At 46.5% G+C, this 125051-nt stretch overlaps 3 protein-coding genes across 12 annotated transcripts in view; 2 read left to right on the top strand and 1 right to left on the bottom strand.

Moving 5' to 3' along the window:
* slc4a4a (solute carrier family 4 member 4a) overlaps window positions 1-1659 on the top strand; it is a 24674-nt gene extending 23015 nt beyond the window's left edge. For 3 of the 5 annotated variants that reach the window (XM_029161113.3, XM_055511159.1, XM_055511158.1), the window contains one exon: window positions 210-1659. In XM_029161113.3, the coding sequence (XP_029016946.1) occupies window positions 210-336 (127 nt within the window). In that variant the 3' untranslated portion in view covers window positions 337-1659. The remainder of the gene's footprint in view (window positions 1-209) is intronic. The other 2 variants (XM_029161111.3, XM_029161109.3) reach the window with 1 other exon arrangement.
* Window positions 1660-15237: 13578 nt separating this feature from the next.
* Window positions 15238-29197, top strand: npffr2a (neuropeptide FF receptor 2a). Its single transcript, XM_029161114.3, has 4 exons — window positions 15238-15526; window positions 18338-18672; window positions 21588-21687; window positions 23273-29197. Exons 2-4 carry the CDS (start codon window positions 18345-18347, stop codon window positions 24123-24125), a joined length of 1281 nt encoding a protein of 426 aa, XP_029016947.1. The 5' UTR covers window positions 15238-15526; window positions 18338-18344; the 3' UTR covers window positions 24126-29197.
* Window positions 29198-39651: 10454 nt separating this feature from the next.
* On the bottom strand, window positions 39652-110178 carry adamts3 (ADAM metallopeptidase with thrombospondin type 1 motif, 3). Of its 6 annotated transcripts, XM_055511625.1 has the most exons (23): window positions 108481-110178; window positions 108193-108214; window positions 104127-104545; window positions 95296-95446; window positions 78005-78198; window positions 74208-74291; window positions 73372-73528; window positions 68341-68446; window positions 65409-65552; window positions 64274-64406; window positions 61157-61270; window positions 60576-60721; window positions 60141-60316; window positions 59468-59601; window positions 59128-59251; window positions 56500-56583; window positions 55964-56044; window positions 52467-52630; window positions 47711-47867; window positions 47471-47603; window positions 44766-44973; window positions 43939-44056; window positions 39652-43378 (listed from the first exon to the last, which is right to left on the bottom strand). In XM_055511625.1, exons 1-23 carry the CDS (start codon window positions 108538-108540, stop codon window positions 42933-42935), a joined length of 3555 nt encoding a protein of 1184 aa, XP_055367600.1. In that variant the 5' UTR covers window positions 108541-110178; the 3' UTR covers window positions 39652-42932. The 6 variants fall into 6 exon arrangements, with proteins under 6 accessions (XP_055367600.1, XP_029017951.1, XP_055367603.1 ...); XM_029162118.3 differs by lacking the exon at window positions 56500-56583 and having other exon boundaries at window positions 108481-110176; XM_055511628.1 differs by lacking the exon at window positions 108193-108214 and having other exon boundaries at window positions 108481-108606.
* Between the last annotated feature and the right edge of the window lie 14873 nt (window positions 110179-125051).

The following is a 125051-nucleotide window of genomic DNA, read 5'->3' as shown; positions in this document are numbered from 1 at the left end:
AACCTGGACTGAACCGCGGTGCAGCTCCGCTAACGATGGCGCTCCCCTCTAGAAAACTGACCGAAGCCCAACCGTCCCGCTCCGCTGACCCCAGAGCAGCTGTAAACGCTGGTGTTCAGAGTCTGTGCAGGCTCTTCATACAGACGTGTGCTGCTGCAGGGCTTTAAACCTGCCTCTCACACACTCTAAGCCTCCGTCCTGTTTTCCAGCCCTGAGATGAGTCCGCTGAAGCCTGTGCCTCAGATTAGAATAGACATGGACTCGGACCCGGACCCGGACCCGGACGACGGCCACTCGTTCTACTGGAGGAGCAGAGGCTCTGAAACGTCGCTGTAGAGAAGCAAACCTGCAGTTTGTCTCATCACTGAAGGGGAAGCGTCGCAGAACATGAAGGACAGTGAAGCCTAAAGCGTGATTATTGTGTTTTTATACTATTAATGAGTCACTCATGAATATAACTCCTACTACTCTTCTATGCAACCACTCCCACGTCACCCGCAGCTCCTTGACCGCATGGATCGCACTCCGCTCTTTTTATATGAATACATATACTTTTTATATACATTGAACTTCTCTAATAACATTTTCCTGTAGCAGGAAAATTATGTTTTTATAGCTCTACCTCCTGTTTTAGATCTGATGCTCATGAACAAATGTTGATTTTGGTATTTTTTTCTTTATCCTCCTGTGAAGATTATGATGATGGTTTAAGAGATTCATTTTGTTATAGCTTGTGAATCAAATGTGTGGGATAAATATTTGAATTAACAGTTAATTAACATTTGTGCAGATGGCGCAAATCTATTTTTCACTTGGATGCCGCTTTAATTGCTTCACCTCTAACTGAAACTATTGTTTTCTTCAAAGCTTTTGTTACTCGTTTAATTTAAATAATACGTTTTTGTGTGTTTGTACGTTTGTAGCCTTTTGTGTCTTTAGAAAACTCTTCAGTGACACCAAGCATCTGATTCTCCTCAGCCAAACTCTAAACTAGGAGTGCATCATATCATCATATCATAGCTTGTGCTGCACAAACTACTTTACCTAAGTGGCTTATAAAAGAATGCTCGGCTCTGATGCCACGAGGAGAGAATCAGGTTCAGACAGTTCACAGATGTGTCTGTAAACGGAACTGAGCACGGCCCCACTTTGGTTTGAGAATCACAGCAGTTACTTACCTTATTTGAAACTGGACGTCCTCCGTCTTCAGCCCCACAACAAATAAAACGCGAGCCTTCCTTTTATAAGTTGTGTACGTACATAAAAAAGGCTCAAACCAAAAAGCAGAAGGCTTTTAATTTGGTTTTGTGTATTTGTTTTAACTCCATGCCATTAATTAATATCAATGAGCACATTGATGAAAAATGGAAACAAGTGTGACTTAATGTCTGGAAGGAATAATGTGGGGAGTTGTTAATTATGTGTGAGCATGTCAACAAAAATCTACAGAAAATGAAGTGAAATGTTCATTTTAGCGAAGAGATACCGAAACTTTGTTTTGATTAACTTTTTAGAACTGGTAAAATGATTTATTTTAGAATTTATATTTTTTAAATGAAGTGTATATTGAAAATAAACTGAATCATTAAACCGTGATGTATTGATTTTGTAAATATTTATTGAATCTTTAATAAATGTTTTTGTTTATTGTGGTCTTCAGATCACGTGTTCTGTCCATAAAGAAGAAGAACTCAACTAGTTTAGATTTACATCAGATTTCACACTCATTTGAATATTTAACCTATCAGCTGTCAGTCAGTATCGATGCTGCGCTAATGTTCTGGTGCTTTGTATCAGTAACTCACTCTTAAAGGCCTTATACAGTGTTCTGGGTTGCAGTGAGACAAGGGTCGTTACTGACTCTGTGGCGCCCTCCAGTGTCCGCTCAGCGCGTTCACAGGCACAGGTGAGAGCACGTGGAGCTTCTGCGCGTCACTGAGCTCACGTTTCCTGCAGATCCGCTCATTTTTTCTAGTAGTCATGGATTACGCGTTGCAGTCACTTTTATAACAAACTGTCAGAGTACTACCCCCACATGCTGTACTGCCTCTGCACCAGTAAATACTACCGCTACTGTACTACGCTTTAACCTTCACTAATGCTAGCTATTAATTAACACTAGTACTAATGCTAATATTATTAAAGCCGTCTCCTTTATTTGCCCTGTTATTGCATACTAGTATTATTCTGCATCTTTACTAACAGTACTGGCAATAATAATAATAACCACACCTGCTACTACTAATTACACCTGCTCTAATTTTTATATTAACACAATCATCTACATGACCTCTGTGCTGGTTTAAAGATACACAACATCTAAAGTCCCAGCATTACTAACCTAAATAAGGTAGTTTTCCATACAAATACTTTCAAACTACTATAAATATTATGCAGTGAGTACTTGGAACGTTTGAAGGTCACTCAGGTACGAGTCAAACAATGTTCTAAAATGACTATTAACTTAAAGCACAAATCAAAGCGGCTGCAGATCGTCTCTAATCGGCAGCAGTGCAGTTAATTAGCACATCATCAAATTAAGACACAACTTCAGACGCTCAAACACAACCAGACACTTCTGAAAAGCAACAACTCCCCATTTCCACTAGAGGACAAACAAGACCCGCGGAAGAGAGGATGTGTGTTCATGTGCTGCTCTCATCTCCACGGAGCCTGACACCATCCACACTCAGAGCTCCTCCACATACAGGCCACTGGTGCAATAATGAGCTGAAACCACGGTTTAAAATGTTAAATAGTGTCAGTATTTGTGTATTTGACAGATAATCACACACACTATTAAATAACCCCTTCTTAAGTATAAATGGACGGCGAATGGATATTAAGAAGGTCGTATTTTTAGGCCACGTTCCCTTGATTTACATTAAACTGAAGGATCTTGTAAAGGTCACCATGAACAAGAGGCACAATTACAGCAGGCAGAGCCTGATTTATTTCACGTGCGCAGCAGACATGACACAGGCCGGTGGGTGGGAAGTCAGCCATTTACCGCATGAGTGGAAAGGGGAGTGGAAATAGATAAATAAAGGCACAAACGGGGACAGAAATAGCTGCATGTGTGAGAAGCACATCATTAACCAGAGCCAGATTACAGTGGAGCAGCGTGTGACGCAGCCGCGTCCAGCGCTCTGACGTCAGAACGGCGGCCCTTTAGTGGATCTGGAGCCGGTTCTGCAGAATGCCACTGTTTGAGCATGGCTCTGGTTGTGGGGTCACTCTCAGCCCAGCGTGTCCCGTGTGGGTTTAATGGAAGTGCCTCCACGGCCGCCTGCACACGCTGAGCCGAGCGTCCAGGGAACACGGGCCGTCAGAACACGGGCCGTCGGAACACGGGCCGTCAGAACACGGGCCGTCGGAACACGGGCCGTCAGAACACGGACCGTCGGAACACGGGCCGTCGGAACACGGAGCAGCAGAACTGCTCGGCTCCTTCACTCAACATCCCCGTCCTCACATGCACACGCACGCACGCACGTCTAATCAGGCCCCGCGTTCCAGCGCAGGTCTGACGGCGCCGTTGGCCCAGTGGACCGAGCCCAGCAATCTGCAGCCAAACCAGGACACCCTGCTCCAAACCCTCAGCTCAGACCCCCACCCGCATCCCTCCATCACAAGCATCACAAGCAGCACAAAGCCTGAACCGCCGCCTCAAAGCTGTGCACGGAGCCGTCTGCTCCCAGACGTCTTTCAGGCCTGTGCACATGTTCTCCATGCAGACAGGCAAATATAATGGTTTTGCTTACATAAAAAAAAAATAAAATCTTAATTGGACAACTTCAGCAACGCTCTTAGAACCAACTTAGATTCTAATCACAGTATTTGAATTTGGAGCCGCATCTGCAATGACTCATATGAGCACGGCTAAAACCAAGATTCAAGAGGAAACTGGAGCACGTCACGTTTGACAAATGAATCGAGCGAAACTGAATGAAAACGTTGATGCTGATTTAAGTTGAAGCTGCTCATTTCGCTCTATGAGGAACACTCCTATTAATCAGACATCAACATGCTGCTAATGCACTCAAGCATCAGCATTATTTGAGTTATTTTATAAATAACTCACACAAATACTCTGATAATACTAATGCTCATTCTGCACTTAAGAGGTCACTTTCACTCTGGTAAAATAAACACTCAGGTGTATATTTTTATAGAAGATGCATTTGCAACAAAAGCAACAAATCTGACGTATGACTACTACAACAGTCACAGGTCAGAAATCTATTTCTATCTCTCACATTATTTATTCCCATGACTGTTGTTCTGGTGGGAATAATGTCAAAGCTGCCGCTGGTGTTATTTATAAAGAAAGAAATATTATAAGAACTGGGATGCCGAATACTTTACCAAGTCCAATATTAGATATCTGTAAACAGAAGGAAATGACTTGTTCTAGTCGGTCTAAAGAGTCCAGTGCTTGTTTGAGTGTAGGTGGATCTACTGACCTACTGTCCACGAACGCTGCATGAAAGCAGGCATCAGAAAGCCACGAGGCACAGCTTCCACACGAACAGCCTCCAGTCACAGACCTGAGACCTGAGACCCGAGGACAAGGACCTGCTGGACATACGAACAGCCTCCAGTCACAGACCTGAGGCCTGAGACCTGAGACCTGCTGGACACACGAACAGCCTCCAGTCACAGACCTGAGACCTGAGACCTGAGACCTGCTGGACACACGAACAGCCTTCAGTCACAGACCTGAGACCTGAGACCTGAGACCTGCTGGACACACGAACAGCCTCCAGTCACAGACCTGAGACCTGAGACCCGAGGACAAGGACCTGCTGGACACATGAACAGCCTCCAGTCACAGACCTGAGACCTGAGACCTGAGACCTGCTGGACACACGAACAGCCTCCAGTCACAGACCTGAGACCTGAGACCTGAGACCTGCTGGACACACGAACAGCCTTCAGTCACAGACCTGAGACCTGAGACCTGAGACCTGCTGGACACACGAACAGCCTCCAGTCACAGACCTGAGACCTGAGACCCGAGGACAAGGACCTGCTGGACACATGAACAGCCTCCAGTCACAGACCTGAGACCTGAGACCTGAGACCTGAGTCCTGAGACCTGAGGACAAGGACCTGCTGGACATATGAACAGCCTCCAGTCACAGACCTGAGACCTGAGACCTGAGTCCTGAGACCTGAGGACAAGGACCTGCTGGACACTTGAACAGCCTCCATTCACAGACCTGAGGCCTGAGACCTGAGACCTGCTGGACACACGAACAGCCTCCAGTCACAGACCTGAGACCTGAGACCTGAGACCTGCTGGACACACGAACAGCCTTCAGTCACAGACCTGAGACCTGAGACCTGAGACCTGCTGGACACACGAACAGCCTCCAGTCACAGACCTGAGACCTGAGACCCGAGGACAAGGACCTGCTGGACACATGAACAGCCTCCAGTCACAGACCTGAGACCTGAGACCTGAGACCTGAGTCCTGAGACCTGAGGACAAGGACCTGCTGGACATATGAACAGCCTCCAGTCACAGACCTGAGACCTGAGACCTGAGTCCTGAGACCTGAGGACAAGGACCTGCTGGACACTTGAACAGCCTCCATTCACAGACCTGAGACCTGAGACCTGAAACCTGAGGACAAGGACCTGCTGCTTGAATGAGAAGCTGTCGGACTCTCAGGACCGACTCAGGTCACTTCAGCTTCCCTGAGGAGCTGATGGAGGGAGTCCTGCTCAAGGCGAGGGGGGAGCTCCACTGCCTCACAGCAGCTGCTACCGTGTCCTCCAGGAGCAGACAACCAGTGGCTGATTCACTGTGTCCACATTAAACGCCTGTTTGTGCATCTCCTTCCAGCTGCACTTCACAAGCACAAAAGTCTGCAGGTAACAGCAGCCAATCACAGCGGGTCTATTCTGGTGACGAACAAACCCAACAACAACCTCCATAATGAGAACCTCCATCTGGAGATTCATTTGCAAACGGATGGAAACAATGTTGTGAATCACGTTGATTAGAAAAGCTGTAAATTAAAAGTTTATGAAAAATGAAACGTGAAGCTCAGGAGCTTCCAGTATGAGACCTCATTAGAGAGACGCAGCTTGTTTTAGATAATCGAGCCCAGAACCATGAAGCACGGCGCCGGAAGGAGAGGAACACTAACAACAAACTTGGCTTCTCTGTGATGCCACGCACACAAATGTTCAGACGGACAGTGTATAAATACAATCATCTCACAGACAGATAAGCAGCACATGGAACGTCAGTCCAACCAGACGTAGCAGCTTCAGTTCTGAGGCTCGTTTTCTCCTGTTCACTTATCAACAGACCAATGCAGTCATTAACAAGATACGAGATAGGTGAACATCACGGTGCTTTCTGTGACGTCATCCCTGAGGCCGGGACGTTGAGAATCGTCTCCTGGCTTCACGTGCGTTCCTTTGAGGACCGGGTTCTGCTGCTGAGACACTTCATGTCTGCGTCGCTGGAGCCCTGAGGTCCCGGCGCCTCTGCTCGGAGCCCGGCCGGCTGCACGGACCCGTCCGGGGAACCCACACGGCCCCGAGGAGCGAGGACACAACTCCTGTTGCTCACACGCTGTAAATCTGGGTTAGTGTCAAAACAGCAGCCAATGAAAGCTTTCAGTGTGCGTTTCAATCCTTCCACCCCCTCCTCGCTTGACGGTCCGCTCTTCATCTGGCAGCATTTCACCGTTCAGCATTCAGTCTGTGGCTGAATCGGAAGGAGACAATGGCTCAGATGCTTCCACCTCCATATGTGAAGAAGATGCAAAGCTGAGCAACAGAAGGAACGAGACAAAAGATGTTTACTGCTGATCAACACCAGCGACTAAACTACTCCTACTCCTTAAAAACAGTGGCTTTATTATGTGCAGAGCATTGGGTTTTGCCATTTGAGAAGCTGCTGGAAACAGGAATCATTGCATTTAGAGACATTTGGACTCACGGCGATGCTCAAAGCTCTAAGGGTCAACGACTTCAACACTTCCAGCTCATATTAGGACAAAGAAACGGACGACGCGTTGAAGGACAGACACAATGTCAGTTGATCCTGAGTGCAGGTTCGAGGCCGTGGAAGCTGCTGACAGACAGCGAGCCGCCGGTCTCTGGCCGTCTGTTAAAGCCGCCCAGCGCCTCATAGAACGGCACATGGAACGCTGCATTCTCTCACCGACCATCCTGGATGCGTTTGGCCACAGGCCATGAAGCAGCACAATCCTGTGTGCGCGTACTCAGCTTCTAATCGGATTGTGAGTCGTCAGCACGCGACTGCTGATTTTACAGCAGAATTACACGCGTTCAGGTTGAATCAAGAGGCTTCGGGGGATAAAACCGCATCTCAGCAGAGAGTTCAACAGGAAGGACTGCATGAAACGAGGAACGAGGGGTCGTTCTCGGTCACACTCCTCAGAGTGATGCTCAAGACCTGCAATTACTGTACCATGACGAAGGCAACAGGAGCCGGCGGAGCGGAGGGCGCTTCAACACAAAGACTGAGCAAAGACGTCCAAAGCAGGACATTTGTCAGTACCTCACGGCTGCTGCTCTGCGACGGCTCTCAGCTCATCAAACAGGGTTCACGTCATGTGATGCAGCTTCCACCACATCGTTCTCCAGACCGGTGAGGTCATATGGGTCTTTACTTTACTTCCTTTTATTCACGGATCAATGAGTCAAAGCCCTGATCCCTGTTCTTGCATCCACCGCCTCCAGCACCGGTACCAAAGCCATGCACGGCCGCCGTACGCCCTCCTGCTCCTCCTGCGCTCACACCAGGGTTCTCCGTTGGTCCGTGGGCTCCACATTCAGAACCGCTTCCTTCACCAGAGGCGTCTGACTGAGCTTCCTGCGTGGACAGATTCAAATCCCTGACATTTACCCGACCTGCTGATTGGACGGGAACCCACTTAGGGGTAGGACGGATTGGGATGAGTGGAGGCTGCGTCAACGTCAAGGCTGACTCATTCATCTGAGTCTTTGTATCAATTTGATAATAGGAATAAAAAGAACACTGAACACTGTGTACTGTACAACACACAGTTACACAATGAAGAACGGAAAAAGCAAAACTAATTCATTTTAATTCTCATTCATAACGGAAAGTCAAACAGTGGGAATATTATGATTAAGTCACCTCACCACTAATGTAACAGCCTTGTTTTTATCAGGGGTCAGACTGGGATGGATTGATGTGCAGAGGGTTAGTACATGTATATGAGTGGAGGATGCTGGAGATGGAGCCACGAGGACGACCGAGGAGGAGACAGATGGAAGTGCTGAGAGGACAGAGGTCGGCTGGTGTGGAGTGGATGCAGGACGGAGTGAGGAGGAGGCGGGTGCTTCGCTGTGACGAGCCCTGATGGGAGCGAGGCGGGTGGAGCTCCACCTGGTCTGAACACTGAGCAATGAATGCCACTGGAGATGGAGGATGGACGCCGTTTTCAGGCTGATGCTGAGGACGCTAGCATCTCCTGCTGCTGCATTCCCCACACACGCTGGGAGCCAGAGGAGGAAGGACTGGTTGCACCGGGCCGACCTGCACAGCCGCTGCCCTTCCAGCGCGCAGACCCCCCACGGAGGCCGGAGACGCCTTCAAACCCCAGAGGCCCGTGTGCCGGCCCGCTGATCCCATAGCAACCAGTATCCACGGCCAAATATTGGCCTCAAAGCAAATATTGTCTCAAGTGGTAGATGTGTTGCTGCGAAGCAGGCGGTGTCTCAGCCTTCTCCCCAACATCAAATGAAACACGCCGCGAACCACTGGCTCCTTCAATTCCACACACATTAGTCTTTCATTTCTCAGCACCATTTACTGGCAAAAAAATCCATTTCAGCGCATTTTACCTTGAAGCGCCTCTGGCTGATACGACACACTAACGTGTGTCACCACGATTATCAGCAATTTGACAAAACGTTGTCTGCAGCGGTCGGCGACAGCATCTGTCCACGCTGCGGCTTCATCAGCGGAGTATATGGTTATTTGGAGCTGGACAGAAAGCAGCTGATGTGATCCGGCCTCAGGCCATAAGGACCTGCTCCTTTACAGAAGCGCTAAAGGTAACGTCCTGTTCGTGGGTCTGCGTCACCTGGTTTCACACGAAGCGCGTGAAGCTGGACTCAGGCTCATAAACTGCCGTACTGTATGTGTGGAGGCGTCGTAACGTGGCGGCGGCGCCTCAGGGGCAACAACCCCACACAACCACTGCTGCTGCACATCAGCATCTGTTACGTCAGGCACCGGCGTCTCTCACCTCCAGCGCCGGCGAACGCAGCTTCCAGGGGCCGTGACTGCAGGTACTGGAAAACGACGAGTCATTGTGTGAGCTTCCTCTTACTGTATCTGTTCACTCACATATGTTACTATCAAGAGGCTGTGAATGTTCAAGGCTGAAGATGAATGTCTTTATTTTCAGCTCTGGTTTCACCTTCAGCTTCTGCTGCATGACGACCCTTGTTAATTGCAATAATAAAGGCAGTGTTGACAGCGTTAAGCAGCAATCAGCGTTATGACGTCTGCCATATTTAAGGCTCGCTGCTCCGACCAGGAGGGAGGCTGCGTTCAAACAGCTGCGCTTTAATCACGCTGGAAGAAAAGAGCGACACTCGTCCTTTTAATTAGGCTGCGCAGCTGATGAAAGCACAGGCAGAAGGCGCCGGTGACAGAGGAAGCAGGACTGACTCCGTCCTCTCCACATTCTCCATCAATGGGCTGGGAAGCACACGGCCTGTACAGAATGAGTCACTATGGGCTGGTGAAAAGGAGCAAATGAACAGTCATCGCTCCTTCCTGCCTCACTGCTGCACGGCTTCAAACCCACTCATTGTATGCGACAAGTTCAGTCCATTGGCGCGTTTTACTTTATTTATCAGATGATTTTGATCGGATCAATCAAAACCGTGCTCTTTTACTTTGACAGGAATTCACAGGTCGCAGTAAACTTCTTTGACTCAATGATAAAGTATCTGCAGAACGACGCACTTTACTTAATTGCGTTGATCTTCAGATCTGTCAGTCTGAGGTCCGTTTGCAGGAAGCGAAGCTCAGATTAACTGGACGCTGCTTGATACCAAACACGTAGAACTGATCTGAGGAGCGCTGCTATCGCTGCCAGTGAGCGCCTGAACAACTACAAAGAGAGCAGAACATACAGCAGCCTCTACGTGGTGGTTCAGCAGATATAAAACAGGCTTCAGTTAAAGAAGGTGTCCGATCATTCCATCCATGCATGTCTATTGTTGCATTCTGTGACTATAAAAATAAACCAAATCCAATCTGCAGTTCTCGTGTGTGCGTTCGCTGCACGTCACATGACAACACTTCCTCCACGAACTTCACACAACCTGGGGTCACGTGCAGACAACCGGATCAGAACTCCTCCAGGACCCGTCAGCTCTGAGCCGACACACGGGCTCCGCTCCCAAACTGCCTTCCTGCGCTTTTGTCACGCGCTTAATTCAGGACTGACAGGTTCATTATTTCACAAACACTGGTGCTTGTACACGGCAGCAATTTACAGTAACAGCTTTGAAATCTGACAAAAAGATTTTATTCCTCTGATTTTGAGCATTAACTCATCGACTGCAGCTTAAAGTAGACGTTGAACTGTTTCAGGATCCGACGGTAAATCTGAGAAAATGGACCGAGGTTGAGCTGCTCCTTCTTATTAATTGGCCTCCTGGAATTCTGTCGATATTTCCATTTCAAAGGTTGCAGCAGCTCATGATTCCTGCAAAATAATGTGTAAAGTCACCGAATAGCATCGAGGGAGCAATTAAATTCAAGCGTGGCTGCCGAGCGTCAAACGTGGTCCTGGGGTGAATCAGAAGCAGTGACGTCGCTGTTTCTAGAGATGGAGAACAAACCTTTGGTTTCACCAGCGGGTTCCAGTTAAAGCAGTCACGCTGCCGTGGCTTCTTCTGCAGAAGCCGCTGTTTCCTGCTCTAAAAGCCAGGACTCATTCCTACCACGCACGCTGTGAGGGCAGGCGTGTGACGGACAGAGTGGGAGCAGATATACATAGAAACTAAATGTGTGATGCTGATGAATGAGACTTGGAGCAAAGAGCCTTTCAGGTGTTGAAGCAGACGCGTCAGTTCGCATCGGCCACATTTGACCCTGATGTCAGCGCCGATCAGGATCAGGATCAGGATCCGGGCTGCGACTGCCGCTAACCCTGCATTAGCATTAGCATTCGCTAACCTCCGGCCTTGGGTTTGTCTATTGGAGCTGCACTAGAAATCCAGCTCTGGGAGCGAGAGAGCACGATGGCGACGGGAGAGAACAGCTCACGATCCAGCGCGATTTCACTAATTCTGTTTATCTGTGCTGTTTAGGTGGAGCCTTTGATCACAGATGCAAACATCATGTAAAAACAGGACGATGACATGTTAAATGCACCACAGCATCAGACCAGGCTCCATCACGCGACGCCCTGTAATGAAGGGGTTTCAGAACACGACCCACAGCCTGGACTTTACTGAGGTCTGAACTGAAGGGTTTACGTCTATCACTAATCTGTGCATTCCCTCAAAGACCCATCAGTCTGTTATACAGCGCCGCATCAGCTGTCACACACAGTGGAGGCAATTTCATGGCACGAAGCTGCACGGCTGCCAGAGTATTTATTGATGCGAGCGCCGATAGCAGCAGCAGGACGACGTGTGAACGGGCTCAGATTCAGCCAAACGCTGCCGCTCGGACGCGATGGAGACTCATAAAGCTGCTGCAACCAACCAAAACATATGCAAAAGTGAAGCAGGAGGTTCTCCAAGCAGCAACATCCGTCCTTTTAATCTAAACACTACAACAATGGGAACGGGCTGCTGGACTGTTAATGTCACCGTCTCATCAGTCATTGAGATGGAACTGATGGAGTTCTGAAGGTGCTGTTGGCAGCTGTTCCTCAGAGCGGCACGAGGCCCACGCAGCATCAAAGAGCTGCAGCCAAAGCGTCACACAATGATGAAGCATGGTTCAGAGAGCAGCTCCTCTGCTGCTGCGTGACAGAGATCATTTCCCACCAGCCGAGCGGGACTGTGCGACCACCTGATACCTCTGAACGGGCCTCATCAGCCGTCAGTGCAGCTCACACAGAGGAGAATGGCAGCGCAGCTCTGCAGCGGCTGGAACCTGGGCAGGTCACAGGTCACAGGTCACAGCAACATGTGAAGCAGTGAGACCAGGTCACGGGACACGGACGTCTCCTTTGTTGTATGTGAATAATACTGGGACGGGATAATATAAGCACACGGGCATCATGATTCACTCCGTAATTCAGTTACATTAGTGATAACAAAAATAATAAATGATAAAACTGTGGAGAGCTGCTTTGTCTGAATTGAGTGTAGTTGGGTCAAGTTTGTTGAAGGTCTGATGATTACAATAACTGAGAGGTGAAACATCTGTGGACCTGCACCTCGACTCAGGAGCGGCTCCAACCACTGGTGTTCTCACCCCAGGAATCAACAACCACTGGAATACGAGCATATATATAAAAATAATACGAGCATCAGTGAGAGCTTCACGACCGCAGGAGGACGTTCGTTTATCAGCTGATCTGCTCCACTCGTCTCTCGCCCTCCGCTGCTGCTGTGAGCGGGATTTCGTGGAAAAGATAAAATTCAAGGATTTCCTATTCATGCTGACTTCTACTCTTTAAAAACCAGGGGCTTTGGAGCATCAAAGATGGAAGGCTGGAAAAAAGCCGCTGTCGTGGTTCTGCATCGCAGGAATCTCTCATGTGCAGCGACAACTGCCTTCTTGTTACCATGGTTTCATCAGCACATGTATTCCAGCGTCTCAACCTGGAACCCAGTTCATACTGGGAAGTCTGGCTTCACTGGTTTAATGAGCAGCCACAGGTTAAGCTGCTCATTCCCAGATGGGTTGTGACCTCGGTTTTGCTTCTTAACATAAAAGGAAGACGAGCGAGCGCATTCAAACACGTTCAGCTTCTTTAATTATGGGATGCAGCGCATGTGGCAGTTCGTCACCAGAGGCTTTCAGACCCCGTGCACTCAGGCCTCATGGTTTTATTGGACTTTCTTTCTGTAGGCGTGAGTGTGATTATTCTGTCTCTGTTTTCAACTGTTTAATAACAACAACAACAACAGCAATTTGGTTGTTTGGAAAATGATATTTTATTCAGTCTGAACTTTTAAAGTCTAGAACAAAGTGTAATTAAATAAATAAAAAGGACTTGGTGGCCGTTATCACAGCATCAATAAGCTTTTTCTTATCAGATATTTTGTGCTTTTCATAAATAAAGCACAAAAGACAAAATACAGCTGAAGACATTGTATTTCTCTAAAATTGGATTTAGTGTCTTCAAAGATAAAATTCAAAAACTAATTAATTCACAGGCGGCAGAGGCTTCAGATGTGTGTGACTTTCAGTTTGAAAAGGACCCTTGTCCATGAAATGTGCACAAAGCAGCAGGTTGAGTCTGTGATGACTCGTTCAACAAGGCAGCTTCACACGTGGAGGTCAGTGAACCACTCAGCACACTGACCTTCCAACGGCCCAAGTCAACACCAACCTGCTGCACACGAACTGCCGGAGACGCTTTAAAGTGTTTGTCTGCCGTGAGCGAGGCCGTTTACAGAAGGAGTGCTGCACACAGACACACACAGTGAGTGAGGGAAGGCAACACCGCCTGAATAACAACCAGCGCTTGTGATGCTCACGCTGCCGATAGCAGACGGCACCAAGGAGCTGTGCTACTCCTGCATTAATGGAGAGCGATAACACAAGCAAAGCAGCGAGCTGTTGTTCCTCCAGGAAGGACTCAATAACACGCAGCCATGTTCACAACAACGCCGATTTGCTGGAGGCGGTCAAAAAAACCAAAGGCTGCTTCAGACCAGCTGAGTTCAGCTGCAGGGACCATGTTTGAACGTGACAGGAAACAGCTGGTGCTTCACTGGAGCTGCTCCGATCAGGGTTTGGTCACAATGTCCACACTTTAGTTCATTAGCAGTTATTGGTTCTGGAAAAGAATCAACAGCACCACAGTTTCTACATCTCTGTCTTATGGTTCCGTAGTTCTGAAAATGGAAGTGAAGATGCTGGCGTCGCTTGCCAGAACCAAACCTCCACCACAGAGCTCGTTTACAGTCCCAGCCCTTAAATGTGCGACGGAGGAGGACGAGAAGATGAAAACGCGTCAGACGAAACCATGAAGTCAGTGAAGCATGAAGGTGGAGGAGCTCAGTCAGACCTGGAGCCGTGGGTTCTCGCTCGCTGAAGGCTTTTACTGAGCTCCGTATGAGGACAAACGGAGCACGGAACCCTCCCTCCAAACCAGAATCAATTAACGTCTAACACTTGTCTGCTCATGCATCATTTACTGACTGTCACAAAGTTTTTCTGAAAATGTCAGAGGTTCATTCTATTGTAAAATTTGCATAAAGTACATTTCACTACATGGATTCACGGCCAACGTTATTCAGATGAAGCTCGGAGCCAAACGAGCAGTTTCACCATTACAGGCACAGTAACGGCTTCTCGTCGAATGGTTTTTCCATTTCACTGCGTCTCGACATGATGATGATGAGAGTCACCTGACCTCAGATCAGTTCAGGCCCGAACTCACTGGCTTTCAGCTGTCCTCCTCCACGCAGCGCTGTCATCTGTGGAACAGGGACAGCTCCGAGCCCTGGTTCCGATCCGTTTCAGCCTCCTGGCGCTGACTTGCTGCTGGCAAACACAGATCAACAAAGTGCCTGTCACAGATTGAGTCTTCTCACGTAGCCGCTTGTTCTCACATTTCAGTCAGAGAAAGCGTTAGCGGAGCGAATGAACGACCCAGAATGTGACTCTGAGCAGGATGCAAACCTGAAGACGTGACACGCGTCCAAGCCACATTTACTGACAAAAACAAAGGATTTAATAGAAAAGCCCTAGAAGACACTGTTAAAGCAGGCGGGTAATTGTTGTGTCATCAACATCTTTTTGAATGAAGGGAATGAGACTAGAGTCTCAGGTTCTGTGAAGGGACCAGAGGCTGTTTGACCGTCCTTCAAGTTCAAGCTAATAAAAAGCAGCCTATAATTTACTGGTAAAACATTCATTTCATTTGTTGGTCACTGTAGCCGTTTTTACCGGTCCAGGGTCACGGATGAATGACTTTCATTACGCTGAATCTCTTCCATACTGTATATTTAGGGATCAACAGCTGTGCTGCATGAGCCTTTCATTCAGTGTCTATTCAGACGTGGGCTCGTTTTAACATCCCACCCTGCACCGTCCACGTCCACGTCCACGCATCAGGAAGGATGAGCCCATTGTAAATCCCTCATTTGCGCCGAGAGCAGCGGGCTGCGCGCATCGCGCGCCTCATGACGCTTCTCTCCGCCACGCACCGGGAACCGGACTGACACCGGCACAGGGCGCGACCACAGCTCCGTCCTCGCGCTCAGCGGCCGATGCTCGTTCTTATTCGAAGGAGTGGACGTCTTTTTCTGTTCGTTTCTTCAGTGGACGCCGCAGTTTCCCACAACAAACAAGGTAGGAATAGTTGGTAGTTTATATGAATGGAGTCGTTTAACACCACAGCTATAAGAACGCGTGTTTAAATGCTGACATCATGTTGTGGCTGTAAGTTTGTAAATCCTAAATCCTGGTTTGCACTTCGCGACTCTTGGGCGACGGCGAAGACGAAGCGGCTCCGACGCGCGCCCGCGCCGCTCCACGCTCCGCGCCGCTCCGCGTCGCGCTTCGCTCCAACGCCCGCTTCTCCGCCTCAGACCCACGCAGGCGCCTCTTGGCTGCGTTTGCCCACCTGCCTTTCACATCTGCACCAACACTCCTTCAAATCGACGCGCAAAGTTCCCTCCAACCCCAAAACAAAGCAGCGGCGCGTGCCGCGCAGCGGCTGCTTTGCGCGCGGTGTTGGCGCAACGTGCGCCTTTAGATTTTCTGTGGTCTCTCCGTTCATTATAGGGAAAACGAATGTGCGCAGAAGTGTATCAAGTTCCTATTTGCGTACTCACACAAAGGCGCAGCTGTATTAACGGCTGGCGTCGAAACCTGCTCAGCACAAATATATATATTACAGTTTATAGATCAAAGTAAATACGTCTGGAACACGCGGGTGTAAATGGTGAGGGAACCGTGGAATCCGCTTCCCTCTGCGGACCATTCACCGACGGAAGGACTGGAACACGCATGGAGGGATATTACACAATCAATCCATGCAATTTCTGAGATTATGTCTTTGGATTAAGATGGATTTTCCAAATACTCTGGGGAGGCAAATTACAGGCTCACGTCATTTTTCTTTCAGGAAGAATGTCACGATGACTGATGATAAGTAATGAAGCAGGGCGTCATGAGTTTGACCGCATGACTCTTTGTTGTGTTTAAGCTGTTCTGCAGGTCTCCTCGCTGAACGTGGTCCGGTCACCGATAATGTGCGATGATGGCTGTTTAATGAGGTTCCACTGACATGGTGAAGACAAAGCAAATGTCTGGAGGTGACAGACATTTCCTAAAACAGCTTTCCTTTTGAAATGCAAAACGCACTTTGTGTGATTCATCACTTTTTTTGCACAAGTGAAACAGCAGCGCTTTTACACGCTCTGCTTTGAAGCCCAAGGTTTAGTTTGACCACAGGCACAAATCTGAGTGACTGTGGAGAGCATCGTTTCCGCTCAGGCTGAAAAAGCCTCCAAAATCACCTTTGTTCAATAAATGCTAAAAGACTTCCATTCAGGAAACGGGGCTTTTTAGCCACAGTTGGAGCGGTTACCGGATAACAGAGGTGGACACGCTGAAAGAGCAGGAACACAACACCAGCCTCTTCTACAGCAGCCTGTCATTTCCTTCTGTAGCTCCCACAGAATAGAACAACAGGGTATTTAAAGCAGCTGGATGGTGAAGAATCATCTCAAAGCTCTGATTCATCGGAGCATTTCCTGAAACAATCATCAAGTTTAGCAGCACGTCTGGCGCGTCGCACTGAGCTGGACCCGGAGCCGCACAATCACAGTCACATCAATCTTCCATTTGCGTTTATGCACAAGCTTCGTGTCTCTGACAACATGCCGGCGCAAAAGCCTCTCCTCATCTGGTTAAAGCTGCATTTCCAGAGCTGCGCCGGAGTCATTATTCTCTCACAGCTCCTCCACACAGAGAAGCAGAGGTGAGTCTGCAGCGATTGCACCATCTGAGGTTTCTCACAAACGACACATTTTCCTGTCGTGATGAAGGGGAACTTTTTCAGACAGGAAAGAAAAAGGTGCCAACAACAACAGCGAAGCCCAGAAGGCCGTGCACACGGCAGCACGCGTCCTCCCGTCCAAAGCCTGGAAGCGGCCGCACGCAAATGATATCCAATCATTGGGTCCCGTTGGAGCTGGGAACAAGGAGCGGATGCAGAGCTCAGCAGCTCGTCAGCTTTGTGCTCAGCTTCCAGGGACACAGATACTGTGGCGTCTGCATCTCTGGGGCCGTTTTAGACTCTCTTTGTGAACACGGAGCCGGTGGACAGTTACTTAGAGCAGGAAACAGCCCAGAAGGTCAGACTCGCAGGGAATGATTGGTTTTCTTCCATCTAAATGTTGCCGCTGCCCTGAAGCTTTGCCACAGTTGTCACAATTCCACTAATTGATCGTTGGTTTTTCCTATAAAGCAAAGAGAAATACTGGATAATCCTCAGTGTTAAATGAAAGCCATGAAATCCGCTCACTCGGCACCTGAGCCTTTGACCGTATCCCCAGTCAAAGGCTCGTGCTCTCTAACAGCATGCGTTATGTAACGCTTGCACGTACACGGGAGGCGGGTCACGGCCCGCTTCTCTGCCGAGGCTGATGCTCACGCTCTCCTGGCCCATAATCTAAACTCCCCCCAGTCAAATCTCACGCCTGGCCTCTTTCGAACCTTTCCCTGACACTGTTGTTCCTCCATCATGACTTTGACGTGAGGACCAAGAACAGCTTCTGATCAAGGACTTATTTGGGAATTACTAATTAGACGAGGAAGCGCAGGTTTCCAGGAAATAGGCAGTTTGATCCTACTTTGGTCGACTAATTGTGATCCAGTGAATGCAGAGCCATCCCATAATGAGATCAGCATAGTCTAAATGGAAACAAAGGGTGATTCAGAGCGAGCTGCATGGCACCGTCTTGATTCTGTGCTCAGCTGATTACTCACAGCCCGGTGCTTTGCGACTTGTGTTCATGAAGACCATTCTTTTAAATCTATCTGGAGATCTGGCACACGCACACGCAGCGGATCCACGAGGAGCCGCTTGAAGCCTCGTTTGTCCTCATTATGATCATCATATTCATGGTGCGTCTGCTGGTTCGTCACTTCCAGGTTTAAAATGAACGAGGGGCCGGAGAACAACCTGAGCCAGCTCTGCGACAACTGGACGACCTACAACTCCTCCTCAGGGTCGGCGCTGCCTCCGAACAACATCACCTACGTTGGATTTTACCTGCACCAGCCGTCCACCGCCGCCATCTTCATCGTGTCCTACCTGCTCATCTTCCTCGTGTGCATGGTGGGGAACGGAGTGGTGTGCTTCATAGTCCTGCGGAGCAGGAACATGCGCACCGTCACCAACCTGTTCATCCTGAACCTCGCTGTGAGCGACCTCCTGGTCGGGATCTTCTGCATGCCCACGACCCTCCTGGACAACATCATCACAGGTGAGCGGCCCAGTGCCGGTCCGGGCCCAGCCGGGGGAAGCTGGGGTCCATGTTCTAGTTCCCCAGAGGATGAATCCTAACTCGTTTCCATCATACTATAATTCAAAACTCCTCGTGTGTGAAGGAAGGAAAGAGTGTAAACAACCTGACAGCAGCTGTTGGTTTTTAGCAGGCTGTGGTTAAAGGGTTGGAAATGGGCATTTTAATGGCGGCCGTCAGGAGTAAGAGCAGAACACTGTCCTGATCCGACGCCATAGACGGCCGCTTGAGACAAATATCGCATAAATGACGGCAAATGAACAACACTTTATCAGATGCAGCTTCTTTAATATCCCACACAATGAGTGATTTACTGACACCACAATTCTGAGCCAGACTCCATTCAGCCCATTTCCTCCACTGCCTTTAAACGCAGACTCCTGTGGAATGCGCTCAGGGCTTTAAACGGTCCTCAGCCGACCCCGATTCAACTGACAGCCTTGACTTACATCAAGACACAGCATGTGCCAGTTTAAGGCTACATGTGTCAGAGGCTGTGTGTATCAACAGGAATCAGAAAGGAATCAGTGTGGAGAGATGAAGCTCTCAGGCTTCATCAGGAGACCTGCCAGAACTCAGGTCTAAGTAACACATCATCCAAATGTACACGTTTGAGGAATAATAAACAGTGTTCATAACTGAACCAAACCCAGTAATAAAGCACAGTAGGACCTTCCGCTGAGCAACAAGACAAAGCAGATGCGACTGGAGCTCTGTTTAAGGCTTCCAGCAGCCAGTCAGAGCGGCACGTCTCAAATCAGAGCCGAGTAGGAGAGAAAGTGATGCCTGGAGAGCAGGGTTCCGTTAAATCAGGCTGTGGCTGCAAAAAGAGCAGTAGTCATATGAGAAACTCAGAGCATGTGACTTCTGTGTCAGAGATGAAAATTGAAGTCTGAAGTCTGCTGTAATGCAAACCACTGTGTCAGAGAAACTGGGCCGAGCTCATCATCGGTCCACCTTCGCTCTGAGGGCGCGTGATGAGAGGCGGCTGCTGCTCACTGGGCTTCTCTAAAATTAGTGACATTGGTGGGAAAGCGCTGGTGAATATATGGAGCAGCTTAAAACAGATAGAAAAATACTTCTGTGCCTTAAACGGGATTTCGGGTTCAGCGTTCCCTGGAGATGCCTCCTAGCAACGCGAGGCACGACTCCGGCTTTTGGTTACGCTTGTAGTTTATGCTTTGATGAAAACCCCACATCAGAGCTGGTTACACAATGCACTCTGCCACCAGCCAACTGCACAGATCTAACTGCTTATCAGGTCACTGAGTATTTGGTGAGTCTGGACAGCTAACAATCTGCCATTGTGTCTCAAAGTGAGCGCTCGTCTAATTCACCATTACTGTTCAAGGAGCTGCCGTTGGTGACTGACTGGCAGCGGTTCATGACATCAAAGGCAAAGACGGGGAAAAGGATGAAAGCAACAATTAAAGCCAAAGTGTTGCTCCTCATTAAGTCCTCAGGTCACAGTTTGGGACTCGTGTTTGAATATTGTGTTGTGTTGAATAAATGATGCATTACGTGAGAACACTTCCATAAAGGTGGGAGGACCCGTTCTCTCCATCCAACGTGTGGCGTCCACACAGCGTGGACGCTGTGCTGTGTTTGTGACACTTCTCTTGTCCAGTCACGTTGCTAAGGCTTGTGGGCCTTTATTTTTTAATACACTGGAGGTCCCAGCTTCTGTTTAAGCAGTAATATCCTCTGCTCAGCGACTGTCACCACCCGCCTCATCTATTAGTCATGCAACGCTTTTCCCTAAAAAGCTGCTTTTAGCTCCGACTGTGAGTCACAACGTCAAACACTGCTTTGATCAAACACTATAGAAACATCTCATCAAGGTTTTGCCCCAAACTCTGATGACTCTCCTGTGGCGGATGTCTGCACTCACAGCTTTCCACTCCTACAGCGCTCGCATACTGTTTGGGTCTAGTCTGCTGCTCCTTACTATTGGAAATGGAGGAACACAAAATTTGAGTGCTAAAAGCATCTTGGTGGCTAATTTCATTTAAAATCCTTCTGGCTTCTTACATGTACTTCAACAAAAACCCACAAATCTTAACTTTAATCCATTATTATCTAAAAGCATTAGATTTTTACAGCTGACTACAACTAATATTATTATTAGTTTGATACAGTTTGGCAGATGCAAATTAAAACCAATCAAGTAGCAACATGACATTTGGCAAAATAATTACTGAACTATCTCTGTGGGTTGTCATTCCACACAATACAGTTCAGCATCTGTCAGAGCCCATGAAGCAAAGTGTTTTCTGCTGCCACTGAAAACACACGTTTAAAAATGCTGCTCTCTTTTTTTGACTACAGATGAAGACGTGATTTGCATTTAAATGTGATGCAGACGAGAACAAAGTGCTGTTTTCTTTGAAAAAGAAAAACTTTGAAAAACTCAACAACAGGCTTCTCGTTGTCGCTTTTGCAGCGTAGCGGATGAATCATCCCAAGCTGAACACAGATCACGCTTGCCTTGTTCGTAGCCACCTCCAGAAGGTGGTGGAACACGCATTCTGATACAACGTTCACTGTGTCAGTCGCAGAAGTAGATCAAGACGACAACATAGACGTGAAATGAGGCCACTGCTCAATGAAAAGAGTGAAAGAGTAAAAAGGATGATTTGAACCTGGGATGTATGTGTAAAATAAGGTAGATGAAACGAAAGCAAAGCACTGTAAAACATTGTGAAGTTTTTTTTAAATGCCTGTGAAACTCCTCATTTTCATCTTTACCTCTGGTTCCATCCAAACGCTCCCTCATCCTCATTAGCCTCCTCTGCAGTTCATCACAAAGGCCACTTTTGAGGTCTGAACAGTGAATGTGGTGATGAATCCGCTGAATTGCTTTCTCCTGTCACTAGGATGGCCCTTTGGAAGCCTGGTCTGCAAAATGAGTGGGATGGTGCAGGGGATTTCTGTGTCAGCATCGGTCTTCACTCTAGTTGCCATTGCCGTAGACAGGTACAGTGGTGTTTTTCTCTATTACTGCTGCTTCCTAGAACACTTCAGACAATAAAGAACCACTCAGCACTTATCCAGCGCCAGGTCTTCTTTTACAGGCAGGCCTTTTCCCCATGTACTCTGCTCATATGAATGCAAGTCATTAAACATGTTTGTGTGTGCTAGCTGAGTGATAAGTAGAGGTTGTAAGATAGTGTACTGCCGATATCAGAACCAGTGCATATGAATGAAACAAACCAAGGTACAGAAATGTCGAACTAAAGGTCATGCGTTTCGACACTTTGATAGAGAAGCTAGAGATTAAGCAGTGACAGACAAGCTGAGCCCATCTCATTCCTACAGGACCTGCTCTGTTGTGTTTATACAATCACAAACATGACTTAAATAATAACCTAAAGCCTTATATGCCAGGGATGAAGCACCACTGCTCCGTTCCCACACAATCAGCTGATGTGGCTCAAGTGTGTTCAGCCACACAGAAACTGGAAAACACTCACTCAGCCTTGTCGCTGTGCCCTTCTACGTTCAGGAATTCCTAACGAAATGTGGCCTGAGCCATGAATCAAAACAGTAAATTTGCAGACGGCCTTTTTAGACATTGAGGTTCCAAATGTCACTGAAGCTCTGCTCGGGCTCATCTTTTTCTTAAAAAGACGACATACTTGTTCTTTTAAAAGAAGTAATAGTTTGGTTAGTTGTCCTAAGTTTTCAGCTCTGCATTACAGTCAGTCTGAAAGCAGATATGTACAATTAGTTCTCAGGAACTGCAGCTATTTCCATTTAAACAGCTCATGAAGGAATCAACCAACACAAATGAAAAACAGATACTTTGCTAAACTCCTTGGAAACCAGGTCTGAATTAAACTATTATGCATTTGCCTTGATTGACCTGTTCGATACCACCTTCGTGTTTATTAATACAGTAGGTTGTTTGTTATTTCAGTTGAGTATAAAGGAAAATTACATTACTTATTATTTATGGACCTGCACAAGCAGGAGAGAACCGGAGCATCATGTTGACACACATCACAGCAACAGCCCAACAGAATAATATAGCACATCCGAAAATGATACAAAACCCAATGATTCCTCCTGGAAAAGCTCAGTTTTTCTAAATAGTCTTGAAGATGAGACCTAGGGAGGTCTGCTGGGTCAGAAACAGCTAAAGGCAGAGAATATCTGTGAATAATGAAAAGCCACAACAAGAGAGAAAGAAAGCACTAAGTAATGACATGCACAGGTTTTATATAAATGAATGTCAACAAGAGCTCAGTGCTTCGAGGGAGAGACCCGAGCATCCAAAGACCAAAGAAGCACGACAGCAGTGACTCAGGCGACTCTGAGCCATCGGACACAAAGGCTGTGCCTGGAACACCTGCAGTCTCCTGGAATAACACAGTAATATGAATATCTATGACTAAAATGCTTGTCTCTATATTATTGTTACTATATTAATAATCAATTCCAGCACAGATGTGTCCATGTACCACTGAAATGATGATAGAAAGTACAGGGAGGACATTTTTAACAGTAGACTCGTGTGCCTGCATCTCATTCATCCGCTCTTTTTTCAATCCCTTTGCAGATTCAGATGCATCGTCTACCCATTCAAGCAAAAGCTGACCATCTCCACAGCCACCTTGATAATAGTCATCATCTGGGTGCTGGCCATATCCATCATGTGTCCCTCCGGCGTGATGCTACAGGTGACAAAGGAACACAGCGTTCGGGTTTTACTGGGCTACGACAACAAAACAAGTCCATTTTACTGGTGCAGAGAGAACTGGCCCAACCAGGAGATGAGGAAGATTTACACAACTGTCCTGTTCGCAAACATCTACCTCGCCCCCCTGTCACTCATCGTCATCATGTATGCCCGGATTGGCATTACGCTTTTCAAGACAGCTGTTCCCGGAGGAGGAAAGCCCGGCCATGAAAACCGCCACACCGTGTCAAAGAAAAAGCAGAGGGTGATAAAGATGCTTCTGATAGTCGCTCTGCTCTTCATCCTTTCCTGGCTGCCGCTGTGGACCCTCATGATGCTGAGCGACTACGCCAGCCTGACAGAGAATCAGTACAGGATCATCAACATTTACATTTATCCCTTTGCCCACTGGCTAGCTTTCTTCAACAGCAGCGTCAACCCCATCATCTACGGTTTCTTTAACGAGAATTTCCGCAGAGGATTTCAAGCCGTGTTCAAGTTCAGCTTGTGCACAGTGGACGGACAGAGGAGGAAAACCTACTCGCACAGGCTGCAGGGAAACTCCGTGCTCCCAGCCAATAATGCACAAACTTCACTGGAGCCCATTTCTCTCAACAGCCTGGATAAAAACACCTCCAGGAGACTCAATCGTGTCACCGAGCAGGATTTGGTCATGGAGGACTTGGAAAAGGGATCATGCAGTAGTGGCGGTGTGACAGCCGTGTCCATTTGAGTTGACAGAGACATTCTTCAAGGTGACAAGCAAAGGTCCAAGTTTCAAGGAAACTGTTCGTACAGAACTACTCGAAGCAAAGCCATCCAGACAGAGCAACTAAACTGCAAATCTCGAAAGCCGACAGTTTAAAAGCTGATGTCTAATCTGTCAAATGCAATTTGAAATGAAAAATGAGCGCTGCCATGAGGTAGATAAGAAATAGGACAACACTGGCCCTCGAGGGTCCGGCAGCAAGCGGTGCGTTTGGTGGCTCAGGTTTAGCTCTGATACAGATGCCTTCGTGAAGAGACTGCTGGACTCAGCAAATGTAAGAGTGAGAACGAAGCTTTTCTTCTCACCTTTAAGGAAATGCATGTTGCCATGTTATGAAATGGAAGCAGTTCTGTGTCCAGTTGTCAACAAGGGGAAAGGTCTAATTTTCCAATGCATAGTTTACCGAGTTAATAACGGGCTGCTCCACCAGCTGCCACTATCAAAACAGTGCACAAAGACGCAGGTCACACATTAATTACAATAACTGAGTCACTCCAACCTCGGTCTTCAGTGCTAATGACAATAAGTACCCTGAAGAGGAAAACCTGACCTGTAGAATGAGTCGTGCCAAATATTTGAACCATTACTGTTCTGGAAGAGCGAGCAAATAACAAGCCAAGACTTCTGCACAGCGACAGAAGCTGTAAAACCTTTCTGGACCAGCACCATTTAACAGGTGGTTCAGGAAGTGACAACTAAGATCTTTCTACATCTGCAGCTCACATTTTAAACTGGTAAATGAGTCCTAGTGTTTGTACAGTAGATGTTTCATGCAGGACAGTGCTTCATTGTAGATTTACCATCAAGGACTTCACCATTCGTTGTTTTCTCACTTATGCTTGACGACACACATTATTTACTTTTCCAATTACGCAGGTGAGTTGAGGACCAGTCAAGTGTGATCTGACATCGTCTTTTCATCACTCATGTGAAGCTGAAGCAACTTTACAATTTTTGCCTTGAAAAGCATTTAACAAAGATGCTTATTAGCATTCAGTGACTTTGACGACTTGCCAATAGCCGAGACTCATTATTCTGATTAATGAGTTTATTATAACTCTAATTAACATCATTCTGAGGCCTTTGATAAACTCTCATGCCAACAGGACCATTGTTTCTGTTTTACTAAATTCAGGCCACATACTGGAGCTTTTTTTCACAAACAAAAAAGGTTTTGCTGTCAATTAGCTGAACAGTAAAGTTAATTGAAAGTGAAATCTGCTTTTGACGTTGTCCAGTATCTGTTGTAGAAGAAGCAGTGAAGGTTTGAGATTAGTCTGCAGCAGAAGAGCGCCCTGACACGAAGGTGTGACAAAATAATTCCAGACTCATTATTACATTTAAACATTTTAATTTGTAATCTGTATTTTCAGTTTAAATAACAGTTTTTTTTAAATTTTCCAATATGTTTGGCTGATGAATGTCAGTAAATAAACTACAGACGTAGGGAAAAAAAACAATAAACACGGTTCAGAACCAGGACAAAGCAAAGCTGAACAATAAAATTTTAAACGAGTTGCACTAAATTGAATTTACTATTGATAGTAATACAGTATGTTGGGTTAAGGTTCCAGCTGAATGAATTACCATCCATGATTTTATTCAGGATCTGCTCTGTAAACATACAACAGGAATCCGATCAGAATTTATTCATGACTCTCTCATAAGCCCGTTATGAATGTGCCATGTGAATGTCACATCAGTGTTCTGCTGTTTTTTTTTTCTTTTCTCTCTGTGAATGTTTTGTGCAGTCGACCGTGCAGTAAATAAGAAAATATCTTTCGTCTAATGTGAGTATGTTTAGTAGGAGTAGGAACGAAAACGTGATTATGTTTGTCTGTGTGAATTTATGATTTGGAAAGTTCTTGCTGGGTTGAGAACTTAAAAAAAAGAAACCATAGGGGATGTGCTTACTTTACATCTTTACTCTTCTAGTGTCTGGTATTATTTTTAAAAAAGATTATTTTAATATCTGTACAGCACACATGTAAAAATGATACTATACTAATAATTCACTGCATCCTCTAACTTCTCAAATGGATATAAAAAGGTTTGAAACCACAGGCGGCATGCTACTGTACATGGGCTGGAAACCATCGTGGAGGTTCTTAGCTTCTGTCCTGGTGCAGTAACTAAACCCATGTCACAGACTTCTCTACAGTGTTTTCAGAACATCCATAAAACAGGTGTCACGTTCTCACACTTTGATTGTCTGATTTGCTCTTTTTCACTGCCAGGCACAGACCAACTTGTGCTGCAACAAGAGGGTTTAGTTGTCCGGTCTCTGAGCTGTTCTGCAGTAACCTCACGTCTACTACTGCAGTCAAAGCCGGGGCTAAAAGATTTGGACAGTTGTCAAGAGAAGGCATCTCAAGTTAGGACAGGATGTCCACATCATCCGGGTCGCTGCATGTTTACCGCCCCCCCTTAAATCCACTGGAAGCTGTTTGGCGTTTTGTCACATCCTAGTGACTGGCTCTTCTGGTGACTGCGTGCAAAATGAATGAGTGAATGGATTGTTGAAATGTTACAGCTGAACTCACACATACTTGCAACCCACAGAGCTGAATGAACCTCCAAGATGGCACCAACCCATTTATTTGAATATTGCCTTTTCACCAGTTCCAAAATCCTTCTTTTTCAATACCTTCTTCTGGAATATGCATAGTTAAAGTTGATGCTATCAGTCGGCTGACAGACAATTTTCAGCCAGAGTGTGTTTAAGAACACTTGGAAACCGAATCCAGCTCCATGTCTGTCAGCTTCAAGTAGTTTGTACAATAAATGGAAACGAACTTTCTAAACAGAGAGAGCGAGCACAAAGTGACAGGTGTTTCACTATTGAGTGTAATGAATCTGTAAATCTCGTTGCCTGTGGTGAAACCCTCCTGCTTCTATGTCAACCCTGTATGGATGAACAGCTAAACGCCCTTTTGGTACCTCTGTACTGTTTAGTTTGCATGTAAATATATCTTGTAGCATGTGTGCTTTCAGTGTTTGCACATACGCATCCCTAAATAATCTTTAAAACCTTTATATGTTGGGACACAAATGATAGTTTTTACATTAAGAAGAGATTTTATAGAGCGTAAACGTCCCATTTAATTGTGAAGGGCTATTCATCACGCGATCTATTACCTCTGTGATTGTCTGAACAAAACCCAAGTGCAGGGTTTTAGAGTCAAAGTTGTTGGTATTGAAACAGGCCTGATGACGTCACTCATACTTTTCACTGCACCTGATTTGATGTAATTTATGAAAAACAATCAGAATTGATATAATTGATATAAATAACAAAAACTCTTGTGCCTCAAGGAAATGTCAACACAAATAGTAAAATAAATAAATAAATCTGTTTTGCATAACTGATACTATGAACTAAATTTTATTATATTATCGTACATTTTCCCTCCTAAGGGAAATAAAAATAAACTAAAAGGAAAACAGTAAAAGCAGAGCAATCCAACCATAAGATGCCACATTCTGCCATATTGGGATTCACACTGAAGTGGTCCCGTGTTTTCAGTTACAGCACAAGCAGCTTAGTTGGCGGTGGTGTGACGTTACGAGAGACAACGCCAGACGTTCAGGTTCTGCTTAAGTCACATGTTGATACACGTAAACGCTACCAGCCGCATCCCAGTCTCCTGAATTTCAACTGAAATGACATGCAACATGATAAAGTTTCAGTATTTTCAGCTGAATGTTTAATAGAATATTACATAAGCAAAAGAAAAAACTATTTTCTATTAAACAATATTAGGCCTAGAACCTTTTGTGTTACAGTCAGATGTTGCAGAAAAAAACCACATAATAATAAATAATAATAATAATAAATAATAATAATAATAAATAATAATAATAGGTAAAGTCAACCAGTTTGACTAAAAAATTATTGAGTTTTCTTTACCAATGTGGTAATGAGCCTTAGAACAGTGGAAAAACTGGATGTCAGGTTAAATCCTGGAGCAACCAGCTCTCTGAATGTAGGGGTCCTGGAGCAGGCTGCTAAACAGGAGCAGTTTACAGGATTAATGCAACGTAGGGTGGGTTTGCTGAGGACGATGGTTCAGGAGAAAAAGTTGGCGAAGCCGCCAAGTGGCCTGACTCGACTTATCCAGATTATAGTATGGTGCTTTCATTTTTTTCAGCACATGCCGTTTATTCTTAGAAAACCTAAAATTAAGGCTGTGTCCGAAATCCTTCACTCTTCATACACAGTAGAATCTGCTCACTCATTTTAGAACTAGCATGTTGTCCAGTGCACAAACTTCCGTCCTCAGTATAACATAATATATCGCCACCTAGAAGATGTTTACATCAGTAGAACAATGAGCAGCCTGTAAAAGTGAGAACAGTGAGAGACTTTGGACATCGTCTTCTTCAGTTCTTTTCCAAAGAAAAGATAATGCCTGCCTTTGTGTTCTAAGCGCACTCAGTGACCAGAGACTCTTCATATCATTGTATTTGAAGCACTTCCAGTGACGACGGACACATTCAAGCGCTCAAGCAGGGACGTGAAGCATTGTAGTGTCAGAAACGTGCAGTCCAGCGTGCACGTCTGGTCATACAGATAATGGAGAACTGTGATGATGAAACCATTTCAGCCAGTGGAGGGAGGTCTTATATGCTGTGTGATGTCTAGACTGATATAATGGGATGTTCCAAATCGCCTGTCAGTGGAGAGATGAACATGAACATGCACATGTTTGTGAATGGAGCTTTGTCATCCTCACAGTATAACCAGGACAATCCACTGTGAACACAGCTTTGTCGAAATAACCCCTCACATGTGAAGAGAAGGACATAAATTGAATGGCTCTGGTCACTGAGTGTGTTTTTCTTTACAGTATATTGAACCGTTTTTCTTCTGATAATTGTTTAATCCACGCTGGGAAACTGTGGTTTTATGCTTTTCTGTCTTGCCTTTGTATTAAGATATTTCAATGTGCCCAAACTGAGAGAGGGCATCTGTGTTCTTGTTAACAGCAAACTGTCCAAATGGTCATTAATAAAAGATATTGGTCTGACGTTAATTACAGAAATCATTCTGTCGCAGTAACCGATTCAGCGAATGCTCATCTTTGCCTCTAAACACTGGGAGGAAACATTTTGGGCAATTTATAAACACAAATCTATTGTAATTCTTCCTCACAGTAGGTATTTAGAGTTTGAGAAGGATCCAGCAGTGCACAGTCTGGTCTGGACAGGTCTGGACAACCTAGAGGTCAAATACAAACCTTGCAACCAACACATTTCCTTAGAGAGGTTTCATATGAATGTGAATAGAAAGAACAGCGGCAGTAATGTATTTTGAACAGGAAGCACATTCACTGCAGAGACTAAGTGTCTGTTCATTTTTCCATTTGCATTCATGACTCACATCATTTATATATCGTCTCAAGGATTAGGTAATTTATGTTATATCCTTTGAAAACCATGACTAATTAAAATATATGAATAAAGCCAATAAGGCCCGCTTTCCTGCAGTGCTCACCATTTTTACAGGGTAAATAGGTTCCTGGAATGATCCATTTATTTTTGTAATTTGCACAAATAAATCTGTCACATGATGAGCATATAGTCAAAAACCATTTCACACTATTCAGAGAAACTCTTTGAAATGAGACACCTATTAAGGAGGCTGGCATCTTCTTGGTATCTAATCATTTCACACTATGCTGAGTAACACCGAGGGCACGTTGGCCAGATGGAGAGAGACAAAGCCGAGACGCAGTCGGCCCAGTGGAGCTGTGCATTCTGGACACATTCAGATGCATATGGGAGCATCTGATTTAATCACCCAGTGATCGTCCGCCTCGCTTTCTCCCGCTGAGGGACATGAGCCTATATTTAAATTTATGATAACTATTATTCATTGCTTTTGTGAATGTCATCCATCCCTCTGTAGGTGAACCATAGGGCCATATACCATAGGGACAATGGGCCTCACATATACCTGTACACTGACTAACGCTCCCACTTCCACAGACACAACATGTCACTGGAGTGGAAGCTTAAAACGTAATGACATAAGCAAAAAAGCTGCAGCTACAAATAAATAAATTCATCCTCAAATGTCTACATCACCACTACAGATGCTTCTGAGACACGTTGTGGCAACTGTGTCTCACATCAATGAGCAGCAACACACAATTAGTCATACAATCTATTGTAAAGGTAAAGATCAAACCTAAAAACAGCTCAACTCAAACTCAGCTAACGTTTACATCGTTTGTGTGTGTGTGTGTGTGTGTGTGTGTGTCTCTAGTCTAATTAACGAGGCTGGTTGATTAACAGAGCGTGACATGGTCATGCATTATACAAAGGAAGTAACATAGATCTAATTGCCAGTTGCTGTCAAGTGGAAACTGAAAACTGTCTTTGTAAACTCAACGAGGACCAATCCTCCTCTGTTATGAGCATTTCTACCCACGTTTCATTGGAATCAGCAATTTGCTGCTGCATGAACAAAAAGCAGTGCAGAGGCAGAGACAAAGCTGGTGCCGGGGGTCAGCAGCCAAACATACTTCCTAGTCAAACACAGAACTATCACAGTAACAGCAGCTCCTCCTCGTTCAGCTTAATAAGCTCTGCTGGCTTCTGTGAACTGGAGCGTGATGTGCACAGCAGTGAGCGAGAGACACTGACTGTGACCTACAGCCGGGATTTTTACAGTTTTTGAGCTGATACATGTAATTTATATAGAACAAAACAGGAAAAGCCTGATGATAGGAGCCACTAAATAAAAGGAATAATATGGGCGTCCAGATTCTCAGTACAATCCTAGTAACACCTTGACATAAACTGGCTCTTATAGATTAGAACAGGGACGCTCAACCCTGGTCCTCCAGAGCCACCGTCCTGCTGGTTTTCCAATGCCCCAACTGATACTGATCACCTGGACCCGGTGTGTTTACCCAGTCAGCAGCTGACACACCGGGTCCAGGTGATCAGTATCAGCTGGGGCAGTGGATCAGAACAATGAGGTTCCTTGAGGCTCCTGTGACATTAGTAGCTAGTCGTTGGTCTCCATCTCCTCAACACTGGCTCCTGCTCACACAACTTAGCTGGTCTGACCTCTAAATGCTCTCCTTTATTCTCACAGGAAGTCTTATCGCAGTTCCACCCTGCTTTAATGTACAGTGCTTCTTTAATGTACAGTGCTTCCCCCAATCGCTTGATTTGAATTGACCTGAGGCTTTTAAAGCTATCCACCTCTGCTCCATCTTTTCTCATTCACACAATCGGTTTCTCACCGGTGCAAACTTTCCAACTTTCCTCTTCAGGCTCAGATCTCCCTCCTTTTGCCACAGATTAGAACGTCATGGGCGACCACGAAAGCTGGCTGAGACTCTCACCTGATGTCCTCTGCTCATTTCCGACAGTGATGGACAGTTGCACAGAGACCCGCGTGGATCTCTGACGCGAGCCTCGCCCTGAACTGGTTTGTCTCATACAGTACTGTAGGTGCCCTGTTCCACGCTCGCATACCTCTCCATCATCCAGACTTACTCATGCAGTTCCACAGCTACTTGCTGCCACCCTGTCATACACTCTAAATCCACACACACCAACTTCCTCTGGGCTCCATCAGCCTTTTTGAGCAGAGATCGTATCTGTGCTGCTCTTTCCTGGAGTGAATCCAACCACCTCCAGTTGCTGCAGCTTTGAGCATATTTTTCCCCTATCAGTCCAAACCAGTACACTTTTCATGCATCTCACTTTCCAAAGTATCATGAACCAGTATCTTTACTTCAGTTTACTAATCCCCTCACATCTTGATTTACTGTTCCTGTCTGATCATTTCCTTCACCAACCCTTCCTGCCTGGACCCTGACCTTCAATAGCTCCTTTTCTCCCATCATGGTGCATTATTTCACCACCAAGCCTTTGTCTCCCTCATCACTAGCACTAGTTACCCAAATATCCATCACCTGGTGTCTGACTCATCCATTCCCTGAATTTCACCCTCACAAAAGCTCCACCATCTGATCCTTCATCCTTCCTCCCTCTTCCTCATATTCAAACCACCATCTCTTTCAAGTGGCATCTCCTGCATAGACCAGGTGCTCTGGTGTACACCTCCATCACACACTGTACCACTTCATCCATCTCTCACATTCGTTCTCAATTCCCTCACTCCCATCACACTCGTGGGGAATATGGGTGATAGCCTTTATTATTACCACTTCAATTTCAGGTTTCACACTTGTGATACCCTCTGAGATATCCTCTTCACTTTGGTTTCACACCCTCATAATGCCACTATGTGAAGCAGATGACTGATGATTTATGGAAAAATTCTGCAAACATGCCTGTTGCTCTCAGCAAAAACCCTGGATTATACTCAAAGCTATTTGCATGAAAGTAAATTCACAGTGCTAAAAAGTGGCGAAGTAAAATAAGCACAACTAAAAAAAACTAAATTTCATATCATTTAATTCATCGCTCTGAGAGAAACATGTTCAGCTTTTCACATTAGTTCAGCTTCTTCTCTTTTTCTGACCTTTACAAAGGTCCTTTTGAAATTTGTGCTGCCTGCTCATTGCTTGACTTGGTACATTATGGAGCCTCTTCCCTGAACACAGAAGCAACATTTCAATTTTCAACAAAAAACTCCGATCCGTGAAGGAAATTTATCAGTTCACCTTCTGCCAGGTTCCCACGAGAGGAACACAAATATCATAGATCTGTTTTAATAGCAGTTTGATGCTTGTTGTTGTTCATGCTTGTTCAACACGCTCCAGATGAGAAATGAGGTGCCACAGTGGATTTTGGTCCAGATGACTAAACTGAGAAATTAGTCAAATATATTAAAAATGACATCAGTTGCAAAGTGATGCCACTGTAATGTAAAGATTTATTCAAATCTCTGCCTGATTAAATTAATGTCACATCAGACGTCCCATCAACATTTAGATTAACAACAAGCCCATCAATTCAGAAAACAAACATTTTCTATATGAAATTCTCACATACAAACACTAACAGAACAATTTGAATGAGCTTCCAATCGGGATTTTTCTTCTATTATACAAACTTATACAGAAAACTACAGTGACTAATGAGAAATGACAGTGGGGAGATAAATACCACCACACGTCAAATAGAAACAGTGGATGCTGCATCTCAAGTCCTAGTGGGTCTCACGAAGCGGGCATTTTAATTTTTTACATAAATGTGGCCGTGCATGTATTTGGTTCCACTCCTTGGTTAAAAAACAATGAAAAAAAATCCAGACCCTTATTTCCTTTACAGGGAGACTGAACAGATTGTACATTTGAATAATCTTAAACCAATGGGTTTTAAGATTAGTTAGCTACTGCAAGATGTGTCAGTAACAGTTCTAGCAAGACTATGTAAATGATTTATGCTTAAACATCTGAGGAGCTGGTACAGAATTGGTCCAGATAGTCAGAGTTTACATCATACTCACAAATGATAACAACCTATGTTCATTTTTGCCAACCACACCAGAATCTGTTATTTGGGGACGTGAGGATTCACCTAAAGCAAGAAAGTGGTAGGTACGAGTCTAAAAGCTGGGCTGTTTATTCAAAACCACATTGGGTTGTTTATAGCTAATGAAATCACAAAAGTTGTGAGAATAATGTAGTTGTAATTATGTAGATTTCAGCCATTAGCCACATTGTACAAATGTATCACCCATTTCATTGAGAAACTAAAAATGTTTCAGTAGTAGTATTCATTTTTATTCATTGAATAATTAATGCTCTAAATTCCAGGCCTAAATGAACTTTAATTACGACACTTGTGCTATTTATTTATGTTATTAATTTATGTTTTATTTATAAACAGCAATACTGTCAAATGTGCAGTAATGTGGATCAGTTTTGAATGTTCATCGTCCACAAATGCCAACAGGAAAACATCTGATTACCACGAGCTGCAAAGCCAATAACTCAATTATACAAAAACTGCAGAGTCAGCGAGTCTCCGTTCCCTTCGGCCACAACTTAACTCCTCAAGCGAAACACTGAAAACCGAGTAATTTGCATCGGATTAAAGCATCTGACTAAATGTCGAATGTCTCTGCAGCATGAAAACCATCTGACCCCCAAGGGCGCAGACGCTACGACCCCGGTCCCTGATCTCCACACGCTGAAGTCAGTCCGGGTAAAAAGACAAAGACAGGTTGCAACGACAGGAGAAGCTGCGTCAGACTCATTAAAATGCTGGCTTCAACCTGCTGAGTACGAGCTGGGAGACGTGGAGGTGTTTACCAGGCGAAGTACTGATCAGCGTGATGTTCACTGCTCACGGAATAAAACATGGCGCACAACTACGTCACAGAAAGACGTGTTAAATATGAGAACGTTTACAAAGCCTACCTTAGTAACCAGACACTAGCCTAGCATGCTAGTTAGCTTTAATGTAGCACCGAGGATCCATAATCGCTGTGAGTAAAATACATAATTATTAGTGAGACGCTGTAACACTTACACAGAACAATCCAGAACAGGTAACGACTTCCAGCAGCTTCCGGCAGAAGTTGAAACGCTCTCTGACATGCGCAGTACGTGGTTTTTCTTTGATTTAATTCTCGTAATTAGTGCGTTTATAATTGTACTCGGCGTACACCTACTGTAGCCTGGAAGGGTGGAGTTACCGCTCCGTGTCCAGGTGGATTGCAGGCGTTTGCACTGTTACAATTTGTTAATGGTTTGGATGTTTGTGAAGTTTAAAGTTAGTTAATAAATCAGTGTTTCTTACCAGCAGCGACACCGCTCCCCCGGTTAACAAACAGAAACCTGACAGCTCCCACACTTAGTTTCATTTCATTTCATTATTGAGGCTAAGCAGGCTTTAAAGATAGATGGTGATTTTTTGGAAAGGGTGAGAGTAAAGTAGAGGGTTCCTGTCATAAATGATAAATAATTTGTGTAATTGTGTGACTTGAGTTTTACATTAAGGACTCAGAACACAGCTTCATCTTTTCCTGTCAAATGCACTTTGGAGATGAATATCACTGTAAATAGAGGCCTCAGCAACTTCTAGCTTCCATACATTCATAGCACAATCAGTGAAGATTAACTCATGGTTTTGCTGAGGTGAAGCCATATCTCTGCCTAGCAACAACTGACTGTGGTCAGTCAGCTGTCATCTTACCCACTAGAAGCATATAATTGGCCTAAAAACATCAACCCCGGACTGAGAGGACTCTAAGGCAGTGGGTCACGTTTTATGGCCTAGGTGCAATAAAAACCGTGACCAGATGGCGGACCAATAAATCACTTCAGACAAGCTCTGTGGGAGGGCTGGAAAGTTACAGTGATTGATTAACTTCCCAGAATGTTGGAATAACAAATAATGGCATTGGTTCACCACTGATGTGGACTTTATACTTGAACGTTTATGTTGTTTATTTAGTTAGCGATTAGCTTAGCATTTGTTGTTGTTGTTGGCTCATAACTCACCTCAACTGATATCTAGGATGCTTTGGCACACATCCCCGGATTCTTTAGATAGCGTTCATCTGAGCTGTAGCTTATTTTTATTAGTTTGTATTAGGTTTGGATGAAGTATCGTAGTGGTAGTGCCACAGAAGCTTTGTGTGGGCTGAAGCTGGCAGGGCTTGATGCTGTTGGTTATCGTGTTACTGTACATTCTTTTTTATTATTGAGGCTGTGTCTGATGCACGTAAAGGACATTTATGTCGCACTGTAGCCTGGAATCTACTGTTAATTTGATTTGAAGCATGTCTTGTGCCTTCAAATATGTGCAGTTGTGATGCATTCCTTACACTGAGGACCATAGGGTTGCTTTCCGTCTAAATGTTTGGTAGATGAACGTTTAACGAGATAAATGCTGCACTCTGTGAGCTTGAACCTGTCACAGGATGTTTAATTCTAAATCCAGTAGCGTCTCAGTACTTCTGCTCCACTACATCTCAAAGAGTATTTTAATTTATGCTACACTCTTTTTAATATTATATGTCCACTAAATATGTATTATTGCACTTCTGTATATTTGGCGGTCCTCTGCACTGAATCTGCAGCCACTTGTCTCATTTTCATTCAATCCCACCTGCATCGAAGCCACACACCCTGCTGAGCCCAGTAAATGCCACCTTAATCCCGTTGACTTCGTCTTCATTACTCACCCACCTTGTGAAATGCTAATGCAGTTAATTAGTATATAAAAGCAACAGCTACAGTAAAGATGACCAAGTCTGAGGCCCTTTATGATATTTTGTCCATCATTTGTACTGTATCAGCCATCTGTACATGCAGTAAACATGTGTAGCCAGACTCAGGGATAATGCACCTAAAACCTATTAACACAGCAAGCTGGGCATCATATGTGGCGCTCACTGTAGATGTGGCGACATGGCTTCTAATAATTCATCTAATACCACAGCTTATAGAGAACTACATGACACCAGTAATAAACTTAATGGATTAGCTCCAGCTCCAGTGGGTGAGAGCAGAATTCACAGCTGATTCATAATAGAGTTCATTATTCAGGCCCAAAATCGAATCTAAAACGCAGTAAATCTTGTACAGAACTGTGCACGCCACCATCATCAATCATTCAAAAGCTTCACTTCAAGCTCGAACCGTAACCAAGAACAATGAGGGACAGATGAAAGAGCTGTGAATGACATGAACTTTCTAAAAGGCCTTTTCTACTCCGGCCTCCACATCATTAGATCAAAGATCACTCGATTAGACGTCAAACACAAATAAATAAAGAAACAGAGCCTTTTCTGCGGAGACACGGTCCAGACAGGAAGCCACAAGACAATTAAAGGCAGGTTTCTTTATTCCACGCACCGTCTCAAGTCAGATACAGCCAGATAATCCAGCCGTACATGGATGTAAACGCAGACAGAGCTCCAGCTGCTCGCTGTTCACGCCTCTGTAAAGCTGCAGCGAACGCCCGAGGAGAGACCGTGCAGCTCATTTGTGTAATTTATCACATTCAAACTGCAGAGACGCCAGAAAGGGCCTGTGTTCTCAGGGAGAGGTCGGGGAACCTGGGGGAGAACACGCCTCTGTCCTGCAACGCTGAACTGTGGATCAGGCAAAACGCATCACACGCTTCGTAACTTTGATGTAAAAAGGGGGAGGTGTGAAGCACTCATTGGGTTCACTCATCAACGGTGACATGTGAGATGCCCACGTCGCTGGCATGTGCTGCTTTAGGCACACGGTCAGTCAAAGCACAGATTTACTCAATTACCTTGGATCTGATCTGTAGTTGTAGCTCTAACTGTAACAGCGGAGCACACGGCCGTGTGGCCTTCATTACTAAAGGTTAACGCAGCAGACGAGATGCCGACATGACGGCCAATCAGAGCAGGAACCAAAAACAGCTGGTTCCAACGCGTTGTCACGTCCAGATGGCAGAAGGTCGCGCGTGGACGCCGGCGTGTGGCCTTTTCACATCAGGTCGGTGCATCGGCACACGCAGCCTCCAAAGTGCAAACTGTTTGTAGTGTGCGTTGAACCCAGAGGATGAACCCTGTGCGTGATCCTCAGAGGCTCATCGCTGGCACTGTATGTGAGCCCAGCGGGCAAACATCTCCATGCAGCTGTTTCACAAACCAGAGAAATGGTCCAGAGGCACAGACCTCTATGTGACCTTGAGCCCAAGGAGCAGGAAGCTGTCAGGTCTTTTCACCCGCCGCCCGTCTTTTGCAGGTTGTGTCACTGAGGAACAGTCAGCGATGGCTGTGCTGCCTCCGCTGCAGTGTTGGCGGTGCCTCCGTGGCAGCTCATTCCTCAGCAGCTCAGAGACGCGCATGCACCGGTGTCTCCAGCTGCGGGACTTTTTTTTGCTGAACGTGATTATTATCTGTGGAGGCGTTCGTGCTCACGTCTGGGCAGCGAGCAGAAAGGGAAAATAAAAACTGTATTTTCTCCTTTTCCAGCAGTTACAGAAACCTACTGTAGTTCCTTTCATCTGTAAAATTGGATTTGTGGCTGTTAAAATTTAGAATGATTCGTTCATTTCCAGCAGTGTGGGGATTTTCACAGGAGCTGCCTGATGACAATGCATTTGCAGGATAAACAGTCCACTCAGTGTCGTAAGGCAGACGTAGAAATTCGGAAGGTTCCCTGTGTGATTTCAGAAACCAGCTGCATCCAGCGCCTCACGCCTGCATCCGCAGCTCCCCGTGGCCTCAGCGATGTGCTGAAACCTCTGGGCTTCTGCCTCGCTAACTTGAAATGCCACTTGAGAGAATCATGAAGTGCCCTTTCAGACCTCCTCCAGTTCAGACGCACATTTCTGTGCTCAGCATCAGGATGCGAAGCAGCTCACTGACAAAACTCCCCATCGATCTCCACTGGTTTCGGAAGCATCTGTGTTGAAGAAAGAATTCTGCACTGCCTGAACACGATGCAGTCACTACAAACCTGCCAAATTAAATACATATGAAGTTCAACACATTATATTATGGTCTGGAATGTTTTCATCAGCGTCATGAAGGAAAAAATGTTACTAACATTACTTTGAGTCTCATCTATGAGTTTGTTTGTCACAATTACCAAAAGACCAAAAAACCTTAATTATTGTTGCTGATAATTGCTTTTTGAAGCAGCTCAATAGTTCAGCAGTGTTTCAAATAAGCTCTTCAAATTGCTTTTAAAGCTGTGAGATTCCCTTCACTGGAAGGTTCACCATGAATCAATAATGGTGGAAAGAAATTTGAATTATCATCTTTTACCAACACCTTAATACAAAAACACAGGGGACCTAATGAGTCCTGCATAAGTCCTCATCTACTCATTAACAGCTTCAGTTCATTTCACATTGTGACTGAAGCTCCAGGACGTTTGACCTGCATTTCTATGGACATAATCTAATAAATAAAATCATGAGCAGTGCTTGGATGGAAACCGACGTGGTGTTTCTTACTTTGCCCGCAGCTCTGTTTGGATCCATTTTCAGAGGAATCCATCATCCTGACGCGTGTTTCTAGTTAAACAGTAAATGATGCATGGATCAGACAAGGTCGACTCGGTGCCCGAGGCTACGTTTTACAAAACCTACATCAACATCTTTAGTTTTGTGACAATGTGGCAAATGGAGACTTAGTAGTAAGACGCATATTATTACTATTTGTGTTATTACGCTGAATGAGACGGTTCTTATTCCAGTGAGTGTCATTTGCACCATTGCGCTTACAGAGGTGAACATGAACAAGCTGCAGAATTCCTCCCTGCTGAGCTTCACCCCCAAACACAGCGAGCAGTTGCAGGATTCCTCTCTCCTCCCTCCGTTTTCCATCAAGCATCCTCCCTCTGCCCTGATCCTGCTGTTGGTGCTTCACTTTAGATGGTTTTAATCAGGACCATCCATCACATTGTCTGTCTGCCTGATTTGCAATAAGATATTCTGCACTTCATAATAGAAATAAGTGAGAAGAAACCTCACATCCTGCTAATTTTGAGATTTCCTTTTTTCCCATTTAATGCTCAAAGATGTATAAAGAAATGAGAGTCTTGACAGCATGACATCGACGTAGTTATTCATATTGTTTATTGCTACAGTATGTGCTCCCCAGTACAACAAACAGCATCAGTAGTGAACACTTCAATCTACACAAACACATGGAAAAGCAAATAGCCGAGTGCGACTGACGGTCATGACAATCACTTGAATCCCGGATAACACAGGGGGTTCGATACAGTACATGGAGACTCCTATGCAGTTCTGTCTGTCTGAGGCTCAGGGATTGTCAACGTAACATCTACAACTATTCTACTCATCATTACAAGCGCTGTATAACATTAGCAGCAATGTTTAATATGCAGCAACTAAAGGACCTGGGGAGGAGAGTGTGACTACAAATGGATTTAGCGCTTTCATCCTCACTACAATACGTTTTACTGCTCAACGCATTCGTCTGGTCAGATCACGTCAACAACTTCTACAAAACAGCTGTGAAAAGACAGCTTTCTGACAACAAGGTCAACATCTCAGAATTGAGCATGTACAGTATATTTACATCTAATTGTTTGCAAAAAACAATGTCACGCCTATTCTATGATGTTTAGTAAAAACGTAAAACTGGAAAATGTGATTGAACAGTTTGGTTCAGTTTGTAAAGCGCTGCAGCTTATTGAGCATCTAGCACCGCACATCCTGTAAAGACAAAGCAGAACCACTGAACCCTTAATAAATACGTATGCACAATGCTATATACATGTACTATACACTGGCACACAGGAGTGAGTGTGAATAGTTGTGAGTGTCTTTGCTGTTGCAGTCAGACGCATGGCGGTTGTGAGGAAATCCTTCTTATTATTAATAAATAGCTTCTCTGTCCTGGACCTTCTTCACTCATAAACACAAGCCATTATGGAAAACGCGCTCCGCGTACAGGAAACACCTTTGAAAGTCCAGCTCCTTGTGCTCATAACGAGGCCTGTTTCAGGGTGTAACGAGCCAGAGCTCCATTAAGCAAGATGTTTGATATGAAAATTGATCCAAATGAGCCTGTATAATGTGAGAGCGTCGCTCACAGCACCGACCCTCTGAGAACGAGCTGCCAGCTCTGTGTGGCTTTCAACACAGTGATTCAGTCCAACAGGCAGCTGGGAGAGAGAGTGGATAATCCAGCGGCTAAGGATGAGCAGAAGCTGCTTTTTGTTCTCGGAAACTAACCATCTCATTTATACAAGTGGTGGAAGTAAGGAAGACGAGTTCAAAACAAGCTGCATCAGAACTTTTTCCTGCAAAGCAGCATGAAGTCTTGCTTGAGATCAAAAATCATATAGTGTATTATTAATAATTCAGTTTGATCACTGTACTGTAGATGGAAAATACACAACACTATGGATATGCATTAATGTTGGGATCTTTCATTTTAAATGCAGAATACTGCTAAACCAGGGACAGGGATTCTTCAAATGTGTTGTCTGATCAAAAGACAAACATTGAGTGTAATTAAATTATTAATAACTATTATTTCATTAACGGCCTTTTCATGATAATTGCTTATCTCATTCTCCAAAGTATTTATGATAAACATAAGGCCAGAAGCTTCATCAGCGGTGGTCAGTTGGTGCGGCGCCACCCCTGACCCCCTCTAGCGCCCTCCCTGGGACTGGAAAACAACTGCACAAAGCTTGTAAAGCCCTGTTTGCCTGGGCTAGGTTTGTGTGTGATAAGCTTTAAAGGCGTGATTTTACTGCCAGCTTAAACCACAACAGCCTGACAAAATACCTGCTTTTCTTAATGTGGGCATCACGAACATTGAATCTTAAAATGTTATCATCTTAATCCCTTTTTTCAGAACGACTGTGTCTCATACTGAGATATTTTTTCCGAATCCTGAATGAGTCTGTGCTGAACAGAACCCTTCTGCGCATCACATGCTGCATATTAACATACTGTATGATGTGACAGTATGTTCCCTTTGATTAAACAGTACTTTTTAACAGCAACTTTCTGAGAAAGTAAAATATTAATACCGTCGCTGGAAAAAAATCACAAAAGCATCTGCCTCAGAAAGAGCTAAAGGCTAAAATGTGTGTGCGACATTTTGGAATATTTGACGTCTTGCTAAAGGGCTTAGAGTGCGAGGGGATGCAGCTGTTGTCGGTGCAGAGGTACCACTGCTTTTATCACTGATCTAGTAAAGAGCAGCGGTTCTGGTGGACGACAGCTGCATCCAGAGGCACCAACACCATCACTCCCCAACAAGAAAACAAAGGTGCCGACAGGAATTCTGAAAAGCAGAATCCTAATTGTTTCAAAAGGGTTTAAAGTATCTGCAGCTTCTTATAATAATACTGATATTTGCACGTGCACTACAAACAGGAGCCTCATAGGACTTGCTGGATGAAAAATCTATAAATTAAATCAGATCATGTGCGAGTACTCTATCGGTTCAAAGTGTCGAGACTTAGATTTGAATCTTTGGCAAGAATGTGGCAGCTTGAAATGTTCAAGTAAAGGGCGAGAGGATGACAATCACCTGCTTTAGCATCACAGGAGAGTAAACCTTTCATCCAGCTCAAAGGTCACAGTCCACAGACGTGACAAGCAATAACCCTGAAGAAGATTCTGCACCTTATTAAACTGCAGCGGATGAATATTAACACGATGAGTGGAGCTACTTTTCCACCAAACGCTGTATCTACGTCAGTCCTTACGTCCCTAAACTCAATTGGCTGTAATGACGGCGGCTGTTTCCATTTTCTGTGTTTGCTGGAGGAGCCACTGGAGCCTGACTCATTAAATGACAAGACCAGAGAAGAGACCAATCAACGGGGGAACGCGGACCCCGTCCTGCACCTGTCACCCTGATTGTGAGTCTGTAGGTGTCAACGAAAGCTTCCAGACGAGGTGGTGGAAAGTCCGACTTTGGCTGGAACTAATCAACTACTTCTTGGTAATATCCACTCAGGTGTTAACAAAGGAGCGAGGGTATTTAATTGAAATTTAAATGGATTTTGAATATTCAACTGTCCTTTGGTCGTTTTGTATCCCTGAAATTGTTCACTGTGTCTCTACGATAGCGGTGTTCATTAGACACGGATGAAACGCCCCTTCACACCGTGAAATTTAATTGTATATAAACCATGAAAGCTCAAGTCTCTGGGAGCTCGCTGTGGGACGCTGAAGTCAGTATCTGATTTAAAGGAAAGGAGGATTCATAACAAAGTGAACCAGCACTTTCTCTCCCTCTCAGTTTCTCTCTTTGTGGTGTTTGGGCATGAGAAGTCTCAGGATGAAGCTGGATTATCTGCTGTACTTTAAAGTCCGTAAGAGGAAACCACATGTGAATGTTCATCTTTCCACCTCAGAGTAGGCGGACGGCCACCGGCGACCTGTGGAGCGTCTTGGCCTCTGACCCGCAGGCTCTGACAGCTTGTCAGTGACGCCGGCTGGTCGTGGGAGCCTCCTCTGTGCTGCTGTGCTCCTGGGTGCGTTTTTCCTGAGCGGAGCAGGGGTGGTGATGTACTTGGAAGCATGACCTGATGTGGTGGATGCCTTGGCACTGCTTGGTTTAGCCCCGCGCGTGGCGTTGGCTGCCAGGGAGGCTGTTAGCGTCTCCAGCAGCTGAGAGGCCGATCCGAAGCGGGCGTGCTCCTCCGCCTCAGAGAACAGAGACAGAGCCCCGCTGCGCCTGCTGCAGGAGTCGCAGCACAGTTTGTTGTAGCCCGGTATGGAGCAGTATCGCGCTAGGACCTCCATCTGGCAGAAGATGGACTTGTCTCCATTACACGGCTCATCTGAAAGTCAAAGAGCATGCAGCGTGAGCCTTGGCAGCAGATCGAACGGGCTGAGCTCCAGACAAGACACCGGCGGCGGCGTGGTAACGGAGCCAGAGCTCAGCGAGTCGCTGTTTGCACAAACACATTACAAGACATTATTGTCAATGCACCACTGTTTATGAAACGGCTAATTACAGTTGTCGACCCCTGAACACATCTGAACCCAGGCCGTAAAGCAAACTATGACACAAATGAGTAACAAGAAGCATCGAGCACTAAAAACTGAATCTAAAGCTCGAGTACAGAAAACACAAACCGACGTGAAGACGCCACAGCACAGGAAGTCAGGAAGTGTCAATTTAAGACTAAAACCAGAGACAACATGAATGTTTTCAGTTAAATTGAAGAGAAGCAACATGCTCTGTTAATCATACAGTAGTTATTAGGAAAATAACGTCTGAGAGTGATGAGACCTAGAACGGATTCAGCTTCACGTGTGCACCGGTGTGTGGGAGCCCTGCTCCGCGGGCTTTGAGCGGTGGCTAATCAGAGCATGTGCTGGAAGTAAGCGTCCTCACCGTGGCAGAGCCCCGGCCTGCACGCTCTCGCAGCCTCGGGTTTCTCTCCAGTGCACTGGTCTCCGATCCGGCAGGTCACCAGACGCCGCTCCATTCCCTCTCCGCAGGTAACGGAACACTGTGAAAGAGGCCACAAAATCATTCTGGGATGGCGGACGACACGGGTGGAATCCAGAGTTACGCCAAGCATCGTATTTAGCTGTTTGACAGATGTACAGGTTTACTGTGCTAGAAAACACTTTCCTACTTGGCTCAAAAAAAAAGTGACCAGCTTCATTATTCTTCTACACATGAAAGACTTTACCCAGTGGTGTCAAGATAAACATGTGGTTGTGAGGATTTCAGGAGAATCTCCACATCCTGTCTACTGTAGGTAGATGAGACAGACTCATTTCTAGTGAGGCCTGTAACACTGTACTGGCGAAATGCTAAGTGTAAGTCACACAGAGGAGAATGAGGAGAAAATTTAGACTACATACACAAAATTATGCCTAATTATGGATAAGAACGCTTATAACTTTAACTAATGAGTAATAGAACCTAGAAGAGTGTTTACATGAACAAATTTCATGACAATACAAAAAAATGTCCTCCTGTGTCGAAACACACGGGTCAAAAACTAAAGTTTTCCATGTGCTGTACAGCCAAATATCCAATCACACATTTGCCCTCAGGGGATTTACAATCTACAGTATGTAGTTTCCAGTGACCCAATTTAATAAGTCCTGAATGTTTGAGGAAACACTGACATCGATTTATTTAAAGCTGATCGGTCACCGGTTAAATGAACCAAACAACATTAAAGGCTTTCAGTGTGGATACTGGACCTCAGACCAGGCTCCCGTCCTCCACTGGGCCGGACACGGGATCCTGTTGCACGGCCGGCGGCTCTCTGGCTTCTCTCCGCTGCAGTATTTGCTGTGAACAGAGCGGTTGGTGGCGTCGTGGAGGAACTGCACGCAGCGGACCGTTCGGATCTGAAAGCCCAGCGTGCCGCAGGTTTTGGTGCAATGCTCCCATTCCTCTGCGATCCACCTGCACACATGCAAAGACAACACTCAACCTGACTGTTCACCTGATCCCAACAATAAACACGGATTTAGCTCAGCTGAGACTCGTGAGAATATTAGAATAGAATATTAGAAGGCAGGAGGCTGTAGCTTGTATATTTAGACACTGCCTATGTATATTTAATTAGTCAATATGAAACTGGTGTTTCCTGATGGATTTAAGCAATCTATTAAAGACATTTGTTCTCAGCAGAGAAAATCAATCCCACACACTCCAGATATCAAACCTAACAAACGTGAATGAGTCTTTCAGCACCAAGGACAGCTCCATAGTCGGTTGTGTTGCTTTCAGTGCAGATGTGAAGTGGACCTAACTGTTGTAAACAAACACACTTCATCCAATCAAGGCTTGACCTGTGGCGTCCTCTGTAGCTCATTGAATGGCTTTGAATATTTCTAGTGATAGTTTATAATTACTGTTATTGAGCCTCTCTGCACAAGCGAAGCAGCTGAGACCACTGTTGTGCTGTCAAATTGGTCTTGATTGAATTTCACAGTTTTCTTCTGTGCACAAATGATCACATCCTTCAGCTGCAGCCGATCACAGCTTCCCACATCGTTCTTGCACCTATAGACAGCGACTTGAGAAAGCTCCAGAGCTGCCAATAATCCCGCCACGCTGACGTAAATGAATAACCCGTCACATTAATACACATAAAAGATATGCTCCATACAGAAGGAGATGTGCTGCAGCATCAAGCTTTCAGCAGACATTCAACTATTTGGAAAATATTATGAATGCTTTCAGGGGATTTTAGTGCGTGGGATTCACATAATGGAGCAGACGTCGAAGGGAAAATGACTCAATAACTATCGGATGTTTATTTTCCAACAACTCCCAAAGCAGGTTGTTTTGGAGAAATCGGACAGCAGAAGAAAATCCCTTGCAGGAACCCGGGGAACTTGTTAAGTCTGTAAGAGAGAGTTAAGTCAGAGAGTTGAAAGCAGGTGGGTATTATTTAATTATTATTATTAATTATTTAATATTTAAGCTAACGCTGCTTCTCTGCTTAAACATAATGATCAGATCTTGACTTTATTTATAAACGTGCAACACTAATGACATAATAAAGCAGTAATGATTGTCTCTACAGCACCACAGACCTGTTGAAGTGGCCGTTGACATTTACCAATTCTTTTACGTTTTCATTTTGTATTGAGACCAGATTGGATCGGATTGAGATCTGACACAGGAACAGAATTCGGCACAGCAGGTTTGTCTGTTTTATGCTGGTGAACATGTTATGAGCTGTCATGACAGATGCTACAAACACACACACCCATACCCACACACACACACACACACACACACACACACACACACACACACACACACACACACACACACACACACACACACACACACACACACACACACCCATACCCACACACACACACACACACACACACACACACACTACAACGTGCATCAGTCCCGGCTACACGCTCTGCTTTGTCCCTTTGGGTTTGAGCCCTTCTTGGAAGTAAATGAGGTGATAAAGCAAAGACAGGACAAACTTCAGATCAACAGGAGAAACTGTTTTTGAAGGTGGAGACAAAAAACCAAGCCACATTAGATTACTGACTCAATTATATTCACATCAGGTCTTCTCATTTGTCACAATTAAGCCATGTGACTTAATTTTCTCTATAAATATTATCATAGGAGGTCATTTAAAGATTAAATGACTTCACTTGCTGTGTCTGATTATTCTGATTAGTGCTTCATAAATGTAAATGTCTGCACATCTTTAACTGAACTGATGAACCGTATTATTAGCATACAAATTACATGATCTCAGATGGAGACAAACATTGTTTTGCTGACGCGCTACTTTTTCCTCCTTTTTTTGTTTCATACATTCCAGATGAAGACGAGTCTCCCTGGGCTCATGGTTGAAAGACCTCCGACTGAGCGCCTCCTTTAAAAGCCAAACAAATTAAACACTTTGACGGTTCGCAGCTCTTCAGGGAAACGAGATCAGATTCCAAATTCACCAGCAGACAGAGGATTTGCATTAATCGTTTTTATGTTTTCATGAATCTGAAGTGTCTTCAGAGCATCGTCAACGCTCAACATGACCGGGGCTACAGTTCACGCACGCACAACGCAGCAACGCCGTGACGAGAAACACAGCATGCCCGCGACAGATGCTCTGCATTTATAGCCAGCGCTTGGAATCCCCAGCAGACCAGCACAGACGCAGCTGCAGCCAAACAACACCAGGACACACTCAGTGCTCCCTCACAGTGGGGGGCGACGGAGCCACTCCTTTCGCATTCAGGTGAGTTTATCCTCTGGTTGCAGGACAAAGCGATGCAGCAGCGCTTGTTTGCCTGTATTTGAAGCAGTTACTGTGACGTTTATTGAATATTGCAGGACAGACAGAAGCGGAGCAGAAGCCTCGCTGACGTGGGCTCCAGGCTGCAGTGTATCAGGAGCCGCGCAGGTCTGTACTCACTGAGGCTGCGTGCAGTCCTGCAGGTTGCACATCCTGCGGATGGGCTTGGGCTTCTTGCTGACGTCACAGTAGCCTCGATGCACCATCTGGGGGTCTCCCTTCTTTCGACAGCCGTACTTGGTGTACTGGTATCCTGTGAATGACAGGTCAAAGGCTGTGAAACTGAAACTACCAGCGAGTGCGAGCCCTTTTATAGGATGAGGGGAGGACTTGTGGTTTTTTTCGTAACCCCGTCTGTACCTCCGGCACAGGGCTTGGAGCACGGAGACCAGCTCTTCAGAGCCCACTCGTACGTGTCCTCCTGGATGACGTTGTTGTTGTTGACAGGCACCGAATCTTCGTGGATGATGTACTTGTACATTAAAGTAGAGCGAGTGTCATTATCCTTGGGAATAATCTGCAAAGCACAAGGTGAGAAGTGGAGGATTTCAGCAAATTCAAAGAAAGCTTTGTGCAGTGTTTACGTTCAGATGAAGACGACTGCAGCATCTACAGCTGTGACGTCCATCCACAGCAGCACATGGTGAAAGTGAGGACAGATACTGCCTTCACAGGACGGAGACTTGAAACCTGAACCCACGATGCCGCTGTTTCTGAGCGTCTAGGTTTCACAGGCACAGAGAAAATGTGAATCTACATTTAACTGCTTCACCTCCAGGTTGAGTCAATCAGCAGCTGGAAGATGAAGAGGAAGGTGGAGAGAATGTTAAAAGGAATTTCTAACGGTATCTGAATAGAACAGCTCTGGGTTGGTCCTGTCACACGTTCAGGGCTCATTCTGCTGCTGCCTTCACAGGTTACTGCATCAGTCAGCTGCTGCAGAGGCCGCAATGCAGACCCACATACCTATAGACCTACAGACCCACAGACCTACAGAGCTACAAACCCACAGACCCACATACCTATAGACCTACAGACCCACAGACCTACAGAGCTACAAACCCACAGACCCACATACCTATAGACCTACAGACCCACAGACCTACAAACCCACATACCTATAGACCTACAGACCCACAGACCTACAGACCTACAAACCCACATACCTATAGACCTACAGACCCACAGACCTACAGAGCTACAAACCCACAGACCCACATACCTATAGACCTACAGACCCACAGACCTACAGACCTACAAACCCACAGACCCACATACCTATAGACCTACAGACCCACAGACCTACAGACCTACAAACCCACAGACCCACATACCTATAGACCTACAGACCCACAGACCTACAAACCCACAGACCCACATACCTATAGACCTACAGACCCACAGACCTACAGACCTACAAACCCACATACCTATAGACCTACAGACCCACAGACCTACAGACCTACAAACCCACATACCTATAGACCTACAGACCCACAGACCTACAGACCTACAAACCCACAGACCCACATACCTATAGACCTACAGACCTACAGACCCACAAACCTACAGACCCACAGACCTACAGACCCACAAACCTACAGACCCACGAACCTACAGACCTATAGACCCACAGACCTACAGCATGCTCCACAAACCTACAGACCTACAGTATAGACCCACAGACCCACAGACCCACGGACCGACGAACCTACGGACCTATAAACTCAGACCTACAGCATGCTCCACAGACACACAGACCTACAGTATAGACCCACAGACCTATAGACCTACAGACCCACAGACCTATAGACCTACAGACCCACGGACCTACAGACCTATAGACCCACAGACCTACAGCATGCTCCACAGACCTACAGACCCGCAGACCTACAGCATGCTCCACAGACCCACAGACCTACAGTATACACCCACAGACCTATAGACCCACAGACCTACAGACCCACAGACAGAGGATTTGCATTAATCGTTTTTATGTTTTCATGAATCTCAAGTGTCTTCAGAGCATCGTCAACGCTCAACATGACCGGGGCTACAGTTCACGCACGCACAACGCAGCAACGCCGTGACGAGAAACACAGCATGCCCGCGACAGATGCTCTGCATTTATAGCCAGCGCTTGGAATCCCCAGCAGACCAGCACAGACCTACAGCATGCTCCACAGACCTGCAGACCCGCAGACCTACAGCATGCTCCACAGACCCACAGACCTACAGTATAGACCCACAGACCTATAGACCCACAGACCTACAGACCCACAGACAGAGGATTTGCATTAATCGTTTTTATGTTTTCATGAATCTGAAGTGTCTTCAGAGCATCGTCAACGCTCAACATGACCGGGGCTACAGTTCACGCACGCACAACGCAGCAACGCCGTGACGAGAAACACAGCATGCCCGCGACAGATGCTCTGCATTTATAGCCAGCGCTTGGAATCCCCAGCAGACCAGCACAGACCTACAGCATGCTCCACAGACCTGCAGACCCGCAGACCTACAGCATGCTCCACAGACCCACAGACCTACAGTATAGACCCACAGACCTATAGACCCACAGACCTACAGACCCACAGACAGAGGATTTGCATTAATCGTTTTTATGTTTTCATGAATCTGAAGTGTCTTCAGAGCATCGTCAACGCTCAACATGACCGGGGCTACAGTTCACGCACGCACAACGCAGCAACGCCGTGACGAGAAACACAGCATGCCCGCGACAGATGCTCTGCATTTATAGCCAGCGCTTGGAATCCCCAGCAGACCAGCACAGACCTACAGCATGCTCCACAGACCTGCAGACCCGCAGACCTACAGCATGCTCCACAGACCCACAGACCTACAGTATAGACCCACAGACCTATAGACCCACAGACCTACAGACCCACAGACCTATAGACCTACAGACCCACAGACCCACAGGTGTACAGAGTCACAGACCTACAGACCCAGAGACCTACAGACCTACAGTATAGACCCACAGACCTACGGACCCACGGACCTATAGACCTACAGCATGCTCCACAGACCCACAGACCTACAGTATAGACCCACAGACCTACACACCCACAGACCTACAGACCCACGGACCTACAGACCTATAGACCCACAGACCCAGAGACCTACAGACCTACAGTATAGACCCACAGACCCACGGACCTACAGACCTACAGCATGCTCCACAGACCCACAGACCTACAGAATAGACCCACAGACCTATAGACCCACAGACCTACAGACCCACAGACCTACAGATCCACAGACCTACGGACCTACAAACCTATAAATCCACAGACCTACAGACCTATAGACCTACAGACCCACAGACCCAAAGACCTACAGACCCACAGACCTATAGACCCACAGACCTATAGACCCACAGACCGACAGACCCACAGTGTCAGTCTGAGGTTCCCCTCAGTTTAATGACGTCCATACTTAGGAGCTGTATAAGAACCAGATTAGAACCCGTTTGTCAAGACAAAACATTAAAAATAAAGCTCAGTGATGTAGAGTCACTGAATAGTTCTAGCATCTGAATCTATTTGATGGTTTACATTCAGTGATTTCATACTAAAATATTACATACATAACATTATCAGTCTGACTGAATCAAGATCACACACAAATCACTTCAACAGCTGTCAACAGAAAGATCTACTGTAGGTCTTTAGGGGGGGTTTAGCCTAAATTACGCTCTTATTCACTCTTCCAGTGAAGACGCTTAAGGACAGGATTCACTTCCACTCACTGAATGCAGAACGTCTTAGGCTTCATGGCTTCAGCGCCTCATGCCACTCAGAACCGTGTCTGTTACAGGAGGTGTCTATGTGAGGACACAATGACAATGATGAATCACGCTTTGTGTTTGCTCACAGGCTGCATCACTGGTGGATTTAAAACCTCATGTTTGCTTTATGATCTTATGGTTATCTGTCCAATGGGTCCAACGTTTGCAAGACAGCCGTGTATGAGCAGATTCTTGTAGGAGACACTGAGCTCAGAGTTTCCTGCTTTATTTATGGATTCCACATTCTTCGCTCAAGCAGCATGAGAGATGACACAGTGATCTGGATAAATCAAGCTAAATGTCTCATGACCTTGTGCCGCTGTACTTTACATTAACATGTGGCACCGCTCGGTACAGACTCCGCCTGTCTGTATCTAATTTACACGTTATTGATCTAAACCTCAAAGTTGCGTCTGTGTGAATTCTCTGACGAAGTGAAGAATCTACTACAATCACCACCATGAATTTTACATGTCAGATCTCGTATTCAGACTTAAAGAAAAACTCCAGTCCTGGGGGTGATTTTCTTTTCTGGAAGTCAAAGTGCATCACTGGAGACACTGAACAGGACAATATCAGCATTATGCGCGATTCTGTCCAAGGTAATGACATTACACTAAAACTAATCCAATAAATGATGCACTGCTGCTGGGTACAACAGTCCAGTTCCAAGAAGTGGACCTTCCTATGAATACATGAGAACATTAGAGTTGAGCATAATAAACTACTGACCTGGGAAATCAAGCAATCATGCAGTAAATAATGAGACGTCCGTCAAACGCGTGCATACGTGTCTGCCACGATCATACATGCATTCATTCAACGCATCACGTTCCTTCTGCCCGTGATCTGAAGGTCATCTGTGTCTCAGTAGAGACACTCCAGAGACCTGCTGCCTCTGTAACTACTGTACTATTGTAACTTCCTCCCTGCTGCGCTGCCTGGACGTTTGGTCTGAAGGTTCTTCAGACCAAATGCTGTTCAAATGCTGCCCTTGAAAGCCTTGATTTCTTTAAACCGTCACCCAACTATCTTATTCTAATCCAACTAATCTTTAAGTGGCTCTTGTAATTTTTATCACTAACACTGCTGATATGAATTTTTCTCATGTATTATTGCTGTCATAGGAACAAGTCCTGCATTTTAAGAGAGGTTCAGAACCACTTCACTGGTTGAATACAGATACTGTGATAGAAAAGGATTGGAAAGATTAAGATTAGATCTTTTCTGCAGAGCTCATTGTCTCGTAAATTAGCTTTTGGATGAATTGAGACGCAGGCTTCGATGGAGGGGAGCGATCATTACCAGAACCACCACGGGGTCGTGCAGCGGCCCGTCCGTGTGCAGCGTCTCCACGTCGTCCTCCATGATGTAGTGCCACTCCACGCCCAGGTCGATGAAGCTCCTGGACTTGACCTCCTCTCCTTTCCCATTGAGAATGTAGTGTCCTGTGGCCTGGTTCTTGACGGCTGTAATCAGTCATTTGTTACAAAGGCTCGGAGTTATTCAGAACAGATCCACGACTCGTCTGACTCAGTTTATCTAGAAGAACCTTTTGAAATTAATAAAAGCCGTCACAGGGGAGAGGCTGTACAAACACAATTACAGTAGCTGCTTGTCAGCTGCTTCATATGTATGAACATGATGTGAACTGAATCCACAGGGCAAAATAGGTTTAATTAAAGGAAGGCAAAGATGCCGGATTTCTTCCTCCGGTGCTCAAGGACACTTACTCAGCACCGCGCTCATGAATTCAACCCGGCCCGACTGACTGCAGCTGCAGTGTGAGCTCAGTGTGAATCCATTCACCCTTTGAGGCGTTAGGATTTTATTCTAGTTTAGCTTCCGTCCATCTACTGCTGCAGACGCTATGGGAACTTTCTCATATCACTCAAACTTTAGAACCTAGAATTGATTGCAGTTTTATTCGTGCCTGGAGACGTAGATGATATATTTCTATAGGTTTTGGCACGAGGCCTGTTAGACAGCTTTTAATAATGTTGCGCCATAAATATAAATAAATATAAAATAAATATAAATAAACAGCTCTAAACAAAAGCAAATCTCCACAGAAGCCCAGAATCTGCTTTGTTCTTTTTAAGGTTCTTTTGAGGCTGAACAGAGTTTTATTGTGAAGCCCATTTGTTTATTAAACCTCTAAAAATGGAAAATCATTTAAGCTTTTAATAGATTCTTCTTTGCTGCACTTCAAGCTCTTCACTGTTCAGCATGAATTATGTTAAGTGTTTGTTAAGTGTTTTCTTGAGCACCGAAAACAAAAGATGGTGAACTCTGTTTCCTTTTTTTACCGCCTCGATGCTGCTACAGTAAAATACAATGCACAGACAGTGACAGAAATGGAGGAAACACTGAAATGAGACTTATAGAAATAAGCAGGTAAGAAAAATCTGCTCCATCATCATGTCATTGTACAGATAATGACAGAGGTTTTAGTGATGGAGGCTACAAACTACAGCACAAGACGTGCGATGTGCGGTCAGAGCGACTTCCACAGCTGCAGCGCAGTTCAGCATAATCACACTGTGAAGACAGTGATTGATCCTGGGAGATCAAGTTCCTCCCAAGCCTGGGAGACCACTCACTGGCCTTTCAGCACAGGCCCCACAGTCGCCATGTGCCGCTAATGGAGACGGCTCTCGGGAAGGACAGCAAAGCCCCGAATGACATGTTTACACTCAGATGAACTAGGTCGAAGCAATTTGGACAGAAGAGTGGGGGAAACTGGAGGATGCTTTTATGGAGGACAAGGTTGGAACAACTTCAGAATTCGGTGACGACAAATTAATGGAAATTATATTTCCGCTGAAGAAGCTTTCAGTGTGAAGGTTGGCGCAGAAAAAACGTGACAGAGAGCTGGCAGCGAATGGACCAAGCATAAAATGTAGCCTGTAATCATGAATACCAACATAGTGACCTACATGTGTACAGGAGCCTAATGTCTAGTCAGACATTCACGTTGCTCAGTATTAATTACAGAAACAAGCCTTCGTTTCATAAATGAAAAGAGCTGTTCCTCCAACACTGTTATGAAACAGCAAAGCTAATGTGCTTTGACTTCTGGCGACGGCTCAGGTGCTTCAGAAAATGAATGAAGCAGTTTTTGAAAGGTCAAGCCTTTGTATTTAACCTAGAAGCCGTTCGTTAACGCACAATGGCAAGTTTCAAGGCGCTGTCATTACTATGAACAGCTTCTCTGGCTGAAAATCAAGACAAACATTTTCACCTACGCAGCTTCTCATTGGGACAAATGCAAATCACTAAAACCTTATCATCCTATTGTAATTATCCCATTTATATAATATGACTTTGAATCTCTTATCTGCAGCGTTGCTCCTGCTGCCTGTCAGACCTGAAGAGCAGCCCACAGGGTCACAGAAGGTAAACTGGGGACAACAGCCAATAATCTGCTGTTTAACAGCATCACTTCCAGCAGCTCAGCCGCTGTTGCATGGCTCTGCTATCAATCGTAATGCGATGTGGAGGGTGACTGTCCTTTCCAGCATTTACATACAATTTGTATCATCCTGTGTTGGAGGAAATACATGCTTCTCACTATAGTATAAAACCCATTTTTTGAAAAGCTGGGACTCAAATGTGTTGGACTAGAATGCAACGAGCAGTCAAACGAGGGACTTTGGTTCCAGATTAACGTATATAGAAATCCACCAGCTGCTTGACTTTAAATGAAGGGACTTTAAACAGTCCGACATGTTCTCAGTGTGGCTCCTGGACGACAGGTTTCTAATTAGCGCTGACGGTTGGTTATAGTTGAGACATTAAAAGTCAAACAGAGGTGGTTTTAATGAGCTTGTACCCAGAGACAGGATTAAAAAGCTTTGTAGTTGAAACAAAGAACCAACTCTCTGCAACTTCTGCTAAAAAAGGGAGATTTCAACAAAAGTCAAGGTGAATTTTATAATTCAACATATTTGGAAGACAAAATGATTCACAGGTGAGTTACTTCTAGATTCATTTATTTCCTCCACAAGCAAATAACAAATCTGCAAATGCTGGAATTTGGAAGTGGTTTCTGGAGCTGCAGAGACCGACGCCGGCCTGCTTCACCTTCAAAATGCTGAATAAATCCCACGTTGCTCGTAGGACAAAGGGCTGAGCCACCTCCTTCCGCCTCCAGTCATGTGAACAACAAACTCCACAGGAGGCCGAGTGTTGGCAGGGACTAAATGATGGCATATTTACTGTTTGGCTGCGTCTCGGGTTGAAGGCTCGACTGAGTTCACGAAACCAAACAACAGAAAGTATTAACAAGTGATGTAAATACTGACCCTGCATTTATCAGCTGCTAACGCAATGGTTCTATGTCTGGGTTATAATAAAGACCAGCGCCAACGTTGGGAAGCTTCAAACTGAACTGATCTGCTTCTGGAAAATAACACATGGTCCTGTGAGTTACCGATCACTGATCTTTGAACGGCTGTTCCAAACTTCCTATGAGACCACACACAATAACCATGATGTTCTTTTGGCTCCAACTGTTTAAGACGCATCCTGCAAAGCCACTATTTCAGGTTCTATTCAGCTCATGAATGCCACGAGTATCTTCAAATGACAAATGCACAAAAGAAAACACAATCACGTTTTTGCAACACAGAGAAACCAATTTAGAAAATGCAGTTTAATGACTCATGAACGAGCCTCAGTCGAGGACTAAACGATAAGACACGATTTTACACAACGTGCTCCCATTTCTCTTCCGTGGAAACAGAGAGACGCTGATGACATATTTTCATCATGTGTCTGTGTTGTGATGCTGCACTTACCAAGGTTTTGAGGGGAGGCCTCGTGCTCTTGGACGGTCACATGTCTAGCTCCAGGAGGAATGAGAAACATCTTAAGGTAACCTTTGCAGCAGCAGCAGCAGCAGCGGAAGCAGAAGCGGTTAGGAAAGATGAGAAAGACACAGATATGTTAAGCAGAGACAGAAATAATCTGTCTGTTTGCAGAGGTGGACACGTTCCCATGTTGGAGATGTTCAGGTCACTTTGCTCTACAAAAAGATGTTGGAGGCAGTTTAAGAAGAGGGAAGCGTCTGCTTCGCCTCCTGCGGTGGAAGCCTGCAGGAAAAAGCTTATTCAAACCGGCTGCAAAGGTTCATTCACATCATGGGTCATAAAAATCCAGCGCATCCTCACACTTATGACCACTTGAAACAAACTCTTCCCCGTCTTTGGGTTCATATTGGTCGTGTGATGTGAATCAAACACGCCTTCAGCCATGTTTCAATAAGGGATGAGACACTACAGGCAGCAGAGCGACCTCAGGGACGTGCACCTCTCACAAACCTACCGTGACTCACCCAGGACATTTCTAGGGTCGTCGCTCTCATTTAAAAACACATTTCGAGCTCCTTTGGGCAAAGAGAAGGCTCCTCTGGTCTTCCCTTCAAAATGAAAACAATCAGTTAGTCTTGTGACGTCCACTCTCTTCTTCAGTTCACCGTCTCAGCAGCAGAACCTACAGGACGCATGCAGCGACACTGGACTAGAGTTGAGGCAAACTATTTTGGCATGCAACCCGGCACTTGCCAATCACCGGGGCTGAGCTGCAGCTGTGTCATTACTTGGCCTTGGGTTTGACAGACAGGTGCATTAATCTGGGTCTCCTGATACGCAGCCGCGACGCTCAGGTGATAATGAATGCGAGCGGCGCCCCTTCTAAGGGTCACGGCAGGTGGCACGCAGGCTCCGCACGCCACGGAGGGCCAAAATAGACAGGACTGAGCTGCTGTAACAGCTGCATAGAAACGACGGTCCAGACCCGGTAAAGCCGCCAGAACCGGTCCTGGCGCTCGGTGAGAGTGGAGCTGAGTCACAGCTCTGTAGGTTTACTGCAGGTGTGTGTGTGGTTAGTGTGTGAGGCTGTTTCATCAACTGTTCCACACAGAGGCAACAAAAGGAAGCACTTCTTACACAGTGGATGAGGGGACGAGGCCTGTAGCAGCTTCCACAGGCGACTCAGACGTTAATTAACAAATTAGTAACGACACATCAGGTTCTAACACTCAAACGTTAAGCGTGTGTCTGCGCTACAAGCCGCACAGGAAACACTACACAGGAGCGTGAGGAAGGCAGCAACGCTGGATACTTGCATATTGTGTTTTCCAACAAAGCGCTTTCTTTTTGGGCTCTCTTGCTTAACTGTTTCCCTGTTAAAGAAGGTGAGTGATGAAACGAGGGTGAGAAAAAAACAATGAGAAAAATTAGAACAAGTCACGTCGCAACGGTTCCGTGAAGCCTCCATGTTGAAAAAAACCCAGTTGTGTTTTTCCTTTCACAGCATCACGTCGCTACAAAACAATTTAGATGACGCATCCAGATTGAGTGAGAGGCATCATGGAAGCGCTGCTGTAAACACACGGCGGGTTAATGTATTCATGCTGGTGGTTAACGTGGAAACACTGCAGAGCTGAAAACATCAGTGGACCAGTTTCTATGTGTTTAACTGAACAATTACATGTGGGTTTAACTGTTCATAATTAATATTAAGAGTCTAATCCATTCGGCCTCCACTGCTCAGGACCTGTCAGACACTCACACATCCATTCATTTCCTTTTACACAGGGCACAGATGTAAATCAGTGTCACGTCACATTAGGATTCATCATTAGAGACTCAGTTCAGGATCTATTGCCAGCATCCACTTCATTGTCTGGATTACTGCCTTGCCATAAATCATTAAATGTCTCAAACCAACAGCCTGAGCTCTGCTGCTGGTTGCCTGTTGTCAAATCAGCATCACGTGACACACACACACACACACACACACACACACACACACACACACACACACACACACACACACACACACACACACACACACACACACACACACACACACACACACACACACAGGAAGTGGGTGCAGCATGGGGCCAGCATGGCTGCAGGCTCCAGACCACACAGGATGTTGGAGCAGCCAGGACTCAGCATGTGATCAAATCCATCCTGGTACAAATGTCTTTTTAGCTCAAACTACTATTCTAGGTCGAAGCCTTGAGCTTAAAGTTAAATCGGCTTACATTCGTCTGCAGTGTGGAATGAGATGATGGACGTCATCCTCCAGGATGAGGCAAAGGTTTCTTAATGCTGTGACTCTGACTGCGATGAGCACAGATTCTATGACGGTAATTTACAAAAGAGAGATGTTTGTGGTCGACTTCAGTTGATCAACTTTGTTCTGAGAGATCATCACTTGGCTGTCGATTGTTAAAAAAGCTGCTCCAGAGCCAAGGAACGGCTAAAATAAATGTTTAAGTGCAGCGCGCTGATTGGGTTCTGCTAATCAAGATGTGATTTTAGGCAGCAGCCGCTTTGCTTTTTAATCAGGGCTGCAGGCTCATCAGAGTTTGGAGGAAGGGGAAAAACTGCAATCAACTGCAAATTTAGTTTCCTTGAAATAAAACCTTTCCACCGTCAACTGAAGAAGCTCAGCAAAGGAAGTCTGAAGCTGAAAATATAGTGAGGAACGCACGGGTAGCATCCAGTTTAAACTGGAGAGATGCTGGAAGGTGTTTATAACGATTCAGTAATAGATTAAATGATTAAATTAGACTTACAGCAAATTCTCATTAAAAGATAACAGAGCAGAACCAACAATGAAGGTGTTACACTAATAGGATGAACTCAGACCACAGGTAATTACTGTTTCCCATCACATCAGTTACATGAGCCCCGGTTGAACTGAGGTACGGTTTATTTGGGTTTATAATAAATTAAATGGTCACTGTAGTTTTAATCAAATCTGTGAATACTAATTCTGATCTGACCCAACATAAACAAGGCCTCCAGTCGCATTCCTTACAGTATGAATCCACACGTTATCACCTCCTTTCATTATTGATATAAGATATACTGATACTCAGTTTGGAATCTCAACACACAGTTTGTGGTTTCAAAGCTGGGAGTCGGGTTCGGCGCATCCTTACCGGCTTTCTTTGGAGTTCTGGTGAAGGTTCCCTTCACTGTTCGGCAGTGAGAGTTGTCCCCACCACAAACCCCACATTTGTCCTCAACCTTGGTCGAGCCTATTTCTCTGTTGCAGCCCACCTTCTGGAAAGCAAAAGAGAGTCACAATGAACTTTTTGTTCGGTAACAATCACCACAATGTCTAGTTCGAGTTCAGAATCCAGCTGTCCTTTAAATTTCTCACGCCACAAAAGAAACGTTGGCACACATTAGCAGTAAGAAGTCATACAATACAAATACTGTGCATACACATACACATCCTTCACAGCTTCCAAACCTCTGCCAATCATCCGTCCTTACCACACACTCCCCACGCACGCAGATGCTGTAGGCGTCCTTGTACGAGCACCGCGTCCCATCATGCACCAGCTGCTTCATGTACGCCACGTCTGCCGTCTCCTTTGACTGGCAGTACAGGTGGCACCGCTTGTTGGCTGCAAGACAGGACCATTACGCTGCTTAAAAAGATTAGGCTGCAATGTGGAAAATAGAATGTAGAGCATAGAAAATGCTGCATTTTAAAAACTACAGTCATTTGTTGGTAATATTTCGATCAAGAGATTCAACTAATGAAATTACTTTTCTGGACAAACTTACTACATTGTATTTAGGACTAAAAGAGAAAACTGATGCCACGCTACAACATGGTATTTAATTAATTAAATTGTGAAATGCTGAGTTCATGCTAAACATTCTGGTTCTATTCTAGAAATGGTGTCTCAACTCTTTTCCTTTGGTTTATTACTTTCTTCCATTTTTATTATGTGACATGAAGGTTTATGATCAGATTCATAACAGTCTCACGAACCCGAAGTTTTGTGGAACACATGCAACTCCATTCATCATCCTACTTCATTTGGACTTCATCTCTACGAACTCGACTTTCAGAGAGAAATCGAAGCAACGTCTGAAAAAACAGGTTCTGTTTTCTTCTAAGACACACGAGTCAGACGAGGACGTTTGTCTGGCGTACCGTCAGGATGCTCGTACGGCAGCCAGTGGTGTTTGGCGTTTTGAAACTCAAAGTGGGAGTTTCGGAGCTGGCATTGCTGAGCCCGGAAGTCCTCAAAGTGTTTGGGGCAGTCGTCGGTGTTGCACAGCTGGTACTCGTAGTTGACTCCGGGGCAGTCCTGGCCCCCGTTGGAGGGCCTGTGGTGGGAGGTGGAGGAGCATCAGAGAGGCTGATGAGCCAGAGCTTTTAAGCCCAGAACAGAGGAACACATCCTGCCAGAGCAGTGATCGCCTGCTACGGTGCTGAGGAGCTTATGGGAAGGGTTTGGCTTATTTAACCGGGCATCTGGAGCTTGAAGCATCATAATAATGACCTGTGAATGCATTTTCTCACAGCTGTGAATTAGCATAATAGCAGATTTTTATCTGACAGTGGTTCCAGATCCTGGTCACTTACGCTGGGTTGTTGCACTGACGCATCCGGAAGCGAACGCCGGTTCCACAGGAGCGCGAGCAGGAGCCGTACTTGGCCCAGGATCCCCAGGCCCCGTCCTGTTTGACCTGGTTGGGGTTTTTCCACATGCAGTGACCTTTGTAGCACCACTGCAGACACAGACGGGGTTGGGAGCACGCCAGCGTTACTCTCTTGCCTGAGCAGGATTACGTGGCCAGGCCACTTTCTCATTTATGCACTGAACTTGTTTGTGCAGCTGCCTCATACAGTATCAGAGCCTGTAACAAGATCAGTAAAGTAATGGTTTCCCAGTTCACTGGCCTGCACAGAGCTCTGCCTTCAGTTCAGTCCAACACCTTTGAGATGAATCTGACCACTGACTGTGATCCAGGTCTGATTCTGAACAAACCCCTGCAGCCAGACCCAAAAATCTATTAAAAGCTTCCTGACAGAAGGAGGGACGGCTGCAGCCTGTGATTCCAGAATGAGATGCTAATAACGCTGATGTCATTCTGATGTTGTGAGGAAATAATGTGTTGATGTTCTGCTACTTGGACGTCTTCCACACATGATTTACAGCTTACTTTTCCAGGAGCGCACTCCGTCCCGTCGAGCGGCGGCCCCTTCTTGGTCTTGCAGAAGTACGGGTTGTCTGGGTGGCTGCACCAGAGCTGCTTGCACGGGTCGAAGGTGCGAAACTGAAAGAGAGGCGGGATAAACATTTCAAATGGCTTCACTGCTCAGGTTGTGACGCAAAAGCGAAAAGGCAGAAGGACAAACGGATGCTGTGCACGAATCCAGCTGCTGTTCAAAATCTCCCGATCCAGAGCGTCTGCAGCGCTGGGAGGCTTTGTGCTCAGTCAAAGCTTCTAGCAGTGACACGCACTGAAGCAATTACAGCTCAGTGGTGGATTACACTGTAGAAAATGGATTTAATGCAAAAAGATATTACAGCATATGGCAGAATGTAGTCATAGCATGTGGCCGACTCAGCACTAATGACCTGTATCTAGCTGTTATTGACTCCTGTACAAAGGAAATGGTTGTTTACAATATGAGAGGAACTAAATCTTAGTGGACTGACTGAGTTCTCTTCCTCTGACTGAGCTGGTTGGATTTAGTGAAGGTTTGCACAGATCATTGAACTGATTGAACTGACTGAGGATTTCTGCTGCTTGGAGCATCTCTTTGCCAACAGGCCTTTTGAAGAACATGAGCCCCTGTTTTCATGTTCTATCAGCTGTCTGATGTGTCTCTCAGTGTCTTTCATGTTCTGGCTGACAAGTCATCAAGTACTTTCTCATATCATCAATGCCATTGATGTCTTTTAAGCAGTTGTGATGACGTGACACGTAAAGTAACACTCACAAGCTGCATCATTGCTTTTATTTCATCTGTTCAATTCGATGGACTGGTAAACAAGCCTTTGTCTGAGGGCAGAGATTTACCCACATGTTACAGCCCAAACTCTGATCAATGAATGTAGTTGTTATTGGTCTTATGGCCATCGTTATCTGCACTTTACTCCGTGTTCATTGTCCTGTAAAGTTACTGTGTCTTCTGTCCACTGAGCCTTTTCTTGGATTCTTATGAGCAAACAGAATGCAGAATGGGCTGCTGGACCTGTGCCCTTACTCTGCTCCAGTTCCCTGTGTGGTTGTCCGAACCCAGATCAAACCCAGGAGTCCTGGAAAGACCCGGCTCAATTTGTGACAAGTTGATGGTGCCACAAAAAACACACTTCATACCAAACACACCATGAAAACAAAATCCTCAAAGATCTAATATAAGAAGCGAGGTCCCAGTGATCCTGCAGCAACGAGACCATAAGCACAAAGGAGCTGCTACAATATTAACAGCTTAAGGCAGCTCAGCTTAGACGGACTGACTGAAGTTCTCACACTAGGTGACTGTGTCCAGGTGTTGATCTCCACCTCCTGATGCTGTTGTTAATAACTGTAGCCCTTGAAAGAATCAAACTAGAATATATCAAAGTCAGCCGCCTCAAGGATCAAAGTCAGTGAAACAGGTCAGTACAGATGAGACACAAGTACAGTTTGGATTTATCGGACTATTTTAAATAATAGTAGTCGAGAAAGTGGTTCATCCTGATCAAGCTTTCTTTTAGAAATCATATATTATATGGAATGGAATATTTTAGGGCAGCCTGTTACTGGTAGATTGCATCAGAGTGATTCACACATGAACTATTGATCTGAGCGGTGCTTTGTGATGGAAATTCAAATCAATTTACCAATAGAACTGATTTCAGACTTCTCCTTTCATTCTGCTTCATCAGTTGAGGTTAGGGAAGTAAACACGGGGTGAATTAACTGTTTATAGGTGACATTAATCACGTTGCAGAGTTGTGTTCAGGACTCTGAGCCTCGTCTGTGGCCAATCTGGCCCCGCGCTCGGTTTTGAAAGGGTGGATGAGCTGAACTTGGCCTGAATCAGGCCTCTCCTGTCGGCGTGATCGGAGGCTGGTGCTCTAATGCTCTCATCCCAGCGGCTGCAGGAGGAGCGTTTCCAGGGTAAACAAACACCGTGTTCCTCTGTCTAGCAAAGCTACAACAGCTCCAGCTGACCACAGACCAGCCAGTGGAATGGTGGAAGGTCATGGAGTACATTTAGTGCAGCAGTTGAGTAAACATTAAGTAACTGTTAATTTAGTTTAAAGAGCATTAATTCTGCAGTTTATGAAATCTGCAAGCCAACACTATGGTTATTAATATGGCATTTTTATAGAAAACAGACTTGAAGGAACTATTATATCCTCTATGTTCATTAGCCACCTTCTTATTGTCTCTGCCATATGATGCTCTGCTGATAAAAAACAGTCTGGTTTTGAGTTGAAGCCATAAATGATGCTTCATGTAGAGGATATTAATAGAACATTGCTGATATACTGTATATAGTATTCATAGCACCTTAAAGAAAATCATGTTGACTTTTCATGATTTCAAATATAAGCAGGTCTTGGTAAGTTATTAAAACACAACACTGTGACAAAACCTGTGCGGGTCAACGGAGGCAGAGGGACGATATTAAACCTCCAAGCGGATCAACCTCGTCATTCTTTTATTTACTGAAATCAAATGACGCAGATTTCATCCCTGGCAGAGCTGAATAACAAGGAGTCTGCGCAAAGTCAAAGTGCTTTCAACAAAATTCCCACCTTGATTGAAAGTCAAGAGCTTAGTCATCAAGTGAAGGTTATCCAGGGCCTCTGTCAAGTCCTCGCACGCACGCACGCACGCACGCACGCACGCACGCACGCACACACGCACACCTACACACACATGCACGCACGCACGCACACACACACGCACGCACACATGAACACCTACACACACACACACGCACGCACGCACGCACGCACGCACGCACGCACGCACGCACGCACACACACACACACACACACACACACACACACACACACACACACACACACACGCACACACTGTTTCAGACGTGGTTTCCAGCTGTTTAGAGGTTTTTTTATGACATAGTGTAGCTGGACTCAGCTGCTGGTCTAACTGAGGTTTAAACTCCAAATAAAATAGAGTTTTAGGAAATAGATTTGAGGAAGTTCTACAGTAGTTGGATGAAACCTTGATGAAACCAGCTCTCCAACAGCAAAACCACTTTCTACGACGGAGTACATCTGTCTGCTTAATGGAGGCCAAAAGGCCGCTCACCGAAGTGCAGATCTTGTAGCCCACTCCAAAGTCGAACCGACACTGCTCGTCCATAGAGTAGTTGATGCCAGGGAGTTCAGGCAGCTGTGGCCAGTCGTGTTTGAAGGGGTCGTCCAGGAGGCAGTCGTATGTGCTGGCAGGAGATGACAGACGTCAGTCTTAAATACACATTATCCTGACTCCATTTTCTTTTTGATTCCATTTCATTTATTCGAATGCAGCAATTTTCTAACCTGTGGTTTCTAACGAGTTTTATTACATCACACGTCAGTGAAGAATCGGAAGGGAAAAACAATGCCTGCGTGCATTTGCAGCATCTGTAGTGACGTGTCTTTACATTTTTACTGACCTTAACTGGCCTGAGCCTGTCCATCATAGTGTGTTTTAATTTACAATCCATTACACGGTCAAAAAAACACATTTTAAAGGTGAAAGCAGAGAAACTGCGCCTGAGTTAACCTTTAAATTCAGCTGCACTGAGCAGATAAACATCCGACAATTTAGCTTGGTGCTTCAGCAGCTACTGTAAGAAAGCGCTCCCTGAACACGGCTTTCAGCTTTAAGCGGAGATCGATAACAAGTTGCTTTAAAAAGCCTCTATGTTTATTATCCGACATTATGGTTCTACAGACACACGTTCTTGTCGTTGCACTGGATCATCATCGCCGGCAGCTTCACCGCATGGCGATTGATTGGATGTTGCTATTGTCCATCTCTTTTCATACATCATGGTACAGTGACCTCTCACTGTCAAATATTGATTTCTTTTTCCAGATGAGTTGAAAAGATCAATGTTTGCTCGCCCACTAATAGTCGTAAATGCATCTGTGCCATGGATGAGCTTCACAGCGTGTGCAGTTGTTATAGATGGATGCAAATAACTTCATCAATTTGACTTTACCCGTTATAAAATAAATATACATGACTAGAGGATGTGAAAAGAGGCATGAAATGCTGTTATTAAGCTTTTGGTACAAAAATACAAGTCGTTTTAAAATACTGGGCTTCTTCGAGTTCTTTCAAATGTTGCCTCCACATTTTACAACATGGTTGAAGTCTGCCTCGCTTGACTTCAGGGTAATGAAATGAGCCTGTGATGCTGTCAGGCACAATGCCAGCGCCACCTTGAACTCACTGGATGTATCTCTTCAGCTCCTGTCCGCTGCACATGGACCAGTGGTAGCGATGGAAGGCTGCCTGCACCAGAGGAGCCATGACGCTCCCCATGGCCGTCTCGTCTCCGCAGCGGTTGCCTTGGCCGTCGTGCTCCATGCCCAACCTGTGCCCACAGGAACAGACAGGCTGATGATCAAACCTTCACACTGCAACAGGTTTTAATCATTCACCGCCACATTCTAGAGCAATTACTGCAAACAGGGTGGGAGTCATGCACTTAAAGCAGGATGCTTACACATAGATATCTGCTGGGATAATAATAATAATGAAAAGTAATTGGACCCAGTGGACTAAGTGTAAAGCGAACTTGCTTCTCATTAACATAGCTGTTAATATCAAAGCAGTTGGTTCACAAAGGGAACAGATGGCGGGTGTTTATGTTGTTTAGTCTGTCATGTGGCTCCGTGTGACTCCTTCGGGCCTTTGTGATCATTATGCATCAGTTAGTATTCATTCCTGTGATGAACTGCGGCTCCTGCCTAGTTAAAAATGGCAAAAGCAAAACGAATAAAAACCTTAAATGCTGAATCCTATTAAATATGATCAGCATCAGTTAAAGCTATTGTTTAACTAAAATCCTCTTTTTCCACAGAGCATTTTGAACAATCAGGTATTTAATTAAACGTAGGCAACAGAAGGTGCTCGGTTACGCCTCTGTTGTGAATAACAATAATTATTCTCAGGACTAGAGTCAATAGTTAATTACTGTTACTAGTACTGTGGCCACGTGACCGAGTTGATGGATGCTTATGTCACAGTTAAACAACCAGGTCCTGATGGGTCATCTAGATACAATATGGTGCATGTTGACTGAGGATTCTGATCCACCCATTCTCCCACACTGGATTAACACGTGTGGAGGGAGACATCGATCCGACAGTGTGAAATCCCAAAGGATGTGTATGGTTAACTGAACACAGGGAGGTCCGTGGCTCCTCTTGAATCTCCACGGCGGTGAAATTCTTCCAGCTGTTGAGGCAGCTGCTTTTGTTGTGAAATATCCATCAATTGACCTGAAAACCGACACCCAGTCTGGTTTTACACCTGCTAACAGCTACAACCCGTCTAGTGAAAGTTGTTACAGTTCAGATGCATTAAACTCTGAACCGGTTTCCACTTCCACGCTCTGCCATGACAGGAAACATCAACTCTCTCAGCGGGTCTGTCAACATGCAGTAAAAAGAATCTCGGGGTGACCGATTAGGATCTAACAGCTTGACCAATGTGTCAGTCAATCCAGTCCATAGCACAAACTCAGCCTAGGAACTATGTAGCAAAAGCACAAGCACACAGCAGCACAGCTTCTTCCAGGTCCAGTTACAGAACTAACCAGACACGTTGTGGAAAAGTTGAAACCGCTTTGGACAAGACGGAACGGACAAACCCACATCTGGACCCCGTTTCCACCCACCTGCAGTCAGGAAGGAGCAAGACAACACTCAACAACTGGTCAGTAATGAGCTCAGGAGCTCAGGAGCAAATCCCCAGGGTTCTGGTACCAAAACAAACATGGGCCGTGTCGAGCAGCCTGCACTGCCTCCAATTAGCCTGCTGACGATGGCTCTGCCGTTCAGATACTCATTCGCTCTGCTGCAGCGTCTCAGTGATCTCCTCCTTCATCGCAACCACTTCCCGTGAGCTCCTCCTACATCTTCTGTTGAGGCGCTAGCGCGTCTCAGGTGACATACTCTCAAACAGCAGCGTCCGTGTTCATGTGCACATACAGTGTGAATCAGTGTGTAAAAGCTGGGAAGCGATGGATGTGACGCCAGACGCAAACATCTCTTTACACACTGATCTTCAATAGCCTGGCTCCGCTTCAGCCAGCTATTCATCTTCAACCCAGGAAACTCTTCAGGGCTTTCAGATCACCTCTTTTCTTCTCCTACAGTAGCTGTTCTCCAGCTTAGAAGCTTAGCAGCTGTCAATAGCTTTCTCCTCTTTAGCAGGATTACATCTTGAAATAAAATTCTAAGAGAGAGCTGCGCGTTTCTTCCTGGAAACATCTGGAGACGAAACCCTCGGCTGACATGTCCAAGGTTCAGGCCGCGGAGCCATGAATGTAAAGCTGGAGCTGGTTGACCTGTCAACCAGCGTCTTAACTCCGGTTCACAACGAGCTCAAAATGAAAACAGTAACAGGACAGGAGTCAGTTACAGGCGGTTGCACGCTGCCGGGTGGCTCATATCTGCTCCAGTCTGAAATTGGACTCCCAGCTCAGAACAAGCTGATAATGCCTGACATGTGGTGTCAACCCAGTAGCACTATCTGATGCTGTCAGTATTGGCCATACTGAGCAGATTATAAACACTGATCCTTCAAATCCTGGCGTCACACGTGGGCTTAACTCCATTATGTGTCTGAGAAAATGAGAAATATATCTTTTGTTTGCTTGTTTGTGTCAGGCATCAAGAACCCGAATCCAGCCAGCGACAGCATAGGAGACACAGTTGCTTTATAATCAGTGTTACGGCCCTATTTTCAGGTTATGAAGCCAGTCTTCTGAATTATACTATTTTGTCAATAATAAATAATTTTATATTCCTGTTTTTTTCTGTAAATTTGCAAACTTCACTTCAGCAGACTAATAGGTGCAGCGGTAAGAAGCACTCAGGCTGTGACCTCGTGTTTCTTTAAACATCCTAAATAAGCAAAGTATGAGACTCAATTAAAGCCAAGATGTTCTCTGTGAGTCAGCGTGAAGGTCCCACGTGTCACAGACGACATGCCGAACGCCCACGGAACGTGTTCACACTCTGCGTGTGTGATTATGCAGAACCATCCCTTCCTTGCCCTGAAGCATGTTGTCGCCTTGGCAAGAGGAATGTGTGTGTTTGGGCGCTTACAGCACCTCCACACGCACAAGGGGAACAAAGACTAGAGCAACTCACACGTGTCCGGTCTCGTGAGCCACGACGAAGGCTGAGGAGAAGCCGTCTTCGTGGTTGAGAGTGCAGCTCCGGACTGGGTGGCACATTCCTGTGACAGGAGCGTAACCTGAGGGGCACAGGAGTTAAAGGTCAATCACTGCATATATGCAATAAGTCAGAAATGCCATGTCACACACTTCCTGCCTCTCTCAAAGCCGAGGCATTTCATGCTTTGAAGCGTAGAAGAGCTAAAAGCGCAGATCCCTTCCTTCCTAAGGTAACGAGGCGGAGAAGCAGCAAACCTGAGCGTCTAGTGACAGACTTCCTGTATGGCTAAATGTCGCTCCAGCAGGAGGCTGGCCTGGAACGAACTAGGACAGATCTGTGTGTGTGTCTCTATGCGGCATGAGTAATGATTGTAATGATACACGTAATCACGAGCTCCACTGAAAACAGGAAGCGCATAGTGCAAACGTAGCCAGAGGGGAGACACAGCAGGGGGGGAGGAACCGCCGCACCTTCATCCAGCCTCTTGATGATTAATTACCATTCACTACTTCATTTGCATGAAGTTGCATCATTCGTTACAAGCAGATTACTGACGTGCGTCACTGATGGTGGAAGCTACAGATTCTGTAGCAGCCCTAATTCCCCTAAACGACACGTTTACTAATGAGCTAAAAGTGAACAAACCCGTCATAGCCAATAAAGAAAGGCCTGAAGTGACCCTGCTGGAGGAAACAGTCTCAGACCTCATGGACTCCTCAGGCAGAGGTTTTGCATATTTAGAGTTCGGGTGGATTCATCCAGCTGCTATAATCTAGATAACAGCATTCTCTGAGTCTTTTTATACAGATCAGTATGACTTCACTCTGGGTTTTGTATCTGATGTTCTGTGTATACCTTTAAACAGGATGTAAAGACACTAGAGTCACAGCATCAGCGCGACGAACGGAGGCTAAGACTCCATTTCATGGGTTTCCCAGAACTGTCAGTACCGTCCAATTTCTATTTCATTTGCTACAGCAAGCGCCCTGTGGAGAGTGGGGGGAGAGGGGGCTGAGGCCAACCCCCGCTGTCACCAGGTAAGTGGCTCCATCCACAGTGCTGACACACACTGTAGATTCAATCAGGCCGGCTCTGCAGCTGCATCTGCAAATACCACTGCTGCCGCTGAGCTTCCCTCCGCTGGGCAGAATGCTAACACCCGCCAACACATGGGGAACTCAGGTGCACAACGTCCACACATCTGGGTCAGAGGGAGACGGGAGCGGGTTTTTAAGCTGTTTTACATAATAATAACATGCTAGTGTTAAACACGTGATCAATCAGAGGCTCTACCAGCTGTGATCAGCCCAGGAATGAGAGCCATCAGTTTGTCAGCACATCTACTGTACTATACTAAGCCTTGTTCAAAAATATATTTGCATCTTTAGAACAGAAAATAGCTCATTTGACAGATCCTTATCATTTGCATAAAGTTATTAAAGGAGGGTTGGTCAGTCTGTTCTGAATCGTCTTTCTTTCTAACGCATCATCTTCTCCCTGACAAACACTGTGAGACTCCCCAGGGAGGCTACAGGCTCACAACTTTCCAAAGCCATTTTGCTTTAATCAACAGGCTTTGGATTTGCAAAAAGGGAAACCAGAGAGCGGACTGGAACACGGGAGCAGCATGTTTGAAATTCTAATTTGCCAGAAGAGTGCAAATGGAACATGTTGGCTGAAATTCAAAATGCTGGTTTGAGAGGAAAGAAAGGCTGAGACAAAGCAGACAGACAAAAACTAATGAGATAACCATCCAACGCAGTCTAAATAGTGCGGCTGCACCGAGAACAGACGGCCTTGGCTGGAACATCACAAAGTTACGTCCTTAAACCCTAACATTTACATAATGAAGGTACAGGCCCATTAAATTCCCACTGAGTTGATGCTCTTTCCCTTGAGTTGGGCATCAGGACGTGTCGGTTTGATAGACAGATCTGTAAGATTGAGATTTAATAGATTTAATCAGGTTACAAACACATTTTACAAACACATTTTAACCAGAAGTGTGATTTAAACACTGCTAGAAAACAGACTCTCTGCTGAGAAACACATCTTCACTCAGATACAGCAGATGTTGGACTAAATTGCTTGTTCTCAACTGTAATTCATTCTGGGACTAAGCTAAATATTTTACGAAAATATTAAAAATATCAAAGACATGCCTCAAAGATGAATTTACAGCCTCCGTGTGAAAGCACTTAATCCACTGCACAGGAGGTTGGACCGAGAAGCTGAGAACTGTCAGATTATCACATCAGCGTTGCCTGTTTGATCTCAGCAGTCAACAAATGTTTCATGGATGGAAATGTTAATTGGTTAATTACCGGCCGATGGTTGTAGGAGCACAACCTTTAACATTGGTGGCCGATGTGCTGAAATCTGTCCAGACGCTTTGTTTATTTCACCAGTGAAAATGATTCTGTTTCCAAAAATGTCACACATCCATAACGGCGCCTCATTTCCAGGTTTTAAAATCTAAAAATGGTTAAAGGCAGTGCTGCTGAGAGGTGATTGATGTTTTCCCCACTATCACTGAAACCATTCTGGCTTTGACTACCGGCGTCCTGCAGGAGGCCATGAAGCCAATCACACCCTAATGCCATTGTTGACAACATTGAGAGCGGAAGGTGCTCAGAGTGACAATCGTCATATTTGACTGATTTTCAGCAAAAAGGTGGCAAAAATGAGTTTATGTCTCCAACAAATTTATTCTAAGGTTAAAATGATTAAAAAAGGATACAAGCTTTAAAATCTACTCGCTTTCATTTGCAAATCACCTGTTACTGAACCTGCCAACACACAGTCATTCATTCTCCCATCACTAGTGTGATGGAAGCAGGTCTTTGTCCCTTGCACTTTACTTGACGAAATAAATAAGGGAGCTTCAAAGACATAAAAGAACCAGCTGGAGTATTATTAGTGCTAACAATGCTTTCCTCACACTGATGCCTTCATATTAAATCAAAGCCGTCTACCTCTGCACCCAGGCAAAACCAGATCACATCAAACGTTCAAAATGCTTCTGTTCAGTTAATTACTGGATATGACACCAGAAGAAACAACCCAGACATTCAAACTGGTAAATCCCCTGATTGGTTGCTATAGAGGATGTAGAGATGTCGGAATCTGGTATAATTGTGAACAAGACAACACTGGTTTGACGGATTTAACCACATTGGTGCAGCTCACTTCAGGGAAGTACAATATCTGCTGACTTTTCTAAAGGTCAGAGGTCACCAGCTGCTCTTAGCTCTTACTAATGCCTCAACTCTCCGGTGCACAGCCTGCTCCACTGTACAAATGACGCAACACTTGCAGCGCATCCAAATATGAAGCGCTGCTGCTTTCATTATCAGAGCTGGGGAGAATAATCCACAGAAGCTTTAATCATGTGGCAAGATGCAGTCCTTTAGACGCGGGGCCGCAGCAAAGTGCAGATGAAGTTAAACGGTCTGCGTGCTAAACACAATACCCCTTATTTCAATTACGCTGCTGTACCGGCATGAACTGAAACGCAGCGACACTCGGCGCCGCCTCGCTGTTGCCTCAGCGTTTCAGTGTGCTGCTAATAGGATCAAACCAAAGCTCACAGATGAAGTCTCTGACATGTGCAGGCTGTTGTTTGAAGAGGTTCCTGGGATGTGAGTAACGGCCACATGTATCGCTCTCTACAAATATCCTCAGCTTATTTAAATTGAAAAAGACGAAAATAAATACAGGCTTTTTCCCAAAGAATGTTATTCATCACTGTGATGAAAAAATTCACATCTGTTAAACGTCTTACATGGAATAAAGGCATATTTAGTATTAATATAGCAGTTTGACGTAAATAATGTAAAAGCTTTAGGTTGATTTTGTATAAAAACAAGCTTTGTACTGTTTATAGTCTTACGCAAAACAGCCTAACGATGCTTCATTCCATTTTCATTTATTTCTGACACTATACAATTAAAACTGGCTGGTGACGCCGTGTGAAGAGTCCTGAGACCCGTAGCTGTCGCTGATGGAAGCTGACAAAGACGCGGCCTGATTAAAAATAACGAGCATGTTTGATAAAGTCTCACTTTGCAGCTTTGTTTGTTTCCTCTAACTTCAGTTCAACACTTCATCTGCACAGTTTGCATTAATTCACTCTTAAATTAGGCCGCTGCTTTACACCCACTGTTATTGGCGGCTTCCTCATAATTGACTCATATTACTGTATGTTGTCATGAACACAGAATGTTGTAGATGCGATATTTTAGAAGCACAATTAATGGCATCAAGTATCCAGTTTGCTAAATGCACCAGTAACATAAAACAAATGTTTCTGTAAAGCTGAGCTGCCATGTCTGGAACACGCCTGAACACCACTCATTTATTCTCCTTTGTCTCCATAGAACTGAAGGAATTAACGGATTAGTCGAAGCCAAACACATGAGTAATGCATAAATGCAGCTGCTCCTTAAAGAGGCACATAAAACTCCATTAAACAAGTTAAATGGGCCTTTGACAGTGCTGACTAGGGAAAGTTGGAGCTAAGTCGTCCCATTGTTTCTGTGGAGAAAATAAGCAGCAGGCTGAACAATAATCAATTTCTGGCAGACAGTGCAAATTGGCTGAAGCCTCCAGAAGAAGAGAAATAAAGGAAAGGTGCCAAATATGAAATATAAAAGTCGTCTTGGGTGTTAACACTGACGGATCGATTGTTATATCTGAGCTTGATATTAGCGACAAAGGGGCTTTTGAGTGACCGGCCTCGTTTTTCAGAGTCGGATAAAACACTCACTTTTACCTTTAATAACAGGCGCCCAGAAAGCTGTCACAAAAACATTTTGAAGCAAAGCAGGACCTGCATGACAGGCCCGCTTTCAACACAACACAAGATGAGAATTCCTTTAACATAACCCATTAATGTCAAGAATAAACACAAGCGTCCTTCCTAAATGACAAGTTTTGTGCTTTCACTGCTGCTATGACTCTGTCTGCTCACAGAACCCGCTGGCAGCGGGGTCGGGCCCTCACCTTGCATTCCCGTGGGGCCGAAGCCTTGGCGTGTGAGGAAGATGGCGTGGTCGTGGTGCTCGGCGTGGTCCGGGTCGCCTTTCTGCTGCACGAAGGCCCAGCGACACACGTTCTCCAGGCTCCGTGAGGGGTTGCCTCTTTCAATGAGGCTGATGGACTGACAGGGGAACAGGGAGAGGAAGACAAACGCTTACTAACGAACATCCATGTCGCCGGACTGTTAACGATGGCAGGTGTCAGTGGTGTTCACTGTACACGGACGGAACAGCCTCTGGGGTGATCATGGATGTGTAGCTGTTGAGAGTCCTGGAAAACACCAGGAAACCCAAATCACTATCACACTGCAAAAGACTTAGGAAGACTTGTTCACAGTAGGTGTGAAACAGGCTCAGCTCGTGTTGTACAATCACTGTTTACTAGCTGTGACCAGGAAGGATCATTTTGTTTTGGATCTTCATCAATATCTGCTCCTTCACCCGCTCCACTATCAAAGCTCCACACATCATCACTCAGAGGTCAACTCAGATCACGCTCTGCAAAAGTTACACCCACTCGGTTAAAACACGATCAAACAACGAAACATCAAAACATGTCCCCTCCCTTCAGCTCTGCGCTCCGTCCTTGAAGGAGGACAGGAGGACGTTCATGCGACCATCAAATGAAGCTACTGCACCAGAAACGGGCCAATGTGCCACTGAAGCATAACGAGGCTACTGAAATACAACTATGTGACCTAGTTCACCACATCAAACAGTACAGATTAGGAGAGAACACTGGAGGGGGAGGACTGAGGTCATTTAAGTTCAGCTCAGTTTAGTGTGGTGGGGAACCCTCACCTTGGCGTAGCCCAGCATGATCATCCTCACCAGGACCACGTTGATGTGCACTCCCAGCGACTCGTCGTGGTAGATCTCGTTCACCTGTCAAGCAAAAGGGGGGAAACACGGTCAATCAGAGGATATTCAACAGCTCCCGCAAACAGAACGTCTTCACTAAGGCGTCTGCGTCACCGAGGCCGAAATCCTCCCATCGTGTTAATTCTGGGCTTCTAATTTTCACTCATCACTGAAAGTGAGCACAAGAAACCAACCATTCTTAACAAATCACTATGAATGACTGTAATCATAGACCCGTGTAACTGCTATTTGGAGCAGAGTCACTAAATGCAGCACGGAGGCGCTTCCCATCATAATGTTGCCGCGTCCTCTAACCGTAACCCAAAGATAAATAAAAAGAGGACTCTGAAAGCAGAAATAGCAGCGTTTGCAGTTTATCAAACTATATACAGTCACAATAAAAGTTGTTTGTGTTCAGTGCCAACATACTGCATCAAAGTAGTTCTGTGAGGACAAAAAAAGCCTTCAGACATTATGTTGCCTTGAAAACGATAAGAGACTGGAGAGAAAAAGCAGATGCACAAAGGTGCAGAGGAATAAGAAGTGGTTGATAGAGGCTTTTAGTATTCAGGTCATCTCAGCTGCCTGCAGCCCTCCTGTAACGTAAAGAGAGCTGCATCCACACAATGATTCTCCACAGGAAGCCTCATTTTCCACCAGCTTAAACCTAAGGGGAAAAGGTAAAGTGATTTTTATCCGTTTTTACCTGAGCACATAAGCTCCAGCTGTGGCCTGGTCTTCAGCAGTCAACATACGGCTTCCATAGTGTGTTTTAATCAGCCAGGAGGATCAAATTTCCCCTTCAGGGATCATCATTGCTCCCTGTTTCTGTGTGTATCTGGGGTTTAATAAATATACTGATGTTGCTGCTGTTTGACTGCATGTTCATGTATCTGCCTGAAGCTGCAGGATGTATGAGCCCGTCACACTGAACAACATTACACTGACAATATCTAAATTAAAAATAAAAGAAAAGCAAAAAAAGTCATCTGCTGAAAACCCAACAAATCCCAGTGAGCAGAGCTCAGGGTAAGTGTTCATCTGCCTCGACCGGCAGCAAAAGCACCAACAGGCAGCACACTACTGTAAAAGCAGCTACAGGAGAGCTAGAGAGAGAGCGAGAGAGAGAGAGAGAGAGAGAGAGAGAGAGAGAGAGAGAGAGAGAGAGAGAGAGAGAGAGAGAGAGAGGGAGAGAAATCTGCAAAAGTAATGAAAACAATGAATGAAATGGAATAGCTTAAGCTTGGTATTTGATATGTACACTTTGCTTATCATACATTAGCACACTAGTGTATCAATGCTATATTACACCTTATATCACACCATAATGCTAGAATAATGAAGCCGTGTCTAGAAGCAATTCCATGAAAATGAAATGGCTGATGTTATTGGTCACAGCCACAGCCATGCATTCTGTACAAGCTGAACATAGACAGGTGGAGAAAAAAGAGAGAGATGGAAGCAGAGAAGATGCAAAGAGAAGAGCAAACGAAGACAGGGAGACAAGAAAAGGGATGCAGAGGAGAAATGGAGGAGAGAAGACAGCAGCTGAGAGGGTGGAGGAGAATGGGAACAAGGAACTGACTCCAGCTCTTTGTGTTCACGTCCTTGAGAGAGACGCTGGGTGGATCCCACTTCCCCTTAATTGCATTCACATTTGTTTCACTTGAGTTTTTATCACTTCCTCCAAAGATTCATGGGAACAGAAAGAATGGGAGGACATAGGCCGCAAGGAAACAGAGGCTTTCATCTGTTTGACGGCAGATCAACTTTGGATCAGAAGCGAGTTGGACTTTGGAGAAACCATTTCTGATTATTAAAAACATCTCAGTATCTTTTATCCGTCCCTGTGTTTTATTGATTCAGGCTTTAAACTCAGACGCTGGGTGCGTCACAACCATTAACAAACACATTCATATTTATTCATTATTTATCATTATTACCATTATTATTATGTTTATTGTTATGTTCTGTTTTAGATCAATTCATCATTAATCTGGATTATGAATGTATGCATTTATAGAAAAGCTTGACTAGCAGCAGCGTAAGAGCAGAAGAAATCACCAAAAAAAACAAAAACTAAGTGGGTATTTGTACTGTACACACAGGGGCCACGCTGTCAATCACATCATTTAAACTAATGCAAATGAGGTCAAATATTCTGATGGGGACGACTTCCAGGGCGAGTGTAGACTGAGGCAGTAGCAACAATGACTCAAAGGAAGAGCTGAATCACAGATTGCCCCTGATGTCAGACAGGAGTGTGCATGTCTGTCTGTGTGTATGACGGGTGCATGTGAGTCACAGGCAAACTGAAAGTGCTTTGGATGAAACCATAAGAAATACAAACAAATAAATGAAGTGAGCTCAGGTCAAAGATGCAGGAGGAAGCAGAGGTCAGTGAGGAGAGAAGGGAGCAGCAAGGACACAGATGAGTGTGCATGTAGGTCTGAGAGAGGTAGGAGGGAGAGGAAGTATGAGGACGCCTGTTTGGGTGTGGAGGTTTAAACATCGCTTAACATGTGACGAAGACACCTCCAGACACAAATGGTGGAAAGATGGAAAACGTGTGTGTCTGTGACGACTGTGAGCTTAAAGGCTTATGCAGAGAAGAATAATCCACCAGTGTTTCTGCGCGTACGCACAGATTAACCTGTGTAGCGCTTAAAAAGAACTTTGCCTTCACAGGAAATACATGAAATCATTAGGAGTTCAGCCAAGTTTGTCTGGAATCAACAGCAAACTAAAACTGTGACACACTCAACCCCCTGATAGTATCAAAGGCAACATAATCCTGCTCCCAACTGGCTCATAAATCTCCTGCTGCTACACACAGGCCTCATTAGAGCCAAAGCACCAGCTACTGTCAGCAATTCCTGCCAAACGGGTCGTCGGGTGCACAAACACATCCACGTCCGACCCAACGTGTGAGCTTTACGTTCATCCTCAACCATCTCCAGTCGCTCGGAGGTTTTGATCCGACCACTGGAAGCACCTTTCCATCTGCTGCAGCCGTCCTTATTAGCAGAACACCTCGTCACACAGCCGGCCAACGCTGGCGCATATGGGCCACTTCTTGATGAGTAAACACAGCCGTTTAAATCTGCCTCCTGCGGCAAATGGCTGTCAAATACCAATAAACAGAGTCTAAACAGTCCTGCTGAGGTGCAGAGAGGCTCAGAACACATACACCAGAGGGCAGGATCATCCCCAGCTGTGATTGGACGGCGATTAACAAATGAATGGATCCATAAATAAACAAACACGACAAGGTTTACTCTCTGTTGATTAAACAAATAGGTCCAATATGTCGCTGGCTCGCTCCTGCACACTATCAGTGAGGTTCACATCTGGCATTCTGGCGTTTCACCAGCTCATTGTTAACTTTGGTGCAGAGAACAGTAGCTTGTGGACACTGGATTTATCAACGCTTGTTTGCTGCTGACAGCTGCTGTGGGAAGTGACTAGGACACGGTAAATGTGGGACAGCATATATACATACAGACATGAGCTTCACAGTTCAGCCCCGGGTAAAGTGTCACCAGTCAAACCGAACAGGTTCACTGGCACACGAATGTGTGATCGCAGCATTTGAACAAGAGGAGACGGTGGAAGTGAAGGCATCACCTCACTCCTCACATTAAAGGAGGAAAGCAGCAAATGGCCCGTGGGTGTTTTATTACGATAGATGTGAAAAATAACCCAAAACATATTGTTCCAATCTGTGCAGCACTCACGATGTTCATGAGGGTGAGCAGGTAGTTCTGGACGTGCTCCTTGCCGTGGAACCGAACCACAGAGTCGTCCACTCCCAGCAGGATCTCGATGTTGTAGTCGTCCTCGCCGGCGTCTCGAGGGACGCGGCGGTGGACGGTGTCGTTGACCTGCTTCGCTACGGAGGAGAGAGTCCCGGCTACATTGAGCTGCGGTTCTGAAAGGGAAACAGAAACCAGGATTGAGACGATCACCCTCCAAACAAACAAACACAAACAAAGAGACAGACAAACAAACATGAAAATAAATAAATAAATAAATAAATAAAAACAGACAGGCAGGCAGGCAGGCAGGCAGACATAGACAAATATACAGACAATCACACAGACAGACAGACAGACAAACGTTATCACACACATGTTGTAGTGGCTGCATTGATGTCTTTCACCCACAGTGTTCCTCCATCCAGGCCCTGAACTGTCTGCTGCTCAGTCACATCACTCATAGAAGAATGGGTTTCAGCCTCAGGTAAACACTCTTGAGCTTATGATGCTGAAAGCTTTGTGACTATTAGGACGTGTCTGTAGAAGACGCTGCTCCTGCACTGCTGCCATCCAGACGTGTGAACTCTAACTCAGTGCCCTTCATACAAAAACAGCAGCTTCCCCGCAAAGAACACTGCAGTTCTAGAACTCTGTAAAGGTATTTTTACAGTCGGCTGATTATTCTTTGCCGTTATATAAATCAGATGTGAAGTTCCGTACTTCACTCAATATGAAAATGAAGCCAGTTATCTGACTTGACATTTCCTGTCTCCCCTGCGCCCTCTGCAACTAAATCAGACCATGAAATTGCTAATACTTGTCTTTTCGATGGAACAGCTTGCCAGTACTTAGCGTCCCCCTAATGCTGCTTAGCTTTACAGTGTCTGTCAAACTCCTCAAGGAGCTGCTGATGTAACTGCCTCGTCTGGGCCTCGCTGTAATTCTGGTGAGCGCCAGCAGTGGGGAAGCGTTTTTCCACTCTAATGATTGGAGTCTGGGGAAAAGGGCTTCCTTTCATGGCTTTGTCATGAGAGGAGCAGAGTTACAGGTTCAAACCCCGCCGGCCTTGGCAGAGAAATACATAAATCATCAGGGTGTCTCCGAGCAGGACTGTTGGCGGCCAACAGAGTGTGTGATTATGCCCACAGCTTGTTTTGTTTGGCCTCACTCACAATGGATAATCGTCCTTCTTTTGTCAGCGTGGCTGCTTTGAGTCCTGTTGGACATAAAGTCAGAGTGAGACGGAGGAGCTGGAGCCTCCGTGCGCTCCACGCTTTCTGTTTGTGTACAGATGTCGGCCCCTCTGTCATTACAGACATTTCACAGGGTTCAAAGTCTTTAATGCAATGCATCATAAATGTCTTTGTTGTGCCCATTAGCAAATTGTCCACATCCTCTGACAGCATGGCAAATATTAAAATTCAATTTAAAAATTAATCAAGAGAGCACATGAAAGGCCCCACAATAATTCTCCTGCTTTGATCACAGGCTTTCAGACTTGTACTAGTTGGTATAAACATCATCGTCACTCGTAGCTATAATTAAACTCTCAGCCTGACAGTGTCATTTAGCTCCAGGCTCAGGGCTACGGTGTTAATAAAGCACATAATTGTTTTGGTTTTGTGCTGCACAGCTTGGGACCAGTAATGTACCGTAATGTGCATGTGCGACAGCTCAGGTCCTAACTGTACATCGCCTTGATGTAGGTCCACGCAGCCCATTCACAAACAAACAGGCTTGGTAAACAAAGGTCTCAGACACCAGTAGCTTCTGTACTGAAGACGTTTGAGTGAGAAATGATTTAAGCCAAACCTGGTGCACACGTCTGGGTGCTTTGGCCCTAAAGCCACTGAGCTGAAAGATAGGTGCTGGATGTTTCCAATCATGAAAATAATAGCATCAGTTTCACATTATTCAGCCGCACGGACGGGAGTCGTCCCACACTTCAGCGCAAAGGAGGTGATTATGAAAAGTAAACCATTCTGAAAACCACACAGAGCCTATTTAGAGTCAAAGGCTGGAGCTGGAGGTGAGTCAGAGCAGAGCGACGGAGCTTCTGCACGTCCCCGTGAATAAACAAGTGACTGAACCTTTTCATATTTCATGCTCATTGAGTGAAGATGGTTTTCGATGGCAACTGCTTGAAAATCTCAATCCATAAATAAAAGCACAGAGCATTTTTCATTTTTCCAGTGATGCTGTGGGCCACAGACAGGCCAGTGATTGAGTGGAGTGGGAGCTAAAGTAAATAGAAAGAAATGGCTGCCACCTCAGCCGTGGCCCGGCTCCTACACTGTTGGGATTGTGAAGTGCATTCCTCGTCTCCGCTGCTCCCGTCATGACACAGGCATTCTTGTGCTGCAGGCCAGCTCCCCCCCCCTCCCCCCTCTCCCCCCTGAGCAAACAGGCTTTCTGAGGTCCCTACTTCAAACGCACACGACTTCCCCTCAGCGCCGCTCCGTGAGACCGCTACTGTGCCTCAGTCAGCGGCCAGCGCCCTCCTCCACCCGCCCGTGACCCGGCCCCGTGGGAGCAGCAGCCCAGGAAACACAGGCCCCCAGCCAGTCAGCGCCCACACGTGGCAACGCGGCAACGCGGCCGGCCAGCGGCACCGCAGGCTAAAAACGGCAGCGGCGGACGACGGGCACGTCGCCACCAGGCCACAGTGGAAAGCTACATGTCTGCATTAATATTCAGTGGACGACAGGCAGCTACTCACATGCAAATACTGCATTAGAGCATATTATATAGTCAGGCCAGAATAAGATTTATATTGATTCCCAAGCATTAACATAGAGCACAGAGCAACGTACTTCCCTACGGTTACAGAGCAGCTTATTTCTAATCGTGCGTCTGACTCTGAAAGCAATAACAAGTGTTCAAGGTTATCACAGCAACAACAAGCTGCAGCTGTGAATTAAAATATCAGCAGAAGTTTGTGGTTGGACGAAAAGTGTTTTAACTTTAGCAGGAAAGCTTGACAAAACATAAAACATAATGTTTATTCAATCAAAAGCTCAGACAATGTTGAAATATCTGTTTGTGTAACAAATTCGATTATAATAATACATTTTCTGATTAACACTGTACAAGTACAGCTGACTGATTTATTTATTATTATCATTAATGTATTTATCAATTGCTAGAACAGATTAATTAGTATTATTATTTATTATTATTATTATTATTAATAGTTATTACAGGATGATCAGGCAAGTAACATTTATTTAGTAGAAAGCTAGTTAAGAGAGCTAAAAAGCTATAAGCTACTGTAACATATTTTATATGGCTACAGAGCTAATAGGGCTATTAGGGCTAACACCGCTAGCACAGCTAACAGAGCTATCAGGGCTAACGCCGCTAACACAGCTATCAGGGCTAACACCCCTAACACAGCTAACAGAGCTATCAGGGCTAACACCCCTAACACAGCTAACAGGGCTATAAGGGTTAACACCCCTAACACAGATAACAGAGCTATCAGGGCTAACACCGCTAGCACAGCTAACAGAGCTATCAGGGCTAACACCGCTAGCACAGCTAACAGAGCTATCAGAGCTAACGCCGCTAACACAGCTATCAGGGCTAACACCGCTAGCACAGCTAACAGAGCTATCAGGGCTAACGCCGCCAGCACTGCTAATACAACTATCGGGGCTAACAGAGCTAACAGAGCAATCAGGGCTAACAAACATTAAGGCTAAATATGTTAATAACCTGCGTGTTGATGGAACAGGGGATCACCTGGACCTGCTGGCGATCTGTTTGCTGAGTCAACTTTAGCGCTAGGCCCCTTTGTTTTATTCATCACAGTGGGAGCAGCTGCTTTAATGAAACACCAAACGCTGTGATGCGCAGTTTAGTGGTTGATACCAGCAAAGTAAACTACCGTTAATCTTCCGTAGTCGATGTGTCACGAGACAGCGTTAAATAATTAATAACGTCTGATAGTTTGTTTCCGCAGCATTTCTTTGTGTTGTAGCTGTAATGAACTGAAAGCAGGTGTCTCGTCTCTACAGCAGCTTCATCTTTATTTCCCGCGCTAAGGTGATTTACTGCTGGCAATTTCTTGTAATGTCAGGGAATTATTAGACATAAAACCACGACCATAATCACTCTGTGTGTTGTGTGTGCAACTCTATTGTTCCAGCCTCACAACGTTGGAATATGAGCAATGACAGCATCAGCGCAGTCTAATCACCCACAGAGCAGAAGAGAAAAGATGCTTGCTGAGTGTGTGTGTGTGTGTGTGTGTGTGTGTCTGTGTGTGTGTGTGTGTGTGTGTGTGTGTGCCCACCCTCAGCTTATAAATCATTATTAACAGGGTCGTGGGGAGTTTTAGGCCCAGTATTGAAGCCAACACTCCTGCTCCCACTGGGCTTCATATTAATGTGTTACTAATGATTTCTGTCCTCTTTGCAGCAGCTCATTATTTTGGTTTTACTGCCCACAACTTTTTTGTCTGTTCACTGTTACTATTGGCATCAATGTTTTCAGCGGCAGCAGGAGCGTTTTTAGTGAAACTACTGAAATAAACACACAACAGCCGGGCAGCAAACAAGCACCAAGCAGTGGCAATAAAAAGCAGATATTTCCTCAAAGACGTGGAAACTAATACACAATAAAGGTAAATCTCTTGGCTGCAAATATAGAAGTGTAAATTAACATGTCAACAAAAATGGGTGCGACATGATTTAACTGAGTCTTCTTGGTGCCAAGGTTTTTAGATTTTACAACTGTTAATTTAAAGGTGTTTCATTTAGGAGGTGAAATCTTAAAACCAGAACTGCAGCTCAACGAGCCTGAAAATCTAAAACCAAAGCCTTTGAGGACGGGGATGAAACCTCTGGTTGTTATCAGAAAACACACAGCAGCATTTTTGTTATAAGGAAACAATTAACTATAATGAACTTTGAAGTGTTGTTCACTTTCAAAAATGGGTAAAAGGAGAAAATCGTGTTTAGAATCATCAAAGTAATGAAAAGAGGCTGCGAATATTCACATGGAAGCCTTTGACAAGGTGAAGCTACTGAGCTGGGCTCATAATTATTAGATGTGAAACGGAGCCTGGCAAATAAAATGGGACTGAGAACCTTAATTATGCCCAACATTAGTCAAGTAATTGTGGACTTGAATTTTAAGCCCTGACATCATAAAGGGAGAAAAACATTTAAACTATTAAGCTTTGACCTGATGAATATGAGTTGCCTGTGGCAGGAGGCAGTTCTTACATCACTTTATAAGTGAACACGACCTTAACAGGTCTAACTGACTGAACTGACTGACCACTTTACATGCAGTAGGGTAAATAATAAATAGGTCAGCAGTGTTGGTTTTCTCCCACAGGAGTGGCTGAGGAGGAGGATGCTGGGACGAAGGCAGAAGGAGACGCAAACACCGATGTTCTCTGTTTGTGCTTTGTTTTTCCAGCTTCTGCAGCGACTGCACCCTCCAGATGTCAAGCATTTCTTGGTACAAACGTAATCACAAGTGTCTGTTGTTGCCCTTTGGTTCATGCAGCGAGCTGTTTCCCTCTGTCTCCAGCTCTCATGGAGACGTATCGTCGTTCTCATCTCTCCTTCATAATAAATTAAATCAGCTGAACTGTTCCTTGGCTCTAACATTAGAGTGGCTCTGTCACAAACACGCTAAACTGTTGTGTTGTAACTGTTGAGTAAGAAAATAACAAAACTTGTGCGGCGTGTGAGTTAGGAGAGAGCGAGAGAGAGGGAGAGCGAGGGAGCGAGAGGGAGAGCGAGCGAGCGAGCGAGAGAGAGCGAGCGAGCGAGCGAGAGAGAGCGAGCTCCGACGCAGACAATGTGTGGCCTTGTTGGGCCTGAAAGTTACAACATGCAGCCAAACTTTAGCTTCATTCATGCTGGGGCGCGAACGGCTCTTTTGGAAGAAATGCTCACTGTATTTCCTTTCAGGGACTTCAATATATTTCAGTGACCTGCATCCGTTTCTCGGAAGGAACAAACGAGCCAATGTCATGGGCCTCGGTCCCGTGACGGACTGTTTCCAGTCGCTCCCTGCCCGGTTCCACTGATAAAACGGTGCAGCGCGGGCCTGTGCTGCTGGAGCCGGTGCTGCCCCACGGAGCAGTTTGTGATCCTGCTTCTTCCTTTACTTGGCAGAAAATCTTTAGAAGCTCAGAACAAACTGCAGTAACGTTCTGTGGAGCGTTGTCTCAGGGACCGAGGCCCAGATGTTCCATTATGCAGATGCAGCGCCAGGTGTCAATTCTAAGGATGTGTCAACGTTTTCTCACTCGCAGACGCGTGTTGCACGTGTTCAATGTTGCAGATGTGCTTTACTTTAAAGCTCAACTCCAGACTGTGGAACGTTGGCAGGAGTTTGTAGATGATTTTAGCTCTGGAGTCTCACATCCTTAATCCAATTTCAATACTTTTCCATCTTAAATATAATTCAATAATCTGCTCATATAGTAATTGGAATCAATCCTCAGCAGCAGTAAAAATAGACCAGGATAAATAAAACATTATCACGTTGGCATCACTCAAAGGGGCGAGTCAGGATGTTTGTCCAGCTAATCGCCACTGATTTCCCTGATGGCTTCATCCTGTCTGACTGATGAGGTTCGAGTCGAGCCACATCACAAAACGTCATCCTGTGAGTCGTGATGTCGCTCGCTGGTTACTGGCGCGTCACATGGGTCGTGCTTCACACATGGAGCGACGTCTGAGGTGTTTCAACTCACCATGTGTTATTCACATCTGTAAATATACAGTAGGACATAACTGCATGTAGACGTTACCGACCTCAACTGCAGCACATTAGAAAAGCTAAATCGACATCTACGTCTGATTAAATGAAGCCTGTGTTGAGAATCTCACAGCATCTGGCGAGTGAAAACGAAAGCTCCCAGACGGACGTGAGAGACATGTTCTTCTCCAAACAATGAAAGTAAAACCATGCAAGGGTCAAGTATAATACCATGGAAACAACAGACCGCATCAGAACCAGCAGCCACTTTCTTTGCCTAGTAACACACACACACACACACACACACACACACACACACACACACACACACACACACACACACACACACACACACACACACACACACACACACACACACACCAAACACACAGTGAAAGCCTGAGCTTAGTGCATGAAGAAATTAATAGACATCACAGTATAAAGTATTTGCTAGGGTCTCTATAAAATATAGAGTGTAGAGAGTAGCTGAGTAGAGTAGAGTAGAGGTTGTTCTATTTTCCTGCTAGTTCATCCATTAACTAATTTCCCTTCAATCAATCATCAACAAATAAAACATTGTTGATGGGGAAAGTTACTCTTTTAGTGTTAGTTTCTCTGTAATTTCCACTTATTTACCAGGTAAATGGTACGATTGCAGAAACAATTAGTTGCAGATTGTAGTGTAAATATGTTTCAGGTGAAGGGATGAGGCTTTTTCACACTGTTCAGCATCCAGTGAAATGAAACAGCTTCAAACTGCTTAGTGGAGCTGCGGTGCAATAAATACCTGGACAAAGGCTCCAGTTCTGGTCAAAACTATTGCTGGGCTCAGATTATTTTACCAAACTAATAAGGACATATAATTAGTTTCTCATAATAAAAAACAGAAGAGGGAAATATTGCAGCAGAGACTTTGTGGCTCAACACAAAGGCAGCTTGAGATAAAACACTCAGAGCAACAGCATTTAATCAGGACGTGTACGGCCGTCTTTGATGGCGTCATTTCCAGACTCACGGCCAGATTCATTGCAGTTCTCAAACTCTTACACAACGCCGTTGAATCAGGCAATGAAAATTCAAATGTTGCAACAACCCAGGAATGTTAAACGCACAAATTTCTGTGTATGCCACCAACAGCTGCGGCTCCGCCTCCTTCCTCCTCCAGCGCCCTGTAATGGACGCATGGATGCTGCATCAAAACAAGCGGAGGAATTTGAAGTATTTGGCTCCAGGCAGACGATGGAAACACAGCGATGTGACCTGTGGATGATTGTCAGCGAGTTCAGTGGAAGACAACAAAAAACGCTCCAAACCTCCAAGGTGTTTTCCACTCTGCTCTCGGAGCCTTGGCTCAGGACGGAGTAGCTAATTATCACCAGGTTTCAAATGGAAAGAACACAGCAGACGCATTCAGCGTTCAAACTTCTAAGGACATGAGGCAACGTGGAAAACATCCCAACGATGTGCATCACGCAAACAGAGACGAAGCACGAGCGGCTGCTTCGCTAATGACACGGCCTTTAGCTGCGTCTCTGAAGCCATCGTGAGTGTGGAGAATCTGCAGGCGACTCCACGGCGTCTCCCACCTCCCACCTCCCACCGGGGGGGAGGGAGATCAAGACATCACAGAGAGAAACCACCGGCTCTGATGGAACCCACGCCTGATGATCTGCAGTACTGCAGGTACTACTGTACTCACACTACTGGGATCCAAATACAGACCCCGGCGGGTGTTGGACGGTGGTGGATGTCAGCGTGTGTCTGAGCTCCTTGTGCAACTTTAGTCTGTTTGGATACTGAGTGCGTAAGCGGCTGCATCACACCTGAATGTGAAATAGGGAAAGCTATCAGCATAGATTAGTTTTCTGTTATCACAACATGTCCAAACACAAGCTAGTGAATCAGTGTCTGAATACGCTGAAGCTTCATTTGCTAAAGTGAGGTTTTGCCTCCGAGTATTTAAACAACGAGTTTCTGTCATTGTCCTGTTAGATCTTAGTGCTGCATTTGATACAATTGATCATCACATTCTATTACAGACACTAGAACATAGAATCGGGATTAATGGAACAGCATTGGGATGGTTTAAATCCTATTTGTTGAACAGATTCCAGTTTGTTCATGTTAATGATAAATTCTCCACACGCACAAGGATTAGCTATGGAGTTCCACAGGATTCTGTGCTGGGTCCAATTCGGTTTAGCTTATACATGTCTCCTCTAGGTGAGATTATTAGAAAGCATTCTATTAATTTTCATTTTTACGCAGATGATACTCAGCTATACATGTCCTTGGAACCAAATGAAACAGATCAACTAGTCAAAATTCAGGGTTGTTTAAAAGACATCAAATCCTGGATGTCCCAAAACTTCCTTCAACTAAACTCAGATAAAACCGAGATTCTTATTGTTGGGCCTAAAAATCTGAGAGAGACACTATTGAGTCAGATAGCCACCCTGAATGGCATAACATTAGCTTCAGATTCTACTGTGAGGAACCTTGGTGTCATGTTTGACCAGGATCTCTCTTTTACATCATACATTAAACAAATCTCCAGAACCGCCTACTTCCACCTTAGAAATATAGTTAAAATCAGAAGCATCCTCTCTCAGAGCGATGCAGAGAAACTGATCCATGCATTTGTTACCTCTAGGCTGGACTACTGTAACTCCTTACTCATAGGATGTCCTAACAGCTCCTTAAAAAGCCTACAGCTCATTCAAAATGCTGCAGCCAGAGTTCTGACAGGACTTAGAAAGAGAGATCACATTTCTCCTACATTAGCTTCTCTGCACTGGCTGCCTGTAAAATGTAGGATAGAATTTAAAATTCTCCTACTCACATACAAAGTACTCAATGATAAAGCTCCTTCTTATCTTAAAGACCTTATAGTTCCTTATGCTCCCAGCAGAACACTTCGTTCTCAGAGCGCTGGGCTACTTGCGGTTCCTAGAGTGTTTAAATGTAGAACAGGGGGCAGAGCTTTTAGCTACCAAGCTCCTCTCCTCTGGAACCAGCTCCCTCTTCAGGTTCGAGAAGCTGACACACTCTCCACCTTTAAGATTAGGCTTAAAACCTTCCTTTTTGATAAAGCTTATAGTTAGAGATGGTTCAGGTCACTGGCAATTATTGTTAGTCACAGGAACCATCTCTTAGTTAAGCTGCAATAGACATAGACTAAACCTGAGATGAATGAGATTATCTGCAAATCGCAGCTGCAGCGAACGCTGCCGGGGCCGGAGTTCAACCAAACAGACGAGAAGAAACAGCAGGAACACCGGGCTCTGCAGTAAATGTCAGCTCTCCACCTGCACAGACCCCATTACCTAAGAGGAGACGTATGATGGGAAACACACGGGTTCGAACAGGTAACTGGGCCGTCGTGGATTCTGTTCCTCCCAGTTTCCTCTGAACACGACATCCCTGCTGGAAAAAGCACCCACCTTCATTTTCATGCTCAACAACAAAACGCTGCAGCAACACGTCCCCACAGAGTCAGAATGTATGTGGAAAGCACGGCTTCGCACTCATGGCACATCTGTCTTGGATTTTGGAAAGCGGCTCGTCCTGATTTACGAGACGAAAACTTCAGACTGAGCTCTGCTTGAAATTTACGACAGCGCACCTCCACTGAAATTCCAACTTTCCAGTTCAGATGAAAATCACCAACAAACCTGTAACAGACCTGAGATGTGACCTGCATGTAGCCAGTAAGTCATCAGACGCCACATCCATTAATATGAAAGTAAAACAAGCAATAAAAAGGACGTGCAGCGGCGTGTTCAGCACATGTGGCTCAGAAGATCCATCTGACAGGAAGCGCCTGAACGGACCCCACTGACCTGTCACCTCCTAACGAGCACATCAGACCCACTAGAACAGCTGGAGGCCGCGTGCCTTGCTCAAAGGCCGTTCACCGCTCACCCTCAGCTTGGCTCAGGCGTAGCCTCCGTCTGGCGAATCGATACCTCGCGGCACCTGCAGCTCCAGCCAACACACGCTGACTGAATGTTCCAACGCCTCTCAGGCACTCACTGTAAATCCTTCTGGTGAAGAATGAAACGCAAGGTCCGTCTGCTCCTGAACAGATGGCAAACACCCGCATCCATCTTTCACGGGCATCATCTGTTTTGACGCACAAACCTCTGGAAGGAGCTTTTTTGGGGGATTCTAAGGAATCCCGGGGCGCAGAAAGGACTAGAATGTGCATTCAAAGAGCAGGAAGGAGGCGAGCGAGCAGGTGCTGTGCTGCACAGAGCGAGAGCCAAGCACACGTCTGTTCATCCACTGGAGGTCTGCTGAGCACGCGCTCATGAATGGCCGCGTCCCGCTTTCAGTGGACCGGACCTCCTGACCACGCATAAAACCTGTGCCGGTCCAAAGAGCTGGCAGCGGTCACGTCGGCTCGCTCCGACCTGCAGGCGACACGCGTGAGCCGCCGGCCCAGTGAAAACAGAGACGCTGGCAGCGTCAGCAGCGTCGCACACTGGAGACCAACACTTCCCTTTCAGCTCCTGCTCTCTTTAAACGCTTTTCGCTCCTGCCAGCTCAACACATCTGTGGGACAACAGCATGTATGAATCATCGTCTGCCTCCACTGTCCAGAGCTTTCTCTCAGCGTCTCCTGTTATTTTATTTTGCTGAGGCTCTGCTGGATGGTGAAAGCCACAGATGCTCCCTCCAGACGCCAGGCGCTAGTTTTCCACTCTACTTTTCCACGCTTTGTGAGAATGAAACCTGATTTCAGTGTTGCAGAGCGTGAATCTGTCACCAGGGGCTCAGGGCAGTTAACAGGCTCAGATCTCAACGGAGTCTGGACATCAGCTCTCATCTCCCAGGAACACACACACACACACACACACACACACACACACATACACGCGTACGCGTACACACACACACACACACACACACACACACACACGCACGCACACACACACACACACACACACGCATATACACACACACACACGCACACACACACACACGCGCGCACACACAACACACACACACACACATACACACACACGCACGCACACACACACGCACACACACACACACATGCACACGCATACACACACACACACACGCATGTGCGCACACGCACGCACACACACACGCACGCACGTGCGCACACGCGCGCACGCACACACACACACACACACACATACACGCGTACACACACACACACACACGCACGCACACACACACGCGCACACACAACACACACACACACACACACGCACGCACACACACACGCACACACACACACACACACACACACACACGCACGTGCGCACACGCACGCACACACACACGCACACACACACAAGCTTTATTCTGTGTGCAATGTGTGGATATGAAATTGAAAACCATATAGTTACACGGCGATGGAGAGGGAGGAGTATGGAGCGTGTTTACATGCAGACTGACCTCTAAAACAGTAATTAAAGCTGCTGTAATGGCGCTGAAAGACGCTTCTTTTCTGCCGTGGCGCATACGTTGGACTGACGACCTACAGCACGGAGCTGTTTGCCTCATTATTCAGTGTGGACCACCTGGGGTTCGTCTCTGCAGCATCACAGCTGGACCAGCGTCACATCTGTCCCAGAGCTGCAGGATCATGGTGAATCCATTAACGTCTGCCTCCGCGCTTTAATGTGCAGAGTTCAGTTCTTTTGACTCGTCGTGGACCCTGGAGGCTTCTGCTCCTGGAGAAGGCGACGTGTGCGTCTACACGTTGGGTTTGTTTGAGCTCAGACCCGCTGCCCTGTCATCGGCCCCTCTTAAGACTGAGCTGAAGCGTGAGAGCAGGTTGCTAACATGTGCTTCAGCTTATACGACGTCCAGAGCTGTTTACAGTCTCCGTAGTCCTAGTTACGGCTGCACTGTGCAGCAGTGGCTGTGCTTGACTGGATGAATGCGTCGTTTCTGCTACGTGATCGTCTGAGGAGCCGTGAAGTCCAGTCATTGTCTTATCCATCAGACGCCAGCATCACTGAAACTGAACTCATTCATGCACAGCTACAGCTCATGTGCTTTTGCTTCCAGTTTGTTCCTGTGAATGGAGCAAAGCTGAAAAGCTGAGGAGCCTTAAACCTGCACGTCTCTGAGCGTCGGCCGCAGATAAAAATCTGCAGGACTGGAGCTGATCCGCTGGAGCTCGTGTTGCGGGTGACTGTTGACACCGTTCCATGCGCAGCCTCTGGACCGCGTTTGCGTTCTTTGGAGCGTCGCATCAGAGAAACGTGTTTGGAGGGAAAACAGACAACGCTCACAGCTGTTGTGCTTTCAGCAGTGTCAGCAGAATCCGGTTTCTATAAACCCGATTGTTCGAACTGAGACGCAAGTGAAGCCGCAGAGAATTATTTATTCAGAATCCTGTTGCATAAATGCTGGGATAATCTTTTGTTATAGGTGAGGCTGCGACGGGCACGGTTCCCACAGTCGAGACCCTCGGCTGAGCGTGAGCCCAGAGCGGAAGACGCTGAGGGCTGAAGGCTCGGCGGTCGTCCCAGCGCGGACGCGGCCTTTGTTCTGTTCGTCCTGACGTCTCAGCTTCTCCTCCTCCCAAATCGCAGCAGTTCATCATCCACATCATTTCAACAACCTTCAAAAAACAACTCGAGGCAGTTGCTCAGCATCTTGTTTTCACAGTGGTTCAGCAGGGACTGAAACAAACATGGCCTTCGCGTATTGACCCTGATGAGGATGAGGAGGATGAGGATGAGTGAGCAGCAGCTCACAGTGGGTGATGGCATGTGTAACACTGTGGGAGAGCTGGGACTGCGGCTCGTGCTTTTCACCACCAAGGAGCTGCAGAGAAGCTGTGATAAACAGGCACCGGGCCGCTGTTCACTGCACTCACAGATCAATACTAAAGGTCGCCTGTATTCAAATGTGTGTTCCATTAATTAAGCCAAGCACAGGAAACGCCATGAAAATCATTACATGTGAAGACACAAAAAATCCAAAGCTTTTATATATGAGACAAACAAAAGAAAAAAGGTTGCTGGAATTGATCTCTAAAGGTAAAAGCTGTGCCAGCACTGAGGAGCTGTGACTGAGGCGAGGAGAGACAAGAGACGAGGAAGAAGGAAGCTAATCAAACCGTATACAGGATGTTTATACTCTAAGGCTTTCCACAGATTACAGTGATTCTCTTATTTTGGTAGGGTTTCTAATAAATGACTTATTACCAGCAAACCCAGAGGCTAAATGCTACGAGGGACGTCTGCCTTTAAAGTCCATGTTAATGATTTAAAGAGCCACTCATCTTTCACAGCAGAATCTAAAGCATGCGGATAATTTAGATGAAATGATCACAGGCATGTAAGTAGTTGGACATTTAAAGGACTCTAGGTTCATCATATAACAGCTCTGACTAGAAATATGACAGCAATGATTAGAATAGGACGGCTCTTGCACATGCAAACGTGCGATTTCATCATCATTATGGCATTTAACGCACAACCTGCTGCAGACTCCTCCCGCTGAGCAGCTCCTCTGAGACGCCGTGTCTTGCTCTTAGGCATCACAGCAGCGATTGTTAAACACGAGGGATTCTCACCTTCTGCCTCCAGCCAGAGGGAGTTTGGAAAATCAATCTAACAATCCGCCGGTCTCACGACATGACAGAGAGTACTGAAAAGTGGTTCGGGCCATGAAATCCAATTAGCACCGTCATATCAGGAGGAAGAGGAGCGGCGGCTGTAGTGTGGAGTGAGCCTTCTTCCTCGTTGGTGGCTCCCGTCACTGCTGGAGGACCTGCAGTGGGAGCAGTGACGTGCTACGACTGCGACTGCAACCTGCGGTTCAGAGACACCTTTCTATCACACCATCCTCTACCACTTTCACGCTGCAGCACCGGCCTTCACGCCTTCCCTTCCGCTCATTCACTGAGCGCTTGCTGCTCCGTCACTGGCTGATCTGTCACCTCTCTGCTTTTTAAAGCTGCCGCGTCATCTGCCACCTGCTCTGCACTCAAACAGCAAACAGTCCCGGCCAAAGAGAGAAGGCTGCAGAGCTGTTTGCCTTGATTCCCCATCACTCCTGTGTCACAGTGCTGTTTAAAGGCACCACCAGCGAGCAGTGACGCTGCAAACAGCTCAATCATCCACTTAAAAAAAAACAGCTCATTATATGAGGTGACAAGCAGACCTGAAACCAACATCCTGTTGGTCTAGTGTGAGGAAATTGTCTAACTTGAGGTTTATTGGTAATCTAAATCATTTCTATTCCATTATCCACCTTCTTTTCCTGACATCCTGTTGGTTTCATATCTCCACTGAGCAGAACAGGGACGGTAACGACTCTTTAAATGTCACTCACTCGATCACAGCACCCGTCTTTAAAGGGTTTGCTTCAACCACGAGGAGGACAGATTTGATTGGGTTTCCTTCATTTTGGGCCGACTGTCTGATAACCTGCCCACCGTGCGACCCTGACCTCCAGGTTGCTTCTGGTGGATCACACCCTGCCTGGCAGCTGTGGCCTCGTTCCCGCGCTGCAGCTGACACAATCAGCTGCCCATTCACCGTAACAGGAGCATGCAATCAGCTTCGCCGGGCCGCGAATCATCCACGCGCACTGTGGTTCGCTGTTCGTGGAGCTGATTTCAACCAGGGTTTAGCTTATCACTCCCAGCTGGATTCCTGCAGTCTCCTATTGATCGGATTAAGGAGCGAGAACCCACATCCACAGATAAAACCTCATGAAGCCAATTTAGACCTTAATGAATGTGATATTTAAGCATTTATTCTTTATATGCAGCCCAACCTGTCCAATTATAGATTGGATATACAGGATAGTGTGAAGAGATTGTCTAATTTGTGGTTCATTAGTAATCTAAATCATTTCTATGCACTACCCGTTGTTGAGGATCTAGTTACAGTATAAGTGATGCTGGATCCGCAGCCTGAACTGCAGACATGGCTTTCAGTAAGTGCAGGCGTGCTCCCAGCACAGGGATTTATTGATTCTATTACTACCAACAGCAGCCCAAAAGAAAAAGAAAACTCAAATGTTTTTTAGAACTGTAGAAGTAAAAACAGATCCATGTTATTAAAGGAGGTGGAACAGCTTCAATCACCACATCACATGGCTGATGAAACTTCACTGTAGCGCTGCAGGTTCAGGTGGAGGTGGAGGTGGAGGGGGGGGGGGGGGGTAATTGTGGCCTTCACCAAGTCGGAGAAGTCAACGGATAAATGTGAGGTTAAGAAACAGCCCAAGGTGAATGAGACAAAAGGCCTTTGAATGAGTCATTACGTTTTAAACGCAGCCCCACAAATAAACTGTGACACAGAAATACCCTTTGCTCCTTATCGCTTCAGGAGCCTGAATTCTTTGCTCATCTTTGCTTTGCTCATTTCTATGGCAACGCTTTACTTCCTGTTCCAACAGACGTCCTGTAAATGGAACGCGTGCTTTGTGGTCTTCTAATAATCCAACAGTTACAGTTACAGCTAAAGCAGCAGCATCCGCCTGCTGCTGTCATGGATCGCGCTCGGCTTTAGGACTGAAATCTAACTGCAGCTCAGGTTCAGACGTTTCGGTCTCACTCACGCTCCTTTAAAGTTTTAAAGTACAGCAAAGATGCCGAGAGAGAAGCAACAACACAGAGAATCTGGACCAAAGTCCCCAAATAAACAATTCACCAGGATTTAAACAGAGTATTTATCATTGTTTGGACAGACGGATTCAGAGTCACTCATTAACGTCTAATGAACAGAATTAATCTGACTTGTAAACATTTACAGCCAGAGTTTAAAACGCAGCTGATTTTCTAATCTTGGCTCTTCCATAACAGCAATCAGAGCGAATCCGTCCTCAGGCAGACGCTTCATGCAGGAATCCAAACACCTTGTGTAACGCTGCAGCCTGCTTTACTGCTGATGCTCAGCCTCTCCCTGGAAACGTCACTATATATTTATATGCAAATCATATTCATATATTTGTTCCGAGGCACAAAGTGACTCATAGGCCTCGTGAATATTTCTGGGGACGCTCTCCTTCGCACTGGGCGACATGTGAGTCAGCAGCAGCACCGTCACAGGTGCACTGAGCAACAACAAGGAACGTGTGGACGGCAGCAAGCGGCGATTACTTGATGTGAAACATCAGCTCACACCGTCACTAAGAGCAGCGAGGCAGCGACGCAGTGAGGATGCAAAGACCTCCATTAACCAGAACTACAACACCTGTTTACATGTGAACGGGTCCTTTGGATTGTTTGTAATGACGCTTGTTGTTGCTGTGTTCTTTTATTCGGTGAGAATGGTTTTGGATCTGCAGTGGGGTCTGTAACAGTAGAACCAGAGGAACACGGGGGAGGTTCCACAGGTTCCTGAACAGACAGCTAATACATCCTCCTCACGACTGACTGCTGATGAGGCTGATGAGTCAAATGCAGAGCTACGAGTGCGGCCACAAGAGCGAGTCGTCACATAATGTGAAGGTTGTAGAAGCTTGGTCCTGTCCTGCACCCGCCGTGTGCTGTGCTCAGAGCGTCTGCAGCGGCCCAGTGATGCTCGTGCTCCTACCTTGGTAGTCCAGCGACGCGCCGGGGGGGTCCTGCACCACCGCAGACCTGCGGTAGACCACGTGGACCCGGCCCTGGTCCTCCAGCTCCTGAGCCCCGCGCTGCAGCGGCTCGATGAAGTACTCGTCTGAGTCGGTGCGGATCATCCCAGCCTGCAAGACGGCGACAGGTCAGCGAACGGCGGCGCCGGAAACTCACACGCGCAGCAGAGGATCGCAGCGGCTCACAAATCAAACCCACTGCTCACACATGAGCAGCTGCTTTAACACAATAATCTGATTTTCAGGTAAAGAGATAAAAAAGCAAATCACATCAAACTGATTTATTGTTTCCAGTCGTTTCTGTGTCACTTTGCTCCATGTTGGTTCCTCCTGCGTTTTCTATCCATTTGCAATTATCTGCCGGGACGATCACAACGCTCCACATCGTTAGGGACGCGGTGGTGCCAAATTGTGTTGTGATCGCTGCCTGACACCCGCAGATTCCCTCCAATAAGAAGCCGCTCACGCCTTGAATGAAACCAGAACAACGTGTCGACAGCCTCCGGACTCATCAGACACAAACTGCACAACAATCTGCTTCTCGTTAGTCGTCTGTAGCTGCGTTTCCTGTCGAGGATGAAACACAAGCTCGGCTGCGTGCGACGTGACCGTTCATCCATCAGCGTCACCGAAGTCCCACTGGTGCTCACTCTCGGCGCTTTGCTGCTGGAACCACTCCAGGCAGGCAGAGGGCCCTTAGCCTGGGTGCTCATCCATTAGCGAGCGCCTGCTGCTGCTGTGCACCTGTGCACGGGCAGAACCCTCAAACAGCTCCACCTCTGCACCTGCTCCACCCTGGCCTCCGCTCCGGCCCGACCCGACCCGACCCGGCTCCCTGCTGTCACCTCATTTCACTACCACTGTAGAGGAATACACACAGAGGTGCTTTATGAACAGTGAGGACCAGGCTCAGCCTCATTGTCTGGTTTGAAACACACGTCCTTCCACATTAGAAGAGGTTTGTGTGGAAATCCTCAGTTTACTGTACACGGGTCGTGTCATCAGCTGTTGTCCTTCTTTCCCATGGTGCATTGCTGCCGTATTGCTGGTAAAATCGCCAACCACCAACGCAGCACGGGTGGAGTAAATGTCACTGTTAATGTCACACCTGCACAATTTGCCAAGCTTTCAATAATCACCCTCCTGCCTGTTCTGGTCCAACACGAGTCCCACTCAAATCACTGCGCGCTGGTTCCAGCAATCATCAGAACCTCCACGGGGAAGCGTTAAGGTCAACGTTCCTTCTGTAGCAGAAGTTTGTGTGGGAAGGTGCAGGGACCCTGGATTTATATTCAGAAATCACACATCCACAGATGGATAAATAAAAGCGAGGCCTCCGCTCATCTCATGACAGTCTGGCAGTGAAACCAAGGAACAAGGATGTTCTGTTCCTTGTGTTTAAATAAAATCTGGGAGTGACAGCTGCTGAATAATAACAGCTATAACATGTACAGTATGAGGAGCACGAGCTGAATACAGATGAGCTGAAAGCCAGTAATCCCTGACAAGGTGTCGCCGTCATTAAGGAGGAGCAGGTCTCCAGCAGAGGGATGCACATGTCACAACAGGTCAAACCTATTTGCATTTGCAGAACACCATATAAATGGAGAGTTTGAAAAAGTTGGGCGTGTGCAGCGGGGATTTCCTCCTGCATTTATCTCCCACCTGCAGGCGAAGCTCGCGCAGATTACACATATTGTGCATGTCAGCACACACTGTCAGGCTTTGGTACAGTTTGTCTAGTCAAGTACCAATTTCCAATTCTTCATATGCACCAGAAGGTTGGTGGATTATCAGTCGGAGGTATTGTGAGGACTGACGCCGTAACCACATCCTGCTGCTCTTTTATTTACTGAGCTCATCTCCTGCTTCACGGCAAATCAATCACGACAGTGATTTCTGCATTCTGACCACCTGGAATTAAGTCAGTGTAGTTCTCCTGCTTCACTGGAGACAAAACTGAAGGCGGTAATAAAATCAGGAAGATGCTCAATTCTGACCATCCATTAAATGTCCTGAAACAGTGTGAGCAGATCGGGTCACGTTTGAGCAGACGTAGCGTCATATCCACCAAAGCTGAACCACTGCCCGACACCAACTCATCACTGCTCTGTGGAAGGTGTGAGCAGGAACACTAGGCCGCTGCAGCAAAGCACTAATCAAAATAATGGTTGTTTCTATAGTTTTACTTACTGTACAGTCACAGAGAGAACAGCTCATTAAATCCCTGCTTTGCTTCATGTCAACCCATAAAACAAAGAGGATGACGCCACGTAAATAAAAACCTGCAGGAGCCTGTTCTCTGCGCCGGCGAGGCCGAATCCTCGCGTCTCAAGGCCGTCTTGTGACCTGGAGGCAGGAGAGGAGCTCGGAGAGGCCCCTGTCTGTCCTACATGTCGTCTGCTCCCCAGCCAGGATGAGCTGCAACAAGCCACGCATTCAGATTCAGGAAACACGGAGCCCAAATGAGCCAGGAGGCGCTGAACAGGTCGCCTCGCATGGTAGTGGTGAAAAGCACCTGTTCCAAACGCGTCCAATTAAAAGCTGCAGCTGGTGGAATCCCTGCCACCGACTGCATCGCGCCTCCTGCTGTGAGCGGATCAGGAGAGTCACAGCGGTCGGTCACGGCGACACGGCAGCAATAGCATCTTATTAACATCCAAGTGAGCGGCAGCGGGACCCACCTGAGCAGCGACTCCAGGCCCTGAACCTGCTGCTAATGGACCCGACCCCATCAGCGTTATTCACGAAAGTAAAAGCTGCTACGAAAAACCGAACCCACAACTTGAACCCGTCGCACCTGATGCACCATTAATCAAGTCTGGATTATTATTTACACCTTTACCTCAAACCCTTCCGGCCACTGAAGATATAATGGAATGCGCTGATTGTGACTGAGCTCTGGCCTGTGAGCTCTGAGTGATTGTGAGAACGTGCCCACGTGCGCTCTCCTCTCCTCGCGCTCATCAATCACAAACAATCACCATGAGGAAAACGCACTCCAGCTCCGAGGTAAATGAAATTACTTATCTGGCAACAATCCCATAATTTGTGCATCGAGAGGCTTTAAACACACTTTCACTCGACACAAGATGAAACCCTGAGAGTAAACATTGCGCCATCTGAGGGGTTTATCGCCTGGTGTTTAGTGTTATCTGAGACGAGTGGAGATAATAGCAGGTGTCTGCCAGAGGTTCAGCCGCTCGGTGCCTCGACGCAAGCCTCAAAAATGGACGAGGAGCGCTGTGTTCTATCAGTTTAATATCCCAACATCAGCCCCAGCCAGGCAGACAGCGCTCCCCTGCCAAGGAAAACAGCTGGGATTCAGCTGAAGGGCTCCAGTTCTTCAAAAACAGCCCCTTTCAGTCTAAACTTCTTAAGGAGCTCGGTATAAACGTGCTTTCGTTTAAAAAAAAAAAAAAACCTTGAGGTACTGCTTCGCTGAAAAAAGGTCTGGATTCAGCCAGGACACTGCCACCTTTCACCCTCGGTGTTGTTCAAAGGTGTGTTTGCTTTCAAACATGTGACCAAACCTTCGTCATCGTTACTTTGCCATTTTCATCCGTGAGCTGTAAAGAATCTTTAAAGGGCAAAAATACACAAGTTCACTTCTGATTATTTGAAGAAGCAGAATTAGTTTCAATAACAATAAACAGAAATTAGTTTAAATAATTGAGAAAGCTGCTTCAGAGATTTAATGGAATGTCATTTTTCTGGCCTGCGGTGCGTTCAAACCAAGGGCACTTCTTGGTGAACATGAATGAGACTCGTGAACCAAATCGCGCTTGGGGAAATAATATCAAAATGTATTTTTGTGCACATTTCCACATTTCCAGACTCTGGTGCAGAGACGTGACTAAATAAAAGTCCACTCGGCTGAATGGCTCTCAATGTTGGTCTGAAGCGACAACAGAAAATGTGGGCTCCTCTCGAGTTTATGTAGGTCACGATTAAAAATGTTTAAACACATGAACATCAATAAAAGCCCAAACTGAGCTGAACCCTGGGCTCCCGAGTGGACGCAGAAAAAGCTGCTCCCCTGCTGTACCTCAAACCATACACCAACAGCTCTGGGGTCAGGCCTCTGCAACATGCCTGGGCTGAGTCAACAGGAGCCCGGCGACCGCCACTGAATCGGCCTCTTGTGCCTCACTGCAGCTCCTGCACAGAGGAGCTGGCTCGCTTTCTTCTCCTAATCAGAAAGGATATTTTGCCTGCGTTTCTGCCTCAGCAGCAGCTCCAGACGTGCACGTCCAGGAAGCTCGTCTGTGCTCGGGGCCCAGGCTCAGGCTGCGTTCAGCTAAACATCAGTTGTGTCAGGGCTCATGAATCTGTCACAAACACAAGCAGTCGAGTTGGTTTTCAGGGATTTAATCAGAGCAAGACTCTCTCTCTCTCCTAAAACAGGAACTAGTGACTGAATTAGAAGCAATCAAAAGCCTGAACTACTAAGAAGATAAAGAACACTAGAAAACAAAGACACAACTCAACGAGCTGGAGGTCGGAAAAGTGGAGCAACTGGAGCAACGACAGGTTGAAAACAGACACGGATCAATGAAACGAGTCGCACCTGAACAGAGCAGAAGCACACGATAAAGCCACAGCGCCGCCAACGGGCCGGAGGAGGAAGTGTAGCGTTGACCTGGGCTGAGGAGCGGCTCTGACTCCCCATCGGCCCCTCGGCGCCTTCACGCCCACCGCAGGCCCAGCGGGGCCCATTAAGCAACATGACATGGCTGGTTCTACAGCAACAGTCGGCTGGTGTCTGTCAGTGGAGCGGTCGCTGCAGAAAACCCTCATGAGACTACGGCTCAGACGAGGTTTTGGTTCCTGCTTCATGGAAACAAATGGGAGAGGCTAAAGCTGCTAAATAAAGTGCTTTACGGCGCTGGACGCCGGCCAAATGGGTCAAACAGGAACAGATGTGATGACCGGAGATGAGAACGACCAGCCTGTGTGTCACAGAGCTTCAACTCTGACGCGTGCACGGCCTCACGGAGCTGCACAGCTCACTGTCCAAGCGCTGGTCTGCATCCGCTGCACCGCGGTACGAAGGACACTGGCCAAGAGGCTCAGGACATTAAGTAGGACTGAATCTGCTCCATTCATCCTGGAAGACGCCGCTTCAACGGGTGGGTTTTACAGCAGAGAGCTTCAGATAAACAACGTGGAGAAACGTGGAGTCAGATGCGGGTCACATACTTGAGCACTGATTAACTGTCAGCCAAAGTAAATCCAGTATCAGGCTGACATTAAAGTAAACAGTAACACGGAGCTGTGGCCGTAGCTGGTTTTTATGTCTGAAGCTGAGAAGCAAAACGAAGTTTAAATCACGCAAAGTGAAGCAGCGCTGAGGACGATGCCGTGAGTCCAGACGCGACGAACGACACGTCGGCCACGTGTGATGGAACAAGAAACCCTCCTCACAGACCAGGTGTGTTTAACCATCGAACACTATCATCACATCCCAGAATCACATGCTAGTTTCTGAATCTCCAGCAAGTTTTAAAGCTTTAAATCCTGCATCACTGTAAATAAAGTTATGATAAAGCTTGTGATGATCTTCATTCAATGCACTGAATGTCAGGCTGCATTAGCCAGAACAGCCTCTGCCTCCCTGCCAGCCGCTCCCGGAGACCGGGTCCCACAGACCAGATCCTAGAGACTGGATCCCAGAGACCGGATTCCTTAAACCGGGTACCAACGACCAGATCCCAGAGACTGGATCCCAGAGACCAGATTCCTTAAACCGGATCCCAGCGACCAGATCCCAGAGACCGGGCCCTGAGACTGGATCCCTGAGACCGTATTTCTTTTCCTTAAACCAGGTACCAAAGACCGGATCCTAGAGACCAGATCCCTGAGATTGGGTCCCTGAGACCAGGTCCCAGAGACCGGGTCCCAGAGCCCCCCGGCCCACGCCGCTCTGAGGCAGAGGAAGTCTCAGCCCGTAAGGACTCGGCGGTGAGCGGTGGGGCTGCTCGGCCCCAGACGGCAGCCTGGCTGTAATTAGGGACCAGTAAAACACACACCTAGTGAGGACTGAGGCTGCCACTTGAGATCAAAGACCGCTGGCCCTCGACGACAGGCTTTTCATCAGCAACCAGTGGGTTGGCGGCTGTTTGATGTTAAGCTATGCAGACCTGCAGAGGACGGACGCAGAACTAGAACAACTAGAGCAGCACGGTCCCTGTAGGATGATCAATACATGTTATTTAGTGCACGTTGATTTAGTTACTGTGAGTCAACTCTCCTCTATTGAAGGCTTGATTAAAGGATCACCAATCACAGTAGTTTACAGTAAATGAAGTCCCGTTGTGACGTTTAAAGGAGACAAGCATGAGCGTCTCTGTCTGTTCGGCTCGTAGAGGTTGATTTATTTTTTTTTGACGCGACCACTGGAAGGTCCCTTCAGGACGTTGGAGCTGGAGTTGAGGAACTGGTTCAGCTTCTTGATTTGAGCCGTCTTTTACCCATGTGTATTTGTCTGATTCGGCCCATATTCCAGCACACGCTGCTGATTTCATGCACGGTCATGCAGCGGCGGCTCAAAGCCTCTCCGGCGACCGGACTGACCTTTGATGGCGCTGCTGTTTTCAAAGTGACATCCTGCCACAATGCTATTTACAAAGCAGAGCCCTGGCTTCCTGTGTGGGCGCCTCCCGGGCCTCGCTCTCACACTGCTCATCTATAAACGTCTCGGGGAAGAAAGACCTGGAGAGACTGAATCTGCCAAGTGATGAACTGCTTCCTCCTGTTCCAGCCAAAGGAAACGTGAAATCCTGCAGCGTTGACGACTTAAAGGTCACTGCCTCCGTAACATGTTCACATACAGTATTACTGTGTATTTGGTGTTTTACTAGTTGTTAGATGGAAAATCAACAGTTTAGTTGCATGAAAATCTAATAAGGTTGATTTTTATTGTTGTTCTAATTCAGTTGCTTTTTGGTTTTATGAGATCAGAGCACAGATCAGGGATTCGTATTCAGTGATGATGTAAAATGCTGTTAACGGCCTCAGAGGCCGAACGCTGGAGGAAGTCGCTGTTTGAAGCCACGTCCGTCTCTGCTTCCAGCTCGTTCCATGTGAACGTCGCATGTACTTTAAAAGGCGCTTTTACAGTCTGCTTAATGGGATCTTTAAACACAGGAAGAGCCTCATTTACCATTTACATCACTTCCCATCCAGACTCGAATTTCCTATTAGTTTTTAAAACAGCATTTTAAACCTAATTCACATGAGTGATTTCTTTTTGAGCCTAGAGGATGTGACTCTGCTTTTCCTACACTGTGGACACTGGGAGGGTTTGGAGTCTCATCTTTACAGTCAGACGTAGAAAAACAATGTGCTGATTCTCATCATTATCATTGTGAATCATTCTGCTAAAATGTCTTCTAGGAAATCCTCTTCTGTGGACTCTGTCTCTTGCCAAGTCTCGCACCCCGGCTTCAGTTCTGTCGGCCAAAGCCCAACACTCCCACACCTGCCTGTGAATCCCCCGCGTATGAGGCCTCATCACAAGCGCCGCAGTGTGGAGGTGAACGTCTGCTGTGACCTCAGGTCCTCCCATTCATCACCATCATATTCACATGTCCCCATATCTCAACATATGTAGAATATGAAACAAAACACGTTTCACTCAACGTCACAGAGCCAAGAACGCTTCAAAGACTGATTTATCTGGTAGACGTGGAGCGATTTCCCTGGATGAAGTGCAAACAGTGGCTGAGCATCACCTGCTTCATCCTCTGGGGACCATGAATATCTGGTAGAAGTCTAACAGAAACTCATCAAAGCTGTTGTGAACACTTGTGGGGCATTTGGATCCAGGAGGGTTTCCCTCAGGAAGCACAACCTTCAAGGCTTGTTTTGACACCAGAGGAGGACTGGATGAGGGTTATATGCACGTATGTAGAGGAAGAATCCTACATGGCTCACAACTCATGCTGAGTTCCTGCACTGAAGCTCTACACGAGATTAAAAAAGACATCCCTCAAAATAACTTTGGAGAACTAGGATATATGTCAGTTCATGGCGAGCAGCCAGTGAGGGATTCGCTCCATCTGCTCGCTGACGTCCTGAACAGTTTGCCTCGTACCCAAAACTTTGACAAGCTCAGAAACTTCACTCATTACATCACCACTGAGGCGGATTCACCGAAAATCACACATATTCAGTGAAATCATCAAGACGCGTGTGATTTTCTATACAAGCATTTTATATAATAAACATGGAGCTCTCTGCTCAGACTGCTGCTCCGCGACCCGGCCCCGGATAAGCGGTGGATGGATGGAAACACGTCAGCTACGTCAGCTACGTCGCTACGTCGCTACGTCGCTACGTCGCTTCACTACAACAACACTATGTTTTGAACATTGAAATTCGGAACTCCACGACTCGCTGCACCGTCCTGAGCAGCAGCCGGAGCCTCTCTCTCCCCTGAGGCGGAGGCTTCTATAGGAGATTTAGCCCCAGGTCGTTTCCCAATTACTGCTGAAGTGTTTTATGAGGGTGATGTGGAGGAGAGGAGCGCGGACCTTTGTGCAGCACAAAGGGTGCTTGTGAGCAGGCTGGGGGTGAACTCCACTCGGTCTGTGGGTGCGATGGGCGACCGCTCATCCGTGAACAACCTCTGCACAACAAGCTCCTGAGGAATATGTGCACCAACAATGTGCAGTAAAAACGCTGCCCGCTGACGTGAGGGAAGGTTAAAGTCGGGCGCCACAGACAAGCGGACCCCCGGTGTCACTTAATAAGGTCACGCTACACTGGGTTCCGAGCATTTACTCACCAGTCCGTCACAGTTGTTTATGGCGACCGAGGCCCCGGGGACGTCTGTGATGTCACCGACGAAGGTGCAGTCGGTCTTCAGCAGCTCGCGGCGCAGGATCCTCTCCGCCTCGCCGGCCTCGGTCCGGTTGAGGCCCAGCGCGGCGCCGAGGCCCGAGGCGTTGGCCCGGACCTCGTCGTGCCACTCCACCACGGCGCCGGGCGCCACCAGCCTGTCGTTGGGGCGCAGCCGCAGGTGGAACTCCTTCCCGAAGGCGGTGATGTTGAAGAAGAGCTTCTGCGCGGACGGGTCGGGCGACGCCTCCCTCTTCACGCGCTGCTTGTGAGTGGCTGAGAGCAGGTGCGACAGGTAGTGTCCGTGGGAGTCGGTGCTGAAGGGGGTGACCAGGCCGTACTCCTTCAGCCGGCTCCGCAGCTGCTCTGTAGAACACACGCAGGAAACAGGGTGTTAGCATCAACATAGCACCAGGGTGAACACTTAACTCAAAGGAAGCTGCTGCTGAGAGTTTAGGCTGAAAAACGTAACACAAATGTCCAAACCTTGTTATTATGCTGAAGGTTCTGACATTTAAACAGGTGTCTGAGGTGAAACTCGAGGGGCACGAGGAGGAAATGACAGGTTCTCTGAAACACAGTGTTCCAGTTCCTCAGAGACGCTGATTAAACCCAAGGACGGAAGCGCTGACATTAAAGTGGCCTCATCCAAGCAGCGACAGCTTCTGTCATTGGACACGTCTGCTGGAAGCGCAAGTTGGGGTTCGATAATGATGATGATGATGATGATGAGGATGATGATGTGACGCGTGAAGTCAGGCCCCAGATTTGATCAGCTTCACTGACTTCCTAACAGTTTGTTTGCCAGATCCACTGCTCGTCTGCTGCGTTCGCTGAACGAGTTTAATCAATTAGAAACTCAACAATTAATTTGCAGGTTGTGTTTGGAAACAACACTAACGGATCATTACATCTGATTTTACGCTCTCTTCCTGTGGCTCTACTTTAAGCAGAGCTTGTACATGACGAATAATAAACCTACAATAAATAATAACTATGGGAACTGGAGGAGGTGAATAATAATAATAATAATAATAATAATAATAATAATAATAATAATAATAATAATAATAATAATAATAATAATAATAATAATAATAATAATAATAATAATAATAGTGAATGAAGTGGGGGCAGAGGGAGGTTAAACCCCGTCCGGCTGAACATTCTCCTTCACACCAGAGGGACGGGCTCCTTTAAGCTGATTTGCTTATCTCTGATATTACTATTACTGGTAGTGAGACAAGATGACAAAGGCTTCGGCTGAGTCTGCATGAAGCCGAGGAGACAGAGGTTGGTATAAAAACATCAATTATAGCTTCAACATCATAATTAAAATGTTAAATCTGATCACATGATCCCACAGGTTCTCACTGAGCCACAGTCGCCTCAAACCAATGAGAAATTATTTTACTTTCTACAGGCCAACCACACATGAATGTTACGGTACCGTCTGTTTAGTTAATAAAACAGCTTTACAGGAAATTTGATTAAATGAGCGGAGCTTTTGATTCACGTGTTGAAGACATGAACCTTTCCCAAAGACCTGACATTTTAGGTACATTTACTTCTGAATAGATATTCAACGCTTGGCTGGTGTCACATGGAAGATTTGCTCTTAAGGCAAAATTAGCAATTTAATGAACGAATGGTGAACAATAAAAATTCCCAGGAAGCGTCCTCCATCTCTGTGGCGTCGGGCAGAACTCACCAGAGAGGAAGGAGGCGACCCCTTCCATCAGATAGACTGCAAGGCCGAGGGCAGCGAGGCCCAGCGGAGCACAGGCTCAGCCACTTCAATGCCACAAGCATGATTTCAGGCCAAGGCTGCGAAAGCTGGTGATTCAGTCCGTTCCCATCCTGCACAGTTATACTCGGCTCACATCAGACATTTTGCTTTACATCAACATGGTTTGAGTAAATCGTTTGCACGGGTTTCTGAAGGTTTCTGAGTTTCTGGTCCTCAAACGCTTCTTCCTGCAGACACAGAGCGAGACGCGGCAGCATCGCCGTCTCCACGGTAACGACTGTGAGCAGATTCAAACTGGTATCTGTGTCTGTGCTATGACAGCTGCCTCCCTCTGTCTCGTTATTGAAGAGCTTTCCAAAATGGCAGCTCCCCAAAGAAGCCCTCGTTAATGGGTCTAAAAATGTTTAAGATGTATTTCAGGGATTCTAACAAGCTTTAAGCAATGTTTGACCCATAAATGAATAGAGCTAAGAGAGAGCACGATCCGGGTGCAGAGCCACTAACAACAAGATGCTCCAACCAGCAACCAGCAGGAAAAGCTGAGTGAATCAAATCAAGCAACCTCAGGACCTTCACGGCCCCTGAAGCGACACTGCTGCTCCAGATGGGGGTGGTTTTGACCTGTTAGATCTGTTTTCGCTGTTCAACCACCTCACAAAGACCTGGAGGCGTCGCTCAGACACCACAGAGGCGACACCTGGCAACGCGGCTGACGGACCAGCTGCCTCTCGACGCTCAGTGCCACCGGTGGAGGCAGATGACCGCCCACGCAGCCCGGTGCTGCTGCACTTATGATGGCGCGTGTATCTGCAGTTATTGCTCTTTTTTGCCTTTCTCTGTCTACTGCCACCTGCTGGTGAACTGAGGTATTTGTCAGTGCTGGAGGTGATTCGATGGAGGCTTCTTATTGTATGTTGAGACCAGTAGAGAACAAACTGTCTCCATTTGTTGTGGGTGTTTTCTATGTTTCCTGCCTGATATCGGAGCAGACAGGACGTCCTTCAGGCCTCGACCTTCCGCCACTAATACATTTTAAAGGAGGAGAAACCGTTATGGAAACTATCTGGAAACTACATCTACACCACTAAGAGGTTCAAGTCACAGCACACAGGAAATGGGTGAAGTAACAGCTTGCAAAGCTGATAATGCAGCGCCCACGGAGGCAGAACACGAGCAGCGAGCGCGGCCCCACAATGCTCCTCTGCCACGAGCCTGCTGCTGTGTGGGGCCCTGGAGGTGCTCGGCTGATAACGCTGGGGTAAAAGGATCCTACGTGGACTCACTTGTTGCTTAACCTCACAATGGATAACAGATGTGCAGGATTCAGAAGTGGAATTTTCTTTCCTGTATAACAAAGCCCTTCAAGCAGTTCACTCATGTAATAGAAAGTGCAGGGAGGGAGGGTGGTTCTGGAGGAGGGATGGTTCTGGAGGAGGGATGGTTCTGGAGGAGGGAGGGATGGTTCTGGAGGAGGGAGGGATGGTTCTGGAGGAGGGATGGTTCTGGAGGAGGGAGGGATGGTTCTGGAGGAGGGAGGGATGGTTCTGGAGGAGAGGTGGTTCTGAAGGAGGGGTGGTTCTGGAGGAGGGAGGGTGGTTCTGGAGGAGGGATGGTTCTGGAGGAGGGAGGGATGGTTCTGGAGGAGGGATTGTTGGTTCTGAAGGAGGGATGGTTCTGGAGGAGGGAGGGATGGTTCTGGAGGAGGGAGGGATGGTTCTGGAGGAGAGGTGGTTCTGGGGGAGGGGTGGTTCTGGAGGAGGGATTGTTGGTTCTGAAGGAGGGATGGTTCTGGAGGAGGGAGGGATGGTTCTGGAGGAGGGATTGTTGGTTCTGAAGGAGGGATGGTTCTGGAGGAGGGGTGGTTCTGGAGGAGGGAGGGTGGTTCTGGAGGAGGGATGGTTCTAATGGAGGGATGGTTCTGGAGGAGGGAGGGATGGTTCTGGAGGAGGGATGGTTCTGGAGGAGGGAGGGATGGTTCTGGAGGAGAGGTGGTTCTGGGGGAGGGGTGGTTCTGGAGGAGGGATTGTTGGTTCTGGGGGAGGGGTGGTTCTGGAGGAGGGATTGTTGGTTCTGAAGGAGGGATGGTTCTGGAGGAGAGCTGGTTCTGGGGGAGGGGTGGTTCTGGAGGAGGGATTGTTGGTTCTGGAGGAGGGCGCACCTCCCACTTTGATCCCAGCGCACCGCGTTGCGTTCAGCGGTCAGGGGAAAATCAAGCTTTGCCGCATGTAATTGTGGAGGAGAACACGTAATGAAGGCCACTCACCCTGCGTGTCTACGTCGCCAGCCTGTGGGAGGAAAAACACGCGTTACATGCGGGACAAGCACGCAAGAAGTCCTAGCGTGAGACTTTGACACGTCCAGACAGTCAAAGGCAGAGACGCGCTACCGCCCTGCACGCCTCCACTGTGTCTGCTTTACGTGTTTGTAACAGGCTGATTTACGCGTTCTCACAAGAAGACGAACTTACGCAGTAAACGTCAAACTTTAAACTGCGCTGCCTCGTTTCCACATTTAACCCGGAGCGAAGCCGAAAGGAGCGGTTCGCACTTACCTTGTCGGCTGAAGTCAGAACAACTCCTACGAGCAGAAAGGCCAGTGACGGGACAGCCATCACGGGTGTGGGGCTTCCACGCACCGTGTCCCAGCGTGGAATTACTGAAGAAACGGAGAGTCCGTGCGCGGCGGGACGCGGCTCATTCAGAGCGGATCACAGTGGATGCGCAGCCTGTGGCTCTGCTGAGGAACCGAACTGCTTAAAGTTGCATTGGACCAGGAGTGAGGCGAGTTGCGAAACTTTTGTCAGTCACTGTGTTTTTCTCTTTCTATAAAGTTTTGGGTCGGAACACCAGACGCCGCCTCCGCCGCCGCCGCCGCCGGACAGAGCTGCAGTGTGACGCTCGCAACCTGGCGCTTTGGCTCCTCTGGCTAATAAACGGCAGGACCAGCCCTGCGTGACGTCACCCTGCGGCCTGAACGCACGGTGGGACGGAAGGAGGAAGAGGAGGAGGAGGAAGATAAGCTCATCCCAGGACAGGATGCACGGACTAATGGAGACGTAATGCGCACAGACGCACAGGTGAAAGGAGCCCAGACTGAAAACACTAAACACCACGAAATTAATAAAAAAAATATAATGAATATTAAAAATGAACTCAAGCTACTCACTAATGAAAGTTCATCATAACTAGAATCTGTTTTATTGCTGTTATTAGTTGTTCGTCATCATTTAAAATCTGGCTGCTGGTTCAACGTTAACTCTCATTACCTTTTGTCCTGTACTCACACATGGACACCGTTGTTTGTGCTGAGCTTCCTTCTCTTCCTGCTCTGAACACACGGTGGGACAGGAGACCAGGACGCAGAGCTGGCTGTTCCACCCACAGCGTGAGAGCATGAACACCTTGGGTTTGCAGCCATATGAACGGTGTAGTTGTGTTGTTTTCCTTTTTTCTTCTTTTTTCTACTTCATGTTTAATTCAGGACCAGTGGGCGTCGGATTATTAATCCAGAGAAGCCAGAAATATGCTGTACGTCAGAGCACAGCTCTCCGTAGCATCACCACACATCCACTCTTCAAACGCTTCACAAGCAGCACAACAGCCACGTTTGTGAAAGGACAGTAACCCATAGAGGGGTCATCAGATTTCACACAGCCGGTGATGATGCAGTGGGAGTTCCCACAGAACCAAGCACATCAGCAAAGACAGAACCAGGACTGGAGGCGACCACCTTATCGTCAGGGATCGTACTGTAACTAATGGCTTTTAAAGAATGACAGTTTCTGTGACCTTTGACCTTTGACCTTTGTCGCTAAGTCTTCTTTCTGATCAAAAGCTGAAAACTTCAAGTCCACTTTTTTAGCTCAGACCGCTTTGCATGTTGAACAGACTCTGCTCCTTTTGATTTTTTTTAAAATCAGAATTAAAAGTTCTCGTATTCAGTGGTTTGAGGCTTCGTGAAGTGAGAAGATCCCTCAAGGCTGATGATCAGAGCACGTCTTATTCTAACGCATTAATGTGTCTAAAGGTTCCAACCATTAGACGTGTTCTTGATCCGAGTTCTCAGACGCACAGATGTACTTAGAAAAAACACTTTACTTACATGAATATCAAGGTGCATCGAATGAAGAAAATACTGTATATTGTCGACAAGTTATCAGACAGACTGTACAATGCTGCATAAACCAATCAGAGCTTTGTCCACTGACAGTCACCCACTGTTTTCACTAGTGGGTCATGGCAACAGTCACACGGAGGAGAGGAATTTTAATGCGGTCTCTGCAATCTGGGACCCCCTGCTGTGGCGCTGGAAGCAAAGATCAGGCTTCTCTCACGACTGTGGACCCGCGGCCACATCGTCGGAACGTTTCAATCAGCTGCTTCCACACGATTATCTGTGTTTTACTGAAGCAAACGCTCACCTGCTGCAGACCACAGCGAATGGCAGCGATGGCAGCGATGGCAGCGATGGCAGCGATGGCAGCGATGGCAGCGATGGCAGCGAGCCCTGACACACATGGAAGGCTCATGATCAGATACCGCTTCCTGGACGTCAGGCTCCGTGTCAGGACGCTCTGCTTCACCCCCCCCAGAAACGAGGCGCTGGGGTCAGGACCGCGTGCTCATAGAGGAGTTAAAGGAATACTGAGGAGGAGTGGGTGACTCTTGAAGGAGTCAAGGTTTCGTGGTTTGTTAGTTTATCAGCATCCTGTTCATCCTTGAACCAGAACCTCTGACTTCTTCACGCTCACATCTGGCCTTTCCTGCAACCGCAGACGCAGACAAATGAGACGCTGCTGCAACAAGCCCTGAATCACACGCTCCAATTTACGAGCAGGCCTCAATTTCTATGTAAAAAGTGTGCGTTTGTGTTTTTGTTCGGAAAGTAACAGGGAAACGTGTGATTGTGTCTTTTTTGTGCTGTAGATTCTTTGTGGGACGACACTGGAGAGAGCAGATGTTTTCTGCTTACTCAGGTGCGGCCGCCGCTCCTTCCTCAGCAAAATGTGTTTTTACAATTCCTCTGAGTGGGACAATAAGAGACTGTCAGTTCTGGTTCCCCTCATTATATCACTGCTCTACAGAGGCACCAGCGTCTCCACAGCTCAGGGCTGCTCTGTGGAGGTTACACACAAACACATATCACCCACATGAACTCATCACCAAACTGCATAATGAGATCCAATTTGCAACCGTCATTAAAATGCCTCCAAATTCTTGGTAAAAGCGTCAAAAAGTCGATAAATGGTCCTCAGACTGGTGCTGAGTATGAAGCCTTGCTGTAGGAGGCCACACACATCTGGAATCATCTGTTTGCATGTTGTTTTTGCAGACATCGACAAACAGCCGACATGTGCTCGAGGTCTGAACCGGCCGCTCCTCACGGCTCCGACATCTGATTCCAATTTGTGATTCTGCCAAAAGTCAAAGAAATCCAAAGCATCGGAAGACAAAGCGTGAGAGTCAAACCTAATTAGCAGACGAGGGTCGTGTTTGGTTGCTTCCCCCTGAAGGACGACCGGCGCCGCATTCAAACAAAGCTGACCCCAACTTGCATTATAAAAGGGGGCGAGTCGAGCACCGTTGTCTTTTTCTCTCTTTCACGCTTTGTGCCGAGACACAGAAATGGACACAATGACTTGTGACGTCTAACGGGGAAGTTATGCCCCAGTCACAATGCGCATGTAGGTGGGAGTGGAGCAGATGTCCCCATGGGGTCAGCGCTGGTTTTACCCCCACCCCTCCACAGTGGGAAGGTAGAGCAATAAAACGCTCAGTCAGAGGGAGGGGGGCAGTGCACGTGATTTAAACAGGCCTGTCATAATCTGAATGGGAGCCTCGCGTACGTTAGCGTGAGAGGTGCAGCAACAGTGACGGCCGAGCAGGAGAATGGAGGGAACGTGATTAGTGGGTGGAAACAGGCTCCGTCACCGGCTCAACCACCGCTGAACGGAGGAACGTGGACGCGTCTGCATGGAATTTGGAGTTTCACCGAAACACGCTACATAAACACATTTACATCATAAAAGAAGAAGAAGAAAAAAGTGGCGCTTTCTAAGAAAAAAAATAAAGGAGTTCACAAAAAGGAAATACGTTGTGAAACAGAACCATGCCTTGATTCAGGATGTTAAAGCTGGTTCCGGTTCACAGATACTCGTTAATAAACATGATGAGCATCTTTGTTCAGATGTCAGACTCGTTCATTCAGCTCTTTGTACCTCATGTATTTAATTTTACACGTTTTCATGTGCATCCTTGTGCTAAAGGCCCTTTATGTCTACTGTGAAGCGAAAACCTCCAAAAGGAAACATCAGTTGAACCAAGGAGACAAATCAGAACTAACATTCTGTTAAATACAGTTTCTCAGTTTGTCTGTCAGGAAATAAACCGTCATTAGAACCAGCACAGGTAAAACGAAGCTTGATCTGTTTTCCCCACAATGTTTAAAATGACTTGGTGAATGTTTCACTGAAGCTCGTTTGTCCCCGGTGGCGCTGAGCTCCATCATTAAGCAGACAACTGATCTCCCAGCACATGGGAATGCAGCCGCCGCTGTCCTGCATTCTTCTGTTCCCACCATCGCGCCGCCGTTTCTAAGGCAACTGCACCGGTCTGTGAATCTCAACCACTCTCAGCAGCAGAGCTCTGGATGCAGCCCTGGCAGAGGCACCAAGCGCCACAAAGAAAAGCGGAGCAGGACACGGAGCGGGACGCGGCCCAGCGCGGAGCGGAGCGGGACGCGGCCCAGCGCGGAGCGGAGCGGGACGCGGCCCAGCGCGGAGCAGGACACGGAGCGGGACGCGGCCCAGCGCGGAGCAGGACGCGGCCCAGTGCGAAGAAGGACACGGAGCGGGACGCGGCCCAACGCTAAGCGGGACGCGGACCAGCACCGGCCTCTTTTCACAGATTAGCTTTTAGGTTGACAGGGAAACCACTTTATGGGGTTTACTGCATAAACTGAATGAAGACCCTTTTTGCCTGTGTTGTTTAAAGCTTGTGTCTCTGATTAATCAGGGCAGAGACACAGTGCAGCTAAATGTACTGTACACGACTCTTCACCCGTTTTCATGTTTTCTGTACAGTGTGTCATGAATCATGTCCTGCTGCTGTTCGGTCTTTAACAATCATCCAGCAGCGTGTTTGTAGCAGGAGACTCATGAGCTGCTGTTTGTTTTGCATAATAATCTCATACAGGTGTATTTTTAGCCTCTCCTCCAACATTATCATCATTTCAAATTCAGCTGTATCCTTGAATGCTGGAACTCGAACCGCGGCTGCTTCTGTTTTCATGAAACCCCAGTGGAGCTGCTTTTTCCTGCTGCAGTAACAGGAACCATCGCAGCAGTGACACCGTCCTCGGACCAGAACCGACCACGGCTCCACTGATGCCGCAGTGTTTAAATGGTTTCTGTGCTTATTTATCCGCTATCCGTTATGGACCCTCCAGCACAGTCACAGCTACTGTACGTCTGAATCCTACAGAACAAACTGATCGTCAGCAGATGATGAAGAGGGGCCTTTCTGACTCACGGCTGCCGTGCAGCGTGTGAATCCTGTTGGATGCAGCTCCGTGTTCAAAACTCCGCTCGCTGCTCTTCCTCTGTATAATGAGTCCACGCTCGTGCAGTGGAAACAGCCGTAAACTGGGCCCACAAATGGGGAAGGAGCTGAAGCAGCGGACCTCATACGGAGTCAGAACTAGGTCACGTCTGATCGTCACCTTGTAAATGTTCACCGCCCACGGGTCGGTGAGGAAGCGGCGTTTCGCTGTGTCAGACAGTCTGAGTGCGATGTGGCTGAGAGGGTGCAGGTTTCAGCCAACGCCTCCAGCTGCTGCACACGAGGGCCCAACACAGGAAGAGTCCCTGTCACCTGTGAGACCTGCTGGAAGGGGGTGAAAAGGCTGGAGCGCAGACGTGGATGAGCTCTGAGCCACGGGTGGCGTCTCCACACAGACTCTAAACCTAGAGCAGCTGGAGGAGACGTGGGACACGATGGGACAACGTGGGTTTGGACCGTGAGCCTCCGTCACAATGTGAGAGAGATGCAACGCTGCACGGGAAGAAGAGGACGTTTGAATTCTTGTGTGAACCAAGTCGGAGCAGCTCGTACTCGCAGGACAGCAGGTCTGGGATCAGATCTGTGAGCTGGACACGGATGCTCCACTAACCACAAACAGTTAAAGATGTGTGAGTGTCTTCCCCCTCTCTCTGTACGTGTGCATGGTCTCAGTGTGTTGAAACCATGAGTGACTCGGCGTTCTGACCTGTTCTGCTGCGGGTGAGTGGGTGGAGTCGTGTGCAGGGGAGTGCAAGTGGGAGGAGCCGAGTGGGTGACACACACACAGCATGACCCCCCCCCACACACACACACACACACACAGCAGGACCCCCCCCACACACACACACACAGCAGGACCCCCCCACACACACACACACACGGCAGGACCCCCCCCCCCCCCCCCCCCCCCAAACACACACACACACACACACACACACGGCAGGACCCCCCCCCAGGGCCGTAGACAGGACCAGTGCTCCTGCGCACATTAACAATGTTCAGAAAACAAGCATGCGATTAATTCCTGGAACAGGAAAACAGCTCATATGCAAAACAAGGCTCCTTTTGACATAGAGCAAGTAATCACACGCACGGCAGGAAAGACAGGCGGCTGGTGAGAGCCAAAGGGCAGCGGAGACTGGAAACAAGCCGCATTAGAATAATCCCTGTGTTTAATATGGTTTCATAACCTTCATGAAGTTCGTGTCAGTGTGAGTTAAGTAGGCTGCTCTTTAAAATGTGGACACGGTGTCAGGACACGCGCTAATGGTTTTATTAATGGCGACTGTTGACCTGTGTCTGGACGGTTTTAGCCTCATCAAAATAAAATATGAACGTTAGAATGGTTTGCATAATGACACCATGACATCTGCAACGTGATGGACAGTTTGGAAAAGAACAGCAAAAGTTCAGCTGAGAACAAGAATTATTCTCATCACACGTAATGAAAAGGCTTTTTGTTTTCCTGAAGCAAAACAATGTAACGTATGTAAAGGCATCAGACTGAGACGTAACGGCTGCCTCATCACCTCTGGGGTTTCATTTCCGTAGTTTGTTTGTTTTGGCGTCGAGGCAAACGTCTGCGTGCGAGCGCGTCCCACGAGGACACGGGTGCGAAGATGACGCTAAAAAAACAAAAACCCAGCTTCACAAAGAGGTCGCTCTGCAGCAGGACTCAGTTCAGCCCAGTCTTTGAACTCTTAGACACAAACATCTGCAAGAAAGGTCCTGCACTACGTTGGGTCCTGCAGCAACGAACCCTCAGTGATCAGAGATGAGTCCAGGGAAGAAGAGGAACCAACAGGATCGACGCTGATGCATGTGAGGAACACGGACGCGCGTTAGTGGAGCCGATGGAGCCGCTGTCTGTGCCTGGAGCCTGAGGACGCTGAGCGGGTTCATCACGTCACACCTCCAGTGGAACCGCGCTAATGTTACACATCATTAATGTGCTCAAGTGTTTTATTTCCATGTTTAATTTCTGAATAATTATTGTAATCAAAACTTTATTTTTCCATTTGCTTCTGCAGATGAATTGGATCGTTATGTGTCATCAAAACATGTTACACCACAAAGGCCTGTTTCAGGTTTTAATTCAACAGATTAAATATGAATAACCACATTTTTAGCCCAAGAGGAATAAACACATCTGCACCTGAGGACAACTTCACGAGCGTTTAGCTCCACGGCGTCGGACACGAGCCTCGGACGAGAGGGATTATTATTCATGCGAGCTGAAGCCCTGACACATCCTTGCTGATGTCTTTTAATTTAAATTTCAAGTGTTTCTCCTCCAGAGGAATGTAAAGCGCCGAAAAACAAATATGTAGATTATGAGAAAGAGAAAAAAGAGCAGCAGAGCAGCAGAGCAGAAGCAGCAAAAACAGCAGCGCTTGCACAGAGGACGCGGCTCGGACACGAGGCCGACAGACAGGAAGTAAGACGCGACAGGAAGGAACGCAAAGACACAGCTGGTGAAGCTGCTGCAGGAGCCGCGCATCCAGACAGTGTGCAGGGCGGAGGAGCGCCATCAACCACCTCCACTGCAGCGGACAAAGGAGGCTCCACCAGCTCAGCCCAGAGCTGAAACTAGTGCAACACTGAGGCGGCGTCCGGACGCTTCTCCCTTCATCCGCTTCCTCCTGCACGCGTTCCCTCAGCTCCTTCTCCTAGATTCAGAGATGAAAGAACGCGTGGGGACGAGTGGAGCTCAGTCCGTAACGGTGGAGGAGATCGTGTCCTTGGGAGTCTCTAATTGTGCAGCTTCTTATTGAACGCGGTCGTCTTTGCAGCGTAAAATGGAAACAAACGAGGAAACAAATGGCGTCAGGACATCTTCTTCTTCTCTACTTTTATCTCATCTGACCTTTTGTTGCTCAGTCCTCCGGCGTTTCTCTCATTTTTCTCGCTCTCGTACTCTCTTTAGCTTCATCTCACTGAAACCCGGACCAGTGACGCGTCTCATGCTAAATAGACTTAACGAGGAAGCGACAACCAGCTCTGGAGGAAACAACCACACAATCCAAACTCAGACAATAAACACAGTGGAAGCCACCGAGCGCTCCGGCTGCTGCGCTTGGCTCATCCTCACATTCGAGCCTGTGGTCAAACATATTTTTGATTTGCAAACTGGAATGTCCATCTGTGTCCTGACAATGAGCTGAATGTGTTCCATAATAAGCCCCTGGGATGATTGCTGTAGGTGTGAGCCCCGTGATCTCCATGAACCCCCGAGGGCTGCAGGATGCTGATAGGTGGTGAGCCTGCATGCCTGCAGGGTCGGACAGGACGGGTCGGGTCGAACGGGTCGGATCGAGTCGGACGCTCCTCCGTCCCGTCCACAGGCCGTTCGTCTCTGAACCCTGTGGCTCCAGCTTCTTAGAACTTGTGTTCTCGTGTTCAGCGTTGCTTGTAGCGACTTCAGTGCTGAATGGTTGACATCCCATAATAACACAGTCTTACCTCCAGAGTGATACGGTCTTTGTGTTTGGCAACTGATTGCACTGATTTTTATCTTACAAAAGACAAATCCCCGCGGCTCAGACCTTTACACACACAGCCGCCCTTTTCAATTTCCACATAAGAGCAACATTTTTCTGCCACTCGCCTCCACAAAAACTGGAAAATTCTTTCAGCCCGAGAAGGAATTTCAGTTTCGCTGAACCAGACTTCCCCACGTCATCAATGGCTACTAATGTGGTTTGAATTTGTGGCCTGGCATTCAATCGTTTCTCTCAGTAGCAGCAGTTTTGCTCTTCTGTTCATCATCAGACTTTATCTGTTACTGACCGCGTCTCCGAAGACTGGGTTCAAACAGTAGAATCAGCTGGACCAGCGTTAGCTGTGGAGCTACGCCCCGCATGCTAACGTGGAGCTAAGCCCCGCATGCTAACGTGGAGCTAAGCCCCGCATGCTAACGTGGAGTCCCCCCCCGCATGCTAACGTGGAGCTAAGCCCCGCATGCTAACGTGGAGCCCCCCCCGCATGCTAACGTGGAGCTAAGCCCCGCATGCTAACGTGGAGTCCCCCCCCGCATGCTAACGTGGAGCTAAGCCCCGCATGCTAACGTGGAGCTAAGCCCCGCATGCTAACGTGGAGCTAAGCCCCGCATGCTAACGTGGAGCTAAGCCCCGCATGCTAACGTGTCATTTCTCCTTGTTCTTGTGGAATGAGTTTACTGTAACATAAACGGAACTAAAGCAGCAGCATCATTTTAAAGCATCCGTGACTTTCAGCTCCAGTATTAAATGCTGCTTCTCTCTGGGGCGTGTGAAAGGTGAGAGTTGCTGAATCCTCTCAGCTCTTAGCTATTAGCGGATTCGTAATCGACTTTGCAGCCTAAATAAATAAATAAATAAAGCGTCAGCGCTTGTCCGGGGTCGATATGATTCTCTCCACCTCCGAGCTCGCCTTCGTCAGCGGCTGCGTTCCAATTCTCTTTATTACCGTGATCATACGCTCTGGACTGGAACTGCACATGCTGCCTAATGAAAGGCAGTTTGAGGAATAGCTTTTCTGCATCCACATGGGAGAACGGCTTCATAATTCACTTATTGATCTGCCGGGAGTCAGTATCACCCATTAGACCTGAACGCACGGTCTATTAAAAGAGTCTGGACCTCAGACACACAAGAAATACATATGACTACTTCAATGTATCATATGAACGGATTATGCGTTAGCTGACCTGCAGAGTGTAGTTGTTTCTGTCAATAACTGCTTTATGTGATGAAAACAATGAATTTGATAGTTTTTTCTTTTTTAGGATGATCAAAGGGTCAAAGGTCAACGCAGCCACCCTTTAACTTGACTTCCAGTTGAGCGCTGCGAGTCTGGTGATTGAATCCTCCTCCGATTACATTTCATCATCGGCATCGCTGCGATTAAACAGCCACCTTTGCTTCATCAAGGCCCAGATGATGCAGCTGCAGCAGGAAGTGTTATCAGAGCGTCGGAGCGTTGAGCCGACAGCCTCTGATCATCGCGCGTTTACAATCCAGCACCTGCTTCGGTGGCCGTTTCTAATCCCGCTCCTCTTTCAGACTCTTGAATTCCTTCTGAGCACATCAGGGTCAGATGGTTGAATAAAGCGATGACTTGAACACTGTCCACAAGCCAAACTTCCTCTAGTTTTCCCGTCGTCCAACCAAGTCTGGCTTTGAACCCAGCGCTCTCTTTGAACACGCGGCAACAAAGAGGGCGCTGAAATCCCGACTCTTTGTGTTTCTTGCCCTTGTCAGAGTCGGTTGAAGACATGTTGCTGTAGATTCTTAGGTGGGTACAAATAAAACTAGTTTCCATTTAGAAATGAGACTGTGCATGAACCCATATACACACACATTCATGCATGGCTCCATGAAGCCTTTCACAACCCTTCATATGAATGACTCATGTCTTCATGTCTCCAAGGTCAAGAGACAAGTCAAATCCTTTAAATATGCATGAGATAATATTTATTAAAGTCTTTTATTAATTGAAACCCTCTGACTTTTGCGTGGGTGTTGCATGTCAACAGGGAACCCAGTAAATACACGGTGACATCTTTGTTTCTCTGATTACTTTCAGTCTGTGAAAGCTGAAAATAAAGCAGGAGTCTGTGTCAGCTGCACGAGTCCAAACGCAGGCTGTTATTTACAGAACCACGGCTTTCCTCCGCAGATTCACGCGTTTCGATCCATGAAGATTATGTGGCTTCACGTAGCTTCACTTTAGATTTTCATACAGTGTCTCAGCAGGTTCTGTGACAAGACAAAAGATTAGTCCTCACGTCTCATCGATTGGACTTCTTTTGTCTTTTGAAACTTTGACGAGATTTGTTTTTGGGAAGCTGGAGAATCAAACAGATGGAGAAAATCAGCATCACATTGGAGAAACCTCGCATCACAACGTCTCATCGAGAGCCGAGCGGGAATTATCGCACACAATCTGAGGCTGAACATCGTGACAATGTGACGCTAACTGCAATTTGCAGCGGTTGTTGTTGATGTCGGTGGAAAAACACGTGGCCGTGACCGCAGAGACGTCTGCGGTCCTGCACAGGCGCGATGCTGCTCCTCAGCATCGGTTCGTTACTGAGGCCGCTGGTGCTGAGGGAGCAGCGTCTCCTCCGAGGAGCAGAGGGAGCAGCGTCTCCTCCGAGGAGCAGAGGGAGTCGTCTTGATTTGTGTCCTGCAGCAGCCGAGCTGAAGGAGCTGAAGGAGCAGAGCGGAGTCAAACCTGCAGCTGCCACCGCTGCCGGGCGGGTTTGAGCCTCATTAAACTCAGCGATAAGGAGCTCGAGACACCCCCCCACTGTGTTTCTGTCAGTTCTCCACGTGTGACCTTCCTGTTTAGAAAAAGACACTTCACAGCGGAGGAGATGGAGACGAGGAAAGGACACATCACACGGCTCCGACAAGAGTGAGAACGGACCTGAGGCTGTGGTCACGTGTGATTATCTGGTTGTAGACGCTCCGTCCCATCAGACGCTCCGTCCCATCAGACGCTCCGTCCCATCCGTCCCATCAGACGCTCCGTCCCATCAGACGCTCCGTCCCATCAGACGCCGACGGTCCAGGCTCACGTCCCAAACAGCGGCTCATTTTTCAGCCTCGTGGACCTGGTTTTGTCTGATTCCTCTAAGCGTCTTTTTGCTCGGTTCCCTCCTGAGCATCCAGCCGCTCGTCTCTCCCCTCCTCCATGTGGCTCAGGCTGCATCTCCTGCCCTTCAGTGGCTCTTTGTTGTGGTGGTTTCTTCCTGCACGGGTCCATTTCTTTCCAGGTCACTGTGCGGCTCAGGTTTTCATGTTCACAGTCTGTCTGATCATACTGTGCCTCCACTACCTGCTCTGCTTCACTCTCCAGGGGCCTGTGTGCGCTTTTACTTTGGCTGCTTTGCAGCTGGATAGACTAGAAGGACACATACAGATACAGTAACTCCTGTCATGAAGAATGTGAATCAAATGTCTACATCACCGGCTTAAAGAGCACGTCTGGACAAAGACAAATCCTCCAGTGAATCCAGCTCGAGGCTTTGAGACGAGGAGCAGCAGCTGAGTGATGGATCTGTCCTGACCCCAGGTTGCAGGGAGACGCGTCGCAAGGACGGGATCATTGAACGACCACGTGGACGTGGACGTGTGACGATGCATCGGCACCATTAGAGTTCACTGCTGCCTGCAGGTTCAGGCTTCTGTCTGCATGGTGAGTGCAGGACGGCCTCCGGCTCCTCCTGTGCTTCATCCATCACTGGGCCGACGCGTAGAAACAGCTGCAGGCGGGTCTCTGGTCTGAGCACACGCCGACCTCACAGGAAGCTGTGACGTGGAGCTACAACACGGAGCCCCGGAATCAGTGAGTGCTCAATGAAGTTTGACTGAGTGACAGTCGCTTGTTATTATAGACGAGTCAACAAGGAAAGTCTGAGACGAATCCGCGATTCAGACAATACGACGAACCAATTCACTAACATTCTTTAGTAGTAATCGGACACAAAGTCTAAAATAGGCCTCTCGTCTGCGTTTGCTTCCACAGCTGCACTCGGACTGTGGACGATTCCTCACTGTCTAAATTGACCACGTACAGACGTACAGACACCGAGGCACCGGGTTGAGCTCCATCAGAGACGGACGGACAGGAAGTGATGGGGCGGATCCGCAGAGATGATCCTGATCCTGCAGTTGACAACAATCCTACAATCAAATATCCATGAGAATGTAAACTTCACATTCCCAACAACCTGCATGCGTGAGGTTTCACCATGTTTCCTCTGTTTTCTGGTTTATTTATGCGTTTTGTTGGTTTGAAGAGCTTCAATTACCGAACGTTTCCACCACAAGACGTCGGCTGCTGTTTGTTGGAAATGATCTCAGGATAAACACTGGTTTCTGTCTCTTTACTTCAGATGTGGTTGATGGTGGAGGAAGCACTTTTCAGGCATTTATTAGATATTATAATCATTAGTCACCATGAAATCTGCTCTTCTTTTAATGCAAATGAGCCTTTTAGATGGTACAAGTGCTGCTAGTGACTGATTCGAGCTCCGTCTGATCACAAAATACCCAGAGCCTTCAGCAGCAGCGACGCCTTCGCCGTCTATACGCACATAATTGCTTCCAGTGGTGACATCCTCCATCAGGGGAGCTGGACAAATTCTCATTTCTGCTACACAATTTTCCATATTGGTAAGTTCAAGCTGTTTATGCAGCACAGGAGAAATTACTGGTTTGTTTCCATGAAACATTCATTACGTCTCTATAGCATCTGTTTATTCTATGAAAACTATCTGAGCTGCATGTTTATGGTATGAATCAGTAAAAGTCAACAGTTTTTATTCTAAGACAAAATAAAGGACAAATACGTTTAAAATGTCCGGCGACACCAAATGATGGTAGTTTAATACATGTGCATTTTTTTGTAGCTGGAGCCAAAATAGAAAATAATCAAGCGATATGAAGAACTTTTAGTACAGAATTATGACACGAGGTTCATATTTAAATGACTGCTTCCTGAACTGAGGGACTCTTCATTAGTGGTTTGCATGATCCAGTCCTCTGGACATGACATTTTATTATTAACAGATTATTATTTCCCACTGCTCTCTGCTGCAGGGCCTGTGCTGCTTAATCTCCCACTATAGAATAATACTGCTCCAGTAATTAGATGCTTTCACACTATATTGTTTACAGCAGGAACGAGGCAGAAGAGGAGAAGGACGTTGTTTAGCAGTGTGTGTGTGTGTGTGTGTGTGTGTGTGTGTGTGTGTGTGAATGCAGCTCAGTGTGTGTATGTGTGTGTCAGCTTCTCAAAATTTGATTGTGTTTGGTGCCTGGAAAGGGGGATTCTGGCAGAGGGAGGAGCGGCACGAGGCGGCGAACACCACATCAAGGTCGTGGAATGAGACACGATGTGGTGAGGAAATAACGAGAACGACCAAGAGTGCAGAGGACCTGGTTTTGTAGTTTTAGGTCCGAGGTCCAGAAGCAGTCCATCCTGTCCATAACAAGGACAATAAGGGATTTGTGGGGAAGACAAAGAATCCTAGAGGACGACACAGACACTCACTGGACCTAACGAAGGCCAAGAACCCCCGGCAGCGAGAGGAAGTATAATGTGCAGAAGCAGGTGTCAAAATAAAAGGATGTAGGAGACGAGCAACGACAGGGAGTCCGTCCACCTCAACAAATTCACCTGCTCTAGTTCCTCGTATGGTTTTATTCAGAGCACAATCCAGAGTTACGAGGAGGCAACAGATTCAAGATGGTGGATATTAACTAAAAATGATGAGGGACTTCATTCACGCCGGCGCGACTCCTGCAGAGGCAGGTTGAAGCAGCGCCGTGTCCCAGCTCAGCATAATTAAAGCTCAGTGTTTTCAAAAAGCACAGTAAGGATGATTATCAAGAGACTTAATTAGTTTGTGGTAGTTATGGGGCTTTTATTTTGATAATTACGAAAATGGTTTTAGTAACAAAAGATTAACAATAGACTCAATTGCAGCGTTAGACCAAGATATTGAAGTTCTGGGTATTGAAAAAGGATGTGATTCTCTGGAGGAAAAGGACCAATTGTTCAGGAATAAATAATTAGGAAATAATTATTTGGTGCAGAATGTTTTGTTGGATTAAAGCATGACGCAAAAATTAAGAGGAAAATCTCAAACAATGGCTTCTAAAGAAATTAGAAAACTACAGGAAAGTGTAATTAGCCCACTCCCATTTAACATCATGATACAGGACTCATTGGAAATTAATGAGAGGGGGTTTGTTTGTCGATGACGGTGCCAGAGGCAGCAGCGATGAAAGCAAGCGTTTTCAATGTTTCAATCAGGTTTATTGGCTTCTGTGACCCAGTCTCACTATCTCTGCTAAACTCACGCTGGACCACAGATTAATGCTGAAACAGGTCAAAGGTCACCGAGATGAGAAGATCTGTTTTACCTTTTGATAATGCACTTATCAAAAGGAGGCGACTAATTTTATATCCTACACAGTAATTTGAAACACGAGTCAAGTTTTATGTGATTCTGTAATTCATCATGTTAATTCTAAAGAGAACAGTTATTAATTTTGAAGATCCATTGTTCATTATGTGGATTGTGTGTGTGGTGGAGGCCATAGATAGCTATATGGATGGATCCATTTGTCCCACTGACATTCATGAGTACATGATAGTATTGTGTACAGATACAGGGGAGCTGGTGAGTTAATGAACTGGTGGAAAAAATAATTAGACTGTCTGTTTCTTTATGGCTGTTAATCTGTTTCAACCAAAGCTCCTGTAGTGAAGAAGTATCACATCTCAGATTATCTTAACATTTTATGAAACTTAAAAGCAATAAACAAAGCGAAGGCAGATGCTGTTGAGCTGGTTGATGCAGAGGTGATGCTGAATTTATGAACTGAAGAAGCTGCGTTTATTCAGATGTAGGATCTGAGCTGTGACCGACTAGACTGTTGGAAAAAAAGACTTGGAGCCCCTTAACATGCACATCCCTGATCTAAATCTAATGACAAATCAATTGTTATTAAAACAGGAGAGTCTTTGTGAGATTACGTTTTTCAGTCAATAGAATAGAAACCAATGTAGATTTCTGTGTCTACTATTAAAGAGTTTGTCTGATGAATTTGTTTTCACAAAGTCATCATCAGTATTTATTGCTTAACGTGCTGGGACATAAAGACCGACCTCGGGCCTGTGAGCAGAGCAGAGAAGAAAGAGCCTTTTCCCCGATCATGCGTTAAACTGATGTTGAACCCCGGAATCCAAGCAGAGACAATGGCCTTTTTCACTCTTCCTTTTAAGTTGTGCACGACTTAGCATCGATAAGGGTCCGTTTCCCGCCCTGAATGTGGACGGATAAACTGAGCTCTCTAATAACAGAGCGCACCTGGGCCTTTCAGATCACTGTTCACGAGTCGTTAGGAAGGAAAATTCCCCGAATCAGTTCGAGGCTGGAGGGAAATGCATCTGCTGCTTGGAGAATGTGATGATGAGCCTCGGACAAAGGCTACAGAGGAATAGCAGAAACCGCACTGGCACCTGACTTTTTCCAGCTGACATCTCTGGCACTCAGACAAGGATTAACATCCAATTTGCCCCTCTCTTCCTGGGCTCAAGTCTATCCCAACAGCTCGGCACTTCAAAGAGGCAGATAAAAATGGGGGATGATGTACGGTCATTCTTCAGGGGGAGCTGGCTTAGTGAAGCTCTGTTTGAAATGGCACTAACACAAAAAGCAAAGATGTTTTGATGTGGGGCAGGCGAGGGTCCGACGGCCGCTTTCCTGCCCTCTAGTGTCTGAGCTGCACAGTGAAGTGCAGGACTTGTTCACTTGGGGAGGCAGCGGTGGGAAGCGTATGTCCCTCCAGACCTGGGTCCCGTTTCACACATTAAGCACATTCCTTCAGAAATGATGAATGACGTTCACTTGGATGATGGGACCAGGTTTTGGTGATCAAAATGGATGATGCAGACGAAGAAGAACGCTGAGAGCCAACCTCTGCCAAAAACGTGACCCCGGGACGGCACGAGGGCCCGGCTTCCTCTAATATGACCTGTCATATCGTCCGGCGACAGACAGTTC

Source organism: Betta splendens, chromosome 9, assembly GCF_900634795.4.
Source record: "Betta splendens chromosome 9, fBetSpl5.4, whole genome shotgun sequence".
Lineage (NCBI taxonomy): Eukaryota > Metazoa > Chordata > Actinopteri > Anabantiformes > Osphronemidae > Betta > Betta splendens.
Note: the sequence above shows the minus strand (reverse complement) of the source record. Positions and strands in the feature narration are given on the sequence as shown.

What these genes read in the sequence shown, in the direction of transcription:
- npffr2a (XM_029161114.3), top strand. Translation starts at nt 18,345, where the DNA reads ATGAACGAGGGGCCGGAGAACAACCTGAGCCAGCTCTGCGACAACTGG. An exon ending in CCTGGACAACATCATCACAG is followed by an intron (nt 18,673 to 21,587) that starts GTGAGCGGCCCA and finishes TCCTGTCACTAG; the next exon opens with GATGGCCCTTTGGAAGCCTG. An exon ending in GTTGCCATTGCCGTAGACAG is followed by an intron (nt 21,688 to 23,272) that starts GTACAGTGGTGT and finishes ATCCCTTTGCAG; the next exon opens with ATTCAGATGCATCGTCTACC.
- adamts3 (XM_055511625.1), bottom strand. Translation starts at nt 108,540, where the DNA reads ATGGCTGTCCCGTCACTGGCCTTTCTGCTCGTAGGAGTTGTTCTGACT. An exon ending in GCGTGCGTGGGGAGTGTGTG is followed by an intron (nt 59,252 to 59,467) that starts GTAAGGACGGAT and finishes TTTGCTTTCCAG; the next exon opens with AAGGTGGGCTGCAACAGAGA. An exon ending in ACGACCCCGTGGTGGTTCTG is followed by an intron (nt 47,868 to 52,466) that starts GTAATGATCGCT and finishes TGTGCTTTGCAG; the next exon opens with ATTATTCCCAAGGATAATGA.